Here is a 144,179-nt window from a genome sequence, read left to right as displayed (position 1 = left end):
TCCATCGGATTTCCCAAGGAAGAAATGAGTGATAGCACTCCGTGCTGGAAACATGTGAGAGAAGCGTTGGTGAAAAGATTTCTTGGCTGATGAGATGTACACGCTGATGTCTCTGTATATTGCTAAACCTCCAAGCCTCTGCTCCTTTGACGGCCACATCAACAGCATGGAGAGATAGTACAGCTCTGTGAGCTTTGAATGAGTGCCTTCTTTCTGCAGCGCCTCGTTCAGGAGAGAAACCAACTCCTCGTATTTCTTCAGAGATTTGAAGGAGGGTTTGAGGCTGTGAAGAACAATGTTTGCCAGAACTAGGTTGACTGTATCTGACACACTTCTGGTTGGTGATTTCTCATGGACAAATTGCCATTTACCAAGAATGTGCTCCATCTCTGTTGGACTTTTGTCATTCAAGTGCTGAAGCAGTCCAGCAAATGTGTCTGCTCTTTTTAGTTCCAGATAGCCCCTCTGGTCTGCTATGTCCTGCCGCAGACTCAGGTTGGGTTTGCTGGCCTTTTCAGATGCTTTCTCCTCTGCGGAAATACTAAAAATTTTCAAGTATTTTTTGAAGTGCTCAGAAATCTTTCGCTTGTTTTTGTCATCAGCTGTTTCCTGGGTTGATCTGGGTCTTAGGTATGTGAAGTAGCTTTCAAAGAAATGGAAGATGTCTTTTAGCCTTGGAAACAGAGAAACAAGGAATCTCTCGTGACTTCCCATGACTGAAACAAACTGGCTAACTGTTTGGTTGCTTGAATCATTCAGACTGCTTACTGGGTGTTGACCTTTGAGGAACTGTAGCATCTTGTCCTTCTTGTGATTGTCTGATACAAAAACAGGGAGCGCCGTAATGAGATCAAGAAGGATCATCATGACATCCATCTCTCCAGTGTAGCCTGATGTGTTGTAGGAACTGTGTCTTTTTTTGTGGAGCACATCAGAAGCATCCAAAAAATCGTCTTTCTTGGCCAACTCCTGGGAATCCCGGAATGCATTCACAGCAGAGTGCGCCAGTTTTAGACAAACATCTAGTGTTTCTGCAGTGAGATATTCAGCATCTTCAATTTCTTGTCTGAGGTTCCCTTTATAAACTTGCCCGACTGTGTCTGCGATGTAGGAGTTTGACTTTTTACTGCGTGCTTCTAGAGCCCACTTAAGAGCAGATTTGAAGTCTTTCTCTCTTATGCAGAAATATCGAGCCAGTGCCTGTGGTATGGTTGCATTTTTATCAAACCTACCTATAGCTTTTTCCAAGACATCTTTGATTTTGCCAGATCCTTCTTCATCATGTATTTCTTCAACCAATGGAGAGAAAAACGTGTCCTTGTCATCCCCTTGCTCTTTTCTATGACGTGTGACGAGCATGCTTTGGATGGTTTGGATCAGGAAGTCCTTCCCCATGCAGGATTTGTAGAGTTTGTCGCAGTGCAGGAGGTCGACGATGATCTCAGACCGAGGAAGATTATGTCTTCGGATAAGGACCTCCAGGCACTTTTTAGCAATCATTTGATGCAGGAGTCGTACAGCCTGATAGCTGCCATGCTCATCAACAGAAAAGGTGATCATCAGAGTGGAGAAGGGATCCATTTTTTCATCAAGAGTCTCTTTCTTCCAGAAAGCATTTCCTATCCCCACCAACTCTTCGCATAGAGACAACGACATGTAGGATCCGTTGACGTAGGTGTTCAGCAAAGCCAGGAAGGAAAATAGCCTCCCCTCTTGGGTGCTGACATCAAGTTCTGCAATAATGTTGGTCACCACGTTTGTGATGTAATCCTCACTGAAATTATTTGTCATGATCATAAAGGCATAGAAAGTTTCTGGCCTGTCATGGCTGTCCTTGAGTTGTTTGGATTTCTCTGAAAACAAACTCTGCTCTTTGATCGACAGCTTGTTAGTGATGGACACATTTGCAGTGCGGCTGTTTCTGGAGCTCTCGTCGGGGAACCTGGTCCTCTCACAGTTCAGTATGATCACCAGGAGCTGGTTTGGTTGGTTCTTCAGGATGCACTGCTTCAGATCTTCAACATCATCCCAGTTGTCTACCAAGAGGAGAACAGGTTTATACCTTGACTCCTCCTGTGTGCCATATGTAAGAAGGTATATGACTTGAGCTGCAACTTCTTGATTTGTTGCTGAGTTGTCTTTGACAACTGCACACCTGAATTTCCTTCTCAGGTTCCAAAGAACATGCATCGCTAGAGTTGTCCCCCCACATCCGGGGTGATGGAAAAGGCTGATGATAGTACATGGGTTTGTGTAGCCTTCTACTGGAGTGATGAGGTCGTATAGCTCACTGTATTTGTCTCGACTGATGAATGGCAGGCTGTCTTTTTCAGAAAGGTAGAAGTTCCACCATGTGACTTGCCCTCCTCTGTAAAAGTCTTCCTCTGTTTTTATCTTGAACTTTTCAAACGAATCCTGTGTTTCAATTTCTGTGTTCTCACACTGGTTTTCACACAAGACGTCCAAAGCAGTCATCAGCTCCTCATCCTTTTTAGTGAGGAGCACTGAGCTTGAGCCTGTGGATGGCAGGAACCTTCTGGAAGACTGTGTTTGAGGTTCTCTTAGTTTTTTGATGGTGCTTGATATTTCATTCAGACTCAGATCACAGATGCATTTGCTGGTAATGTCCTCCATGCAGCGACACTCTATCAGCTTCTTCCAGCCACTGAACACATCACAATCTTTGCAGATGCACAACATATTGTCAACTCCCTCCAGTGTGCGGTGGATGGCACAGAAAGCCTCCAAAATGGGGGCTGAGGGCAGAACGGCTGAGTGAAGAATGAATATCACAAGAAGTCTGTCTTTTGGAAGCACATCTGGTTTGAAAAGAAAAGACACCAAGTTGTTGACCTCACCACAGCGTCTCTTCAGCCAGTCTCTGGGTTCCAGTGGCTTGTCTGACTCACTCTCTTCATTCACTCGTCCATTGCAGAAAATCCAACTTGTTTGGTGAAACAAGTTTAGCTTCTGGATGGTTGCAGATACACTGTCTTGAGCATCATACATGCGTGGGTAGTGCAGGTTACCGACGTGATCTCCTCTGTAGAGACTGCATGTTCCATTCATGTGTGACTCAGGGTCAAACTCCAGAACAGCAAATAGCTTCATCTCTTTCAGGAAGTCCAGGTGCTCCAGTTGATCCGGGTGACATCTGTCCGTAACGAGAACCACCTGAATGGAGTTCTCAAACGCTTCTCTTCCTCGTGTGACCAGCTGTTTAAGCCTTTGGCCCTGGTTGCCTTGGGAGGGGCGTTTTTCTGTCTTCTCCTCTGCTGCCTTTCTTGCTGATGCCCAGCACTTAACTTTATCAGGCAGACTTGTAATCTCCTCTTGGACTCTTCGAGGATTAGGGTGTGCCAGAATATTAACTGACCTTGGGCCATCCCGTACAAAGATGCATTCTGTTCTGCTCTGATGCTTTCCTTTGGTTGATTCAACTTTGAGCAGCGTATAGAAAATATCCTCTTGAGTTTGTGAATATGTTGGGACCACATCAACCTCAATCACCCATTTGGCTGAAGCTGTTCCATCTTCACGGTACACTTGGATGAACTTTGGAGGCCTGATGCACATTCTCGCAGCCTCGACATGCTTTTCCTCGAAGTAATCACTCAGATGTGAATTGAGTGCCTCAGCATACTTCCTGAAGGTGGTGACCTCATGCCCAACAATTTCACCATGTCCCTGTTCAGGCTGGTCTTTGACTCCAAAATGAATGGTGCCATTTGTTCGTGAATTCATGCAGCTTGCAGAAAAACAGAAAACTTCCCTCTCAAACTCACAAAGTATCTCCTTTTCCCTTGCTTCATCAGCACCAGTCAGCAGCTGGTACTCATGGACAGGGTCAAGAAGATTGCTTGGACGATCTGCAGGGGGGAGAACTCCAGGCTGTGTGTAGTAAAAGGACGAGTTGCCCTTGTCAAAGGGTCCAAACTGGCATATTGGCCTCCCACGTGGTGGGACAGATGAACTGTCAGTAACTTCTGAATGAGACGGTGTGAAGGTCGTCGATCCCTGATTTATTAGAGACCTGATTCTGTCTCTAGCCTCCTGCAGCATGAGTACTGATGAGCTTAGACTTTGGATTCCTGAATCTGACAACTCCGTTTGAGTTTCCATAGCCTGACCTATGTGTCCTGAAACTTTTTGTATCTCCTCTTCTTTCCATCCTAACCCCAACCCCAACCCTGAATGACTCTTGAATTTCTCAACCTCTCGTACAATTTGTATTGCTGGAGCAAGAGGAACACCCAGTTCTAAAAGGTCCTGCTTCTCAAAAGAGACCAAACAAGCTCCTGAGAACTCTTGTTCAAAAAGACTTTGTGCAATTTTGTGTGATACTCTAAGATGAATGGTCAGCCAGTCTTTGACATTTTCTGTGGTCCAGTCTTCCATTGATGCTGGTAGATCAAGGTCATCTTCCTACACCAAAATGTTTAAAGAGGGAAACATGTCAGGTGCTTTAAAACCTCTTTCAGACAGAAACTGTTACAGTTTACATACATTAGCCTTACATACATTTTGTGCCTTTGGCTCATGAGCTGAAGGTTTTGCGAAAGCTGGCAGCACGTTTCTATGAACAAAAAAAAGGACATTCAATTATCACACACAAAAAGTCTGATGCAATTTCTACTTCATTCATGTACTTCAAAAAGTGGGAGATGCAGAAAAATTAACCTTTTACTGCCAGAATAAATTTATAATTATAAAAGGCAAATGCTGTATATTTATATATATACACACACACACATTTTTATATATACGATCCTTGGTATGTGTAGAACAATTCAATGGGCAATGGTGGGATATAAAGGTAATCTCGGCTGCATCGAGACCCAACAGGCATCACAGGGTTAATGTTGCATATCATATATTAAGTAACGCTGACCTATTCTTACCTGTCACCTTTATTCCCAGGTCTGAATGATAAGGGTGGGCTCTTTGATCTGTGACTCTTTACAGACAGATGTGTTGGTGACATTGGACTCTTCTGTTTTGGGTCCATGCTGTCTGCCTCGCTACCTGGGGGAGTCCTAGTAAAAATGTACACATGCAAATGATGAGAAAGGAGAGCTGTAGAGAGGAGCTGAACTGAGCATATATATTGCAGAAAAGAGTATGGAATTCTTTTGGTCAAGTTACATTACATCCACTCACCTGGACTCTGATAAAACTAGAACTTAAGTTTGATATCCCTTATGACTATTTGCTAATAAAAAAAACCCATCTCATTAATACCCATTTTATATTATAAAAGTAAATGAAGCAAAGAATCTGATGGCAAGCAGGGCTGTCGAGACATCATAGCTGATCTCCAATAAGCCTCATACAGCCCCCTGACTGCTGCTGAGGTCACCTCAAGCACATCCCACAGATTCTCAATGGAGCTGAGGTCTGAGCTCTGTTGAGGTCAGTCCCTGTGTGAAAATGATGTGTCATGCTCCCTGCACCACTCTTTCTTAGCGTAAGCTCTATGAACCCTGACATCCTGAATCCTCTTGGGATATTCCTGTGCTGTCAAGGGAATAATTCCACATTGGTGGAATAACCTGGTCATTCAGTATATTCAGGTGGTCAGCTGACCTCATTCTTTGAGCACATACTGTTGCTGAACCTAGACCTGACCAACTGCAGCAACCCCAGATCACAGCAGTGTCCCCACAGGCTTGGACCGTAGGCACTAGGCATGATGGGTGATCACTTCATCTGCTTCTCTTTTTACCCTGATGGCCCACCACTCACTCTGCTCACTCTGGAACAGGGTCAATCTGGACTCATCAGACCAGGCCTTCTTCCATTGCTCCAGAGTCCAATCTTTGGACTCTTTAGACTGAAGCCTTTTTTTATATTAACCTCACTGATTAGTGTTTGTCTTTGGTCTGTACAGCTTCTTAGTCCCAATGTCTCGAGTTCCCTTCAAATTGTACTGTGGAAATTCTCTTACTTTAATTATTCAAATAACTGAGTTCTGCTGTTGATATCTTACCGTATCATTTCTCCAAACTTTAAACTGATCTCCAATCAAGAATAGATTTATGTCCTTTACACGACCAGGGGATACGCCTTCTGACATGGTTGTTTAAGCAATGAGAAGCCACTCAGTGCATCAACTGATGTGAAATGAGTTGTTGCTAGCTGAAACATATTTATCACTGCAGTGGTTACCCAGTGGAGGCTCTGACCTCTTTTCTTTGTTAAATGCAGGTGGGGATAGGCAGTGTATTCTCCTTCAGAGCAGAGGCTTTCCAGTGCACAGCCATCCCTTCATATTATCATCCCTCGCCCACCTTGGCTGTTGCTTCATCAAAATAAGTAATATGCTGGGGCTTCAGGCTCCCAGTGGAGATGTTTTACAGAGATCTTGCATGTCACATGTTTAACAAGGGTGAAGTCTTTGATTCTAACCCATATTTATTTGTTTTTCATGCATTTGAAGCATTGATAAATGTTGTTCTTCACATTTTGTGACACAGAGCTAAGTATAACCAGGCTTAAAAGTGACATGGTAAAGAGTAGAGGATAACATACCTCTCCTCGTGGCTAAAGTACGGAGGCTCATCTCTGGATGTGTCAGTCTTAACAGAGGGACAGCTTGGAAAAGTAGCCTGCTCTTCCCCCTTGGCTTCCATCCTTGGTTATGTTGTACTTGTCTTCACTTCCCTCCGGGACATGATTTTCATTATCACCTGTAGTTTGGAGGAACAGTTAGAGAGTTTAAAAATGTTTAAACCTTCTACATGTTTAACTCAGTGATAAATCTCTAGCCAGACTCTTCTCCTCTGTTGTGCCCAAATGGTGAATGAATTACCAAACTCTCCAAGATCCACAGTCTCTTTCTACTTTAAGAGATGTCTGAAAACTCATCAGTTCAGGGAACACTTCAGCACTGAAGCTGACCCTTCTCTTTGTCTTCAGGGGTAGAATGAGCCAGAAGGTCCTGGACTCAGCTCTTAGTGAATATTTAGCTCTGGTTATTGAAGGTTGTTTAGGGTTGGAGGATACTGTTGCAGTGATTAATTAGTTATCAGTTGTGGTTAGCAATGACTACATTACTCTACATGGAGGAAAAAAAAAATCTTTCCTAAACCTTTGCTTGTGTTCAACGTCACTTTGGACAAAAGCATCTGCTAAATGACACTGTAGAACAGTAAAGGATGCTTTTCTAAGCTTCAGTGCAAATAAAGAAGAAAAAAAATCAGAGTGAATTATTGTTGGACGATTGTACAGAGACATTCTGGATGAAAACCTACTCCAGAGAACCTCAGGCTCCATCTTCAAACAGACTGGAAGCTGTGCCTGCTGCCAAAGGTGAGTCAACAAAGCACTGAGCAAAGGCTGTGGATACTGATGGGCATGGGATAACTATGTTATTATTTGTCATACATTTGAAAAAAAATGTCATTAAAAAAACAAAAACATTTGGGTCATGTTGTTATTTTGGGATGTTGTGTAAAGAACTTTTAAGGACAAAAATGACTTGTTTCATTTTGTAATGAGGCTGTAGTGGAATGTTGAAAAAGAGAACCACTGTGAAGACTTTAGGATGCTCTGTAACTGCTCGGCTGTCCAAGCAGGGTGTAAAATAGCTCCAGTCTAACACAACGCATCACAGCAAAACATTAATAACCAATATTGGCATGGCTCCTTCATTAATAAACCAAACCAAATCAATTTAAATTATGGTGGGAGTAATTGGAACTAAATAGTTTGGGGAATCACCTGTTGGTTTATCCTTACCTTCTTAAAATTGGCTCTGTTTGTTGTTGTTCTTCCGTGACAAGAAAACTAGCACTCTTTACAGCCCTGACAAAGGAGGGACCTCCTTCTGATCAATATTAATCGACCCGATTCTGTCAGGCATACAGTTCTTGAAGGTAGATTAACACTTGTGTTGAGTGGTGATTTTTTTCAGGGTCACAAGGCTTTCAGAGACTCGTAGCTTAGTTTACATCAAACAGTGGTATGAGCCTCTTTTTCCCTCTAAAAATGTGTTTTTCCTTTCTGAATTTTTACGGTTTTATTCAGGAAACTGAACAGGGCACGGGGCTGGATACTGTGAATGACTAAGCTGAGGGGTAAAGCAGAATGTGAGACACCGCCCCAGTCATCAGGACAGAAGACGTCGTGCTGGAGGCGTAATGCAGGGAAAAAAACAACAGGGTACAGGACATGTCCCTGGGACACAACACAGGACAGGTGCTGAGGGGACTTGATTTGAATCATCCACACTATACTGTCCTCCCAGCACGTGTGGTAAGTGCAACTAGACAGCTGGCTAACAAGGATCCAAACTCTTCAAAAAGACACAGGGCTTGCTTTTCCTGAACTCTACTTGACTTCAGGTTGAATCCACCACTGTCAAACTGTTATATTACAGAAAAATAAAACCAAATCAGTAAAAAGCACTGACTGTGTTTAAGTAACATTCCTGACAACAAAATGAAATTCACTTCAGTTCATACATGCTCTCCTTACAGACAAAAGGTCTGCAAGGCTTAAAAATTACAAAAAGACATGAGTCAGAGCAGAAATTAGCTTGGGGCAGCTCAACTTTTGTAGAATGAAGCAAAAACAAAACACAAGCTAATAGATACGCCAGAGATCGTCTATAGAACAGAGTGCGTTAAGAGCGCTCACTACGACGCAACTTTAGAAAACCAAAACATACACAAATAGAGAGGAGTCACTCTGGTACTTATTTTCTAACTGAACTGAAACTGCTTTTGAAGTAAGCACACACAGCTAATGGACAAGTTCATTTACCATTTACACCACATGACTGACACACTACACATTTGGGGTCACAGCTATAGTTGTTTCCTTTATCATTATCAAACACTAATAAAGGTAATGCATTAACTTCCTCCTACATTTCTGTGGAGACTGTCCCAATGGGTAAAATGACCTTTATTTCAATCCATGACACACCTTTCATCTTATCAAACCGTGAACTAGTCTGTCCTCATTCCAGAAGGCATGATCAAACAAGAAATAATCAGACTCCTCTTCAGCTCAATCCAGCTCTTTGTCCACAGAAACTACAAGCAGGGTGGTATCAAACAGTGATCAACTTTAAACAGTGGTATCGTTTCAGTGCTGATCCTGCCTGATCAAGTAGCTCAAAGGATCTTCTCTTATTTCATACTTAATGGAGGATTACATCTGTGAGGATTACATCTGTGCCTGATCAGATCAAGATTTCCAAGAACAGCTCATGAAAAGATTTCCACTCAGCCAACAAATCAGTGCACGTACACATTTAAAGCTTGATCAGTGGCTTGGTAGAGTTATGTTTACTTGCATAGCTGCAGATGTTTATTGCCATGGGTCTAAATGACGTGAAAGTATTTCAGAGCAGGACCGAAACTGTTTACACAGATAGCACCTGAGTTTTATTAACAGTCTGACTGCAGTCATAAACCAATTGTTTTCTTTTTTTTCTGTCCAAAGAAGAACAGCAGCTACTGGCTTGGTTTGATTTCTTACCTTTGCAGCTCTCCCTTTAAGGCATCAATGCAAAATACCAAGATAAATCCTCTTCTTGTGCTTCTCAGAAATGACTGTCACAGATTCACCAGCAGAGTTGACTGTGACCTTGCACCAACTGTGACAGCACGCCCTGATCACTCTAAAAAGTGTAAAGTACACACGAGCAGTGTGTGTGCATGCATGTGTGTGTGTGTGCGTGTGTGTGTGTGTGTGTGTGTGTGTGTGTGTGTGTGTGTGTGTGTGTGTGTGTGTGTGTGTGTGTGTGTGTGTGTGTGTATGTGTGACGGTGTTTGTGTGAGTGTATAGGTGTGTCAGCACTCTAGGAACAGAGCCAGTGAGACAAAGTGATTTTATTGGCTCAACTCAGAGGCCGATGAAAAGAAACCTGTCCTGTTTAGCCACAAGTTTAAGTTCTTTATGGACTTTTTGTAAACTTGAGTGCTTGTTCCTGGATTTGATCCAGCGTCTCAGCTCACTGATACTCTATACACAACCTGTAACTGCTACAGAGCACAGAGCTGGACTTGCTCCAGTGAAATGCCAACTCTTTGTCTCATTGTTTGCCCACAACAGTGCTCTTCTCTACACTTCATCTGGATTTTTTTCAAATCATGTTTCATCCACCTGACTGAACAACACTGTCTCATCTGTTCCTTTCTTCTTGTTTGTCACACCCTGGTGTTACCTGGGTGCTGCTCATACAGGCGGGCGTCAACTTGAGCATGGCTATGCTTGATATACACTCACCGGCTACTATAGTGGGTACACCTTGCTGATACTGGGTTGGACCCCCTTTACTGCCTTAATCCTTGGTGGCATAGATTCAACAAGCTACTGGAAACATTCCTCAGAGTTTGGTCCATATCGATCATTTTTTTTAACTCACATAGTAACAAAAATGGAACTTCTCTCCAAATATAACTCCCATCTAAAGGTTCAGTCTGTTCAGCACCCTCACCAGTCTGCCACTGGCTGTCCTGTGCCCAGGTGTGGGTGGTGGTCCCCCATGGGCTGGTGCGGGTCAGCCTGGCCTGGTGGTCTGGCTTCCTGGGCACTGATGTCACAGTCCACTGCCTTTTCTACTGCACTGCGAGGCGGACTTCTGGGGTTGCTACGAAAGAGGGTCACTGTGCTGCTCAGAGTGGCACTCAGTTGCTCCCACCTTTGCGGGACGCAGGTCCACCCTGTTCCACTGATAGTTTGTCCCTTCAACATCCACCAGGTATGATCTGGCTGATCAGTTCTCTGGCTGACCTGTCATACCAGAGCTTGGCAGTTTGGTGCTTCACTCGCTCAGCTCCAGGAGCATGTCAGTGACAGGAAGTGAGGTCCTCAGTCTATGGCCGCGTTTCCACCGAGCAGACCGGTTCGGTTCATCTCAGTACGGTGTACATTTTGTGGCGTTTCCACTGACTTATCCCGGGACAGTTCCCTAAAAACTGAGACAAGCCGACCTACTTTTTTGGGACCCTTTCCTTTGGGTGCCAGACTGAACGGATCCGCTCTCAGAAGGTGGAGCAACACACTGCAGACTGTTGATTGGTCAAAAGAATCACTTACCCCCATGGCGGATGCATTTCTCCGGGTGGCTCACGGTCTTCTCTGAAACAAAGCTTGATTGATGTTGTATCAAAGAGCTACATGCCAACCACAGAGAGGATGAAATGCTGCACGTCTTCCATCCGTGCTCTTTGCTTACTGTGTCGCGTTTTTCTTCTTTGTTGGATTTAATAGCGGGGTAAACTGCTACGGCGTCACGCTAATGTTTACCAGCTGAGGCTTTCGGCATTATAAGGCTTATGAGACATCGGTCTCTGTGCTGGGCTGCTAAGCAAGCCCTCTGTAGGCGTGTTCCTTCACTGTAGAATAGCCAGCCAAGGGTCATTGCCAGCACAGGCCGCCTTCTTACACAGATTCTTCACTATTTTCACAGCAGACCCAGCTTTGCCATAAGCTTGTGGATGCCTGGGTAAGGATTTAACATGCTCAAATTCCCATCCCTTTGCAAACTTTCTGAATGTTTCACCGCCACTGTGGACCACAGTCTGTTATCACTCTGTCAGGCTGCTGGTGTCTCGCAAACTGGGCCCTCCATCGCACCACTGTGGTCTCTGCCGAAAGATCAATTATATTTCCCAGAAATCTGAGTAATGATCAACGAGGAGCAGAAAGTCTTTGCCCGCCTGTCTGAACAAGACCATGCTAACGGTTTGCCATGGCCATGTTGGTAGCGCATGTGACATCATTGCTTCACGCTGCTGTTGATGTGAGTATTCACTACATGCTGAGCACTGACTCACCCTTCACTTCTCCACGCATGTTTGGCCAGTAGAGTGTGTCTCTCGTCTGCCTATAGCTAGCATCTCCACCTTCATGGCGAGCATGAATGCGTTTCAACATGTCTGCATGCAGTGATTTTGGCACTATGACTCGCTGACTTTTGAAAAGCACTCCATCTTGTGCACTGATCTCATCCCTGATTGACCAGTATACTCTGATGGCCAGCGGGGTGTCCTCCTGATGATCTGGCTGTCCCACTAGCACGGCCAGCTTCAGCAACTGAAGCGCTCCTTCTTCCTCAGTGTGTCTCCTGATCTGACCCAGCCGCTGGCTGGTGACACTAAGGTAGCCAGTCTGCTTTATCTGTTCAGTGTCCTCCTGCGCCCTCTGCAGGCTACAGATGCTGTGTTTTTGTATCTGGCGTCAGTCCTCTGTGGCGGGTCCGTTGCTCTGCTCAATGTGTCTCTGATGTGCATGTCCTGGCCTTGCCTGTATGTTACCTTGAGGTTGTAATTCTGGAGCATGAGCAGCATGCTCTGAAGATGTTTAGGGGCTGTGAGGAGAGTGGCTTATGATCTGTTTCTGCTGTAATTTCCTCCCTCCCATACGGATAATGATGGAATCGATGGCATGCAAACACAATACTCAAACATTCCTTTCAATTTGAGCATAGTTTTGGTCAGACCGGGTAAGAGCTCTTGATGCAGAACATATCAGCTGAAGTATGTATGATCCTCCTGTAACAAGCAGCAGCCCAGTCCCTTCTGACTACATCACTCTGTATAGTGACGAGGTTGATCACGTCACAATATGTCAGGATCAGAGCCACTGTGGCCAGACGCTCGATTTCCATAACTGCAGCATCATGTTTTGGAAGTCAGTGCCATAGAACATCCTTGTTCTGGAGCCTGCGTAGTCGCTCGCATACTTCTGAGAGGTGTGGCGTGTACCTCGCAAGGTAGGTCACAAACCCTGTCAGTCTTTGCACAGCTTTTGCATCTGTGGGGAGGGGCATGTCCTGGACAGCTCTGACTTTCTCTGGATCTGCTCTGAGCCCCTCTGCTGACAGAATGTGCCCATGAAATTTGACCTCTTTGACCCTAAACTGCAGCTTCTTTAGACTTAGTCTCAGCCTGACCTCTCTGCACCTGTCCATGAGCACTGTCAGTTTTTAATCATGGTCTTTTACGGCTTCTTCGTCTGTATCCCCACACCCTACCACAAGTATGTCATCTGCATTGGGTTCTACCCCACTGAGCCCGACAAGCTCATGTTGCTTTCGCTGGTACATTTCCGGGGCCACAGACCGACACTATTTGATAATCAGAAGTTTTGAGCTGGACCCAAGAGCAGATAGAGGCAGAGAGCAGTTTAAGGGTTTTTATTGCATGAGATGTGCATTGATCCAGAAATCCAAAATCCTAAGGGGAATGAAACAAAGAGCTCAGCAGTGTGGAAGAGGCAGGGCAGGAACTCAAAGGAGGTACTGGAAGGGAAGCAGAGACATGCAGGGTAAATCACAGTAAGGCACACAGAGATTAATCTCAAAAAGCTCAGAGAAATACTCAGAAGTAGTCCGAAGCACCGCAGGAAATTGCCAGTGAGCCAGAGACAGCTGCAGGTAGGGGAGGGGAGAGCAGCAAGGCACCACCCACGAGCCAGAGAGAGGGAGAGAGAAGCTCCACATGGGGCATATCATGACACGGAGAGTAGATAAAGTTCATTTAGGCTACCAATGAAAAGAAACTGAAAGAGCAGAGAGCAGAAGCACAGATACTCCTGGAGTATATTTGTTTATTTATATATTATATATTTTTATATATTTTATATATTTGTCATTTATATCTGTATTTTTTACGTATATTTATTTCATTTGGTTTGACTCAGATGAGGGGTAATAAAAGAAATTTTAAAAAAGAAGTTTATGACTATTTTATATATATATATATAGATAGATAGATAGATAGGTAGATAGATAGATGTATATACATTCTTTTTTTTTTCTCAAAATAAAAAAAACCTACATTGACCCCATGTTGGCTCTACTACAGAGCTGGTAGCCCACATTATGATGTCCCATTCAGAGCTCTGGTAATCCACATTTGGTAATCTTGAAAACTGTGTGTCCAAATCAGGGCGATCCAATCCAATGTAGCTTTGAAAAACCGGCGTAGAACTGAGACTTATTACCTGATTAAATTCTTTGAACAACTGGCCCCTAAAGTTCTGGTGGCTGCATCACCCCATCTTTCTATCTCAGAGATAGAGAGGTTGCTAAGGAAGTGCCGGTTGACGTGTCACCAGGCTCCGCTGCTGTCGGCGTTTTATATCTGTTTTTATGGGTTTTTACCTGATCAGATTTCTAATCCTGTTCTCCTGTGGACTGCCGCTACTGTGTTGGACTGTTCGGCATTGCTTTTTGTCATCGTGATATTGCATAAACACTACCATAGTTGGTACCTGGGTACTGTTAGCATTTTTTAGCCACTATGGCTACTCTCTCCGCCGACAACATGCCAGGTGCTCCCTGTAAAAGCTGCCTGGTTCTGACACACACCCAAGCTGAGCTTACTAATCTTAAAGAAGACATCCGCAGGCTTTCCAAGGATTTGAAGCAGGAGGACGCAATGTTATCCAGTTACATCGACATGGCTGCCGCACAGTCAAAGACAATCCTGTCCATGCATTCCGAAATTTCGGATACCTTGCTGTGGGACTCTTCGCGTCCTCGTCCTTCCTCCTGACCCCAAATCCCCGGGAGCCCTGGACAGAGGTGATGGTCAGGGGCAGCATGAGACTGTCGGTCTCTCCTCCACCACTACACCTTGCTGACGCACCGCGGCTAGAGGAGGCACCGGTGGAGCTGGGTGAGGGTAACCAGGTGGCCGGTTCGGTCTCTCCTCGTGCTTTCAACAGATCCGCTCACTGCCCTCCGAAGCCTGCATGTGGTGCCCAGTCCGACTTCTCTGTGACTGTCCCCGCTCCATCAGATGAATCACCTGTGGCTTTTTCTCCTCCCGGTGTGGCCGCCCCCTCTTCTCCTGCTGCCTCAATGACTCATCCATCCACTGAGGGCTGCCGTGCTGCTGCCATGTCCTCCACTCTTGGCCCGACTGTCCCTGTGTTGCCCTCCAAACCAGGCGATTCTGCTACTGCCTTTTCTCCACCTGGCTCCGTTGCTGTTGGCGGGGCGACTGTGGTCCCCATTGCCGGGAGGCAGGGCGGATGGCGGGGAGGATCATCTCCCTCTTACTGCCAAAGGCTGCTACGGGAGGGTCAATAGGCGATCAAGTGGAAAGGATTTCCCGCAGCCTGTCGCTCGACTTTCCGAGGCTGGCGCTTCTCTGCCGGTTAATGACTCCTGGGCACGGCTCGAAGTGAAGCCCAAAGCTGTCGCCTGCTCCTCAACAACTCTTCCAGAGCGCTGGGTTCGAGGAGGCGCCAGTAGGCGGAGCCCCTTCTCCACTGTACCTGCATCCACGCACTTTAACATTCAACTCAATAATAAATATGACACTCTTGCCATCAAAGATTTCCCTCCCCTGGACGACAGGACCCATCGTCCTTCACCAAAGAGGTCTGACACTCCATCTCGGCCAGGATCAACCGCAGGCCGACGACGCCAACCCCGGGTCCCATCCCGCCAGCAACGCACCTCCAGGCAGCCCGCGGAGCAACACGCCCCCTCTGTGCTGGTTGTCAGGACCTCAATGGTCAGGCACGTGAGCGGCCGGACCTTCTGCCACCCTGGAGCCCGCGTCAAGGAGGTCAAGTCCTCCGCCCTCCAGCTGTGTGCTCAGCACAGCACGGCCTCTACGCTGGTTCTGGAGGCCGGGATTAACGACCTCATAGACCAGCAATCCGAGACCCTAAAGCGGGATTTTACGTCCATGGTCGACTGCTTGCTGGACACGAGGAAGCAACTGGTCATCTCTGGCGCGCCCCCGCCGCGCTATGGTGACGTCACCACCAGTTGCCTTTGCCAGCTGCACTTGTGGCTTAAGGGATACTGCCTGTGGAAAAGTATTCCTTTTGTGGATAATTTTATGGCTTTTTTAAACAGACCCCACCTTTTTAAATAAGACGGCCTGCACCCAAACCAGGAGGGGTCGAGGCTTTTAGCAGTCAACATTGACCTGACTGTCCGGTCCTGCACCACCACCTCCTGACTCACTACACACAGACGCTCTCCACCTCACTCACACTCACCTTCACCACCCCATAGGTACACCATACACGCCCCTCCCTCAGTGACCTCAGTGGCACAGGACAGTATAAGCACAATAAAAACAATAATCTCACATAGACAAAGAGACAGAGGAGGACTGTTTTTAGACCACAATGTGTTTTTAATGTTCCGCTGGAAAAATGTGTTGAGCGCACGTTCAGCTTAGATGTTAAAATGGCTGTGCTGAACGTGCGCTCCCTTTTAAACAAATCTTTTATTGTTAATGATATTATTGTGGACAATAACCTGGACCTGCTTACTGAGACATGGCTCGGCACTGATGCACCTGTTGTTCTCACCGAGGCTTCCCCACCAAATTTTAACTTTTTATTTTCAACTAGAGGGTGCAGAAAAGGGGGTGGTACGGCCTCAATAACAAAGACCACCATACAGGCGAATGAAGTCATTTTTAACAGTTACTCGTCATTTAAGTACCATGCCTTCGTTTTTAGCAGCCCACCTATCCTCTGTATAACAGTCTACCAACCACCCCAGTACTCCACCTCTTTTATTAGTGAATTTTCAGAGCTTTTATCAATCATTCATACCACTTTTAACAGAATTTTAATAACTGGTGATTTTAATCTACACGTGGGCGCTCCTTAGACCTGGTTATATCTTATGGTCTGTCCATTGGAGTGCCCTCTGTTGTGGACCTGGCTGTGTCTGACCACTTTTGTGTGTTTTTTACAATCACCAGTTTTAATCAGAGGGAGGCCCCTGTGAGAACAGTGAGGAAACGCTACCTAACTTCTGAAGTGGCTGCAAATTTTATCCAGATTTTACAGAGCACTCCTGCAGAAATTTTACCAGCACCCTGCGATTTATCAATGACAACCTGAATAACAAAATGAAGTCAGAACTGGATTCAGTGGCTCCACTTTTTATTAAAACAATTAAATCAAAGCCCACATCCCCGTGGAGAACTGAAGAAATTAAAAAACTCAAAAGGGAATGCAGGAGTGCTGAAAGGAGATGGAGAAAATCTAAATCAACAGTCCATTATGAAATATTACGCCAGCATCTCAAAATGTACAATAACGCACTGAAACAAGCAAGAATCTTACACTTCCAAAACTTAATCCAAGACAATAAAAATAACTCCAAATTCTTATTCTCCACCATTGACCGTTAACTAACTAACTAACTAACAAAAATTTTAAAAGATCCTCTATGACTCCAAGTAATGCCCTTTGTGAGGACTTTGCAGACCGCTTCAGAAGAAAAATCAACGACATTCGATCCAGTCTTTTATTCCAACAGCTTCCAACACCTGGATCATCAAATTTACCTGAGGAAACACTGGAGAGTTTTGCCCTGGTTGATGCGAGGACACTTGGTCGAGTTTTCTCCCAGGTAAAGCCCACAACCTGCCTTTTAGATTCAATTCCCACACCGTTTTTTAAAACACTCTATGGATTCTTTGAGGAACAGCTGTTATATTTGGTGAACTGCTCTCTTCAGACTGGTGTCTTCCCCACCTCCTTTAAAACGGCGGTGGTGAAGCCCCTTCTGAAGAAGAATGATTTAGATCCAAATGTTTTAAATAATTACCGGCCTGTATCCAACTTACCATTTTTAAGTAAAATTTTAGAAAAACTTGTTTTGAACCAAGTAAATGAATTTCTTAACTTAAAACATATTCTGGAGACTCATCAGTCTGGTTTTAGGATGAACCACAGTACAGAGACAGCACTTTTAAAGATTTTAAATGACACCAGATGTAATTTAGATAACCACAAACTCACAGTGTTGGTTCTACTGGATCTAACCGCCGCCTTCGATACAGTAGACCATCACATGTTATTAAATAGACTGAGGAATGTGGTGGGCCTCTCTGGTACTGTTCTTAACTGGTTCACGTCCTACCTGACTGATCGAAGTTTCTTGGTAAGTATGGATACATGTTCCTCAGGAACCCACAAGATAGAGTGTGGGGTTCCCCAAGGGTCAATTTTAGGTCCAACTCTTTTTAATCTATACATGCTACCCCTTGGGGACATCATCAGGAGGCACGGCATCAGCTTCCATAGTTATGCAACTGTACATTGCCGTGTCTCCTGATGATACAGGGCCTATTGATGCCCTTTTAAACTGCATTTTAGACATCAAGTCATGGATGGCAGCTAATTTCCTACAGCTCAACCAGGACAAAACAGAGGTTTTAGTTATTGGTCCTGAAGGCCAGAGAGAGAAACTCTTACCTAAGTTACAGGATTTTAAATCCTCAAAATCTGTAAAAAACTTGGGCGTGATTTTGGACTCTGAGCTCACTTTTATTCCACACATTAAAAACATAACAAAGATAGGTTTCTACATCTTAAGAATATAGCCAGAGTCCGCCCGTTTCTCTCTCAGGCCAGCACGGAGGTGCTGATGCATGCTTTTATCTCCTGTCGTTTAGACTATTGTAATGCCCTGCTCTCTGGTCGTCCCAAAAAGAACATGCACAATTTACAATTATTGCAAAACTCAGCCGCACGCGTGCTGACGAGGACCAGAGGGCGGGAGCACATTACGCCTGTTTTAAAATGGCTGCATTGGCTCCCCGTGCGTTTCAGGATCGATTTTAAGGTTCTCTTATTAGTTTTTAAGTGTCTTAACGGTCTTGGGCCAACTTATCTATCTGAAATACTTTTACCCTATCAACCCTCGGGGACCCTGAGGTCCTCCGGTGCTGGCCTTTCAACAATACCACAAGTTAGAACTAAAACTCACGGGGAGGCGGCATTCTATTATCATGGTCCCCGATTGTGGAATAGCCCCCCGGAGAGCCTCAGGGGCGTAGAGAATGTTGATATTTTTAAAAAGAGGCTCAAGACCCATCTTTTTAATCAGGCTTTTAACTAACTAGATTAACCTCTTTTTATGCTTACCCCTATTTTTACACTTTTTTATTATTACTCTATTTCATACTATTATTATTAATTTTATTTTGTTTATTTATTTATTTATAAGCTTAGTTTATTCTGTTTTATTATGTTGTTTTATTTCAATGTTTTTTGATGTTTATGTTAGGATAAAGATTTATTGTATTTAACATGATCTATTTAATCTCTACTGTTTTATTCCCTCAGGTTTAGCTTCTATACCTTTTTTCTCATTCTACTATTTTAGTCCCTCGTTTTTCCAGTGTTTCCTCCTGGGGGCCTGCCACACTGGGAGCTGATTTTGGCCCACTGATTGGGGCGCTGTCCCATGGATGGCTCCGGCCCTGGTGGCTAGAGAGCTCTACACCTTGGTGTGGAGCCTCCTGTCTGCCTGGGCTGGGGTGGTCCCTGTGGTGGCGCCCCCTTCAGCCATGGGCCATGGCTCCTGGTCTGCACAGCCCCCAAAGGTAGCTCTTTCCTCACCTCAGATCTTGGTGCCCAGCCATGTCTCCTCTTGTCTCCTCATCAACAGCCTGTCTATGTGTGTGTGTGTGTGTGTGTGTGTGCGTGCGTGTGTGTGTGTGTGTGTGTGTGTGTGTGTGTGCGCGTGTGTGTGCGTGTGTGTATGTTTGTGTGTGACGGTATGTATGTCTATGTATGTGCGTGGGTGTTACTGTGTTGCAATGGGTATATTTGTGGGGGTGGGAGGTTTGGGGTTTTAATGGTATTCCTTTGTTTCTTTTTTTTCTCTTGTTTGGCTTTGCTTTTTGTTTTTATCCTCTGTGAGGCACTTTGTGTTGCACAAGTGCATGAAAAGTGCCATACAAATAAAATAAAATAAAGTTGAAGTTGAAGTAGAGTAGGCTCACCACTCCCTATCCGGGTTGAGTCATCAGTTATTGATTTCAGGTACCAAAACTAATTGCGTTGATCTTTTTTTCTTTTTCTTTTTTTTTTTTGTCAGATCCAACTTGTTGCTGTCCTGTTTGCCCTTCTTCTATGTTTTAAATTTGTGTGGCTTTTGTTGAACCCTGGTCCATTGTCTGATAGAACCTTGTTTTTTCCACCCCCCCTGACCCACTCATGATTTCACAAGCTTTTTAAAAAAACTTACAAACCAACTCTACAAGATTACACATCTTCTTAGAAACAGTATATTTACATGAAGACACACCTTGTTTTTGTAGTTCAGTGTCCAGACGATGACTATCTGTTAAGTGTTCCTCACAGCCCGGAGCTCTGAGACGTGTCTGTCTGGTAACAGCTACAAACACTTTTCTGCAGCAGGATAAAGTCACTTATTCACCCTCTGAACTTATTATCTCATCATAAAAAGTTTCTGTGGTTTCACTCCATGACAAATATCAAGACCCTGATCTGTTTCTAATTCAGCAAAAAAAGGAAGCTCACAGAAGCTTGACGCATTATTTCCAGATAAGGTGAGATCATCATGCTGACATGGGCAGGTTCCTGCATTTTATTTGAAGAGATGTGATGCAGTCAGATGGTTACATGCTTCTGTCCAAACCTGCTGCTATCACATTACAACACATTTTCAATCAAACATTTCTGAGTTTCAGGATCTGATACCACGTCATCACCCAGAACCAACCTGCGTCACCGTGTGTCTGAATTGAAGATCTGATTTTCTTCATTGAAAACAGTTTTTCTGAGAGCAGGCAGGTCAGACCAGAGACCACATACAGTGAGAGACTCTGGGCCTGCTGGCTCTATCTGCAGCCAGCCCAGGGACCAGCAATGATTGGCCTTAGTTAACAACATTCATCATGGACAGTTAGTGCAAAGAACATCTATCGTCAGGACAGTTTGCACAGGGACTGGTTATAGGCATGCTTCTTGGGTGTGAAAAAAACAACAGTGCTGTGCTGTACAGAAGAGCCAAGAGACGACATGTCCTTGATTGTGCTGCTATATCTGAATCTGGTATACATGTGGTTCTGGTATACATGTGGTTCTGGTATACATGTGGTTCTGGTATACATGTGGTTGTGGTATATATTTGATGCAGGTCTATGTGGTGCAGGTCTATGTGGTGCAGCTCTATGTGGTGCAGGTCTACGTGGTGCAGGTCTTTGTGGTGCAGGTCTACGTGGTGCAGGTCTACGTGGTGCAGGTCTATGTGGTGCAGGTCTTTGTGGTGCAGGTCTATGTGGTGCAGGTCTTTGTGGTGCAGGTCTATGTGGTGCAGGTCTTTGTGGTGCAGGTCTTTGTGGTGCAGGTCTACGTGGTGCAGGTCTATGTGGTGCAGGTCTACGTGGTGCCGGTCTACGGTTCTGTGTCTCTTCCTGTGGGTTGTGTGAGCTGGCTAGTTCTAAGTGCTGGTTTACTGTGCTTCCAACAACACCAGAGGCTTCATGGCTCTGACCTGGGATTCTGGAGATGCCCCTGGCTCCTTTCTGAGCAGTTGGTGTTTTAAAGTTGTTAAGAATAATCTATTGTAATTACAGTCTATCATTAGCCCATGCCTTTCTACAGATGTATTTGTAAAAACAACAAAAACAAACCAAAACGTTCAAAGCAGACTCTTTGATTCTCCATCAAACACACAGGTTTCTATTTCTGGAAACAGGTTTGGGATTTCTTCACTGCCAGACTGTGTCCAGACTCAGTCCCTTCATAACACAGGTACAGATTAAGAGCACATAAATGTCCACGTTTCAATCAAGGATCTGTTCTTCATATCCTCTTACGATCGCTGCCATGCCTTGTCAGGAAGTCCCTCTGAGAGCCCAGGCACCGTACCCCCTCCAGCAGCATGGGGGTCCCATGCTGTGGGTCTGGACAGAGGTGAAAGAGAGTGAAAAGAGAGCAGGGACAGAGTGAGACACACACACACACACACATGGTGTAGCCTGCTTTCTGTTCATGCCTATTAAAGCAATGAAAGGTAACAGACGGCAGCCTTCAGAGCCTGAAACAGTTTGAATCTAAGAAACTGTGTGTTCATAATGCATGATTTAAAAACAGATTATCAGCCACAAAATGTGTTATTATTTCTAAACGCTGTTTCTCAGGATCTGCACATGGGTCAGATTTTCAGCTGTTTGTGCTGATGTCTATTTCAGCCCACAGTCAGCAGTTATTCTGCAGTGGTCTGTTCAAACTTGAGAGTCTATCAATGAACTGAAGAGCCAGGTTACGTTAGCTCTGCTTTTTGATTCGATTTTTGTAAGTGAGCCCAAACTTTTGAGCAGTGGTGTTCAGATTGAAGCTACTATTGGTGGTGGTGGTTTTACTTTGTCTGTGCTGCAGGAACATGCGGGGCCACACATGATGAGCAGCAGGCTGTCTCATGTCTGAGACGCAGGAATGAATCTGCAGAGCTTCTGCTTTCAGTTGTGAAGGACTTCAGACAAACTGAGCAGCTGATGTGTTACATCTACTTCCAGCTGGACGCTTCAGGCGGTCTTTTCAGGAACAGAAACACTTCTGTAGTGGCACGGTCCCTGTGTTGACCTTCTGTCTACACTCATCATGGCCTTTTCCGCCTACAGGGGGGCAGCAGAGATTTCAGTCAGGTGACCAGGCTGTGTCTGCTGAGGCAAGACTAGATTTGCACTTCAACTAAATGAAAATGTTCAAAGGTTTGTAAAACTGTGTGTGTAGAACAACACATGACACCTTTTCATTTCATTGGTGAGAATATGAAGCTGAAGGCTGACTCTGGTGGTGGATGAAAACATAGTGGCTTAGAAAAAAAGGCGCATTTGAAGGTTTACATGAAAATACAGAACTAGATCATATCAGAACCAGGATTCAATCAAACACTCAGTGCGATGAGGACTGTAGCCTCTGGCCCCTACGAGGCCCCTATGACCCAGCCTTAGATGAAAAGGAGTTCCAACATTTTCACATCTTAGCACGGACTCTAAGTGTTTGTCCCCCTTCATGAGTGTAAATGATCCAGGCACTACAGCCCCTTAGGAACACAAAGTTTAACACATGACTCTGTAGAACAGATCTGACTGTTCTTTTTTCTGGCCCTGATATAGATCCTCAGTGATACTAAAGAGGCCTTGATAGAGCCCTAAGCATACCACAAATCTGATAACTAACCCCCAAAAATATAACTGACTCAAATAAAAAAAACTGACCCAAAATTTGATAACTGACCAAAAAAAAATATAAATAACTGACAAAAATCATGTTAACTGACCCAAACCCAAAACTTGATAACTGACCAAAAAAAATATAAATAACTGACAAAAATCATGTTAACTGACCCAAACCCAAAATCTGATAACTGACCAAAAAAATATAAATAACTGACAAAAATCATGTTAACTGACCCAAACCCAAAACTTGATAACTGACCAAAAAAAATATAAATAACTGACAAAAATCATGTTAACTGACCCAAACCCAAAATTTGATAACTGACCAAAAATCTGACAATTGACCTCAAATCTGATAAATGGAGATAACGTAAATTAATACAGGACACGGAAGTCATACACCCAGCTGTGATCAGCTGACAGACTGATGTTCTATCTTACCCCTCTTAACCAATCACAGCGTGTGTCCAATGAGAAGGCGGAGTATTTAAATCACGTCTTCATTCTCAGTTATTCCTGCTACCTCATTGTTGCTCAGCTGCTGCTGTCGCACTTTCCAAGGTATGAAAACCTTTGTTTTGAGTTTGCTTCTCTTCCGCGGCGATGTCTCATCTGGAGCTACAGTTTGAAAATGAGTGTGTTAATGATTCTTCAGTCAAGTAAGAAGAAAGACCCGAAGCAAGCGGCAGTGTTCGCCGTAGCTCTAGACTGGCACGTTAAAATCAGCCTTCTATCAAAGGATGGCTGGTGCCAAAGATTCTAGAAGCTCTGTTTCATTGGAATATCGCCGCTCCTTCTTCTTAGGCATTACTTTAGACAGTGAACTCATGCAAGCTTCTCTCCCAGAGAAATTATTCAGACATTAGCCCGTATTCGCGAAATTATGAGAGGCGTCCTGAACGCACAGTCAGTAACGAAGCGCAAGTTATTGTCTTTACAAGGTCACCTCAACTTCGCTATGAGGATCATCCCCCAAGGTAGATCTTTCATTTCCAGGCTGCTTGACCTTTCAAAAACGGAGGATAGATCGCACGATCTTGTCGCTCTGGATAAAGGGTGTGGATCTGATGACAGATTCTGGTCAAATTTATGTGACAACTGGAACGGCATTTCTTTTTTCTATAATGATATTATAGAGAATTCTATCACATTAAATTTCTACACTGATGCTGCTCCCTCAGTAGGTTTCGGGGGAATTTTTAAGGATCAGTGGTTCGCAGGTGCGTGGCCAAAAGAGCTGCAGTCTTTTCCCTCAGGTTTGCAGTCTACAGCTCTACTGGAGCTCTATCCGATCGTCGTGGCATGTGTCCTCTGGAGAAAATTTTGGTCCAGGAAACAGATAGTAGTCTTTTGTGATAACGAGGCAACGGTTATTATCATTAATAAAGGACGTTCATCTGTTCCTTTTATTAATAGATTTCTTCGTCGCATCACGTGGTCTTGTGTGTTGGGTAATTTTACTTTTCGTGCGGCGCATGTGCAAGGCCTCGACAATAAAATTGCTGATTCTTTATCCTGATTTAAATTCCAGGAGTTCAGGGACCTCTGCCCCTGCGCAGCACCCCAAGGCTTGCAGTGCCCACCGTTCAGCCAAACTGTTCTAGATTAGAGGGCCCCCTGCAGTCTTATTTGAACTCTGCAACACATTACATGCGTCAAGGACTGGCAATACCAACTTTAAAAATGTATGATTCTGCATGGTTTCACTTTTCTTCTTTCTGTTCTTCATTCTCGGTTGCTGTAAATCCAGTTAACATTCCCATGATTTGTGCCTTTATGGTCCAACTGTTTCGAAATCAGAAAAATGCAGCCATCTTCCATTAAAGCATGTTTAGCAGGCATTCAATTCCATTTAAGATGTTTAGATCCAGCAGTGAGTAGCTTGTTTGGGAATCCTTCTATTCGACTGCTGTTCAATGGTCTTAAAAAGGAGCATCCGGAAAGCAAGGATGAGCGCCTTCCATTGACTTAGTCTCTGAATGTTTTTCCCCATTGCATGACCTCACTGTATCAGATATTTCTTTAGATCTTCATTCTTACTCAGTCTATCTTCAACATTCTAAATCAGATGGAGATCTTAAAGGCTCAACTATTGTCATCTCAGAAACTAACACTGTCTTCTGTCCTTTATCATCCATGACCTGGTATCTGCAAAGCCGTCCCTCTGCAAAACCAGATGAGCCCTTTTTCCTAACCCACAAAGGAAAAGTCATGACAAGATCTTGGGTCACCTCACGACTCCGTCTCCTCTGCCAAAGATGTGGTCTCCCTCCTCAACTTTACACCCCACACTCTTTCCGCATTGGAGCAGCTACCACTGCTGCTGAACTGGTTCCAGCTTCTACTTTGAAAATCATGGGACGCTGGTCATCATCAGCTTATGAACGTTACGTTTACCCGGGGGTGAAGGAGATCATGTCAGCCCAAAAAGCCATGAGTAAAAGTACATGTAAGCCATGATGCATGTTTAATAAAATCTTTAATCAGAAGAAGTTGGCTGGGGTTGCTTAGTAGTTTAACAAGTCACAGGATGTTTGTGCGTCACATTAAGCTGCTACGGCTTTGGATTGTTGCTGGGAATGGCCTGCTGGTTTCACCTTAACTGTCGCCACAGCGCCAAACTTCAGACTGCGTCTGTCTCTCCCTTTCTGTGTGTGTGTGTGTGTGTGTGTGCACATGTGTGTGTATCCCTATCCCCCCCCATACTTCTCTCTCCCACTCTCTCTCCTCTATCTGTCTCTCCAACACAGTCTCCTCAGATGTCTGTCTAACATGAGTCTGGTTCTGTCCGAGGTTTCTGCCCGTCAAAGGGAAGTTTTTTCTTGCCATTGTAACTTGCTTAATGCTGCAAAGTCCTGTACTCATGGTGGATTAAGATAAGTTAAGACTCCATATCTTGTCTTGATGTTGGGTTTCTGCTAATACAATTTTATTAACATTCACGGGTCTAGAACTGTAAATGTTTTTGTAAAGTGTCTTGAAATAACATTTGTTATGATTTGGCGCTATACAAATAAAGATTGAGATTGATTGATTGATTGATTGATTGATTGATTAAGGCTCTACATTACACCTGCTCAGGCAATATTGACCCAAACCTGATAACTTACCAAAAATTTTACCAACTGACCCAAAATATTATAACAGACCCAGTGTCTGAGAACAAAACAAAAAATAAATAACCGACCCAAAATAATATACCTGACCCAAAATCTGATACCTGGCCAAAATATAAGTAATTACTTTTTTGGTTAGTTCATTACTTTTTTAAAATTACATTACAGGTCACTGCTACTTTTGGGTCAGTCACATTTTCTCGTTCTTGTTACGCTTCAGGTTGTTACGTTTGGGGTCATTGTCATGTTGTGAGTCATTATGTTTTTCTATTAGGTTTTGAATTGTTCTTTTGTCATTGATACATTTCAGTTTCTACTTGTTACATTTTGGGACATTGTTACATTTCAAACCATTGTTATATTTCAGGTTCTTGTTATGTTTTGAGTCTTTGTGTTTTAGGATGTTGTTATGTTTTGTCTCTTATTAGCCTCCTTCCTTTTTTATTGTAAACGTAGACAACTTTCATGATAAATATTTTGTAACTATGATTCAACAGAGGCTGGTACAGATAAAAATGTTGGAGGGTGTTTGTAATGGTAAACTGGTAATCCTATTCTGTGTGTGTGTGTGTGTGTGTGTGTGTGTGTGTGTGTGTGTGTGTGTGTGTGTGTGTGTGTGTGTGTGTGTGTGTGGTAGCAGAACATACCGATGACCCTGGCCTGTAGTCTGACCTTCAGACTGCTGTCCCTCCTTCCTTTGGTTACCAGAGTGATCTCCTCTTGTAGCACCCCTTCCTGGTGAGTCCTGTACTCACACATGACCTTCACTCCTAGAGACAGGAAGGAGAAGAGCATGTTTACCAAGCCCAGCACTCCCTGAGAGTCTTGGACCATAACTTGGATCAGTTCTTGCTGCATAAAGGGGAGAGGGCAGCGATCAGCATCACATGGGAATCAGCAGAGAAGGAGGAGCAGAGGAGGAGCAGAGGGGGTTTTCTGTATCCTCAGAGCACAGTCCTCCTACAAACTGCTGACAGAGAGGGTGGTTTTTTGGGCCCTCTTGTGCATCAGGAGTATCATCAAACACTACGAGCCTGCAGGAGTTTGCCTGCTGAGCTGGAGACTGCACTTTAATGCTGCACTCAGGCCCTTTGGGGGGCTGGATCCTCAGACTGGACCCACAGACTGGGAGTGAGCTGGAGTCCCACCTGGCTCTGTTTTCCCCAGGGAGGAAGCTTTTTTCACACATTCTGCTGTGGAAGAGAAACCCAGCACTAACCAGCTGTGAGCAGATCAAACGGACTGGTACCTACGGTGCTTTCACAAACACCTGCTCAACGCACTCAAAACACTGAAACACATGGGCTTTTTCTGCCCATGATGTCGAGTCAGCACCATGGCTGATAACCAAGAGAGCAGGGTCAGGTGACTGGTCAGGTGACTGGTCAGTAGGGGTGTGACGATACACTCAGCTCACCAGGCGAGATTACGATCCTTTGAAGAAATTACAGACTTTTTCACTGAACAGTCACAAAACAATGCAGCTGCATGTTTGTTCACTTCAATCCATGCATGACCCAAGCCTGGGCTTTAACTGATGAACTTCTTTCCACAACTAAATTCAAATGATCCTTATTTAGTGTAAGCGATATGTGTAAAACTGAACCTGAAGTACTGCTCTGTCAACACAGAATCTAACACAGACTGACCTTTTCCACGTCGTGGCTCTGGGGCCTGACTCTGGAAGTTAATGTGTAAAGGCATCAGTCAGTGTTGTCTGGCCTTAGAACAGTTTTTATCACATGTGCAGTGGCTCATTGGCTGCCATTGACATCTACAGAAGTCAGTTATGTTTTTCAGCCAGGGGAGGCAGGACCTGGCACAGCTTGTTTATCAATATCAGGCTCATTAACTACTGTGGGTGAGAGCGGAGCTGTGTGGATGAGAGATCAGCATCATTATAAGAAGATGTGAGATGACAGAGACACGGTGAGACCCTGCATGTCAGAAAAGTTCAGGAGGCCCACACTGGAACTGGTAATGTGTCACGCTGGTTCAGAGAGAAAGCAGCGTGATCGTGAAAAAGATGACTGAGATACTGGAGAGGGTCAAAAAATGGAGTAAGAGCAGGCAACAAAAGTGTTTGCCCTGTTTTTCATCTCCAATTGGTACTCAAAACCAGTGGCAGCTGCTGGTCAGTCAAGGAAGGGAAGCTCATTTTTTTTCCGGCCTGCATCATAAATTTGTTTCTTCGTTTAAATGTAAATTCTATCCTCCATGTCAGCTTGTTATCAGCTAGAGCTGCTACGTGAGACTACGACAGGCTGTAAGTGTGAGTGACAGGGGGAGAAGCTCCACAGCTGAAGCTGGAGCTGCTTACTGGTGAAAAGAGAGAAGATCTTAAAACACAACGCTCGTCGTTTTTAAGAAAGGTAAACTTGCTGGGGATCAATAAAACCATCGGATCAGTCCAGAACAACTGACTGTAAAACTCAGAAGATGCTCAAGATCTCTGACTGGCTCATTTCACCGTCAATCAAAAAGGGATTCGACCTCTGACAGATCATCCAATCATCATGCAGAAGCCCAGCGTCCAGGCCAGCCCACTGCCTCATAGACCCCCAGAGACGCTCAGCGTCCTATTGGCGGGACAAAGCCCAGCATTTAGCCAATGACCGTCCAGTTTCCACAGTGAAACAACCCACTCTACGCTTCCCCGCTGAAGTCAGAAGACGCTCAGCGTCCTACTGTGTTGAAGCGCTGAGACGCTGCGGGGATGATTGAGAAGGAGGTGGAGCCAGTTACCTGTGAAAGGAGCTGATTCTGAACTAAAGATGAAGGAATTCTAGCTCAGATTTTGTCAATAAACAGCAGAGCATTTCACCACTTTTTTGGGGGACATTCTGAGGGAAGCTGAGCTTCCCTTGTAGTCTTAGAGCAATCACCAATTCTCAAGACCCTGCCTCACAGGGCACCCAGAACCCTGCCTCACTGAGAATCCAAAACCCTACCTTACATGGAACCCAAAACCTTGCCTCCCTGGGTATCCAAAACCATGCCGTACTGGGTCCCCAAAACCCTGCTTGACAAGGCACCCAAAGCCCAGCTCCACTGGGTACCAGAAACCCTGCCTCACTGGGTTTCCAAAACTATGCCTGATTGGATACCCAAAACCCTGTCCCTGAGGGTACCTAAAACCTACTCTACAAGGTATCTACAGCCCCCCTAAGAAGGTACCTAAAGCACTGACTAACTGGGTGCTCAAAACTCGCTGTGTCAACTGCTGATAAACTGCTGCGAACAAACTTTCTTTAACTCTTGGTGTCTCTCATTCCATTACTCAAGGTCATATACAGAAGTTACTGTTGGAAGCTTTATTAAAACAACCTGTTTCATTTCCTGTATTTTCTGTTGCTCCATCATCTGGACATACCCTCCAGTGTTGAGTTTATACGATGAATCCGCAGGCTTTGGGGTTTCCGAGATGGAGAGCAGGAAGGAAGACACGAGAGCTCTTTGCCAACTGTGGGGACGTCAGGGACTGTGAAGGTGATCTCGTAACAGTGGTGGCTCTTAAGGAAACCGGCCTGATGACCGACAGGGGAGAGAAAGAATGAAATGAGGATGGGCCTAGGGGCCATCAGGACTTCTTGTCAGGGGTGCAAACTCATCACATGTAAAAAGCCCCCCCCCCCCCCCCACCCCCACCACGGTGAAGAATAATAAAATATATATGTTAATTTTCCCCATAATCTATTTATCTTTTACAAGTTTTTATCCTTATATCTTTCTTTTGTTCATTTTTAACTTGGTTCTGTGTTTTGTTTTGTTCTTACTCTTCTGCAGAGCTCTCTGGATTTGCATACGACTGGGTCCCTTCTCCTCTGATAAGACATGAAACACACCTCGGTCACAGGGCATTTCATGTAAGTCTAACTTAAGTCAAACCAGTTACAGTCAGTGTCCTAAGCACTTCTAAAATCTCACCCTGCTGATCGTTACTGTCCCCCAACTTTTCAAAGCAAACTGACACTGTTATGAACTCAACACACAAAGTATTTAAATGGCTATGAGAGCATCACGCAACAGCAGCATGATCAGCGCCATCTGACTGACGGAGACGCTTAAAAAAGAAAAAAAAAACAGGTGAAAATAAAAGGAGAAGCTTGTGCATCAGCCTAACAAAATATAAAAAAAACATATATTGCCATGAAGCGTATTAGAGCTTGTGTTGCAGATAAACACCCATCAAAATAGTTTTATGGCAGATTTGCGTGAATCACAGAAATGACCTGTTTTGGATTGAAAAATGGCAAATTTGGCCAAAAGGTGACAAGTTTGCACCCTTGTGTTCTACTTGAACCTTAAACTTCAAGGACCAACTATGCAGCGTTCACCATCTTTGAACACATTCCAAACAGCCTGGTGGGGTCAGGGTGAGAGCTGTTCAGACATCTTTTGGTAGTTTTCTCCTCAGATGAGGTCAAAGATCCACATTAAATGAAAAGAAAACTCAGACATCGCTCTGCGTTAATGAAGGCACAGTGACTTTAAGGATCCACTGTCTTAAAACTCTTTGTTTTGACTTATGGTCTTATAACACAACTTTGAAAAACATATTCATGGCCTGTTTTTTTCTCAAGACTTCCTCAGATTGGTTAGACGGGCCACACACACTGACAAACCTTGACCAGGTAACTTCCGTCTTTCTCCAGGATAGCAATGAGAGTTGAAAGGTTGGACTGGTCGTCTCTTCGTGTTGGCGAGCCAGGGGGCTCGTCATCATCAGGAAAACGCACCCCACCCTTAGAGCTGGAGCCTGGTGAGCAAGAGAAAACACGAGCTATCAAAGTGTCCATAAATGAAGGCAGACACGACGGCAGAAGGCAGACAGGGCCAACTGGCTAATTTCATCTGTCCTGTTGATAAAGGCTGTGTGTCCTGGTCCTTTCCACGTTTGTCCATAAAACCTTCTTTCAAAGAGATACCCTTCATGTCCAGAAACTAACTCCAGAAGAAACACTCTGTCCAATAGAGCCATCTAAGAAGACCTACATCCATCAGAGAAGAAGCTCAGAGTCTTTTTTCCAGACAAGTTTTAAAGAAGTGTTTCAGTCCAGCCCTCAGAAACATTCACAGACGTAACACGGTGGTGTGGTTTGGACGTGCATTTTTTCTTTTCTCTGTGTACTTTCATAGTTAATGACTGAAGTCCATCTGTAGTACTGAGTACCAATTAGGGATGGGTACCTTTCACATTTGAAACGATATGGTATTAATACCCGGTACCTGGCAATCTGTATCGGTACCAAACAGTCCCAATTTTTCGGCACTTTTGTCCGTGTTTATGTGGTAAAACATATTGATTTGTTTAATTATAAAATATGAATTCTTTTTGATTTAACAAATTCATTCTTCAGTATATAACCTTGTAATGCTGTGTTTATGTCCAGCATGGAAAATCACCTACCCTTTCACTCACTCGTAGTCACAGGGATGCGTTTAGGTACCTACAGATGGTACTTTTTGATTTTATGTGAATCGGTGCCCAGTACTTTTGACAGAATTTGGTCGGTAACTATTATAGTACCAAATTCAGTACACATCCCTGGTACCATTTCACTTAAAATCAAAAGGTACCATTTTTTAGGTACCTAACCGTGTCCTTGTGACTGTGAGGGAGTGGAACAGTGGGCGATTTTCTATGCTGGACATGAACACAACATTGCAAGGTTATATACTGAAGAATAGAAACGTTCAATTAAAAAATTTTGAGGTTTTATTATTAAACAAGTTGATATTTATTACCACATAGACTCACACAAAAGTACTAAAAATTAGTACCGTTGAGTACCAACACCTATTGTCAGGTATCGGAGATCAGTACTGTACCTTTTTCAAATGTGAAAGGTACCAATCCCTATACCTGAGGAATCCTCTGTTCACAAGGACTGGCACTGCCCCCTGGCGGCTGCAGCCAGACATAGCTGTATGAGCACTGAACCATTGAAGGTCAGCAGAGACACACACCGGCCTGGACCATCTTACCTTTTCTTCCCGTTGCCATGGTGATGTGACTAGGAACTGGATGCAGTCAGGGGATATTCCAGTGATGTCATCACTGACCACCTGTGAACAGAGGCAGAGAGAAAGGAGAACCACATGACACAGGGTTACCATCATGCTGTCCGGAGGTGGAGTTTTCTGCATGGAGGGCTCTTAAAGAGACAGAACCAAGCCCACAGGGCTGCAGTCAGAGGGTTAGGGTCCTGGTTGGAGGAGGCACTGCAACTTTTGAAATGAATGAAAATCGATTTAAACAAGAAATCGTGTCCAGGTAGAAACAGGGCTGATGTTCCACAGGAGAGTAATGTAGTACAATTAAAGGTTGAACTGTTTCAGCTTCTGAAGGTCTCTGCCTGAGTCTGATCTGGACTCCAGACAAACATGAAGGATGATTACTGAGCAATTAATTGTATTCGAAATAAATAACCAATAATCAGCAGTGAAAAACAGACAATGTTAAAAAGGAAAGCTGCCGAGGGAGTCGTCTGTTGTTTTAGTTGGAGTTTCTCATTTCAGTCAGGGATGCTCTCGTCATAGATTGAACCATTTATTACCAAATGGATACAGTTAGAAGTGGGGCTAAAGCTCTGCTTTCAGAGTACTCCCTGGGTTAGCCAAGCTGCCTGCTCGAGCTTTCCAAGGACAGCACAGCAAAACCCCATACGTACATACAAATTAAAAAAGATACATACAGATCAATATGACACAAAAAGAATCTTAATAAGAGGAGGCTGGGGTGGAGGAGAAATGATCAAGACAGCAGCAGCTGGGTAGCAAAGAGGTAGCAGAGGTAACACAGAGTGAAGACGTGATTTGAATACACCGCCTTAACATTAGACACACACTGTGATTGGTGATTGAACATCAGCCTGTCAGCTGATCACAGCTGGGCTTAGGACTTCAGTGTAACTTGAACTGGAGGGGCTGGAGTAAAAGCAGCAGGGCCTTGTCTCTCATAGGTCAGGTCTTTAACTGATTATTGTATTTCACAGACTAATCAGTTACATTAACTGTAAAATAAGAGTGAAGAGTCTCTGAGCAGCTGATTCTCATACTTCCACACTTTCAGTCCACCAACCACACCAGCATCAAAGAGTTCCTGAAATTCAGCCATGAAGATCATCACTGGCCCCATCTGACTACTCGTATAAAAATGTCCTGAGGCCCCACCATGTTGCTCCCACCTCAGGCCTCCTACATATGATTTGATGTCTGACTTCATTTTTAGCAGCAAAGAAATAAACATGATATATTTAATCCTTAAAACGAGCATCTGATCCACAATGTAGATAAGTCCTGTCTATCTATCTATCTATCTATCTATCTATCTATCTATCTATCTATCTATCTATCTATCTATCTGTCTGTCTGTCTGTCTGCCTGCCTGCCTGCCTGCCTGCCTGCCTGCCTGAGTGAAAGAAAACCACACAACCCCAGAGGTGTCCCTAGCAGCCCTGATCCTGGACAGATCTGGCTCATGTTTTCCTGAAGTCCCCGCAGGGTGCCATTGCTGCTGGTCTTTGTGCAGTGAGGATGACTCGCGGAGAGCTTGATGAAGGAGGTGAAGAACTGCTTGTTTTAACAGAGACACCTTGAACACATTCACACGCGCAGTGTTAGCATCCCCCGGCAGGCCTCCTCTGTCCTCTGTTGTCACCGCTAGCAGCAGCAGGATGCAGACCTACCTTTCGGTTCAGAGGCGTCTGCAGGGCGCCCTCACATCCACGCCAGCAGCGCTGACATGTCGTTGACCTCCTCTGAGCACGAACTCCGTCTGTCCTTGAGATGCTGCAGCGCCGGACCGACACAGGCGGAGATCGGACATGCTCCGTGCGCGCGCGGCTCTGTGCCTTTAGAGCGGACACGCGCATGGCGTCCCGCGTCAGTGAAGGGGATCGTGCGGCTGAGTTGGTGTGACGTCCTCAACCCGTCTTTAGGTTCAGCCTTGCCCAGCTGTCTGACAGTTCATTGCTGTGTGCGCACGACTGATTGACTTGGATTCACTAACCAGAGTTTAATCCAGTTTAACAGTTTTTCTGCAAGAAGTTTGGAGTCCTCCTTTAAAGCCACAATAAATTGTTCATCAGTCATTTTGAAAAAAACAAACAAAAAAACCATTTTTAATACATTTACCTGTTAATAATCCATGCTCTAAAATGAGACTACCTGCGCCAAAATGTGTTTTTTCCGAATGAGTAATCTTCCAAGACAAATTTTCTGTTTAAAGCCAACCCGTATGACAACACCGACCCACATGAAAGCCCTCTGGGCATAAAAACCATAGTTCAGCTCCACTAGTACTCTGCTTTAGAGTACATATACTCAATTTGCTTCACCAGTGCATGTGTATGTAATGTTTGGTAAAATATGCGCCTGTATTTCGAAATGCCTGACAGTGGTAACCACATGCGTTGTATCGATGTTCACAGCTTGACATGAAGGCAGGTTGCAAGGGAGCCAGTACGTGCGGTGAGGTCCATGACGAGGGAGGCAGGCAGCCAGCTAAAGTTGAAACTTCTATATGTGTGTGTTAAATATACGGTGCACTGCTCACATTTGCTAATACAAACTGTTACTGGCCAGCCCTGCCCCTTTAACGTGGTGACAGTCTGTGCTGTGTGTGTGCGTGTGACATAGCAGGAGAGAAGGTCTGAGTGCATGCATGGTGTGTGTGAGGCGGGAGTACATTATTTTGGTCTTTGTTTCCTCAATAAATGTGGGGTTGTGCACAAGGTGCACCTTTTTTCCCTCCTCTTTAGTCTTTTCCCTCACTTTGGCCCGGACTCCTAGACACCGGCTACCAGCAACGAGCCAAGTTAATAAATGTTAATCAGCTTTCCCATCTACGGTTCGGAGACAGACTGAAGTCCCGGAGTTAACAAGACGAAATGCCAATTAACACCTGAAACATACGTTCACCTGCATTTCTATAGGATTTACATCTCAGGAGAAAGAGCAAAATACAAACAAAAATAACCCGTATCTCAACAACACAAGATCACAGGCCAGGCACCTACATCAAACGTCTGCACTAACAAACTATCGCGAGATCTCAAAGAGGGTGCTGTATTACAACCTGCAGAGGCAGAGAAGCGCTGTGCCTCATCGATGCCCATGTTAATCAGCGTGAGACCTTAGTACGCATGCGCCAACCTGCAAAACATTGTGATTTCAAGTAAACGGTCCTTCTCTCTCTCGGAGTCTCTGCCTCCAAAGCACATTACAAGCATGAAGCCAGCGCGAAACGCTGTCCGTCCCCTCTGTTAGGCCTCCCTCTTACTGACAAATCAGCAATTTCCCTTTTTTAATTTTTTAACTATGACAAATTGTAAACGAACAACTGAAAAAAAAAAAAAAATATATATATATATATATATATATATATATATATATATATATATATATATATATATTTTTTTTTTTTTTTTTTTTCTTGTTAGCCTAGCTTGAGGCACTGCCTGCCTCCCTGCCTGCCCCCACCAAGTGGATGCTGCAGTGTGATAAAATCAGAGGGCAGGTGAGAGAAACAAGAGGTTGGCAGAGAGGGGACACAACCTAAAACAGATTGCTCCCAACCATGTCCCCTCCCACACACCTTCACCCACCCTCGAGTTGTGTATGCAGTGCAATTAAACTTGAGGACGAGGGAGGCAGAGGGGGCGAGGTCGTCACTCCCTTACCACCCCTGACTCCAAGAACCCTTATGTTGTGTGTTGTGCCCAAGGGTGAAATTACATACAGGTGCAATGTGTGGGTTGTGAAGTGCAGATTAAATGGCTGGGCAGATGGAGGCCAGCTCTGTCTGGCTGAGACAAAGAGGGGGGTGTGGGAGCATTGCCAAATGGCCCCCAGGGCAACAAGCTCCAAGACCCACAAGGCCAGCCCCAGTGGTCAGGCGCGCACAGCAGGAGCACAACCCCCTGGCAGAGTGCAGAGCCAGAGTCACTGACCCATTGCCCACTGAAAAACCCAGGCCAGGTGGGCTGCCCACAGGGCAATCGTAGGACCCCCTGGGGTGCTGGAACGGTGAGACCCGCAGGTGCAGCCCCGGCCCGGCTCCACCTAGGGAGACAGGGCCGGCACCGGGCAGCACCCACCCCAAGGAAGGCCAGCCCCATGGCTGATCCAGATGCCTGAGACAGCCCACCCAGGCCTGGGCCCCCACACTATGCTTGTTGATTGATGGGTGGGCCAACGAGCCGCGGTGCCGGGGCCCCCACTTAGAGGCATGCCAGGCCCCAGCGGTAGATCCCTAGGTCCCAGAAGGCCCCAAGCCCCAGGGGGAGCCCCCTACCCCAGAGCACCGGGGCAGCCAGGGCACTGGCGGGAAGCGGCCAGCGCCATCCTGAGGTCCCGTCGACCATGCACAGATCCAGCAACTCAAGGGCCCAGGAGGCAAGCCACAGAACACCCCAGTATCCCATGAGGAGGCCGCCACACCAGTAAGCCCCATAGGGTTGCGGGACAGGTCTGGGTGCCTAGATGGAAGGATGCCCCAGCTACCATCACCAGAGTATCCTTATCTTCTCGAGGTCACGGAAGGTGAACTATTTCAAAAAGACGAGAAAAAACAAAAAAACAGAGCTAAGAGGTTAAAGTATTTGAGCTTATAGATGTGGGAAGAAGTCATGGAGAGGGAAACTCTGAGATTTAGCTAAGGCGAAATCTGAGCTTGATTTTCTGATTCTGAATTTTTTTTGGAGTAGACAAGTCTAAGGGGGTACTTGGTGGACTTAGAGGTGTGTGGTTCCCAGAAATCATTTATTTGGGTTTGTTATTTTGGTAAGAAAGGGTTGCCATCTAGATTCAAAGGACTCTAGTGTATTATCAGCTGCAGCAGAGTTTTTCTCCATAGAAATTTTGTCTATTAACAAATTTTCCCATAACTTGATAGTAAGATATTTTGATTTCCATTTTAAGAGGACAGCTTTGTTTGCCAAGATTAAGGATGTTGAGAGGACAGTGGAGTTTTTATTATGTCTAATCATTTGAGTTAAGCCACCAAGGATACAGGCAGATGGGCACAGCTGGATATCGCAGTCCAACATCGTCTTCAGTCTAACAACTTGTTTCCAAAATTTCTGGGCCAGTGTGCAGGTCCAGAGAGAGTGAAAATATGTGTGTGCTGTATCTAGTGTGCAGTGAATGCATTTGTCTGTTTCATATAGTCACATTTTATGTAGTTTTGCCCTGGTTTAGTGTGTCCTATGCATGATTTTATATTGTATTAGCTGTAGGTTTTTGCTGATGTTTTTATTGGAATAATAGGTACAGATTTGGTTCCAATATTCATGATTTGTTGTTATATCGAGACCATCTGACCATTTTGATATGGGTAATGACACAGAGGGGCCGGCCTGGTTTAAGATAGCCCACTTATATTTTTTTAAATATTTTTGACATGCTTTTGTTTTTACTCGTCATATTTAATATTTTATCAGTTCAGATTGAGTCATCCTAAAAGTTGATATTATTATTGAGAATTGGGGTGACTATTGATGTGTAGCTCAATAGCTCCCATTGGAGCTCCTCCAAAACCACGCCTCCTGCTCACATGCACGAGCGCCGCTGAGAAGAGTCATTACCTGGCCTCAGCACATTGTTTCTTTGTTTTTCTTCATTTGCACTACACCAAGTTATGGCTTACTTAACGGTAAGTAAACCCCCAAACATTCTCACAGTGAAATTAAAAACACACAATGTATAAATAAAACACGGTATTGTGCTCTCAACTGCCGTATTAGCATTATCTGACATGACATCAGGAGAAAAGCTATATGCTATAAGCTATATATAATAAATATACATGTTCTGTTTGACGCTCTACATGTATTTATTTGTTTACTTGTCAGAGCCCCCATGGTGAGAGCTCTTTACTGTCCGATCCGGACTACAGCCCAGGTCAGAGCACCTCATCGGGTCAGAGGGGACAGGGCCAAGCTGAGCGAGTGGCTGTTGACAGAGGCAGGGGAAGAAGAGGCAGGGGAAGAAGAGGCAGAGGAAGAAGAGGCAGGGGAAGAAGAGGCAGAGGAAGAAGAGGCAGGGGAAGAAGAGGCAGAGGAAGAAGAGGCAGGGGAAGAAGAGGCAGGGGAAGAAGAGGCAGGGGAAGAAGAGGCAGAGGAAGAAGAGGCAGGGGAAGAAGAGGCAGAGGAAGAAGAGGCAGGGGAAGCAGAGGCAGGGGAAGAAGAGGCAGGGGAAGCAGAGGCAGGGGACATGGAGCAAGAGGCAGGGCAGCAGTAAACCTCCAACAAGAGGACGTTCAGCGGGTTGTGGATCTGCAGGCTCTGAGGATTGCAGATGAGCAGGTATCAATAGCATAAGCATATTTTGACTACAGTAATATCAGTCATATGTTATGACCCAATGTGTGACATGCTTGTGACAGTGAATACATCTTACTGGTCAAAGCTCTACTCAATAAGATATTTACGTACTGCTTTACAGGCCAGAATCCAGAGACTCAACTTGGAGGTGTCACATCAACTGCTCTAACTCTACCTGACACGTGACCCAAGCCTTATGTTTGACCTGCTGAATGCAACCCCAGCTAATACCCCTCTGCCCGGCTCTCAGGCAACAAGCAGTTTAGCCACGCAGCATACCGCCAATTTGTTGTGTGGCAGTATGGGGCACTTGGAGCTGACCACAGAGTGGTCATACCAAGTTGCTGTGTTTGGAGAAAATGAGATCAAAGCTAACCCCCAACATTCTGCACTCTCACCGTGCCCCTGTATGTGTAGGTGAGTATATGCCCCTGTGAATATTTTACGTCAAAGACCTCAGGATACTGTCTCTTTTCAGGCTCAGCAGCTGGTTGTTTGGTTCTCCTGTCTGTAGTCATTTGCTCAGTTGTTGTGGTTGCTCTCTACTGTTGTTTTGTTGTCTCTCTCTCTCCCTCTCTGTCTATTCTCTTTCCCTTTAGCACTGTTTCTTTCCTGTTATCATCTATCATCTTGTTCTGGTCAAGCAGTAATCTTATATATATATATATATATATATATATATATATATATATATATATATATATATATATATATATATATATATATATATATATATATATATATAACATTAATAAAGAGTATAATTTTTCAAAACTCAAGGGGAGCCTTATACACTTACAGCTCCTTTTGGAAAAGTGAATGTGTTCTGCACAATACGGCAGCCAGACCATAATTCTGTTGTCGTGGCGCTAAACAGGACAATGCTGGGGGACGCATAAACTCAGTGTAGGGAGGATCGAATGGGACAGCAACACCCAGTGACTTTCAAAATAAAACAAAGCATGACCAAACCAGATATTTATGTTGAAAAACAAACATGATGAGGGAAGCCAGACCAGGAGTAAACATCATGAATGAAAAGCCCTTATTAATGGAGTGGAAGCGTGGGAACTCCTCGGTCTGTGACTCCAGCTGTCTGTCAGTCATGTGGCTAGCTGGACTGAACATGCAGCCTGTGTGAGTTAACAAACACAGTCAACATGCAACAGAGCAGGACCGGACAGCAGACAATGCAGATCTGGTGTGTTTGAGGGGTTACAGACATGGGCTCCAGTTTACGTCCACCTGTTCCTCGTATGTTCTGCCCCTTCCTTGGTCTACCAGTGTGCCTGCCTTTAACACCCTGCCCATGTTGTTTGAGCTTGGTCCAGATTTCAGACACAGTTGTGAACAACCAACATCTTTCACAACACTCTTTGGACTTTAGTTTTGTGTCATGGCTGTGATCTACGGTGACTGATAGGCGTCAACCAATTTGCAAACGCAGCAACACAAATGCAAGCGCAACAGCACGATTGCAAACAGCACGACACGAATGCAAAAGCCACAACACAACAGGAGAGGACAGTTTTCGTAAGACACAGAAAAGTTGTTAAAGTATTGTTTTCCTTTATAACTTAATCTGTAATAAATATAGCTCTAATGCTAATATAAATAAAGACATATAAGTACTATGAAGGATAGGTGACATCCCTACAAAGCTATATTATCATAGGTGAAGGTAATCATTTACTTACTTTTACAATTTAATTTCTGGGTGAGTAACCTCTTCGAACTTCCTTTGGGGCTGTTATTCTGTTGTGTTGTAGCATTTACATTTGTGTTGTAGCTTTTGCAAATCCTCTGACACCCACCTGCCACCAAAGTGAGCTACTTTTTTTCTGCTAATGAAATGAGTGGATGAAGATTCTCCAGGACTGGTTAGCTGATTTCGTCATGGGGTTGTTTGAGCAGCACGTCTGTTACATCATCAGCAGAAAGAGGTGAAAGGCCAAAGAGACGTGCTGTGACTCCACTCAGCAGATTCAGGTGATGTGTGTGCTCTCCTCCTCTGAGGACAATAAGAAGTAAAAAATGTGTGGAATAGAATACAGACCTGATTAAAATCTTAAGACTAGTTGAAAAAAAAACTAGAATATGCATTTTGCACATTTGGACCTTAATAAGGTTTTAAGTAAAGCAACAATATGCAAAAGCAAGAAGTCAGAGTGAGAAAAAAAGCATTTGAAACTTGTAATTAAAAAAAAAAAAAAAAAAAAAAAACTCAAATAAGTTGCTTATTTTCTGATCAAAAGTTTAAGACCACAGGCTACTAAAGCCAAAATCTGCTCAAAATGTTTATTTTCTGTCAGGCATTTACACGGCCATGCCCTCCTGATGGCTAAAGCTAAGAAGCTGTCTCTTCTTGAACGTGGTCGGATCATTAAGCTTCCTAAGCAAGGCCTCTCACAGTGTGCCATTGTTGCTAAGGTTGGACGCAGTAAGACAGTCATTCTACATTTTTCGAAAGATCCTGAGCATTATGGAACAAAAAAGTCAAGTGGTAGACCCCAAAAAATTACACCTGCACTGAGCCAGAGGATCTGATTGGCTATCCAACTGCAGAACAATAACCATCGGATGGCATCTGTGGGAAAAGGGTTTAAAAAAACAAAAAACGAATTCAAAGACCTCGTCTCCTTCAACGCCACAAAACTGCCCGTTTGGACTTTGCCAGGAGCATCAAACATGGGACAATGAAAGGTGGAAAAAAGATTTATTCTCTGATGAGAAAAAATGAAACCTTGACGGTGCCAGCTTCCAACGTTAGTGGCATGACAAGGAGATCCCACCTGAGATGTTTTCTACCCAGCACAGTGGAGAGGGTCCATCATCATCAGGGGCTTTATCATTCAATGGAACACTGGAGCTTCATGTGGTTCTGGGTCGTCAAACAGAGGCTGGGCACGTGCAGATCGTGCAGATGTTGCCGCTGGCATCCCACATGACTAAGGGCCCTGGTCTCTGTGGTAACAGCTGGTTTTCAACAGGACAACGCTGCAGGTCACAATGCTGGCTTGATGAAGGACTTCTTCAGGGAGAAGAACATCACTCTTTGGACCATCCTGCATGTTCCCCTGATTTAAATCCAATAGAGAACATTTGGGGATGGATGGCAAGGGAAGTTTTTAAAAATGGCCATCAGTTCCAGACAGTTGATGCCCTTCATGAAGCCATCTTCACTACTTGGATCAATGTTTCCAAAAGCTTCCTGGAAACACTCCCATCAAGCATCAAACCAATTTTTAAAGTGATTAACAAGAACGGTGGACCTACTCGTTACTGAGTCATACTAAGGAAATGTTTTTGTTCTGGTTTGGAGATTTTTTTTGTTATTTTTTGAGCAATGGTCTTAAACTTTTGATCAGCTGATAAACAGCCTATTTCAGGTTACTTGTTTTCAATTAATTACTTTTTCACAGTGCTTTTTGTCAGACTCCCCCTTCTTGCTTTTGCATACTGTAGCTCTACTTAAAACCTCATTGAGATCCAAATGTGCAAGAAGTAAATTCTAGCAATTTTTCAACTAGTCTTAAGATTTTGATCAAGTCTGTACATGAGACTTGAGTTAAAGAATAAGAGCAGGCAGTTAGCTGCTGTATCATTTTATTAAGTACCAAAACACTACTCAGTATTTTTACTGAACACACTCAGAAACGTGTTCTCTTATAAAAAAAAACACAAGTCTACATTAAAACGCCCTTTTTAACTTGTTCTTCTTGCTTTTTTTTCCTGCAGACCTTTGACTCCATGTGACTGTGTTATTGGCACATGTAACAGAACGAAACACACACACACACACACACACACACACACACACACACACACACAAACACACACACACACACACACACACACACACACACACACACACACACACACTGCCATGATGTATCTTAAACAAAACCACTCCAATAAGACTCTTTAAACACAGAGACCAAAACATTCAAAGTTTCTCTGAGCCATCATGGAGAAGTCAAACCTTAAACTGTGAGTTTTCATGATTTCAATGTTTCGTCTCAGGACCATCCACACAGGTCACTAGAGGAATGATCTGTAGGAATAATGTTTCTCCTACTGTGCCAACTTCCTGTTTGTGCCCATACCTTCTGTAAATATAAACACTGTTTAATCATCAGGGGCAAAAAAAAACAAGTTAATGCACAAACACATTAGTTTATTACAGATTATTGCACATATGTTTCTATCTGTACGAAAAGAACAAAACTAGAAATGAAGCAGGAAAACTGGTCACATGTCAGAAATGCGGGGGGTGGTGGGGGGGTAAAAAGGATCCTGTGAGTACCCCCGCTCTCTACCTCAAAAACACAAACTGAACACACACAGTGTGTGGAATGATCTGTACAAGAAATACACACCTGCCTCACACACCACCTTAAAGTACAACAGAGTCATCAGAAAGAGCATGTACACACACACACACACACACACACACACACACACACACACACACACACACACACACACTCGCCACAGAGCAGTAGCACAGGTTATAATCAGCACCGTCTAATAAAGCCTGGTGTCTTACTGCAGAGCTCCAAAGTGAGGAGCAAGGTTAATAATTTACATGAAAAGCTCAGAGGAGTTTCCCCCTGTAACACAAACCCTGCTCCCCCCCTCACACCCACACACACACACACACACACAGACACACACACAAACACATTCAGGTCAGCTGCTATAAAAATGTAGGAAGTAGTTCATCTTTATTATTTTATAAATATCCCTATCTAAGCTAAAGGAAATCAGAGGGGTATTGCACAAAAGTAGGATAAATACATCCAGGATGAATGAGCAGGCGCAGCTTGAATAAGCCTAGTCTGCGCTTTCTCGGATTAATTGGTTGCATGTTTGGCGAGCCAGGATGAAACAACGCGGCTTAGTCAAGCCAGGTGTGGATCATTTGGATAAGTGCGCGTTCACAGCCTTCTTAAGAAGACCATGAGATCGATCACAGAATCATAGATTGAAAATGGAACAAGGACGTGCATCTTTCTTCACGCGGGACGAGCAGGCAATACTTCTTAAACTATATGAAGAAGGAAAACATATAATCCACAAGAAAGGCAACACGAGTGTGGTAAAAAAAAAAAAAAAAAAAAAAAAAAAAAGGAGAGGGAAAAAGCCCTGCAGTTAATAACAGACCGGCTTAATGTGTAAGTAGTGCGAACATGTACAATTAAGAAACAGTACTCCACACACTGTCATAATTACAGTTTAGGGATGCGGAGCTGATGACTTTTCAAGTCCGCGAATCACTATTTATGTTTTTCTTTAATGTGGCCCATAGAAGTACATGTTACTCAGGTTATTTGAAGTATAATTAAGTTCAAATAAAATTTCAACTCTGTGTCCGTGTTATCTATTGAATCAATTTATCTCATGTTGTGTTCTGTTTTATCCCTCATCTGTCATGAAGAACAAACCTGCAGGCAGCAGGTGAAAACCAAGTATAAAAATATTCTGCAGTCTGGTAAGTTACTTATGCGTAGCCCAAAGAGCAATTATCAAATGAAGTGATACATTTGTTGTCTGCTGAGAATGAACTTCTGTATGATTTTAGCCGTGAAAAAAAAAGATTCGTCACACCAGCAGAGGGGGTGGCCCACCAAGCCAGGACCTGACCCCAGCAGAGGAGCTGGCACTCGACTTAAATAAAGGGAGGCCAGCGATGGAGGGGATCCAGGGGGGGCTGTGACAGATAGTGATATACATATTACTTAAACCTCTGACAGCAGTTTGACAAGCTGTCTTTATTAGTATTGCAATATAACAGTAGGGCTGACAAAGAGACCGAATGAATGAATAGAAAGATTGTTTAAGTTAAAAAGTGTAGTCAGAATGATGTGGGACCCTTTCACTCCTAAAGGTGCAGTCCTAAAAAAGGACGATTTTCCTATTTTCGTGAAACAGTTAAGACAAAATTAGTCTGTTATATTGTAGTCCATTTCAGTGGTGTGATATATTTATTTGTCCTTTGTTTCTCCTACTCATTCTGTAAGTTTAGGGTTGGCTTTTTTATTTTTATTTTTTATTTTTTTTTACATCAGTTTGGTTTAGTACCAATTTCAGTAAGGCCTGTTTTTTTCCATTTTCTTTATAACAATTTTAAATCTTTTATCGTAGGACTTGTATTAATAAAGAAAGGATTCTCAACTGTCTGTGTTAAAAGTTATTTTTGTCTTCACATAATCTGTGCAAATAAATAACACTAAAGTCAACCAGCAAATGCGATGACTACAGTTGTAAGATTTGGATGCAGGATGATTAAATGATGTAACGTGGAGAAAAAGCATGGAAATGCTGTAAACCATGCTCATTTCTTACATTACAGAGAGCAGAGCCAGCACAGGATTAATCTTATCCTGGTAGTTAGTCTGGTCTGCAGCAGGCTAGCTGCAGAGAATAAATCACCATGGTAACTAGTCCGGGATAAACTTGACCAGCTTTTGTTCAACCGATTTGAGGCTAACTTCATCCAGAATAACCAATGTTTGCCAGCTTAATCCCTTATCCTGGTTTTGTGCAATACCCCCCAGGTAAATACAGTCAAAAATCTGTGTGTGTGTGTGTGTGTGTGTGTGTGTGTGTGTGTGTGTGTGTGTGTGTTAAATCACATATGTCCATGAAGCAGCAGCTGCACACTGCCTGCTGCAGTAAACTCTGCTGGCAGCCATCATCTTCTGCTCCCCTCATAGAAACTGGGCTCATGTTGCGAGGAAACGTCAGGGAAAGGTTTTTACATTCTGAGTCAATGTGAAGAGAACAACAGACAAGAACACAGCTCTTACTTTGACTATACAAATCAAGGGCATCAGCAAAGTTGTGCAATAAATGCTTTGTTTTACACTGTGAATTCTTCAGATCCAGGTGATAATTTGTCTGACCCTGTGTCTGAAAAGACCGACAGTGGTGAGATACACTCTCCCGTTTCAGGTTGCCTCAGAAACACCATTTGAATCCCTTTTGTCCTTCAGAACATCCTTTTTTAATAGTTGTCAAATCACAGCAGAAGCACTTTGAGGGGCCAGAAGTACGGCTGATTACAGTCGATGGGAGGTCGAGCACAGCTCAAACATTAAATGATGTCCCTCAGAGGGATCCTGGAACTGATCCTTGCTGGACTTACGGGAAAACGAACTAAACTGTTGGTCACGTGGTAGATGAGCCACGGCCTGTGGCCTCTGTGAAACACATGAATCAGACTGATATGTCCAAACACTGAAGCTCTGTGGAGCTTGCAGTTGCTTCACTCTTGATGTGGACAGTGTGGTGTTGCGTGGTGGTGCAGGGCAGGAATGGTTTCCTGAGCAGTGGTTCAGGGCCATGCTGTCTGGGCTGCTCTCTAGGAATCAAGTGCTTTGGTGATGTCACGGCAGGAATGCTACCTCAGGTGGATGATTAGGAGAATACAGGGGGCAGTAGGTGTCTTCAGAGAGCCAATCACTGGATCGCATCCAAGTGCTATGCCGTTTACTCGCTAAAATCAATGTTCTTGTTGCCTTTGGTGAGAAGGAACAAGTCGTATAAGCCCTTGCTGAAGCAAACTGATAACAAAGGAGCTTGTTGACTTGGTCCCAAGGCCTATGAGCCCATGATAGCTTCTTGAGCAGGGTTTAGCACCATAAAGGGCAAAATGAGTTCAGTTTCATTTGGTTCAGATGAGGTGTGCATCCCTGTCAGTTAGACCAGCTGCTCTGTTTGGTTCCAGACCAGTTCAGAGTTTCTGGTCCTGGCTGTTAAAACCAGACCTGCCTTATGACACCTGACAACGTCAAACATCCGTCACAAAGACAGTGAGCCAACTCACGTTCTGCCCGACCAAGCAGTGAAGCCTGTGCTTTGGCTGTAAGCGCCATTAACTCTCAAAGCTTTAAATACCCCCCCCCCCCCCCCCCCGGGTTCATTTTCACCACTAGGCCCTTTGAAAACCTGCCGGGGTACCCTCCTATCAAAACACCTGACCTTTCCATGAAAAGCAGGAAAACACTGATCAGGCAGTTTCACCTTGAACTGTTCCGCATCAAGGGAGCTGCAGCTGCTTCTCACGTGATCCCTCTTGCTCTCTGTAAGCTGTCAACTACCCCTGACTGAGATAAAAAAAAGTGGTCTCTTAAGATGCAGCAGGAGGAAGATAGCTGGCTGGTTCAGTTTATACATCTGCTGATGGAAAAACCAAAGTGTGGTTCAAAGCTGAACAGCAAACAGCCACAGCTTGTTAGGAAAACCAAAAACCGATTGGTCTGACAGGACTGGGAGTGGGCCTTCTCCACCTCGTCCTTCACACCACCATGTTCTCTGCAGTCACAGTGATGCACTGTGTTTAACCCCCACCCCCCGCTCAGCAGTTGGCACCCAAACAACATCAGCCCCTGCCAGCTGCAAAGAATGAACAACATCCTGGTCAGCAGGGGGAGGTGTTGGATTCTCAATGTGGGCAAAACAACAGTTTGACTTGTACTGTTGTCACATGAAGTGCTAAAAGCCCTCCCTCTGAACTGGTTTATGTCTGAGCCTCTGGCAGGGACCGGCCTGGCTCACAGGTCACTGACGGCCCAGCTCCCACTAGTCCAGTTGAGCTGCGGCAGAATAGAGATTTGGTTGCCGAGGTGGCTGCTGTTGCTGGTGATGCAGCGCTGCCGGTTATGGTACCGTTGAGGTTCCGAAAAGCGCGCTGTCGTGGTAATGAAGCCTTTCGGTGAGGTGGAGGCATGGCAGCTGAACCACGGAGGCACACTGAAGGGAAACTCAAACCCACAAGACAACATCCAGGACAGGATATGACCTCATCCTGCTCATAGGAGCCACTGGGCTCAGAGGACAGGACCTGGGCTCTGCTGTAACCATTGGTACACCCCCCTACACCCCACTGCACCTGCTGGCCAATCACAGCAGCTGTGCCATTGTTATTGTCCAGTTGTGGAAGTGGAGGTAAGGAGGGCGGTCCATTGGAGATGGGGAATCTCCAGCCGTTGGACTGTAAGGATGATGATGATGATGATGAAACGCAGGTGAGCAAGGTTCTTTCAGGTTTGGGGTCCAAAGCACTGTCTGCTGGCTCAGGAGACTTAGTACAGTCCATAGGTTCAGTTAGACAAACACTGTCCTCCACCTTGTCCTCAGCCTCCTCCTCCAGCCTCTCCAAAGACACCATCTCCAGTCCAACAAAAGGAGCTGAGTCCAGTCCCAGCCCACCGTTCTCCTGTAACAGTTCCTTCCTTTGGGTTTCCTTCCTGGGGTCTACCAGCAACCTCCCATCCAGCTTCCTCTCCTTGGCCTCTTTCACCTGCCCTGTTCCGTCAGTCAATGTCCCGTCAGTCAGTGTCCCATTGGTCGGTGTCCTGTTGGTCAGTGTCCCAGTGCTGACATCCTCTGTTGCTTCCAGCTTTTCATCCATATCTCTGGGCAGCGCTACGGTCCGACTCAGTTCAGGGGTACAGGGGAGCGACCGGCACCTCCTTGGAGGAGCTCTTGCCCCTGGTATACCTCTCAGGAGGTGGGGGGAGGCACACGGGTCCTGCAGTGCAGGAAGGGTGAAAGTCAGTGAGATGACAGACTTGCTAGGTGTGTCTAAGAGTTTGCATCTGCCCCCATTTAGATCCTGTCGAAGAGAGAAGGGGTTGACCCTTGCTGGGGTCCCAAGGAGGAAAGGGGTCAGGGTTGCTGGGGGTAACATGTCGGATTGGCTTCTTGCCAAGCCTTGCCGATGCTGGCTCCGATCGCTGGGGTGACAAGGGGAGCTGAGGCGCCGGTATGGACTGACATCAACAGCTATTAGTTCTGGGTGAGAAAGAGAAGGGAAGATGTTAAAGATGATGTTCAGAAATCAGCACAAGCATAACATTAAATACAACAAAGCACTGTTCATATTTCTGCCCTGACTCCACAGTTACTCTCCAGAACTGCAAATATGGCCCTGAGCACCACATGAACACTGTGTCTGCAGCACTCTCCCACATGCTGATGAAACACATCTGGGGGGTGTTGATTCCTGTCTGCTGCTCTGCTGTTTCCTGCGTGTTTGTTTGCTGGGAAGCATGGGAACCCCCGTGTGTGTTCTGCTAGTGCTGATTGGACAGCTCAGACTACTGCAGGAAATGACTGATAGCCACAGAACAAGACTTGCTGCCTGCGTGGTATTCACATGTAGTTTCCTTTGGGAGTGGGTGCACGTTAGGCTGTGGTGTAGGCTTCAGCTTTGACCCATTACAGAGTATAAATCAGGTTTGAGGAGCCTAAACTGGGTCTGCTCCAGCTGGTCTCATGCTCTGTCTTGGGTGGCACCTGAGGCTGTGTAACTTCGCGGGTGACTGAAGCCTATCCCAGCTGTCATTGGGCAAGAGGCGGGACTGGTTGCCAGCCAATCACAGGGCTGACACAGAGACAGACAACCATTCACCATTCACTCACACCTAGGGACAATTTAGAGTGATCAATTAACCTGGTGAGCATGTTTTAGGACTGTGGGAGGAAACCAGGAGTACCCGGAGAGAACCCACTCATGCACGGGGAGAACATGCAGACTCCACACAGAAAGACCCACCAGCCAAGCTGGGATTCAAACCAGTGACCTTCTTGCTGTGAGGCAGCAGCACTAACTGTTGTGCCACCGAGCAGCCCCGGCTGCGTAACTTGTTGAAGATTAATGCCAGCTCTTTACCCATGGTGGAGGAATCCTGACACACACCGGCATATCACCGGCTAAATGTATGACCTTTAGTCAAGGTCAGATCAGGTCCAGTAGACCAAAGGATGACACTGCAGCTAATGGTAAGTTCATGACTGTTGGCTGAAGAAATCCATCTTTTGTAACTTGTAAGGAATCCAGCGGTCAGAAAACATTCCCCTCAACATTAAAAGTCCGAAACCAGGGCAGGGTCTTGTGTTTATGGTATCAGTATTTCTTCAGCATGAACAATTCTGTGCTGAGCAGGAATGGCTCAGTGTCTTTATGCTGAAAAGCTGTTGGAGGGTTTCAGTTCGACTTTTGGAAAAAGAAAGAAAAGGAGGCATTTTTACCCAGGTCGATGGGCTTCTCGCCCTCTTCGTCCCGCTCTATGCTTTCCAGTGTGAAGACAATGTCGGAGAAGGAAGGACGCCTCTCTGCACTCATCTGAAAGAGAATAAAAAAGAGGAACTTTACAAAATGTGGAGTGCTGAGGAGTTAATCCAGTTTCTCTACCTGAGTCAAAGACAGACATCCTCTTCATTTACAAACTGGACCTGCAGCTCCAGCCATGGCTTTCACAAGGAGCTACATCTGCCTGCTGAAGTCATCTTCAGCATTATGTGTACCTTGAATGTGATGTTAGGATGCCGTAAGTGAACTCAGATTCCAAGTCCTGAAAGCCTTTGTTGGGCTAAATAATGTCTCTGTACCCTCAGTTGGACTACGTTCCCTCTGATAACAGGTAGGCCAGGGACGATAGTCAAATCAATTAATCGCTCGATAAATGAAATGAACTCAGTGATTTCGCTGGGCTCAATATACTGCCATGTGTATGCGTGTTTGTTTTCCTTGTCTCTTGCCTCTGAACATGCTGGATGACAAGAGGGTTCACTCTGTGCATTGCTCTCAGCACCTGGGCATGATTGTTCTGTTGCAGAATGAACAGAGTAAACTCTCTTGTCAGTCATCCAAAATCTTTGTCTCTGGGGGGAGGTGGGGCTGCTAGCATCGGGCTAGCATAAACACAGAGAGGGGTGACACAAGTCAATGTGATAGAAATTAGGAGGAAAAACAATGATTTGTAAAGTGTAGATCAATTTTGCCTTGGAACTGAACGAGCAAGGTGAGCCCATCAACATGGATGAGCCAGTGTGCAGCAACAAAAAAGGCAACACAAAAAACTCACATGCCCACCTAAAAAACAACCACCCAACCCAGTTTTCTCAGCTGGGGAAGAAACTGCACCTGCAGATGCAGAGCCTTCATCCCGATAGTCAACACTCACTGAGGCCTTTGATCAACAAAGTAAATAATAATGGAACAGTGCAAAATGGTGTGCGCTCACAGAATGTTTATTCTGAATGCTTCAAATGGAGACAGCTGGACTGTTTATAGTTAGGGATGATGATGAGGATGATGAAGCCTCATGAACGAGAGGAGAAATATCTCCACAAACCCTGATCAGTCCAGTTTCCTCTGTTTGGAGTGTTCAGAATAACTCTGACCTGGATGATGAAAATTTACATGGACACAGAAAGTGAGATTCACTACTTTGCAAAAGAAATGCTGCACTCTTGAATACAGTTTTCTATTTAACTGCAATTTTTGATTCAGAGTCAATTTTATTATCATAACTAAAATTATAATAATAATAATTATTATTATATTTGGAAGTTATTAATATCCCAATTACAACAGTAAAAAATACTCATGAGAAATACAAATTTATTGCATTAAAAAGGGGGTGTTCATTATTATAATACATTATAATTATATGAGTGGTTAATTTGGTCTCAATGTAATATCGTCAATAATATTGTTTATTGTAAATTATTATGGGAAAATGTAACATTCAGAAAAATTTGTTATCAGTCCAGGGCTAATAACAGTTACTTAGTCCATGTAATGAAGACCCAACTCAGAGTCTGTCTCTGCATGAGCCTGTTGGTACACTTACATTACAGCAGGTGACAGCAAGGCTAAAGAACACAGGTGGACAGTCCCCAACCATATTCTCAAATGCATCCACGTCCAGACCGAAATCCTGCATGTGGAAAAATCACATTCAGCTTTAAGCAGTCACTTTGTAATCAGTCAAAACTGTGCAGCTGGTCTTCAAACCAGGACACGTTCAGACCAGCAACAACTGGCCTGCACTGACTCTTCTGTCTATTAGCCATTTCACCAGCCTCAGTCAGTCAGACCTCACTGTGCCAGGACTGTGCAATGTTCCCAAATCCTTCCTACATATGACTTCAAGGTGCAATCCTTGGCCGGCTTTGAGGTTCTGTTTGGTGGAATAATCCTTTATGAAGAAGGGTTTATTTCAAACATCACACACACATACACACACACACACACACACACACACACACACACACACACACACACACACACACACACACACACACACACACACACACACACACACACACGAACACACACATATGTGTGTGTGTGTGTGTGTGTGTGTTTCTTTCGCTTTTTGTTTTGAATAAAAAATTCAGTTGTAAAAATTAAACTATGATCATTTAATTTTTCTTTTTTCTGTTCTTTCTGTTTCGTTTTCTGTTCTTTAACTAATATGTAAATAAGAGGTCACTTGTATCATGTGTCAATAAAGACATAAAATAAAAAGACTGAGTATATAATCAGGTAAGCAGAGAGTGACCTCTGACAGAAGTTGGTGATACACACAGACTCTCCATGGCTCTGACATCCAGAGTCCTACAATCAGGATCCACTCACCTCTGTCCTTGGCAAGAAGTCCGGATCAGCTTCAATCCGGGCAATGATCTCGCATAGGATGATGCCATATGCAAACACATCCACCTGAGCAGAGCAACAGCAATGAATGTTGTGTGTGTGTAGGTTAGTGCTGAAGTGCATAAGTGGTAAACAAGAGCTTATGAGGTGGAAAAGAGTCATGGATACTAGACAATCTTTTCAGAGCCAGTCTTTAAATCCAAGCACTGCTTGATTCTCTTTTAGTAACACATTTCATTTCACATTTTCTCAGTGGCTTTGGGCATTTCACACATAAACATGTGCACAACAGCTTGTGCATTTCTCTAAACAATTCTCTTTCATGCTAATGATTTACACAAATGCTAATGCTTCACACAGACACTAATGCTTCACATACATGCCAATGCTAAACAAACATATGCTAATGCTACATATACATTCTGATGCCTTTTTGGAAGGAAAGAGAGAGGAAGAAATGTATAGTGTGCTGGCAGATTTTTGTATGTAATGACTTGTGCAGTGGAATGAGCACTGTTTTAATAGGGATGCATGAGGAACTTTGGCTTTTTGGTAAGTGGGCTTGTCCAACAGTTGCACTTCAAAGAGCCTGGCTGAGTATTTTTTATCTAACACCAACTTTCTGAACATGAAAGCAGCCTCACCTTCTCATTGTACAGCTCTCCTCTCAGGACTTCAGGAGCCATCCAGTAGGGGGAGCCAACGATGGCCAGAGGCTGCTTCCCCACACAGTCACTGCAGAGAGACACAGGGAAGTTCAGACCCCACAGTCTGGCTCCAGCACTGACACTTAACAGACTTTAAATGTATTGTGTATGCAGGGGTTAGTACTACAAGAATAAAGAACAGATCACTTTTCAGTGACATCATACTCTGTCTGGAAACAAGATTACACAAGATTATCAAGAAACTTCTCTGGTAAAAGAACAGTTTTGAATGAAAATGAAGCGTTTACACAGCAGGAACAGTCAGTCCTTATTCTCCTCACTGACCTGTAATCTGGGATCTTCTCTGCCAGGCCAAAGTCTCCCACCACCGCAGTAAAGGAGCCGTTGTCGCAGCGAACCAGACAGTTCTGCACAGAGGAACAGTCAAGAGGTTCTACTAAAACCATGAGCCAGGGCTCTAAACTGTGTTCAACAATACCGTTAACTTAGCTTGAAACCCTGACCTGGGGGGTATTCCACAGAGCTGGCTTAGCTCAAAGCCTGGCTTATTTCAGTTAGGCTCACTAACTTAAGTGCAAGTTCAGTTCCACAAACGAGGCTTAGGGCTAGTGTGACTTGGTAACCATGGTAAATCAGCCAGCACGACAAGCCTGGTCCCAGTCAGGCTTACAGTTATGCTTACCTCAGCTGCATCTCAGGCCCGGTTTACACAACAACGTTTCATCTGAAAACACTGAAATGCAGTGAAAAAAATCTGCGTTTACACGGAAATGCCCTGGGACTGAAAACGCTGTAATAAGCATTCAGTGATGCCCAGTTTTTTCTAAGTTTGCGTACTTTGGTTATGGGTGTTACCTATGTTGCTGCTGTATCAATTCATTATGGATATATTTGTCAAATCAAGAACATGAATCAGGCCGACATGCAGAATACCAGCATCACATTACACAAAATCTACAAAACAACTATGCTGTTTCATCCATGTCTCCTACGCTGTCTTCATATATATATATATATATATATATATATATATATATATATATATATATATATATATACTGAAAAAAATGTGATCAAACTCCGTCAGTGGTAATTTGTCACAGGTCTACATAAGTATGGTATTCTTGAACCAGCACTGTCTCTGCCTCGCTTTACTACTTGCAACGGTGTGACCCTTTTATTCGATTTTCCCCTTGCAGTCCTTACACAACTCAATGAGGAGTTTTTTCTCTGCTGAGGGAAACGTGTCAGTTCTCGGTTTTGACATGATTTCGTCATTCCGACAGCAGCTTGGATCAGCCTGGCTTGAATGAGCCTGAAAATCAGCTGAGCCTCGTTAGTGGAACGAGTTGCAGCTAAGATTAAAGTGGCCTCTTATTCAAGCCACGCTTAGGGCCTTTTTCAAACCGCCCTCTGCATACTCTCCCTACCCACTACCCCTCTGTTTGCACGTTCTCGCAGAGGGTCCGCCACATTAAGGGCCATCCCAAACTGATCCGCGGGGAGGGGGATTGGGCAATAAAACCCTCCACAAGCGAGTCTGCACGGATTCTGACTCCCTTAACACGTGCAGCGCTAAATTGTGTCTGGTGTCAGCCATGGAGGAAGCAACAGACAAATGTAAGTTCCACGCATATGTGCCTGCACAATCACTGTTAAACTAACACAAATATTTAATGATTGTCATGCAATTGTTCACAACTTAAGATGTACATGTCATTGATTAAGGCCTGTTTGATCAGACAGTTGGTGTTTATTTGAGTGTTTAAAATTTACAGGGACTGTAACATAAACAAAAGAATTCATTCAAGTGAGACTGAAACATGAAAAACTCTTCAATTAAAAAAGAAATGCAGCCAAAGAAGCATGACAGTAAGTTTCTTTTGTATTTTCTACGTTCTATTTTCTTTTTTTTCTTTGTTTATCTGTTTCCGCCTGAGATCCAGTGAAGTTTCTGTCCCAAAGCTGTATTTATACCCTACACCCTGATGAAGTGAACTTCATTCAGCTGCGAGTGCGACTCCGTGACGGAGTGCACTCCATCATGGAGAGGGAGCATGTAGGGGGCAGTTGGAAAAAGGCCCTTACCCGGAATAGCCCGGCCTTTTTTAGCCAGCTTTGTGGAATACCCCGCTATTTACTGTGAACTACATTATCATCTGTAAAGAGTGTGCAGCCTGTGACAGTTAGACATTTCATACCTGAGGATGCTGTATCAAAAAACAACCGACTGACAGTAAGTAGTAAGAAGGGGTTAGAAAAAAAAAACCTGACCCCAAAAAAATTGTAAATATTTGAATACAAAAAAAACCCAAAACATTTAAATAAACCCAGAAAAATAAACATGCAAAAAAACACCATTATACAAGATGATCCATCAAACCATCGATCCATCTATCAGTCAATCCTTTATCTGTCCATCCATCAATTTATCAATTTATCAACCAAGTCATCAATCCACCCATCTATTCATTTATCAATTCATCCATCCATCAATTTATCCATTAATCATTTCATCTATCCATCCATCAATCCAATTATCAATTCATCCAACCATCCATCAATTTATCAATTAATCATTTCATCCATCCACCCATCAATCTATTTATCACTTCGTCATCCATCCATCAATTTATCCATTAATCATTTTATCCATCCACCCATCAATCCATTTATCAATTCATCCATCCATCAATTTATCCATTAATCATTTTATCCATCCCCCCATCAATCCATTTATCAATTCATCATCCATCCATCTATCCATCTGTAAATTCACCCATCCATCCATCTGTCCATTTATTAATTCATCCATCCATCCATCTATCGTATCCATTAATTTATCCATTAATCATTTCATCCATCCATCCAACCATTTATCTATCTATCCATTTATCAATTCATCCATCCATCCATCAATCCATTTATCAATTCATCCATCCGTCAATTTATCCATTAATCATTTCATCAATCCACCTATCTATCCATTAATCAATTCATCCATCCATCAATTTAACAATTAATCATTTCATCCATCCATCCATCAATCCATTTATCAATTCATCATCCATCTATCTATCCATTTATCAATTCATCCATCCATCCATAAAATCCATTTATTAATTCATCATCTATCCATCTATCCATTTATCAATTCAACCATCAATCCATCTATCCATTTAACAATTCATCCATCCATCAATTTATCCATTAATAATTTCAATCAATCCATCAATCCATCCATCCATCCATCCATCCATCCATCTATCCATTTATTAATTCATCCATCCATCCATTTATCATTGATCAGTTTATCCATCTGTTAATTTATCCATTAATCATTTCATCCATCCATGCATCCATCTATCTATCTATCTATCTATCTATCTATCTATCTATCTATCTATCTATCTATCTATTTATCAATTCATCCATCCATTCATCCATCCATCCATCCATCAATCCATTTATCAATTCGTCCATCCATCAATTTATCCATTAATCATTTCATCCATCCATCCATCAATTAATTTATCAATTCATCATCCATTTATCTATCCATTTATCAATTCATCCATCCAACCATAAAATCCATTTATTAATTCATCATCCATCCATCTATCCATTTAACAATTCATCCATCCATCAATTTATCCATTAATAATTTCATCCATCCATCCATCCATCCATCCATCCATCCATCCATCCATCCATATTCATTTATTAATTCATCCATCCATCCATTTATCATTTATCAGTTTATCCATCTGTTAATTTATCCATTAATCATTTCATCCATCCATGCATCCATCTATCTATCTATCTATCTATCTATCTATCTATCTATCTATCTATCTATCTATCTATCTATCTATCTATCTATCTATCTATCCATTCATCCATCCATCCATCAATCCATTTATCAATCCATCCATCCATCCATCCATCCATCCATCCATCCATCCATCCATCCATCCATCCATCCATCTATCCACTTATCAATCCATCCATCCATCCATCCATCCATCCATCCATCCATCCATCCATCCATCAATCCATTTATCAATTCATCCATTGATCAATTTATCCATTCATCATTTCATCAATCCACCTATCTATCCATTTATCAATTCATCCATCCATCAATTTATCCATTAATCATTTCATCCATCCATCCATCAATCCATTTATCAATTCATCATCCATCTTTCTATCCATTTATCAATTCATCAATCCATCCATCAATCCATTTATCAATGCATCATCCATCCATCTATCCATTTATCACTTCAACCATCCATCCATCTATCCATTTAACAATTCATCCAACCATTAATTTATCCATTAATAATTTCATCCATCCATCCATCCATTTATCCATTTATTAATTCATCCATCCATCCATCTATCATTTATCAGTATATCCATCCGTTAATTTATCCATTTATCATTTCATCCATCCATGCATCCATCTATCTATCTATCTATCTATCTATCAATTTATCAATTCATCCATCCATTCATCCATCCATCCATCCATCCATCCATCCATCAATCCATCCATCCATCAATCCATTTATCAATTCGTCCATCCATCAATTTATCCATTTATCATTTCATCCATCTATCCATCAATTCATTTATCAATTCATCATCCATCAATTTATCCATCAATCATTTCATCAATTCACCTATCTATCCATTTATCAGTTCATCCATCCATCAATTTATCAATCAATCATTTCATCAATTCACCTATCTATCCATTTATCAATTCATCCATCCATCAATTTATCCATTAATCATTTCATCCGACCATCCATCAATCCATTTATCAATTCATCATCCATCTTTCTATCCATTTATCAAATCATCCATCCATCCATAAAATCCATTTCTCAATTCATCATCCATCCATCCATCCATTTATCACTTCAACCATCCATCCATCTATCCATTTAACAATTCATCCATCCATCAATTTATCCATTGATAATTTCATCCATCCATCCATCTATCATTTATCAGTTTATCCATCCGTTAATTTATCCATTAATCATTTCATCCATCCATGCATCCATCTATCTATCCATCCATTTATCAATTCATCCATCCATCCATCAATCCATCCATCCATCAATCCATCCATTTATCCATCAATTTCATCAATTCACCTATCTATCCATTTATCAATTCATCCATCCATCAATTTATCCATCAATCATTTCATCAATCCACCTATCTATACATTTATCAAATCATCCATCCATCAATTTATCCATTAATCATTTCATACATCCATCCATCAATCAATCCATTGATCAGTTCATCATCCATCTATCTATCCATTTATCAATTCATCCATCCGTCCATCAAATCCATTTATCAATTCATCATCCATCCATGTATCCATTTATCACTGCAACCATCCATCCATCTATCCATTTAATAATTTCATTCATCCATCCATCCATCCATCCATATATCCATCCATCTATCCATTTATTAATTCATCCATCCATCCATCTATCATTTATCAGTATATCCATCCGTTAATTTATCCATTTATCATTTCATCCATCCATGCATCCATCCATCTATCTATCAATTTATCAATTCATCCATCCGTCCATCCATACATCTATCCATTTTTCGATTCATCTTTCCAACCATCAATCCTTTTATCAATTCATCCATCCATCCATCCATCCATCCATCCATCCATCTATCCATTTATTAATTCATCCATCCATCCATCCATCCATCCATCCATCCATCCATCCATCCATCTATCCATTTATTAATTCATCCATCCATCCATCAATCATTTATCAGTCCATCCATCCATCAATTTATCCGTTAATCATTTCATCAATTTATCCATCCTTCTATCCATTTTTCCATTTTTCCATCCATCCATCCATCCATCCATCTGTTCATCCATCAATTCATCTATCCATTTATCAATTTATCCATTAATCATTTCATCCATCCATCCATCAATCCATTTATCAATTCATCATCCATCTGTCTATCCATTTATCAATTTATCATCCATCAATTTATCCATTAATCATTTCATCCATCCATCCATCAATCCATTAATCAATTTATCATCCATCTATCTATCCATGTATCAATTCATCCATCTGTCCATCTTTCATCCATTTATCAATTCATCATCCATCCATCAATCACTTCAACCATCCATCCATCTATCCATCTGTCCATCCATCAATTCATCAATTTAATCAACCCCTTTTTTCAATCCATCCATCCACCCATTTATCTATTTATCAATTCATTTATTCATTAATTTATTCATTTATTCATTAATTTCATCCTTTAAGCTATCCTTTTATAAGTACATCCATCAATTTAAGGATCCATCTATCATCTATTATCCATCCATCCATCCATCCATCCATCCATCCATCAGTGCTGTACCTTTGAGGTTAGGTCTCTGTGGAAGATGCCCTTGCTGTGGAGGTACTGCAGTCCTCTGGCGATGTCCAGGGACAAATCAATCCTGACGCTCCAGGACAGGTAGAGGTCGCTGTCCAGCAGCTGCTCCAGGTTCCCTCCATTGATATACTAAAGAGGGGCAGAGGAGGGGGGGCCATCAGCTCATGTTGGCCCACGTTGTCAACAGAAGTTTGGAACTACAACCCTTCCACTGAGTACTGTCCTTGTCATGGGTCAACATGGACGTGTAGGACGTTTTCTATTTGAGGAGACCTGGTAATTTTGCAAAACAAGTCGCAGGCTTCTTTTACCTCAGTCAGAGCGTGGAGTTGACCTTCATGCACACACACACCGAGGAACCTGATGAGAGGTTAACAAACAGATTAAAAACACAGCTTCACACAAAAAGGTTTCAACAAGAGCTGCAACAATGTGTGTAAAGGAGGACGGGCCTTGATGGCCGCCAAAGCTGCAGAACCCACCAGATGTTCCACCTGCAAACAGCCAGAGCAGAAAAGTGACTCAAAGAGATCCTCTGAGAGTTGATGTTATTTCATTTTGCTCATTTAAATGGTAAATGGACTTGAGCTTATATAGCGCTTTTCTAGTCATGGACCACTCAAAGCTGCTGTACACCACAGGTCACACTTACCCATCCACACCCATTCGCTCGCACATTCACACACTGATGGATCCAATCTTTACTATGACAGCTATCCATCAGTATATCTAACACAATCACACCCTTTCATACCCATTCACACACCACTGACGCAGCAGTGGGAGCAACTAGGGGTTAAGTGTCTTGCCCAAGGACACATCGCCATGTGTCACCCAGCTGGGCTTGAACCTGCAACCTTCTGATCACCGACCAAGCGCATTCTCCAACTGCGCCACCGACGCCCCTGCTGCTGTATTTCTAGGTAGTTGAGCTGTTCCTGTGCCGAAAGCCCCTTCAGTCAAGTTTAGGTGCACACTTCATTATTGATCAGCTGATACTACTGTTTCAGCCTACAGTCATGTCAGCGGTCTTATCATTTGGCTTCTTGAACTTCTGAAGTATAGGGTGTGCTAAATTCATTAGTCCACAGGGGGTGTTTTGATGTCAGATGGACTTACCCTGAGCCAACCCCAAGAATTATTCAGTGAGGATGGCACTTTTAGAACTCACTGGTAGAAAATAGTATACTGCTGACTGAGTAGGCCATTGGTCTATTTTAAGACCATTTGAAGGAGACAGAGCCTTTGCTGTTTGGGCCCCCAAGCTCTGGAACAACCTGCCAGAGGGTCCTAGGCAGGCAAACTTAGTGCCATTTTTAAAATCTCTTCTTAAAACCCACTTTTATCGTATTGCTTTTTCTTGATCTTTTTCTTCTTTTATATTTATTGTTTCATTTATGTGATATTAACCATTTTGTGTTTTATTGTGCAGTACCTTGTAACTTTGTTTTGAAAGGTGCTATACAAATAAAGCTGGAATGGATTGGAGCTGACACAGGTGACTGTACACAGAGATCAAAGATGTGCTTATGGTTTCCATAGTATTGTTCAGGAGTAGCTCTGTTATTCTGTTCCTCATAGAACCCAATATGTACGGATAAAAACGGTCATGTATTTAAAAGAAATTCAGTTAAGCGTAGGGTTCCTTAAGAAAACATTTTTTGGATTGTTACTGTTTGTTATTAAGAGACTAAACAATTTTTATGAGACATTTAAATCAAGATCAATCAATCCACTTAGTTCCAGACCAACAGCTGATGTCTCAATGTCAAAAAGTCTAATTGTACTCTATCAGCAGGGCATCAAAAAACACCAAGTGAGCAAGTCCAACTACATTTACAACGATGTCACTGCCTAAGGTTCATCAGCTGTGTGCTGTGTTGTCTGATGGATCATAAACTCAGGGAAAAGAGGTCGGATTGGTCTGCACATTTCACATTTCCATATTATATTATATTATAATTTTCATTCATTCATTTTCTATACAGCTTATCCCGTTCAGGGTCGCAGGTAGCTGGAGCCTAACCCAGATGTCAAGGAAGGGTAAACCTGGACTGGTCGTCAGTCAATCACAGGGCTGACACATAGAGACGGACAACCATTCACACACACACACACACACAATTTAGAGTGACCAATTAACTGGTGAGCATGTTTTTGAACTGTGGGAGGAAGTCAGAGAGAACCCACGCATGCACGGGGAGAACATGCAAACTCCACACAAAAAGGCCCACCAGCCAAGCTGGGAATCAAACCAGTGACCTCCTTGTTGTAAGGTTGTAGCGCTAACCGTTGCGCCACCATGCAGCCCCTATGTTCTGTTCTATTCTATTCTATTCTATTCTATTCTATTCTATTCTATTCTATTCTATTCTATTCGTTAACAAAGGTTACTTTTTCCATATTTGATGCAGAGTGCTCTTCTCTTTCTCAAAATGTAGTTGTTGAATATTTTTGAAACAAATATTTTTTAATCTGTACGGTACAGGTACTATTAACTCTGACCTATCCTGAGGTTTGAATGATTTCTTGTTGTAACCAGGCCAGATATCTCCGTCCTCCTCAGAGGTACATGGAGGAGCCACCTTATGGGATCATCATGTTTCTTTAATTAATGCCTTGGCTTCATTGACTGTGTAAAAATGACCTGGAAACACTTGGCTGTCAGAAACAAATCTATTAGAATAGTGTCCCTTCTACAGTTTTCTTTTCTCAGTTGCTTTGGTTCATTTCTCACATCAGAATGGAAATTCTCAAAGCTACTTGTTCAATCTTCATCATTGTTTCACTTGTGCTCTTCAAAAAAGCCACTTCTCATTTCTTTGAACAAGTTGCAAATGGTTTGGGACATCCATGCAAATGGTTCTATACAATTCTCTGCTGTTTCCTGCATTATCAGCTAGTTGGGTCATTTTGGACCGAAACGTGACCATGGTGAGTGAAAGTCCGTTTCTCAATGGATTTGTCATCTAGGAGGGCTAAAAAAAAAGAAATTAGCCGGGGTGCATTTTTTAAAATGGCGGGGAAAATTTTTTAGGACCAAAATCCAAAATGGCTGTCATGGCAATGATCTTTTAAAAATTCGACCTACAATGATGGACAATACATGTTTTCAGACCTTATTTTTGTTAAGAAATACATATTTCAGAATTACATATTGATTTGACCTTATTTTAACCTTCAAATTCAAGATGGCTGCCACTTTTGGTGTTTATTTAGGGTTTTTGGGGGAGTTTTTGCTTTTTATGGGGCATATTTTTCTGTTTTGTTACAGAGTCTGTATAAGGTTAAAATGGAAGCTCTGCTCATGAATAATATACAGTTAAAGTTCACAGAAATATCATCTGAAGTCAAAGTAGATGTTTTTGTGTAAACAACACTTGTTGATTGCCCATTTCCCATTCAAAAGGACTATGCAGCCATGTCTATGTCACAATTTTTTTGGCTTTAATAAATTCTTTTGCAGTGTCAGACCAATGGAAATGAATAGATTCCTTTATTTCACTCCCATTTAAAAGAATGGAGATTTACCATTACCATGGAAACTGCTGGAGCAAAGACATATGTGTGATGTCACAAGGAAAATGCAGGCCGTTTTCGAATTCCTCTTCTACAAACTGTGTATGAAGGTAGTATGTAGTAGGTACTGCATACTGCATACTACACTTAAGGCCCGTCCTTCCAGGAGGTGGTAGTGTAGACAACACCAAATTTATCACAGCCGAACCAGTTTTTGGCCTTTATTTGTAAGCTCTCCCATTTGCCTTGATTTATAACATCTGTGGGCTTATGAGGCTTTCCACTTTTTAAAACACATTGACAGGGCATTGTGTAGTGTGTCTCTCATTAGGAGGGAAAACAACTTGCGTAGCTGCTGATGGGAGTGTTTCTAACACATTAGGAGTGAATGAGACAAATATGAAACTAGAACCTGCATTTCCTTGCAGCATATTCTGAATGTTGAAATGCTGAGCCCTATATATAACTTTGCTTGGAGAAATGATATCGCAAGGGAAAAGGAATGTCCCTTTATCCAATCATTAAAGGTGTCCCAGTCCGAGATTGATATCGGGTATCTGTCCGATATCAGTAAAAAAACAAATATCAGTATTGTATTGGAATGCATCTAAAATCTCCGATATAAGCACTCCGATATAATAAGTCCATTCCAGACCCCGCTCCTGCTGTTTTTATTTGATTTATTTAGGTTATTTTCTGGGTCTTCTAATGTATTCTTTATTTTATTCAATTGCTTGTATTTTTTATGTTTAATGTTAAAATTTCTGTTACCCATTGGTTAATAATAGATGGGCCAGTTTTTCCTCATACCTACTGTTGCTGACCACTGTTCTTTGTTTGAATAATATCACTTAATCAAGCCTTTACTAACATGACAGACATACTACAAAATAAGTAATGAAAGTATGCATGTTTAATGCTGATATCGTATCGGATTAATATCGGTATCGGCCAATACTCAATGCTGCAGTATCGGTATCGTATCGGAAGTGAAAATGTAATATCGGGACATCCCTACTAATCGTCATAGTTTTTTAACGTAAACAAGCAGGAGAACACTGCGACCGTTTTCGACTTTCTTCTAGACAATCTTGACTTTCTCTAACAAATAGAAATGTGTGAAGCATCAGTTCAACCAATGGTCAACCAGTTTTCTGAAACAGCTCAAAGGTGCATCTCATGAACCATCAACTTCTAAGTATGTATGTGTACTGTCACAGGCAGACTTTGAAACGTGTGGCTCTGCTGCCCTCTAGTGTGTCATAAGTGAACTGAAGTAACGGTTTGAGACTGCTCTAATGTGTAAAGAAGTATTTAATTTAGCCATACAGATGTAAAACTGATGGGTCAGCTGGTGACGTATCAGTGTACATTTATCATTTCATCTGTTTTAGGAAAATATGACTAAAACTGACTAAATCATGACCACTGGTTGTTCTAATCAAGGCAGCGAGGGGATGTTTCCCCCTCTCTGTTCATGAACACCACAGATACTGACTGAACTTACAAACACTTTGAAATTTCTTTTATCTTTCTGCTGACAAGAACATTCGGTCTGAAGTCCTCTAAGTGACTCTGTGCAGTGAGAAAAGGCTGATGAAATTTAGGCTGATGAATATTTTCTTTTTCCTGATGGATGCTAACAGGGGAAAGGGTGACGACTTACTAAAAGACAGGATGACAGATTAGTGGTGATTTCTGAGACGTCCAAAAATAACACAAAATCTCACTCTTGCTAATTTATATGGCAGACAACACAGGTCAAGAACTGATCTGTGGCCCTCACCTGAAACCTGCTTAAATGGATTATAGGACAGTGTTACTGTAGCTCGACCATACAACAAACTTACGATGAGTCTGGAATTATCTCAAAGAGGCAGCTGATGTCGACCATCTCTCCTGTGTTTGTGAGCCTGTTCTGTTACTGATGTGAGCTGAAACACCAGGTTTAAAGGTAGCTCTCCAAAAAATGAGAATCGCATCCAGTGCTGAAAGGCTTCCTATGTTACAAAGAGAGAATCCTAAACTTCCACACAGCCAGAGCTGCAGCTGCTTCAGTTGGACTTGGTGGACCTGGTGAAAAAGTCGGTTTGGAGCCGAGGTTCTGACCAAATATGACAGAGGACTCAACATGTAGAGGAAATATTCAAAAGAGCTTTAAATGATGATAAACAGAGACTGATGTCATGTTCACAGACAAACTAGAGTACATCATCAAAGTGTTCACACGCAGCTCTGAACTCTCCTTACTGAAGAGGATGCTACGTTAGAGCATGGAGCTTATGTTAGACCAGTGAGAGTTTAACTCATGGCACCTCATGCTAACAGGTTAAAAAAAACAGCTGATGCTCTGATAAACTCCTCATCAATGAGAGTTAAACAGCTACTTGTCTCTGTGTGTCTGTGCAACCACATCCAGCATCTTTGGATCAAACCAACAACAGGAGAGGGGTGGATGCTTTATGAATTCTCCATACAAGGCATCAGTGCAGGACTTGATTTGACCAAAAAAATATATTTACTAGAGATCACAGGACCAACCTTAAAAATAGGGTGGAGCCAGGCAAACAGCAGGAGAAAGTGTTAAAAAGAGGAAGACTCCTCTATAATCAGGAGCGATGGCTGCCTGACAGCGCTCCTGATCGTTAGGTCTGTTTAAAATAATGAGGTTATGTACGAGACACAGTGACAAGGATGGAAACTAAAGACATTTTCTGTATCATTTTAGTTGATTTTATTTACTTTTGTAGAGTCAAGTTTAGGGATGCAACGGTTAACCAGACTTACAATTAATCATGATTTAAAACATCCCCATTTTGTAATTGCAGCGGCTGTGCTACATTGTGTTTCTATCCTTACTTGCAAAAACTGACATTAAGTTGGTGCATTATTTTTGGCACAGCCTGAATAGAACAAAAACAAAGTTATAGCAGTGATGCACCTGCTTCAAGTGCTGACTATCAGGATATGGAAGCTACGCCACATCAGCTCAGCAGGGATCCACGTTATAACTGGCCCACTTGCCCCTTGTGCATCTGAAAGGCTCCAGCTGACTGTGCACTCCAGCCAGTTAAAATACTATCTTTAAAAACAAATACAGAACCACATTGTTTTTGTTTGTTAGCATACTGTTGTTTTGGCAGCGATCAGTGTGGGATTATGATGTTATTGACTAATCTAGTAAGCGTTTTATGTCTGCGTCTCTGCACAGGTTCGCGCACGTAATGGATGAAAGACACTGCTGCAGACAGCGCCGCTGCTCTCTCCTCCTTTCCTATCAAAAATCAACAGGTTAACATCTGCACTCGGATAGTAAAGTAGGCTTTTTTTCGTCCACTTTACTAGTAAAATGGTTTTAAACCTCCAGTTTCTAGTAAAATGTTGGAGAAGTTCCCTCAAATGGAAACAAATGAAAATCAGCGGAAGAGTTGAAAACAAATGACTAAGATGTGGACTTATGCAGACAGTAAGCTGAGTATCTACAGAAAAGATAAGGTAGTGTAACGCTGTAACCATCTCTTCTGAACTGTTAGACCTTAACAGCGTTAGAGCTCAGGAAAACTTTAGCAGCGCGTGATGAGTGAGTGTTCATCAGCTAAAGAAAAAAGAACATCAAACTAACGGGATTCCTTAAATCACTGTCAAATAATATCACCCTGAGCAACCTTAAAGAGGCACTGCAGTATATGAAATAGAAGTCTTTTGAACTTCATTACAGAACTCAATGATGAAAAAATAAAATAAGAATTCAATAAAGACAGTTAAGTGAGACATAGAGTAAATGATACCAAAATAAATCTCATCTTACAGCAGTTTGTGGAAATGAATCTGTGCTCTCAGGAGATCTGTTAGCATTAGGAGATCCCTCCGAATTACTGAGGCCTATCTACATTATATTAGAAAAGAAGTTTTAAGAGCAACTGTAGGTATGACAGAAAAATACATATATAACAGTATTATACACAGTTTTTGAATCAAAGGCAATGTTCCTGGGCCAGTGGTTAAACAGTTGGGTCAGTAAAATTGATTTGCTTCCAAGGAAATTTACCTTCATGTCAACCCCTGAATAATGCATTATAACTGTGAAAATTGTGAAACCGTGATTATTCCTCAGACAATGATTGTACAGTGAAAATCTATAATCCTTGCATTCCCTGTCGGATTACAGTTTGAGTTATAGCGGTTTTGTTTTTCTCTCTCTGATGATAGACGTCTGTCTAACGGGAGTCTGGTTCTGCCTGGGGTTTCTGCCTGTTGAAGCTTACTATCTCAGTGTTGACCGGGGAAACTGTGGCACATTTTGACGTACCTGAGGATGTTGGGATGACAAAGCCTGTTCATTAGCTGCACTTCTCGCAGCATGTTAGCCTTGTTGCTGGCCAGCGTGTTCATTTTCAGAGCCATCACCTGTCCTGTGATGCGATGCTGAACCTGGAAAACAACCAGAGGGTCATGAGAGGGAAGAAGAACATGGAGGGGTGGTTTTACAGATACAGGAGCATCTTTGCTCAGCAGCTGTCAGTGTTCATGGATCATATGTTCTCATTCACAGTTTTCACTCATTCACACTAATGCTTACATCAAATGTCTTACCAAATGAAGAACAAATAACATCTGACTTCTAAACTTTGCTTTACTTATCTGCAGGAGCCCCATGTGACTGTGCATCCTTCCATTTGTTTACTTCTGATAAGGACTCATTTCTGATCATTTCCTTGAGTCACAGAAAACACCTTGACTGTGATCTACAGATCCATGGAAAATCAATAATCATCATCAGCAGCATGGTTCCTGTTCCCCTGATCTCCACCCCTCCTTAATTCAGTGCACAAGACAGATGTGGAAGCGTGGTCCCTGTGTGCTCAGAGTGAGTGAAAGGGGGCAGGGCCCAAGCTTCAGGGTTCAATAGATGACCTGATTAACTGAGGAGCAGAAGACCTGCACCTCCCTGCTTTAACAGGATGACATCATAACTGGCCCCTCTGGGCAGCTGTGGCTCAGTGGTACGCCATCTTCTTTCAGTTGGACGGTCAGGCATTCGATTGCAGTTAGATCAAGGACCAAGAGATCGCATTGTAAAAGCCCCAAAGCGTAACGAAACTTGTTGTCTCTTAGAGCCTCATTCTCAACTGTGCGTACTCACAAATTTCATCAACATTTTCTTACATGAATTTGTTCTTACTTTATGAACAAATGTAGAACTTCCTCAGACCATTGGTACACACTAATGATGATCACCAGCTCTCAGAAAATGTAAACACAGACTCTTTTAGCCCAATGCCTGACAGATTTAAATCACTTTCAGTGAAAGGAAAAATCTTCAAGAATTCAATAATAAAAACTGTGAATTAGGGATGAAACGGTTCATGAAATAAATCTGAACCATCCAGTTTTCCTCGCTCGGTTGGGGGCACGTGTGCTTTGTTTAGTTTGCTTTTTTCTTTTTTCTTCATGTTACTTCTCAGCTCGGAGCAAGTATGTAGCTCTGATCATACACATGCATATGAAGGCGAAGGATACAGCGCAACAGTTGTGGGGAGGTGTGTGTGTTGTGTGTGACGAGCGGAGAAGACAGAGTTAGAGGTGTACCTGTGCGAGGTGCTGTCTGCGAGCACTTGAGTTTTACAGCGAGCTGATGGCGGTAAGAAAGCGGTATCTTGATATCTTTAGGCCATGTCACAATATGCATCTCCATGTATTCACTTAACCTGGAAATGTTGCTTTGATGCATACAATTGAACCTGAATGGCAACACTATTGGTATTTATTATCATTATTGATATCAATTATGTATCCATTTGATGTTTAAACTCACTGGACCTAAAACTGAGAAAGAAAAAAAAACTAAATAAATAGATAAAGGTGTCTTTTTCCATGTGGAAACCACAAACATTCATTTCCATAACTTAGAATGCAAATGAAAATAATGAATTTCAAACACCAAAGTACAAATTTAGCAAATAATAGTGTAAACTATTTTCATTAAAACAGGACATTGTCTGGCATTTCTGTACAACTAATTACAAAACTATCAGGTGTCAATAAGATTATACAGAGTATTTGTCATGAATCGCCTCATTGCTCTGACGCACAACAGACAAAAACAACAGTACGTACTAGGGATGGGACGATACACTTAAACTCACAATACGATGCATCTCGATATGCCCAGGTCACGATACGATATGTCACGATACGATATCAAAAAAGTAAAAATGAAAAATATTACTGCGTCATTACAACTTATTTATTTCTTTTTTTGAGTTGCACAGAGGAAAACATGAGGCCTAACAGGCCATACACAAACAATAACCCTCTCTCACCCTGGGTTCAGTTATCTATCAGCCTCTCTTAAATCATGGCCCTGGCCTAGATCTGGTTCTTCTTCAGAAAAACTAACATATCAACGTGTTCTGGTGTAATTAGTGACCTTTGAGCACACACAATGTCCCCTGCCGTGGAAAAGACACACTCACTAGGGACTGATGTAGCAGGAATGCAAAGGTAAGCCTTGGCAAGGGGGGCAAGTATGGGGTAAGCATATGCATTCACTTTCCACCACTCAAGTGGATTACTGTTAAGTGGGATTGGCATCCCGTTTCTGTAAGAAAGTATCTCAATCTCAATCCCTCTGCTGGACTGCACTGTCTCAACAGTAGTGTAGGAGCTCCCAAGGAGATCTTCTAGTGCTGTCTTCTTTGGTGGGGGAGGCTGTGTTTCGTCCTGCATCTGCCTTTCTCCTTCTACTGGCTCCTCCTGGCTCTGCTCTGCTCCCTGTGCTGCCTCAACCATGACCACGGCCTGCTCTGCTGCTGTCCCTGGTGTTGAAGCCCTGGCCCTACTTCTTTCATCAGTGTCACTTGTCTAAAAAAATAGAAAATAGAAAAAAACAGCTCAAACATGTCTGTCTTTCAATCCCTCACTTCCTCTCTCTCCAAACACACACAGACACTCTCCATCTCTCTCTCTGTCACACACACAGTCACATCTCTTTCACTTAGATCAATTAAAAAACAATATGAGAAATAATTTTTCAGGCTGTAGTCTACACAGACACACTCTCCATCTCTCTCTCTCTATCACACACACAGACACCTCTCTTTCACTTAGATCAATTAAAAAACAATATGAGAAATAAGTTTTCAGGCTGTAGCCTACACATACACACACTCTCCATCTCTCTCTCTCTATCACACACACAGACACCTCTCTTTCACTTAGATCAATTAAAAAACAATATGAGAAATAATTTTTCAGGCTGTAGCCTACAGACACAGTTACATACTCTCACTGACAGCACACCCCCTACCTACCTGGTTCAGTTGCACGTGAAGACCTGAAGCTTTTCCTCGTATCCGGGCATAGACGGACTCACGTTGTTCATCATTCAGATGGGACAGGCTTCGGAAGCGTGGGTCAAGCGCAGTGCACTCTTGCAGCATGTCATTACAGTCCCCAGAGTACCGGTCCGAGATGTCGAGTAGGATAGCACTTTTCATACTGGCGATGGTCTGTGTGTCATTTTCGTCTTGTGACATGCTTTGCTCGATCATGTACTTCAGTGGCATTATAAGCGAAATAGTGGGCTCTTTCTCATCGCAGAGAACTGTTGTGGCTGTCTTCAGTGGCTTCAGCAGTTTCACCATGTCTTCTACATCTGATACGTCAGTGTTATCCAGAGTGTCTCTTTCTCTCGCATTCCTGCGGATTTCTGGGCAGCTCAGCGCTGCTGAGACAGCTGCTTGCTGCTCCAGGTAGCGCACGAGCATTTCATAGGAGCTATTCCACCTGGTCTGGACATCAGTGATGAGTTTATGCCGAGGCAGCTCCAACTGGGCTTGCTTGTTGATCAGGATGGCGGTGGCCGTGGTGCTCTTGTGAAAGAATGTGGTGACCCTTCGCACACGGCCAAGAAGGCACGCGACACGGGGTACAGCCAAGCCTCGCTTACTAGCCAGATTCACAACACGCGCAAAGCACTTGATGTGAGGGTGGAGACCGCTCTCTCGCACTGCAATGTCCATGTTGCTGGCGTTATCTGTGACATAAGCAATTTGTGGCCTCGTTAGCTCCCACTCTGTCAGTGCATTTTTCAATACGTTAGCTATGTTAACACCCGTATGACTTTCACTTAGCTCACGAGTTTGCAACACGAAGCTTTTACTGTCCCATTTCACATCGATGACATGTGCCGTGATGGTGATAAAACTCTGTGTTTGCACGCGAGGTCCAGCCGTCGGTGGTCAGGGCGATGCACTCTGCATTCTTGAGACACTCTTTCACTTTTTGTTTGGTTTCAGTGTAAATTTCCGGGATTACCTTCTCTGAAAAATGTCCTCGGCATGGCATCTTAAACTTTGGCTCCAGCACCTTGAACATTTGGATGAACTTTCTGTTCTCTACCATGTTAAATGGAGCCATATAGTCCGCTATGAACTCGCCGATGAGCCTCGTTATCTGTTTAGCACGCGGACTTGACGGGGGTAAAGTTTGTATGAGTGCTTGTCCTATGGTCAGCTGCCCCTTTTGTAGGCTCGTTTTCGCCGGGTCGTCTTCACATTTTTATGGTGACGCTGCAGGTGGTGGTTCATGTTCGTCGTATTGGAGGTGGTGTACGGAATGACAGCGTAGCAAAGTTTACACACGGTCTTCGTCTTGTCAGTTGCTCTATTGTCGTCCTCGTCTTTTTTTAATGAGAAAGCCAAAATACTGCCAGACAGATGACTTGTATCCAGGCGGAGCATCCTCAATTTCGACCTCATTTGACTCCATTGTGCGGCATTTTGCGGGAAAACTAGTTAGCGCTAATGCTTATTGTCGTCACTTTCGGTCAAGTGCGCTGTAACCGGACGTGACGTCTTTACTTCGCGATCCATTTTTTTCAAACTCGATGCATTTCGTCACGTTTTGTATCGCGATATTTCGCCAAACGATATTTCGTCCCATCTCTAGTACGTACTAAACCCACGACTACACGCCAACGATGTAACCCAAACATGAATGGATTCAAACTCTCTTCCATGCATGTGGTAACCATAGACTGTTTAAAACAGGGGTCGCAACCTTTGGCACGCGTGCCACGGGTGGCACGCCATAACATGAACACTGGCACGATGGCGCCGCTCAGTGTTGAGATAATGCCAACTTAATGTGTGGCCTGATTTCTTGAGTTTGAGTGACAGCTCCAAAACTGGGTGGGTCTCTAAGAACGTGACATCCCCACTGCTACCCACCGATACTTAGCAATGGCAACGCCGGCTGCTAAGAAGATTAAAAAAAGAGCATTCCAGCCTTCATGGACACAAGATTTTGGTTTCGTATTTCTAAAGGACCCTGCTGTGTGCACTCTATGTTGTGAGAATGTTGTATGCCGAACATCAAGTGTTAAACGGCATTTTGAGACGAAGCACGAGAACTCTTTCAAAGACCAAGCAGATCAAGAAGAATCAATTATACGCGCCGTGTCCAGGTATGACAAACAAGCTAGCTCCCTCAAAGTTTTTGCCGCTGCTAAAAACCACGGGACAGAAGCAAGCTATCGCATTGCGCATTGTATTGCAAAGCATGGGAAGCCGTTCACGGATGGCGAATTTATTAAAGGGGCTTTTCTCAGTTGCTCGGATGCTCTTTTCGGAAACTTGCCAAATAAAGAAACAATCAAGTCACGAATAAAAGACATTCCCATGTCAGCTAGAAGTGTTCAGGGACGTATCGATGAGATGGCTGAAAATGTCCGGGATCAGCAAGCAGTTGGATTAAAAGATGCTACGGTCTTTAGCATTGCACTTGACAAAAGCGTGGACGTGAATGACATCCCGCGTTTGGCAGTCATGGCAAGGTACTGTGATTCAACTGTAAGAGAGGAACTGTGCTGCTTGAAGCCAATGCCTGACACAACTAAAGGTGAAGACATAGCCAGGGCGTTAATCGAACATTTTGAGGAACGAGGAATTAACATCACAAAAGTGTTTGCAGTGACCACAGACGGAGCGCCCGCCATGGTTGGAAGACAAAAGGGAGCTGTCAAACTGATTGAAGAGAAAGTTGGGCACCCCATCATGAAACTCCACTGCATAATACATCAAGAAAACCTGTGTGCAAAAATGTCAAATTCGGATTTTAATGAAGTTATGGCCACGGTGGCAAAGATTGTTTACTTCATAGTGAAGCGATCCGCACTGATGCACCGGCAGTTTCAGTCCCTGCTGGAGGAGCTGGACAGCTCATACACCAATCTCCCTCTCCACTCAGTAGTGAGATGGCTGAGCTGTGGAAAAGTTCTGGAGCGGTTTGTCAGCTGCTTTGATGCTAATAAGGTCTTTCTGGCTGAAAAGGGCCAAAAGTATCCAGAAATGGAGGACAAGAAATGGATTGTGAAACTGATGTTTCTCGCGGACATTACGGGACACCTGAACGAACTCAACCTCAGACTGCAAGGTGCAGGACAGACTGTTTTGGACATGTTTGAGACATGGACTGCTTTTGTTGGTAAGCTTTCAGTATTCTCAAATGACATTTCCACCTCCACTTTCAGCTACTTTCGACACCTAAGAGAGCTGTCCTCCCGCAGCAAAATCAGCACGTACATGCGTGAGCTAGAGTCTGAGTTCACTACACGATTTGTGGATTTTACAAGGTACGGACCAATGTTCTCTTTCTTGATCAAGCCCGAAAGCTTTGATGGACATGATTTGGATGCGTCTTTGATCCACTGGATGAACACAGAGAACATGGAAATGCAGCTGATTGAGCTGAAGAGCTCAACACTGTGGGTGACGAGGTTTGCAGAGCTCAGAAAACAGTTAGAAACCACTCCAGTGCAAGATCACGGAGCCTGCATCCTCACCTGCTGGCCATCTGCACCTGAGAAGTTCAGCTGCCTCAAGGACATTGCACTGTCACTGCTGTCAGTCTTTGGATCAACATACCTCTGTGAGCAGGTATGCTCACACATGAAAAACGTGCTCCGTCCCAACCGCAGTCGATTAACAACGGAGCACTCTGAGGCATGTTTGCAACTTAAAGTAAGTAACTACAAGCCCCAGATCACAGAGCTTAGCCAAGCAAAGCAGGGATCACACTGACTATCTGGTGGGCATTTGTCAATATGATGTTGCCTCAGCCTACTTAGTTTTAGTTTCAAATGTTTAGCTTTTTGTCCATGTCTTTACAATGTGTGTGTGTGTGTGTGTGTGTGTGTGTGTGTGTGTGTGTGTATGTGTGTGTGCGGGGGGGGGGTCCATGCTGTTGTGATATAATACAGAACTGTGATGACTGTCAGGTTATGATTTTATAGGGCTGGTTATGGTTGTTTTGTTGTGATATAATAGGCCCACAGATGTAGTTATGGTTGGTTGTTTTTTTGATGATTTCATACAGGTATACAGCTGCACTGTAGTCTCAGTTTTGGCCTCTTTTCTCAATGCAGTAGGTTTTAAAATGTGTTTCTTAAAGCAATGCTTTGTGTTTTATATAACAGAAAACAATATCTAAAATGCAATATAATATTTTCAAAATTAATAGAATAAAATACCATATATGTTGTAAATAGTTTGGATCTTGCGTCATAATTCAATTTAATGTTATTGTTGATCATGGCACACTTGTTGAGAACAAGATTTTAAACCGGCACTCCATGTCACAAAGGTTGCCGATCCCTGGTTTAAAACATAGACGTAGTCTCACGTCACCCATCTGTTTCTGAAAATGGTGCACAGCGGCCATATTGGTAGTGGCAAGGGCTTCATGTACAGCCATAGGGCGCCTGTCAGTCATGTGACCCTGAGCTGTGCCACTGATTGGGCGAGCTGGCGATCTAAATATCCTCTGAACTGCAGAGTAAGAAAAAAAAATCACTCCCCGTACAGTGGGAGCCGGTAGTAAAATCAGCGACTCAGACAGGAGACATTTTTTGAACCAGGCAGTAAAAAGTTTAATTTCTGCTTTAAAAAGCTGCTTTTTTTTGGCTTGGTGTGTTTGTGACTTCTGGTACTTCTGGAGGCAGCCTCGAGCGAACACTCCAGAAACAGCAGATCGTAGCACTTCAGCATTGTCTCATATTCTTTAACCAGAGGTTGCTGCTTGGTTGTAACTCCTAGAACTTCCCCTCTCTCTCAGCAACCCTATAATTTTGTGATTGGCTGAGGTGATGCACTTTCGTCCAATAGGAAAGGAGTGTTGTGTTTCTCTGTTGTTTTATTAATCTTGCTGGCACTTTTGGCGCTCTACACAGAAGCATCCGCTATAACTGTTTCATCCTGCACCAAACGCATGACAGCATTCAGGAAACAGGTTTTTCACATTCTTCAACCGAAAATGTTTTCATGCTGATCATCTGAAACACTGAATCCAAACCATCTCCAAATTATCCAGCCATCATTTATCTTTGACTAACTTCTCTCCGGTGGCAGAATCCGTCTCATGTTGTCGTGGAGTGAGGGGAGGGGTATTTGTCACGTCACAGAGGTAGGGAGGCGGAGCAGAGATACACTACAGGCACAGAGAAAGGGAGAGGAGAAACAGGAGTGGCTTTGCGTACCATGTGAAGAAGTGTACTGCTAAATAATACGCAAAATCAACCATATTGGTACAAACCATAGAGCTATTTTTATATCATGGAGATGAAATCTATCGATTTCATTAAAATATCCATACATCCCAGCCCTGGACTGAGTGTTGCCGACTCAGAGACTTTGGCCTGTATGCATGACAAGCCATTAGTGAGGAAAACAAATTGTTTGTACTAACAGCCATATAAAATGGATTGGTGGTATGCATGAGCCATGTTAACAGGCTAAAAGAGCGTTACATTCAATGGAGGTATAGCCCACCATTACAGGGGCTAATGGCAGGATTACAGCGCCTGTTCAGCTATCTAAACGCAGGCATCATGTGATATGTTACAGTTTGAGATAGTGTTGCACGATATACTGATACAGAGAAAGTATGGATTCCCCCTGTTTTCAAAAAGTAAACAATACCATGTGTATTAAGTATCGATACCCCAAGACATTTTTTGACGTCTGAATCAGACATTTTGACTCAGGCAACTTGTGAGTCAGCAGCCACCGAGCTGGGTCCTCTCTCCTCTCTGAGCAGTGGGTGAAGACTTGCTCTCTTTCCAAACTGTGTGTGTGTGTTGTTGTGAGGTCAGACACTGAGCCAGTATTTGCTTTGCCGTTTTCAGTCTGTTCAGACAAAGTTGTTAACGTGCATCTTAATCACCTAATCTCGTGCAGACTAACTCACAGTTTGATTTCTTAAGCTGCATGCAAAGTACAGAAGGAGTTACAGTCATGGCTTCAAGTCCCAGCGCTCCTGTGAACCGGCTGAAGCTTGATGAAAATGCCAGTGCACAGAGCGAGGTTTGCCATCACTCTGTTTGTGAAGCCGACAGTCGGGGCGGCTTTGTAAACTAATACAGGTTTCAAAGCTCATCTGTCAAGCTTACTACCAACACACACACAGAGGAAACACTACAAACATGATGAAGCACCTCACAGTTCAGCATCCTCACCTCCTTAAAGAGCAAGAGTGACAGATTCAAACGACGTGTCCAAACACAAAAGTCAAACGAGTGTCAATGACTTTGTGACAAGAAAACTAGTTCACCACTGCTCGTAGTTGCTAAGACAAATAATCAGCACAATATGAGCTGCGTGGAGCACATGCAGCACTGAGTCACAGAGCTGTGGGGTTGACACAGTTTAAACCAGTGACCAGTAGTTTTCTAACTTCAATGATGATAGAAACCTACAGGAGACACTAAAGTGTTGTATCCGTGAAAGAGCTTGAATAACACGCGTACACTTTTTTTAGAGTATTCATGTTAAAAGTGTGCTTTTCAGTGTATCAACACACACACTGGCCCTCATTTATCAATATTGCACAGAGATTGGTGTATATTTTGGGTGCAAATTGGAAATACGCAAGGCCGTGCGTGGGATTTATGAACATGTGCGTACCGCCCACATCTGTGCGTACACAGCTGCAGCTGATGATAAAAGTGGCGGCTGAAAACCATCGTAATTATACTAGTCACGCCTATAAATATTCACTGGCTGGCATTTCCCCGCCTGCTTTTTACGACATGGAGCGACAGAAGTCGACAAAGAAGAAGAACTTCACAGATGTGGAGATTGAAACGATTACCAGAGTGGTAGAAAGACACAAATTAATACTCTTTGGAAGCAAAAAGAGTGGCATTAAAGGAGGCCAAAATAATAAAATATGGCAAGAAATTGCTATATTGGTGAACAGCGTGGGACCTGTTAAGAGAACTACTGAAGAGGTGAGTAAATTAATGACAATTGAAAAGAGGATTATGCTTGTTTAAACACCCACACTGATTTACAGGTAAAAAAGAAATGGTCTGACTCAAAAATAGGAACCAAAAAACGTGTTGCAGCTCTTAGAAAGAGCTCCACTCAGACCGGTGGGAGAGGACCGGATCCAGGACTACAGCTGACACCAATTGAGGAGCGGGTGGCTGCTCTGATGGGTTCAGCCACTATAGAGGGTGTACTTGGCGATCATGGAGACTCTGATTCCCCTCTCGGTAATTTTTATTCAAAGTGTACTCATTCTTAAAATGTAAAGTTGCATTAAATCGACAAATCATATTTCTTTAAATGTGCTTTTATTGTAGTAGACGAAGCAACACCGGGGCAAAGCAGCGCACTGGCTGCGGGAGGTGGAGAGGCTGAAGCGGGACCTTCGGGTTTGCAGGAACCTGTCCCCCAAGCAGCAGCAGCCAGACCCGTATCCCGCATCGCCCCCCACCGACAACGAGCCTCGGTCTTGACAGAGGAGGTGCTGGAGAGACAAAATGAAATATGTCGGCAACTCGTCCTTATAAATAAAGCTCTTCTGTCTATCAATGACCCTCTGAATAAAATTAACGATAACTTAAAATGAAATAAAGTTACTTATCACAATGCTATGAGTTTTTACTTATCACACTTACATTAAAATTGTTCGATGAGAGCCTGTCTGAGCTGTACAGCCTGAGGTGCAGCTGGACCGGGCCATGGATCCCTTGGGATTGGCTGCTCTGGGAGCGCGTTAAATGGCACACCGTTGTCCTCCGCGATGTTGTGCAGAACAGAACAGGCCAGGATTATGTGGCACACTTTTTCTGGAGAGTACAGGAGTGTCCCTCCTGCATGCCCAAGACACATCCACCTCCCCTTCAAACAGCGTTCCACCGTAGTGCGTGTCTTTATGTATGCTTGGTTAAACCGCTGCTCCTGCTCCCCGTGCGCATCGGCTAGGGGGGTTATAAGATAATCCAGCAGCGGATAACCTTTGTCACCTAAAGCATGATATTCAATTAGGATAATGATAAATGATTTCGCCTACAATGTTGCCAGTGGTCTGTTACTCACCAAGCAGGTAACTCTGTCCTCTTAAAGCTCCCTCCTGCAACCTTCGGCCCACATTGCTGTTGTTAAATATGAAGGCATCGTGGGTGCTCCCTGGCCACCGGGCTACAACATTCAGGAGCCGTAGTTTGGCATCACTGATGAGCTGCACATTAATAGAATGGTAGTTCTTTCTATTAACATATGTGTAATCATTAACCGATGGTGGTTTCAGACGCACGTGAGTGCAGTCAATTGCCCCAGTGACATTTGGGATGCCAGCAATCTCATAAAATTCTCTCTTAATCATCGTTTGCTGGGCATTGTCATATGGGAATCTTATGTAAGTTTGGGTCAGACCTCGGATGGCTACGAGTACAGATGGCAAGATGCGGCTCATGGTTGGCTGGGTTATGTCTGATCTGTCCGCTATCTCCCTTTGGACTGACCCAGTGGCCAGGACACCCAGCGTGGACAGCACCTGTAGAGGGACCGGGATGGCACAAGAACGCCGGGTCTCTCGTCCTAATTCTGGCTCCAAGTTTGCGCACAATTGTAAGAAAATATGTCTCGGAAGACAGAACCTACTTAGCAGCCATTCATCCAACTCACTTAAGAGGTCTCTCCGGTCACGGAACACCCTCTCCCTTCTAAGTGCCGCATTCACATCCTCCTGAAGTGCAAGGTCTGCCATGGCTGAGGTTGGTTCCGTGTTCTCTTCTCCCCTTATATAGCTGTGCTGGACCCGCATCAGCCAATTACATTCTTGTCATCACTGATTGTAATATTCTGGCATCGAATTATTAACTTTAGTCAATAAGCTTGCATCAAACTATTAACTTTCATTTTTGTAATGTAAGATACTTAAAATAAAGCAAAAATCGAAGTGCATTCTGTTTTAGTATTTTTGATTCTTCCGTGGAATGTGATCCACGGTCCAGTAGGTGGCGGTAATGCGCGTCATGGATGGTTTGCCGACCGTCTCACACAACAAAACGATAGAAAAAGAAAGAACAGAAGAAGCGACCTGTCCTCCTGGAGTTGTATGAACGCGAATCGTTTTCACACCATCCTCATGTAAACGCGGGTGGCTTTTGGAAACGCAAAGGAAGAATCGTTGTGGGAGTCTCCGTGTAATCTGGGCCTTGGGGAGCTGGCTCTCCTGGATGCTGTGATGGAGGTCCAGCAGGGAAGCAGTTATTTCATGTCTTCACTCAGTTTGCTTTATAACTCCCCTCCATTACTGCACTTTGTTTATTTTCGTGAGCTGCTGTGACAAAAAAATTTCCCCCAATGGGATCAATAAAGAATGTTCTATTCTATTCATTAGAGACACTATTTAACATGAAACTGTGACATTTTAAAATGTACATTGTTATATTTTGAATTGTAAAAATGGAGTTAGTGTAAGTTTATGCAGGACACTGAAGTCCTAAGCCCAGCTGTGATCAGCTGACAGGCTGATGTTCAATCACCAATCACAGTGTGTGTCTAATGTTAAGGCGGTGTATTCAAATCACGTCTTCACTCTGTGTTACCTCTGCTACCTCTTTGCTACCCAGCTGCTGCTGTCTTGATCATTTCTCCTCCACCCCAGCCTCCTCTTATTAAGACTCTTTTTGTGTCATATTGATCTGTATGTATCTTTTTTAATTTGTATGTACGTATGGGGTTTTGCTGTGCTGTCCTTGGAAAGCTCGAGCAGGCTGCTTGGCTAACCCAGGGAGTACTCTGAAAGCAGAGCTTTAGCCCCACTTCTAACTGTATCCATTTGGTAATAAATGGTTCAATGTAGGACAAGAGTGTTCCTGACTGAACTCAGTATTTAATTTAAGGTTCAAATAATATGTGTGATAAGGGTAAAAATGCAACAATTTCATGGTTTTTTTTAATACATTTAGCCAGGATGGAAGTGTTCACAAAACCCAGCTCGGTTCTTATCACAGTCCTGTGGTCACAGTTTTTGGTTTGGTTCGATGTACATTGTTGTTGTTTTTAACACCCCAGATTACCATATACCCAAATAATCCACTATTAACAGATTATTTGTAATCAGTTCTGTCATGTATCATCATGAAAAACCTGAAAGAATGAGACTGTTTCTCATTCAATACATCATTAAAGCTGAGTGCTACTTTCAACATGCCAACTCCTCAGTAAGGACAGTCACTATTGGCTGTCCCAGAAGTCACTAAAAGCCACTAATTGACGCTGCTGTCTAATTTGCACAACAATTAATGTGCATGAAATTGTTGTGAACTCTGTAAAAAAAACTAATTAGAAAGAAAGCAGATAAAACACAACATCATTAATATGTTTAGAAACACAAATGAACTTTCTTCTGTCCATTCTTGTTTTTTTAATTTCTAAATATCAACCCTCCTCCTTTATCTGGGCTGAAGTGACCATAGTGAGACACACACTTGGTCATTCATGTGAATGCAGTTGTTTGCTCTGGAGCAGCAGGAGGAGACTGCTGTGGGTGAGGAGGACTGTCTCTGTGTTTTGGATAGAGGAGGGACTCACACATGCTGACCACTGAGGAGATCGAAACACACTTTAACCTCAGATTTTCCAAACTCCAGAACAGTCACAGGAATTGTTGTCTTTAAAAAAACTCACCAGAAGGGTCTGAAAAGTCATTTAACGTAGTGACCAAGGCCTGCCTGAACATTCAGTCATTAAACAAACAGGACCATTAGTCCTTATTTTGTTTTGGAACGGCCCGTTTAGCTGCAGTGTTAGCCACATGCTCGACTGCAAATAATCGTCCAGTTCTCTAATTACACCATGAAAGAGACGCAGGTGCAGATTATGTCATAATTAAGGAGAACCTTCTGGAAAACCCCATCAAACAAACTCAAACTGCGCATGTCTAGCACTCATAAACTGGCGACTAGTAACAGTGTGACTGAGAGAAGATCAAGAAAAACTTTTTTTAGAGGAAGATATGGAGATTTTATTACAAGAATACACAAACAGCTGTTATCAGTGAGTCAATCAGGTAAAAAAAGAGAGTTTGGTGATCTTGAACAGAGGAAATGTGTGTGTTGTTTCCGAGCGCACAGTAGAAAACCTCAAAAATAAAATCAGTAATATGAAAGCTGCTCTGCAGAACAAGCACTGCAGCGATGCCCCAGTACCTGGATGAATATCTCTTACAGCAGTTGATGAACTCCAACATTTCACCACTCATCCTGGAAGGACACAGACGTATGAAGCAAAGAGTGAATCAAACTTGTAAAACTGACGGCAGCGAGCCTCGCCGGTTTGAGACGTCGATTGTCACTTTTATCTCATCTGTTAACGGAAAAATGTGTCTCCTAAATCTAAATTTGCTGTATGGCTACACATCACACCTTTCCAAAGGCTTGTCCACTGTCTTTAAATATTTCATCTCAAACTAGTGTGGTCACGATGCCAATATTATAATTTGATTCGATACCTGCCTAAAAAATTTCGATACCGATACTTAACCGATACCATATAATAAGGGCTAAGGGAGATTTGTAAATTGTGCTAATATTACACACACACACACACACACACACACACACACACACACACACACACACACACACACACAGAAAGTTTTATAGATTACATGCGGAATCAAGTCCTGGAGGGAACCTGAACTCCTTTTTTTATTCTCAGGAATAATTCAACTAAATAGAAAACCAGAAAATAGTCACTGTTGTACAGCAGTGAGCAGGTGAAATAACCCTGCCAGACTTTAACATCCATCTATTGTTTTCGTCCTCAGCACACTGTGGTTTTGCTCACACTGACCCTCATTTATCAACCTTGCGTACAGCGAAATCAGAGCGTATATGAGGTGTGCGCAAAAAATCACCACCGTTTCGGCATTTATCAATCTAACGTGAGCGTACGCTGCGCTCAAAAGGTACGCCAACTCAGGAGGTAGTGTAAATATACACCACTCTGGCTCACTCTGGCTCAACTGGAAATGTGGCTGAGCGCGCAGCCTTCACCTGAAACTGCAAGTACGCGGTGATGTCAGCGTTTCACCCTGAAACGCTCAGCTCTGTGTTTACACGAAGCTGGATGGAGGAGCGGATTCAGATCTTTCCACTCTGGGGAGCGTTTTCAAAAGATTGCGTTTTCACTGAAAACGCAACGTGGTCTCATGTAAACGGAAGGCCAAAACGCAACGAAATGTTTGCGGAATTGACCGTTTTCGGCGTCGTGTAAATGGGGCCTAAAGAGATCCCGGTGAGGGGACGGGGAGTGGGCTGTGGGGCTGACACTGTAGACGCGGATGTGGATGCACCATCATTGTAGAATGATTCTGGTTTCGTGAACATATGCACGGTGGGGAGAGGAAAATTGGTTGGTGCACACGTCCTGAATCCAACAATGATTCTGCATAAACACTGAACTTTTGTACAGAGTAAGAACATTTCTACGCATCTATTACTGAATGAGGCCCACAATGCTCTGCTGCTTCACACTCACAGAAATGTTTACCCAACTTTTAAGATTTATGTTCATTCATTCATTTGTTCATTCATTCATTTTATTAATTTGTCCCTTGAAGGCCGATTGGGTGTATTTGTCATGTTATTTAATTACATAGCAAATCCCTATTTATTTTTGTATAACTTTAATGCAAACCTACCTGATAAACATTACATGATGAATATCCATAAAGCCCCCTCATTGCTGTGAATGCAGCAATGCATTCACAGTATATGTTCTTCTGTGACAAAAAAATTTATTTGCTGTGAATGCAGCAATGCATTCACAGTATATGTTCTTCTGTGACAAAAAAATTTATTCTTTTTTTTTTTCTTCTTCATTCTTCCGCCCGCTTTTTTGGACCGCTAAAACTCCGACAAACTTCAACCGATTTTCACCGTTCAAACTTCAAAACGTGTGTTTCAGTTGGGACAAGGGGGCTATGACTCTTCAGAAACTTTCTACAAATACTTTCTGAGATATTTCAGGATTTGCGCGTTTCTTGGTCTCATAGAGATGAATGGGGAATTTTTAAAATTTCCTCTCTTCAGGACATTTTTTCAGCCTGCTTCAAACCCTCCTCATTCAGTCATACATTCAGCTACAAACTCCATTCAAACTTCAGAATATTAAGCTATCTTTTGGCTTCATTCAGTGGGTTTCAAATGTTTCCTAGCATTCATAGTTTCTTCACAATGACCCTTCAAAGGTCATGATGCATTTCAGCTCTTCGAGCCGTTTAACATTGGTGTGTATTGGACGGAATGTTTTGGCTCAGAGTGGGAGATTCAAACGACAGAGCACGGAGAGGGGGAAACAAGACCTGAGAAACTTCTGGGTAAACTGCTCTCTTGGCCACATTTTTTGAGCTATCAACACAAATAAGCCCTCAGCATGTAAGTAGTCTTGTCCTGCTTCTGACAAAGTGGTTTTTAAAGCAAAAGGATGGAGCACTTTTTCACAAAATGGCCAACTGTCATGAGAAGTTCAAAAAAATCCCCATATACCTCCATGTTAATTCCTGAGGGGTTTTCTCAGAGATCAGTAAATTTTCCCTCATCTATCTATCGCTCTCGTGGGTTCGTTTCTTGACCTTCATGCATGAAATTTAGACGGACAGCTTCCTCTGGGTCTCAGGATTCCTACGGTGTGTTCATTTTTATTCTAGCCCTCACGGTTTTGGCAAGGTGACAGGAGATTCGGACTCTTGCTTTGCCACAAAATCTTCAGAAGATTACAGTAAGAAGGGCAAAGTTGTGCACCTGCACCTGCTGCCCTTGACGAGCTGGTCACCGTGGAAACCTTTGATCTCATGCAGCTGTTTATAGTAACTCATCAAAACATCCAGGAACAAAGACAAGCATGTGTCTGTTAATTTATCATTGATCACCAATGTAAAATCTGGCTTCAGATAAGCCTCAGCAGACAGGTTTACATGATTGAACACACACACACACACACACACACACACACACACACACACACAGGGCAGAAAGTATCACACTTTAACAGCATTTGACTTCCATTTCCCTGAGTCAGCTCCTTATTTTCCCAGATTTTTTTCTTTTAATTTAAATTCCTTCCTTTAATTCCTGAATTGATTCAGCCAGTCAAACTTTTAAATCCTATTTTAGATTACACTGATTCATGCTTCATGATCATTCTTTTTGTCAGAATTTCAAGCACCTTTACACCCTGATTTCAAAGGGAATGTGTTGGGAATCAACAGACTCCACCAGCTCTCTGATGGCAGTTGGTAAACAATGATCACCATGGCAACATCTGGCTTCAGATGGGCCTCAGCCTACAGGCTTACATGGTTAAAAAACTCACACACAGGACACACAGGATTACATTTTAACAGGGTTTAAGATAGCCGACTTACTTTTCCCCTCAGTCAGGTCATTATTTCCATCAATGTTCTTTAAAATTTGATACATTCCTTTAATTTTTGAATAGACGCAACAATTTCAACTTTAAATTCCTTCATCCATTCCATTTATTCGACCATTTATTTCCTTTCATCCAAGAGTTCATGGCAGGCTAATTCAGCATTCTGCATTAGCATTTCAGTGCAAGCTTTCCAGGAGTTCTTAAAACAATTTTCAGACATATCCTCATTCATTCATGTTCAGCATTCTGCATTAGCAGTTGAGCGCAAGCTTTTACAGGAGTTTTTAAAACAATTTTCAGACATATCCTCAGTCATTCATGATCAGCATTCTACATCAGCAGTTGAGCACAAGCTTTTCAAGACTTCATTCAACCATTTTCAGACATATCTTCAGTCATTCATGTTCAGCATTCTGCATTAGCAGTTCAGCGCAAGCTGCTTCAGCATTCTGCATTCACAGCGCAATTTCTTCAGAAATTGCTTTTCTAGTTCTTTTTTTTCTTCTTCATTCTTCCGCCCGCTTTTTTGGACCGCTAAAACTCCGACAAACTTCAACCGATTTTCACCGTTCAAACTTCAAAACGTGTGTTTCAGCTGGGACAAGGGGGCTATGACTCTTCAGAAACTTTCTACAAATACTTTCTGAGATATTTCAGGATTTGTGCGTTTCTAGGTCTCATAGAGATGAATGGGGAATTTTCAAAATTTCCTCCCTTCAGGACATTTTTTCAGCTGGCTTCAAACCCTTCTCATTCAGTCATACATTCAGCTACAAACTCCATTCAAACTTTAAAATATTAAGCTACCTTTTGGCTTCATTCGGTGGGTTTCAAATGTTTCCTAGCATTCATAGTTACTTCACAATGACCCTTCAAAGGTCATGATGCATTTCAGCTCTTCAAGCCATTTAACATTGGTGTGTATTGGACGGAATGTTTCAGCTCAGAGTGGGAGATTCAAACGACAGAGTGGGGAGAGGGGGAAACAAGACCTGGAAAATTTCTGGGTAAACTGCTCTTTTGGTCACAATGTTCGCTCCACATAGGCATATTATATGTCAAAATGGAGGAGGGCTTGTCCTGCTTCTGACAAAGTGGTTTTTAAAGCAAAAGGATGGAGCACTTTTTCACAAAATGGCCAACTGTCATGAGAAGTTCAAAAAAATCCCCATATACCTCCATGTTAATTCCTGAGGGGTTTTCTCAGAGATCAGTAAATTTTCCCTCATCTATCTATCGCTCTCGTGGGTTCGTTTCTTGACCTTCATGCATGAAATTCAGACGGACAGCTTCCTCTGGGTCTCAGGATTCCTACGGTGTGTTCATTTTTATTCTAGCCCTCATGGTTTTGGCAAGGTGACAGGAGATTCGGACTCTTGCTTTGCCACAAAATCTTCAGAAGATTACAGTAACAAGGGCAAAGTTGTGCACCTGCACCTGCTGCCTTTAACGAGCTGGTCTCCGTGGAAACCTTTGATCTTATGCAGCTGTTTATAGTAACTCATCAAAACATCCAGGACCAAAGACAAGCATGTGTCTGTTAATTTATCATTGATCACCAATGTAAAATCTGGCTTCAGATAAGCCTCAGCAGACAGGTTTACATGATTGAACACACACACACACACACACACACACACACACACACACACACACACACACACATACACACACACACACTCACACACACCCACACACACACACACAGGGCAGAAAGTATCACACTTTAACAGCATTTGACTTCCATTTCCCTGAGTCAGCTCCTTATTTTCCTAGATTTTTTTTCTTTAAATTTAAATTCCTTCCTTTAATTCCTGAATCGATTCAGCCAGTCAAACTTTTAAATCCAATTTTAGATTACACTGATTCATGCTTCATCATCATTCTTTTTGTCAGAATTGCAAGCACCTTTACACCCTGATTTCAAAGGGAATGTGTTGGGAATCAACAGACTCCACCAGCTCTCTGATGGCAGTTGGTGAACAATGATCACCATGGCAACATCTGGCTTCAGATGGGCCTCAGCCTACAGGCTTACATGGTTAAAAAACTCACACACAGGACACACAGGATTACATTTTAACAGGGTTTAAGATAGCCGACTTACATTTACCCTCAGTCAGGTCATTATTTCCATCAATGTTCTTTTAAATTTGATACATTCCTTTAATTTTTGAATAGACGCAACCATTTCAACTTTAAATTCCTTCATCCATTCCATTTATTCGACCATTTATTTCCTTTCATCCAAGAGTTCATGGCAGGCTAATTCAGCATTCTGCATTAGCAGTTGAGCGCAAGCTTTTACAGGAGTTCTCTAAACAATTTTCAGACATATCCTCAGTCATTCATGATCAGCATTCTGCATCAGCAGTTGAGCACAAACTTTTTTAGACTTCATTCAACCATTTTAAGACACATCTTCAGTCAATCATGTTCAGCGTTCTGCATTAGCATTTCAGTGCAAGCCCTGCATGACTTCATTCAACCATTTTCAGACACATCTTCAGTCATTCATGTTCAGCTTCTGCTGTAGCATTTCAGCGCAAGTTATTTAAGACTTCATTCAGCAATTTTCAGACATATCTTCAGTCATCCATGTTCAGCATTCTGCATTAGCAGTTCAGCGCAAGCTGCTTCAGCATTCTGCATTCACAGCGCAATTTCTTCAGAAATTGCTTTTCTAGTTTGAAATGCATTTCAAAGGTTTATGTATTCAGAACAGACATAGTGTAATTACTCCAAATGAACAACAATTTGATTATTTATTTATTTCATTCATTTCAAATAAAGTATGCTTGTTTGTTTATCCATTTAAAATGAATATATTTATTTGAAATACCTGCTAATGAAACTTATATAATAAACTAAATGCAATTAAAATGCATCAGATTTATGTAAATCTTTTTCACTGACTACAAACAAAACCTAAATGACACATAAGAAAAGTCTGGCCACCTTGTTGACTCAACAGATTTATTCATGTCAAATCCTCCATCTGATACAGTAAATGTCAAAGGCTTCTCCATACACAGCAAATTACCCGGTATTAAAATTCCAAAAGGAAGCACGCACATACTGCACAGCAAATACCCCCACGTTAAACTTCCAGTGTTAGGCCAGTTCAGAGTGATGTTTTAAATTCTTGTAGTTGTTTTGAGGTATTAAAGTCCATGCTAGTGTCAAACCATACTACTGTGGAAGTCACTTTGCAGTGTTGATGGAAAACAACAGCGCTGTTAATTTAAACACTCCTCATTCATGGTTGTAATAATTATGTGTTTTACATCAACCTGTCCTTTGATCTGCACTTTTGACCCAGAATTTGCTTGTAAGCAAACCCTCGCAGTGGAGTTCAATCAAAATTATGTGTGGGTTGTTTGTAACTTTCTATTCAATCAAAATGAAACAAAAGTTTTTGGCAAGAACTGCACTGTTTTGAAATAAAAAGCAGCTCAGAAACCACATTTCTAAGTTAGTCTTAAAGTGGATAAAACTTTTTTCATGTTTTCCTTGTGCCTCAGGGTACCTAAAAATGTGTTGTATATATTCCCACCTTATTATTAAATGTTTTTTAATGTCTTTTAATGTAATCTTAATGTCCTAGAATTCAAATTCTTTATTTTGGGACCTTAAGCAGATATGAGATTAAAATGTGATTAATTAGATTAATTAATTACAAATCCTGTAATTAATTAGATTAATTTTTTAATCGCTTGACAGCACTAGTCCCCAGATCTCAATCCAATAGAGCACCTTTGGGAGGTGGTGGAACCGGAGATTCTCATCATGGATGTTCAGCCGACAAATCTGCAGCAACTGTGTGATGTTATCATGTCAATATAGACCAAACTCTCAGAGGAATGTTTCCAGTACCTTGTTGAGTCTGTGCCACCAAGGATTAAGGCAGTTCTGAAGACAAAAGGGGGTCCAACCCAGTACTAACAAGGTCTACCTAATAAAGTGGCTGGTGAGTGTGTACGAAATCAATTCTGAATACATGAACCTTAAACATTTGAAATGAATAGGCTTTATGGATATTCATTTTAAAAGGTAGGTTTGTTTTAATATTAACAAAAAAAATTATTGGGAATTTGTTATGTAGTTAAAGTATAAGTTAAGTTAAATTACATAAAGTTGGGTTAAAAATTTCTGTAAGTGCATTTGTGATCAGGTAATCAAACCTTAAAGCTTTTTCTCAGCCAGCTCTGGGAAATAAGTTATGATCATCTGATGTCAGGTTGAGATCCCAAGGAAAGAAATGCATTACATGTATTTACTCTTCTAGTGTTCTTTTTAAAGACAAAAAAGGTATTTTTTTACCTTGACATGTTTCGACAACGGCAACGGGCAACGGGGGGCGTAGTTGGCGGGACAGACCACGTGATCAATCTGTCCCACCAGCTACTACCGGAAACAGCTGACAAAAAGACACCACACAGCTGTCTGGATGGCAGCGTCTGAAGAAGACGGCAGGTTGCACGTCCAAACATGTCAAGGTAAAAATATACCTTTTTTGTCTTTAAAAAGAACACTAGAAGAGTAAAGATTCTCAGAAGACAAGGTGAATCTAATCAGTAACATTACATGTATTGTCATCTCAAGAAAATGGAGTAAATCAAATGGATGGAGGCATGTCTGGTTAGGGCTTCCATACTTACTCATCAATGATCACGATAACTACGAAAAAAATGGACTAAGGTTGAGTTCTATGAACTACTGGTTAACACAAACAGGTCCAAAAACTTTTGGAGTTGCTCCAGATCATTGCTCCTGCCGGAGTCAGTTCAAATAGGCTTAGAGGCTGCAACTTAATCTGTCAGAGCATTGATCCCAATCAAAGCGCATCCACTGAAAGTGTTTGTCACAAACAGACTCGGGTTATTATTGGAGCCCTATTACACTTGCAAAGAGTTCCTTGAAAACATCTATACAGATACATAGCACAAAAGAGTGTTTCTGATCTATAACAGAGAGGTATGTTTCTGATCTATGACTGAAAGTCATGCTGGCATGACCAACTGAAGCAATTGAATTTATTTGGTTCAACTATTTCCTTTTCATTAGTTATAGCAACACAGAATATCAAGTTGATAAGATACACAGAAATACATTGGAAACCGCAACCTAAAATATTTAGTGTGATCAATTAAAAAGATTAGATTACTTTATCTTATTGATAATTCCCTTTTTATAGTGCAAAAACTGTACAATAAATACAATTTCAAAATTTCTTCAAAAAATATTTTCTTCATAAACTGGATGATCTGAGTTTTGAAGTCGTTAACACCAATATTTTCTCTCTGTTCTTGGGTCAGTTAGCTTAAAATCATTTTTAGTTTATTTTTTACAGTGTAGTAAACTGATAAAATAATAATCAGTCATACTTTGTGCAATATTCCAGTTTTTGTCAGAAACATTGGTTACACTAAGTGACATTTATCAGTTTCACCAACTGACCCCATCTTTCACCCAATATTTTTTTTTCCCAATGTTAGTGGCATGTCACAGTAGTTTAAGTGACAAACTTGATGGACTGTGGGTTTTTACGTGTTCCTATTAACCACTGCATCTGGCTTTCATTATTTCAAACACAATAAAAAAGAAAAGCTGTTTTTAATCAAACAATTAACAGTGTAGAACATCATTACATATCACAAAATTGTGATATCGTGATATTATCGTATGGTGACCCAAGTACCATGATACGTATGGTATCGTTAGGTTTTTGCAAATACTCACCCCTTAGTTACTATGCTGATTTTGTTCAAGTTTAGGGCCACACCTGAGACTAAGATACTTAAAACCAACAGTTGAACCAAAGTCTGACATTTGGTTTGTTTTATTGTTCTGAAAAGTGAGGTGACATACCACATTCGTCCACATGGGGCATGAAAATTGATAATCGAAGAATTTAAATCAATATTAAATCGAAACAATATCAAATTGAATCAATATCGAATCGAATTGCAACTTAAAGAATTGAAATCAAATCAAATAGAATCGAGGGGTTCCTAGTAATCCCCAGCCCTACTCTATGACAAGCTTTATTTAAGCACTAGCTCTGCTGTCAGGGAACAAACAGCCTATCAGACAGCTTCATTCACCACCACTCACAGACTTTCCTTAACAAGCCAAACATGCTGCTGCCAGAGTTTTAAGAGGCAACAACCTGATCTTTGCCAAGGAGGGGTGATTCATGTTCTGTCTTTAACCGCGTCCCACAATTCAACTTAAACACGCAGGACAAGAGGACAGACTGATGGTCCAGCCATGCTATTAGTGCAGAGAGGGCAGCAGCAGGCCACAGTGGACACAACCATCCATTCAGTGTCTGGACCTGAGAGAATGTGTGTGTGTGTGTGTGTGTGTGTGTGTGTGTGTGTGTGTGTGTGTGTGTGTGTGTGTGTGAGTGTGTGTGTGTGTGTGTGAGTGTGTGTGTGTGTGTGTGTGTGTGTGTGTGTGTGTGTGTGTGTGTGTGTGGGTGTGTGTGTGCATAAGCATGTGTGTATATTTAGCGTCAGACTAATAGGCTTTCTGGATTTCCCATCAGCCTTCCTGATCTGCACAAATCCAGCAGGCCATCACTGAGGCCTGGTCCATCAGCAGAAAGAAAAGAAACGCCTCCCAGCACAAACTCTTCACAGCACACACTCTTCACAACACACACTCTTCACAGCACACACTCTTCACAGGCCACACTCTTCACAGCACACACTCTTCACAGCAAACACTCTTCACAGCACACACTCTTCACAGCACACACTCTTTACAGCACACACTCTGCAAAGCAAACACTCTTCACAGCAAACACTCTTCACAGCACACACTCTTCACAGCACACACTCTTCACAGCACACACTCTTTACAGCACACACTCTTCACAGCAAACACTCTTCACAGCAAACACTCTTCACAGCACACACTCTTCACAGCACACACTCTTCACAGCACACACTCTCCAAAGCATACACTCTTCACAGCACATACTCTTTACAGCACACACTCTTCACAGCACACACTCTTTACAGCACACACTCTTCACAGCACACACTCTTTACAGCACACACTCTTTAAAGCATACACTCTTCACAGCAAACACTCTTCACAGCACACACTCTCTAAAGCAAACACTCTCCAAAGCAAACACTCTCCAAAGCACACACTCTTCACAGCACACACTCTCCAAAGCAAACACTCTCCAAAGCAAACACTCTCCAAAGCAAACACTCTCCAAAGCACACACTCTTCACAGCACACACTCTCCAAAGCAAACACTCTCCAAAGCAAACACTCTCCAAAGCACACACTCTTCACAGCACACACTCTTCACAGCACACACTCTGCAAAGCAAACACTCTTCACATCACACACTCTTTACAGCACACACTCTGCAAAGCATACACTCTTCACAGCACATACTCTTTACAGCACACACTCTTCACAGCACACACTCTTAACAGCACACACTCTCCAAAGCAAACACTCTTCACAGCAAACACTCTTTACAGCACACACTCTTTACAGCACACACTCTGCAAAGCATACACTCTTCACAGCACATACTCTTCACAGCACACACTCTTCACAGCACACACTCTTCACAGCACACACTCTCCAAAGCAAACACTCTCCAAAGCAAACACTCTCCAAAGCACACACTCTTCACAGCACACACTCTTCACAGCACACACTCTGCAAAGCAAACACTCTTCACAGCACACACTCTTTACAGCACACACTCTGCAAAGCATACACTCTTCACAGCACATACTCTTTACAGCACACACTCTTCACAGCACACACTCTTCACAGCACACACTCTCCAAAGCAAACACTCTTCACAGCAAACACTCTTCACAGCACACACTCTTCACAGCACACACTCTTCACAGCACACACTCTCCAAAGCAAACACTCTTCACAGCAAACACTCTTCACAGCACACACTCTTCACAGCACACACTCTCCAAAGCAAACACCTTCCAAAGCATACACTCTTCACAGCACAGACAGTTCGTTCTAAAGACCATTGGTTCATTTACACAAACAGAAGGTGAAAACACAAGTTTGTCTGGATGGCAAAAATTGAAGAAGTTGGCTGATTGATCAGCGCAGATCCCCTTAACTTTTGGGGATCAGTGATTGGCCCACCCTTACATATGAAACTGATCTTACATACCTCTGAGAAGGCCTGACAGCCAGCCATTGTTGCTTTTTGCTCTGAGACCTTAAACTCAGGACACTATTGGTTGTTTAAGTTAAAACCTAAAGATTTATTGTTTCACAGGTATTTGATGTTTTTTAATAAAATAAGATTGGAACATTGAAGGTAGATGCTGTCAGTTATAAAATATAAACAATAAAAATCGGTATCGGCAGGTAAGGCTTGTAAAGGATCATCTCGAAAATTGTGATTGTGCACACTTAGTACACAGTCTGTGTTTGCTGCTGGGATGGAGCTGTGAACATCTACATCGCTCTCCAAATCCAGTCACTTTGTGTTACAAAAAAAACAAACAAACTAGAGCACGTGGTCCACTAATCACAGAATGAGGTCATTGTGGTTTCCTGGTTTTCATGGTCCCTGATGCAGGTCTTGCTGTCCCTCTTTTTGGAACCTAAAATAAGACAAGCTTTCAGAGATGGTGACACAAACATCTTTCTCTTCTGGTTTGGAGTGTTTCCTGACTCATCCTTCAAAGATTCTTGATGTCCCCATATCTCTGACATGAAAGGGCTAACAGCGTGAAGACACACAGGCTTCCTGTTTTCATGCATTTCAAAGTCTACTACTGCTTACATGCACAAGAGGAGAGCTCTAACTGGAACAACTCCTGTGTTATCAGCTCTATCAGCTTTGTGTGTAGATGTTTACAGTGGCACGCTCATGCTCATTTTACACCAACAGTCATGTGACGTCTGTTTTCAGGCCTATTAGAATGAACGGAGAGATTAGTCCTGAATCAGTGCTAAAACACTCGTCTGGACGGAGGTGTGCGAGTAATCTACTTAAGCTGATTGGAGGACAGGTCCCACTTTCCAGACTGTCATTACTAAGCAGACAAACACACACACACACAAACAAATACACACACACACACACACACACACACATAGGCCTGCACACTCATACACTGTCCCATCTACAGCAGCACTGAACATGATGTGCGCGTGTTGACTTGGTGTATATAACCACGGCACAGAGGAACTCAACACGTGACACATCTGTGAACACTAAACAGGAAGCGTGCAAATACTGCAAAGCTTCAGTCCACACACTCTTACGAAGTAAGCAGCTGGGAAAAACAACAAATTCAACAAAAAACTGTAACACAGCAGCAGCAGCAAATGTAAGAATGATAATGGCAGCAATGCAACAACATTACAGCCCAATAAACTTGTTTTACCTTTACAAGGCTCTCTTTCTTGTTTGCCTGGCAGAGAAGTCTTTGATGAGGTTTGTAAAGTCCAAAAGAACATCAGAGACAGGTGATTCAGTCATTTTTGGCCCATTGTGGATCTGAGTTTATTTTTCACGAGTCCAAGTTTTGAGAATGAGCGCTTTCCAATGGCATTGGTTAAAGTCAGTATTGGGTAAATTTAGATAGAGTCTTAGTGCTGTGTCAACATTTGGAAACACCAACTGTAGTCTCCGTCCTCTTACAAGATTTAGCAGTGACCTTGCTGAGGTGTCCTTCTGTTACTTTATAAATTCTCTGAATTGTCCAATTTCATCTACAAAATCTTCCTCTACATCACTCGGACATTTCCTCTGGAGATCAGCTGCGCCTGAACGGAGATCTTGTGCGGAGATGGATGGAGTGTCATTCAAAAATCCAAATGTGTGCATAACATGTTTGTAGGAGTGATACCTCCGATCCAACTCTGCCAAGAGACGATCTATGGCAGCAATAAACAGTGTAGCTCTGAACCTGTCACGACCCGACTGTTGCCAGTCCGGTTCGGTTGACTCATCTGCTTGATTTGTCCTTCTTCTGTGTCTGCATGTGTCCACTCTATTTTGCTGGGAAACAGTCGGAAACGTATTTTGCATCAGTCTCAAAATTGTCAAAATTACTCCGTAGGCTGGCCATGTAATCCCTCAATGAGCTGATAAGATTGTCAGCGTTACATTAATCCAGTTTAACAGTTTTTAGTGCAGTACTGGTCTTGTGAAAAAGTTGTAGTATGTTCCACATTTCACACAAGAAGGCATTCTCTAATTTTTCCATCTTATTGTACAATGCCCCGGCCTCATTTGAAGTGGTGAGATTTTGTCTCAAGTCTTCACTAAATTTCTGTAGGGACCCCTGAATCTTGGAATAGTTCTGATGCAGTGCTTTTGTCGGTTGTGCGTGTGCTAACCATCTTGTGTCAGACAGACTTTTATAAGTCTCTCCTCTTTGGTTTTCATTGGGCTGTAAACCCCCTGTAAGAACTTGCCAGCGGGCTGTGGATTTGAAGGAAAAATTAAAAAGTGTCTGAATAAAGTAAAAAAAAATCCTCCGTCTCAAAGCAGCAGTTCACAGTGTTAACTCCCAATAAATTAAGAGTGTGTGCTGTGCACGGTACCCACTCAGCCAAAGGGTTAATCTGCTTAATGCGTGACTGTAGGCCACTGGAAACACCGGACATGTTGGCTGATTTATCATAGCACTGGCCCCTGCAGTTGTGTATATCAATGCCCATGTCATGCAAAACACCAAGAACAGACTGGCAGAGTGACTCTTCTAAGTGACTATGAATTGGCAGAAACTTCACAAAAGGCTCCTCGACTCTGCCATCAGGTGACACTTAACACATGATGAATGTCAACTGGTCACATCTGGCGTGGAATCAACACTTATTGAAAAGTACTGTCATGGAATGGGTTTTTCGGTTCATGCGTTTCTGGGTTTTCTTGTGTTTTGGTCTTATTGTGTTTCTTGGTAATTCTGTTCTTGTCCTGTGTTTCTGTGTCACCTGTGTTAATCTTAGTTTTTCTTGTTGAATGTTCTGTGTCACTTGTTTTTGGCTTTAGTTTGTGTCCCTTGTGGCTTTGATTTGGTTCTCGTCATTGTCATTTCACAATCTGCAGGAAGGGACAGAGCTGCTTGTACTTCCTGAGAAGGCTGGGGTCCATCTACACAAAGCTGCTGCTGATGTTTTATCAGTCAGTGGTGGCCGGCGTCCTGTTCTATGCTGTGGTATGCTGGGGTAGAAGCAGGAAGGAGAGGGATGCACTGATCCACTTTTCATGTGTTTTCAGCACACTCTTTACAGACTGTTGTAAATCAAACCTTGTTGCAAACATGTCTTCTGTGTGGGACTATCTCTCTTTGAAAAGCAATGCTAGTAAAACAGCATCTTGCAAAATTTTTAAAGTGAATGTTCCTGGAGGAGGCACCAACAGGGCTCACTTAAATACAACAAATATGATTCATCATCAAGGAACCACACAACAGAGTACAGGATTTATCAGAGAAGGGTATTGGTAGTGGATTGGTATCATTATTGGCAAAACATATGAAAAAATCGGATCGGGACATCCCCAATCAGTACTCTGATCACTAAGGTCTCCAGAGAGACTACTTGTGCTGCTATCAGTCTAAAACAAATTGGTATTGAACATCCCTAGTTGTTTTCATTGTCTAAAAATCACCCCTCCTCCTTCATCCTGACTTTGCACCAGAAGAAGTGACCTAAAAGAGACAAGAGTGGCCGCTTCACCTGCATGCAGTTGTCTGCTCTGGTTGTAGCTGAGAGGGACTGCTGTGAGCCAGGAGGACTTGTCTGCCTGTGAGTGTTTTGGATAGGGGAGGGGCTCACTGTAGACAAGATGGTTACACTGGCTGGGCGTGTCTCCTAGTTTTCCTTTTTTCCTGCTTCTGTGTGTGAGCTGCTCTTTGAACCCAGCTTCTGATGAAACAGTGTAAGAGGGGGTGTGTGGGCAGAGGCACAGCAGTGTTTAGAAATTACTAGATGAAATCTGTTTCATTCTTTTCCTAATTCTGTTTTTTTTTTTTCATTTTAATATTTCAGAGTTTTATTGCCCACTTTTTACACTTCTTTTGCCACCCTACGCTGCTTTTTCTGTCAGTGGGTGAACTGTTTTCTTGGTTTTTCACATGGCTTTTGGAAAACTGGTGGTCATCATTCCTACTTTTATGTTTCTAGTGTGCTGGCAAAAAAGAAGTCTGTTTTCCCCTACGATTACACTGGGGGCTCCCTGACCTTATGTTATTTATCCTAACCCTAACCCTATGCCGTTTCTGTCTGTACCTCATGGCGTGTTCACATTTCTCTTTCACTGTATCCCTGCCTACAGAGTTCACACATCATTCCCAGACACACAACACGTGCATGCACACAGACTTTCAGATGGCTGCTTCAAAATATCATGTGGTTCAGGAGGGGGTGGGTGAGCGTTTGAGAGGAGATGAGCTGGGTGCATCTCAAAGTGATAAACTGCAGTCTCAAGTCTCATCTCTCCTCTCTCCTCCGCGGCACAGGGAGTTAAGGATGGGTACCGAATCAGGTACTTTTATAGGTACCGACCGAATTCTGTCAAAAGTACCGGATATCGATTCATGTAAAACCAAAAGGTACCATGTTTAGGTACCTAAATGCATCCTTGTGACTGTGAGAGAGTGGAAGAGTAGGAGATTTTCCATGCTGGACATGAACACAGCATTGCAAGGTTATATACTGAAGAATAAATTTGTTAAATTGAATTTTTTTTATACTTCATCATTAAACAAATTGATATTTTTTACGACATAAACATAAAAAAGTACCGAAACTTGGTACCGTTGAGTACCGGTATCGATTGCCAGGTACCGGGCATCGGTACCGTATCGTTTCAAATGTGAAAGGTACCCATCCCTACATGGAGTACTTTCTGAGCCACCACGCTGAAGCTGGGAGGAGAGAGGATGGAGAGAGGAGACTGGTGGGAGGAGCGCTGAGCGAGGAAACACTTGAGCAGGCTTTGCGGAAGTCTCTTTACTGACAGACACGCCCCCATATGGGATATCACTCTGTGATTGGACGCTGGAGCAGCTCAGTCTTGTCTGAAACTTCACATCACAAAGTTTAAAAAAGGATCAATACCCAGTTTATAATTGTCAGCTCAGATAACCATCCAAGGAAAATAAATCCTAACATAGATGGAACAGAAATATTCATGGTTACTCATTTCTCTCATTCATTTTCCTGTTGATTCTCTTTTTCTTTATGAAGATAATTTTTGTCAGAGAAAAGTCAGAAAAGTCAGAGAAAATAAGACACCCGTTCCATTTCCTTTAGAGGTCAAAGCATTTCACTCATGATCATGAGGTCAGTAAAGAGGAACAGGATATCTATTTCCACTGAGATCTATTAAAACACGACTACCCAGTGTCCCTGAGACATCATGAACCAGGTTATACTCATAAGTTTCAGTTATTACAGCTCACATGTGCAGGCACACAATCAGCTGTTAGAGCTGACTGACAGCCAGATCCAGAGGCGATCAGCTCCATTGTCTCTGAAACATGGGGCTTCATGTAACGCTTCGGAGGACAGGACGTCTTCATTTTCCAAAAATAAATCCCCTCCTTTCCTCTCTCCTCTCTTCATTTCCTCCTTCCTTCTTCCCTCTCTTCATTTCCTCCTTTCTTCTCTCCTCTTTTCATTTTCCCAATCTCTCCATTATCTCTGGTGACAGGGAATAAGTGGAGGAAGGGAGGATGAAAGTTTGAAGCTTTGAGACACTTCTTTAGAGTTAGGAGATTCACGGGTTTTACCATGAATGAGCAGTCCCCTGAGAAATGTTTCTTCTCCACTCAATGACAGCATTTCAGCCACATTATGTCAATTACCACGATATCTGGCATTTCAGTAGATTTCATTTTTATCAGCCAATTCCGCATTTCTGTCTGCAATTTCATTAACGTGGAAACCACCATAATCGGGTAATAATCAAAAGTCAGCCTGTGTTCACATCTCTGGTGTGAGCAGTGAGTGAAAGGTTTGAAAAGATCAGAGTGCAATATTTTCTTAAAAAAGAAAAAAAATCTTCCACATGCACGGGAAAAATCATAAAAGAGGCACAACTTAGTGTATCGAGGACTAAGGCAGAGGACACCAGAATCAACTCTCAGGAGCTTTAAATAAAATGTCCACATATATGTGCAACAATTAAAAACAAGGAGAGCCAAAACAGAGAACTGATATTGGTGCAGATAGTGATGCAGCAGAGACACACAGAGATCAGCTGAGTGGTCAAACAGCAGCTTTTCTTAATGGGATTGAGCCGCGCCGCTACAGGGGAGGACATGCAGGTGGGAAGGCCATTAACTTGTGCAGATTAGGCTACCATCTACCAGTTTACTAAAAATTCAGCTCAACAGTAATGCTGCACACAAAAAAATGTGTGTGTGTGTGTGTGTGTGGGGGGGGGGGGGTCCAGCACGTCTGGGCAAACAATGTCTCTGTCTTACTCTTCCTACTGCTGGCCCCAGGGTGTGTCTGCTGCTGCCCTTTGTATTGTGTTAACATCTTTAAATGTTACAAATTTACATGTTCAAGTGACATCAATGCTGAAATAGACTGTTAAGGATACTGATCGAACTTTTCTGGTCCTGATACCGATACTTGGGCTTTGGGCTTCAACCAACACTGATGTCTGTCCGATGCCAGTGTTAAATAATAACCTGCTCTGGGAGAAACCTGCTAAAGTTTAGTTCAAAGGCAAAAGATTAGGATATAGTGAATTACTGAGTTAAATCAAAGCTTCAGAATGTACAGAGATGACTATTCAATGTTTAACTCTAATACCCTGTAAGCTGGTGGTGCAGCAAAAACAAAGAAAGTGCATTAGAGGAAATGTTTCAAATCAAGTAGCTGAGAGAGCTGGTAAAATAATAAATCTGTCTGGATCAGCACCGTGGATTGGCCCCTTCCCACCAAAACCCGATGCAGCTTTGAGGGGGCTTGATTGGACCGATACTCGATACCAGCATCAGGATCAGTGCATCCCTGGTCACTGTGTAGTTGGATCATTTTGGAGCGAAACGTGACCGCAGTGAGCAAAGGTCCGTTTCTCAATGGATTTGTTATCTAGGAGGGCTTAAATACAAATGCAGCAGGGGTGTATTTTTTTTAAATGTGTGTGTGTGTGTGTGTGTGTGTGTGTGTGTGTGTGTGTGTGTGTGTGTTTGTATGTGTTGCCTAAGCCTATAGCTCACTAAGAAACATGTTTCTGAGGTTGATTTTAGCAGCATTGAGGACTGAGAGTCTGTACCAGCATGGACTGTAAATACAGGGCGGGGCCTAAGTGGGTGTGTCTGTCCATCCGTACATGTGTGTGTGTGTGTGTGTGTGTGTGTGTGTGTGGGGGGGGGGGGGGGGGGGGGGGAGTCTAAATCCAAAATGATCTTTTTAAAGGCTCGACCTACCATGAAGGATAACACATTTTTTCAGACCTTATTTTTGTTAAGATATACATATTTCTGGGATACATAATGATTTGACCTTATTTCAACCTTCAAATGCAAGATGGCTGCCATTTTTGCTGTTTTTTAGTGTTCTTGGGAGGAGTTTTTGCCATTTTGGGCAATAACCCAACATGTATGAATCAGCTCAGGTCATATGATCGTTTCCTTGAAAGTACAGCTATCACTTTGTAATGTCAGTAACAAATGATTGATACTCTGAGTTAACGAATGAAAAAAAAATGACAGCATTGTTAGAATGAAAATGAAAAACAAAGCAAAAAATTCTTGGTGTAATTTGTTGAATCCTTTTGAGAATTTTGAGCCTTATTTGTCACAAAAGATTTGATGAGTTATTCTGTGATTTGTGGACTCTCTTTGTTTTCATTGACAGAGAATGCTATGAAAGACACACGTTTTGACCGTGCCATTAAAGTGTGCAAAAAAGTAGTCAGCGTATACTCCTTTAGCTGGAAAAAGCAGAGACATGGCAGCAGTTCAAGCTGACCTTGGGCGACCTTCTCACCAGCTCGTCTCTGAGTCTCCAACATCGTGGGGTTCAGACAAAAAATGACTGAAAGAAAACTTAAACTAGAGACCATCAAACAGGTACTGGGATCAGACAGGAAAACAAGACATCTAGTCCCCACATGGCAAGATGTTGATGTGCTTGAGTCTGTCAATAATGCCATAAAACCGCAGCAGACTTTGACTGATGCGCTGTCAGGAGAAACATATGTCAGCATCTCTTACCTGAAACCAATGCTACACTTATTCAGTAACAGCGTGCTTCAGTCTGAGGAGGGAGAGACTGAACTCACAAATTAATTAGTGGAGTATCTCAACAGCAGATACAGTAATGTGGCTACAGATGAACTTGACGCGTCATCCCTTGTCGATCCTAGATTCTGAACAACATACATATCACATGACAAGGTGGACAGACTAAAGCTCAAAGCTGTCACAGACCTATTATCTATGTCAGCTCAGCCGGAGAATAAGGAGAATCCAGAAATTGGGCAAGGAACTCTGACCCAAGGTGATGCTCAGCCAGTGTTTAAGAAGGAAGAAACCTCAGGAAGGTCCTTTCAAAAACCACTGGCTACTGTCCAGAAGTGTGAGGAAGACAAAATCAGAGCTGAGCTGTCAGCTCACTTGTTGTCCCCTGACACTGACCCAGACACTGGCCCACTTCAGTGGTGGAAGGTACATGACACAAACTTCCCGAGGCTAAGTAAGTTGGCTCAAAAATATCTCACCATTGCCAAGTGCCCCCTCTGAGAGGGTTTTCAGTACTGGGGGGGATTGTAACATGGCATAGAGTATGCCTCAAGCCAGAGTCTGCTGATAGACTTGTTTTCTTGGCAAGAACTTTGACACTGTAACGCAGCTTGAGGAGAGCCAGGTTGATGCATAGGTGTTCATTTTTGTTTGGGTTCATTATGGAGAGAGAAATATTAGTGACAGGACTTCATGCTCATCTTTTGTAATGCAGTCATTGCATTTTTTTTTCATTTCAGTGCAGTGCATATAATGCAAATGACCATCTAAAGGAACATTACCTACCTCTGCTGAAGTTATAATATGTCATGTTTGTGAGCTTGAGAGGGGTAAAATGTCTTGTGTTTTGACACTTGTGAGCATCTCCTTCTGGTCTATGCTGAGACTTTAATGTTGAAGAATGTTTCTCTAACCATTTTGTGATGTTTTTATTTCATTTGCTGTAAAGCATCAATTGTATTTTTTTCTAAGTAATACAGCACTGTTTTATTTATTTTTTCATTATCTTCATATAAAGGTTTATGTACTTCAGTACAGTGCCCATTCAAGTATTCTTGTTAAAATGAACTCGGCAAAAGTTATATTGCCTTTACAGTTATATGCTGATGCTTTTGCATGCAATAAAAGATTCTATTTTTTTAAAATCTTTAATTGTGTTTACTTACACAGTAAAAAAATAAAAGACTAAAGTCGTAAATCGGATTTTAGGTTGAACAAAATCGAGATTTCATTTTTTAGCTGTATCACACAGCCCTAGGTTGTACCTAGGTTGTAACCACAGACCCTCAGAGGTTCTCTAAACAATACAGAGCCTCAAATTAGTCAACTGAACAGTGAACATACCTTAAAGACCTCTGAGAAGAAGCCCGAACCGATCTTCTCACAGAAGAAGTCATCAATACGAGCCAAGCTGGACACGGCGCTCCTCAGTGCTCGGTACGATGAGGGCCGGATCCGGTTGGGTGCATGGATACTGTGAAGCGGCGGCTCATCTGGGTCTCCATGTCCCTCCTCTGGATCACAGAGGCAACACTCAGCATGGTAGTCCATGCTGCTGGTACAAACACACCCTGTTTGCTCCTGTTCTTACCCACCAGGGAACCAGAAGGTCTGTTAGACCCCAGAAGTCCTGAGGCAAAAAGTGACTATAGCAGCCACCATTGCTGTATCAGAATGATCCAAAAGCTGGCTGATCAGGTTGGCTGATAATCTGGGACTGTCAAATTACTGTGTCTACAAATACTCTTAGTACCCCTGCTGATCAGACGCACTACGGCTGCAGGGGAGCTGAAGATCACACATGAACTGAGAAAAGTTTCTGAAATGTTCCCTCTTTAGAGAGCCACAGTTCTGATCAGTTCATTGTCCTCAAAAGTTTGTGAGGCAAAGTTGAAGAACACAATCCAACACTCTTCTCAGGTTCATTCATCAAACTAAAAGAAATCATGAGTGAGGTTGTCAACTCTGCATTTCACTGTAGTCCCAGGTCCAGGTAAACTCAAATTAAGCTGGAAGTAACTTAGAATTCCTCTTTCAGGGGAGGGGTGAGAATTCCTGCAGCACTTGAACATCTCCTTAGCACTGTATTGGTGCATGAGGGGGCTCAGTTCCTTCCATCACAGCATGTGTGCGAAGTCTGAGATGATGGATGAATCAGCTGACACCCTGAGGAGGACAGGAGAGCTGAGCAGCCAGCAGCCATAGAACCAGCCCCTGTGAAGAATGACATGTCTGTTAAAGAGATTACCCATAACCCTAACCCCATCCCCAACCCCTAATCCTACCCCAAGGTTTCCTCCAAGCTTTTTTAAACTGTCGGGGCATTTAGGACCTTTTTTTAGTACCTTTTGGTTATAAGTGAACTGGTACTTGGTACTACAGAAGGAATACAGTCGGTACCTATAAAAGTACCTACTTCAGTACCTATCCCTAGCCACATAGTGACACTGGTAACATTGGTATGAAGCTAGCAAGCTTTCAGGTTTGTTCAACAAAAGCTAGAGAAAAATTCCTCTGTTGATTTTTAAAGACTGAAGAGACAAACTGCAACTTCTGTCTCAAAGAGAGCAGAAAGATGACCCCCCCCAAAGGGAGGATTAGATTAACCATCAGCTGCTGCAACTGGATTCCCAGCGCCGCTCATCGTTACAGTCCCCAAAAACTGATTAGGATGAAGTTTAAAGTAAATATAAACCACAAAGAGCGACAAGGGGACTTCTGCTCGTGCTGACTTTATATAGAGATAGAAGCACTGCAGTGCAGCGCAGAAAACGAAAGTTTACTCTGCCACTCACAGGGTATTTATGATGTGACATATGCATGATTACAGCATATAAAGCACAGAGCTAGATGATAACACCTGTCTGTAAACACTGATTAATGATCAAATTAAGCAAGGAATGGATTTCCTCCAGGAACCCTGTGTCTTACAAGCGCGCATCAGAGCAGAATTCTGCTGTGCACAGTGCTGAGAGCTGTCAACTGTAAACTGCTAAGACCAGCCCAAGTTCTGTCTCTTACTGGTTTTGACCACAATATGATCCAGTGTTTCCCCTGCCATTGTATTGGGGGGGCGGCCAGCCCCCCAACAGAGGCACCCACCCCCCTGTTATCAGCATAAAAATGTACGGTTGTTCTGTGGTCAGTTTTCAGAAACGATACTATACAACAGAGGCAACGTCTATCAAGTTTGGACCATCACAGAGCAAGCGGTGTTTTGGAGTTTATAGCAACCAAGCTAACTGGTGACTCTCAGCCAAGCGTATCAGGGATTATGTCCAAGAGTCACCAGTCCCACTTTACACTGAAACACCAGCGACGTCTCTGGGTAAATTAAATGTGTCATCTTTATCTGATTTGGTGCAGATGGACGTAGTTTTCTGTTTTCTCTTATTATGAATCTGGTCTCAGACTCAGCAGTCTGTGTGCTCTTTTTGGTCTGGGAGGGTTTCTGATTTACTGACACGTGTTAACACCCTGGTCTGTCACAGTCTGGTAAGTGTCCACAGATAATGCAGTCATGAGCATCGAGTGACAGTTGCGTGTTTAAATTCCTCTCTGGGTACACGCTGGATTTCTCCTCTTAAGCCGTCTGTCCACCTAATATCTGTCCACTAACTGATCTCTTCTGTCTACTCACTGCTGTGTCACAAACCTGGAGCTGTTTACCACCCGTCAAAGTGATATTTAGTTTAAAAATGGGTTTCTTGGTGGTTAACTCCTCCATGTCAGTTGACAAACCGTTATACTCCGCAGTGCTTCTACACTCAAGTTGTGCACGCATCCGGCGTTGTTGAGAAACAAATAATCCCTCTATAGCACCAGATCACAGCAGAAGTGATTTGGAGTTCTCTCTCATAAATAAGGTAAGAACAGAGATAAATGCTAATGTTAATTCACCCGTCCACCATTATCTAATGTAAGACTATAATACAGCGTTTTAATGTCATGTGAGTTGTTTTTTTGTTGAGATAAGCAGAGATCAATGGAACTGTTAATTCACACATCCACCATTATCAAATATAAGAGTATTATACGGCGTTTCAACGTCATGTAAGTTGCATCTTTGTGAAACAATAAATGCATTATGCAACTGTTTACATCTTTACAGTTTGAAAAGTTTATTTTTCAATATTTATTTTCACTGAATTCTTAAAATATAGTTTGCACTAGTTTGTTTGCATAAATTTGCCTTATTGCCTTATTTGTCATTGTCTGTTTACAGTTTAATTTGTCCTATTTGTCATTGTGTTTAAAGTTTGACTTTTTCATTTATCATTGTGTGTTTACAGTTTGACTTTCTTTTTCTACTTACTGTGTATAAAGTTTGACTTCTTTATCTATTTATTATTATTATTGTGTTTACAGCTTGTTCTTATTTATTATTGGTTTACACTACAGTTCTTATTTTGACAGTTATGGTTAAAGATCCTTGATTTAATTTGATAGTGTTCTGTCTCTGTCTTGAATCATATGGGTATTATAATTTGTGTTTATATACAGTATATATCCTTTGTATATCAATGAATTTATTGTATATATATAAATATATCGAATATGAGCTTTTTTTTTGCCCCCAGAATCGATATCGGCATTGGCCCCAAAAATCCCATACTGGTCGGGCTCTATTGCAGTGTATAATTTGAGTATAAAATGTAGTATGTGCATCAGCCAGTCTAATAAATTTTAAGTAGTTTTTAGGGCTGTCAAACCATTAAATTATGTAATCACCATTAATCATATGATTGTTCATAGCTAACCTGCGATTACTCCCACATTGATCACACTTTATTTTAACTTTTCCAAATGTACCTCAAAGGGATCATTCTCACAAACAGCCTGTTTTTAGATGGCTCAACACAAACTGATAGAGCTGATGCATTGCAACATAAGCTGCATCGTCTGACAAGTAGATTTAATTGGAAAAAAAAAGATTATCCCTGGACACTTCACGCTTAAAGAAAAATATCTCTCTCTTCAGCCCCTGTATGCTTGGCCAGAAAGTGGTATTTCAGGACGTGGTCACACTGGCAAACCGGGCGGTGCTTAAGCACACTTCAACCACAAGGCCCAGTTTGTTTTGCCAGTGAGACCACAGGCATACCGTGCTTGAGCATGATTCACTTCTCTGCTTTGGCACGCTTCAAAGAGGTGGGCTTCAAGCACGGTTTACTTCATACACAAGCACGCAGACAGCGCGTATGATTCATGATGTATGATCACTGCAAGCACATCTCTCGACAATCATTTTAAACAAAGCGGGTTAGAGGGCTGTGTCGGATCAACATCAGTAGATGCAGATAAATTTGTTATTGTCCATTGTCCCATCTGGCAGTGCTTTCAAAACTGCGTCTTTACTCACCTCAGCTTGTCAACCACAATGTTATGTTAGTGCTGTGTTGATTCCTAATTTCCCAACCTAGGGGGCAGACTGAGGTTCTTACACAGAACGGGTGCACTTTAATGGCACATCAAATAAGTTAGTGGCATTAAGAGAAATTTGAACTAACTTATCATCAGCACACACTTAATCACAGAAATACTTTTTAGCTAAGAAAAACAGAGATCTTTCGTCTCTCTTCTAACCTTGTTTCCTGGCGTGGTGTTGTCAGAGAGAGTTCTGCGTGCCTAAATTAATCCAGTCCAGGACAGCCTGACGACAGTGACAGAGAAATACCAGTCAGACATAATCGATTTACGTGCTGTTCTTCTCATTTTAAATAGTGGAATAAACAGACAATGCAATGTAAGACTTTTTTAAGATTCCTTCAAAAGTCTTCATGGGGCCTTCAAGAAATTGATACATTTAACTCAAATATATTCTTTAGATTGTTTCTTGATTTTATTTTTTAATTATTATCATTCTCTATCTCTTTTACAGTTTCAGCTCTATCCTTTTTGAAAAAAGCTTACTCAGCTGTTATCAATCGAAATAAACTGACATTATCTGATTGACTGGCATGATCACTGATTCCTTTAAGACTAAAATAACAAAAAGAAAAACCCAGTCCGAGTGGCTCGAATGACTCTGAAAGGGTTAATCAGAAACAAACCCTGGCCATGGTCTGATCTTCATAGCAGTGGTCAGCTGAGTAGACATAACTGACCTCATACTATTGTTATGATCAACAATAACACAGCCCTGACATTCATTTTTGATTTGACAAAACTGATATAACCTGATTTATTTTTGGAGTGGTTTTAAAAACCCCATTGATTAATCATTAAGTGTTTTTCCTGTATTATCAATATACAGACCTGGTCAAAATCTTAAGACCAGTTGGAAAATTGCTAGAATGTGTATTTTGCACATTTGGGCCTTAATGGGGTTTTAAGTAGAGCTACAATATGCAAAAGCAAGACGTCGGAGTGTGAGAAAAAACATTTGGAACTTGTAATGAAAAAAAAACTGAAATAGGTTGTTTATTAGCTGATCAAAAGTTTAAGAACACAGGCTGCTAAAGCCAAAATCTGCTCAAAATGTTCATTTTCTGTCAGGCATTTACACGGCCATGCCCTCCTGATGGCTAAAGCTAAGAAGCTGTCTCTTCTTGAACGTGGTCGGATCATTAAGCTTCCTAAGCAAGGCCTCTCACAGTGTGCCATTGTTGCTAAGGTTGGACGCAGTAAGACAGTCATTCTACATTTTTCGAAAGATCCTGAGCATTATGGAACAAAAAAGTCAAGTGGTAGACCCCAAAAAATTACACCTGCACTGAGCCAGAGGATCTGATTGGCTATCCAACTGCAGAACAATAACCATCAGATGGCATCTGTGGGAAAAGGGTTTAAAAAAACAAAAAACGAATTCAAAGACCTCAACGCCACAAAACTGCCCGCCAGGAGCATCAAACATGTTGCCGCGGGCATCCCTCATGACTTAGGGCCCTGGTCTCTGTGGTAACAGCTGGTTTTCAACAGGACAACGCTGCAGGTCACAATGCTGGCTTGATGAAGGACTTCTTCAGGGAGAAGAACATCACTCTTTGGACCATCCTGCATGTTCCCCTGATTTAAATCCAATAGAGAACATTTGGGGATGGATGGCAAGGGAAGTTTTTAAAAATGGCCATCAGTTCCAGACAGTTAGTGAAACCATCTTCACCACTTGGATCAATGTTTGGATCAATGTTTCCAAAAGCTTCCTGGAAACACTCCCATCAAGCATGCCCAAACCCATTTTTGAAGTGATTAACAAGAACGGTGGAGCTACTTGTTACTGAGTCCTACTAAGGAAAATTTTTTGTTCTGGTTTGGAGATTTTTTTGTTATTTTATGAGCGATGGTCTTAAACTTTTGATCAGCTGATAAACAGCCTATTTCAGTTTACTTGTTGTTTTCAATAACTTACTTTTTCAAAGTGCTTTTTGTCACACACCCCTCCTTGCTTTTTTATATTGTTGCTCTTCTTAAAACCTTATAAAGATCCAAATGAGCAGAAGTAAATTCTAGCAATTTTTCAGCCAGTCTTAAGATTTTGATCAGGTGTGTATGCTACAATGACAGGAGGAAGATACAAGCAACTGCCTCCCAGAGTCTCACTATTCTTGACTGTTTCAGGGTGGTATATAACAAATACTTCATACAATCAATGCTGTTTCAGGTCTCTAGAGAAGCCATGGATAAACCAAGGGGATCTATAAACGTTGTCGATTCTCAATTGAGAGTCAGTTTTTCGAGCCGACTCGTTCGCGCATAGCTCATCCATATCCTCTGGATAACATCGACCTGCTCAGATAAGCCGGACTGTTCGGCTGAGAATTATTTACAGGCCTCGTTAAAAACGTTTGAGTTCAACATTAAATTTTACAACAGCAGCTGAAAATAAAAAAAATAAAAAGGACGCAGCTGAACAGCTGAGAATTTGGCGTAAGCCGCACTAATTTTTATTTTGAAAAAATGAACCTCGCTCTCGTTAATAACGGGACCTGTAAAAGACGGGCAGGCAGGGATGCGGGGCTGGCAGCTTACCTTCCTCCCCACAGCGGTCTGCGTGGAGATGTCGATGTTGAGTGAAGCGTTGTTACTGATCAGTGGTCGGAGACTTCACTCGGCAGCTCGGCGGTGTCTGCTGCTGATAATCCCGTCTGGATTCCCTCCCGAAGAGCCGCTGGCTGGGAGAGCTACCATAATGGAACAGCCGGAATCAAGCGTGCTATGGCGACACACCGAGCTTCCTTTTAGAGGTGTCAAAATAAAAGAGTTTAGAGCAGAACATGCTGGCTTCACTACATTAAAACGCATTTTCTGACTACCATCAATCATCAAGTGGAAAATGCAACAAAGGTTTTGAAGTGTTACTGCACGGAACATGTTGTCTAACTTTGACAACATGGGCAAAGAAAGAACCTAAATAGAAACATATTACATCCAGAAATTACAACATTGACAAAATGTCTGAAAAATTACCTCCTATAATAGTTCATAAAACTTCGTATCCAGTTCCCTGATGATCAGTGAGATGTTCCTTTGACCGTTTCATTCCTTCAGGCTTTTATTTTGTGGATGGCGTCATACTTCCGGTGTTGTGTTTGCCTGACTCTGATCGCCTTGATGGCTGACACACTTCCTCCAGCGGCTCTGATTGGAGCAGACTGGGAGGCAAAGCCGAGCTTTGGCGGCTGCTCCAGAGTCAGTTCACTGTGAGAAGAAGAGGAATGTCTCACCCCATGAACCCGATCCGAGACCAGCTGCCGGACCGGAAGTGGAGCAACGGCGGTGACACATATTTTAGCTCTAAATAAAAACATGAGAAAGCCGATAAGCGCATTTAAAACGATGGAGATGTCATCTTTACTTGCGTGTTGATTATTTGCAAAGTTACCTTGACAAAAGGGGGATTGACCTTTGAAAAGTGTGAGAAAAGAAAAATTAAAAAGTGAAATCCTCCTCCTGCTCCTCCTCTGTGCCCCTGATGATTTTCCTGCGCACGTTTGAGGAAGTGATGATGGAACTTGTCTTTATTTATTTATTTATTAATTTATTTATTTTTTTATTCCACAGCTTCATTTCATCATTGCCTCAAACAGAAAGCTCACAGGCTCTTGTCACCTTGACTGAACAAACACATCATTCATGAAGAGCAGTGAGGATGCTGTACAGCTTTGCTTCTGTCTTTAGTTTCATGATTAAAGTGAAAACGTCATCTCAATGACGTCATTTTTTTTTTTTGCACCTGGCAGTGCAACACTGTTTTTAATTCGATTGTATCATAAATCTGAGTCACAGTTAGATCATCCATGTGAGGACAGACGTGTAGTAACATGGTGACTGACATATTTTAATTAAAAGACAAAAATAATTGGAGGATATATGGATGCTGTACTTGAGTTTATCCAGTGAGATTACATGCACGTTACAAAAAAAGACGAAATTCTGATACCAAAAAGGTTATGAACATGTGCATGTGTTTTTCTTGTCTGTTTTTATCCTTTTTTTTTATCTATACAGGACAACACTTTGTTTACAGCTGTGGTTGTTTGAAGTTAACTATAGTTAAAGGGTTAGGGTTATACCTACTATACTATACCTTTACAAAGGTGTAGTATATCATATTTTTTAAGTATTTCTTACAGTGGTAGCAAATCATACACATAGTGCACTGACACTGTGATGTCCGTGTCCTGTATCAGCAGCTAATAAGTAAACCCAATCATACATTTCGTTCTGAAATGAGTGACTGGACAGGAACCACGAGGTGTGACGATCATAGACTGTAAAAAAATGGACTCCATCTTGCTCGGTTTAGAGTGAGGTCTCCACAAAAACTGCTCCCCCTGGTGACTGGCTGCAGTATAGGTCATAAACCCCGCCCCACCAGTCATTCCTGATGGGATGTGCTCAAACTTTAAAAAATTAAAAAACATCTTAGAAATGTTTCCCACATCCACATGCCGTGGCTTTATGAAGGTTGTATTGTGCTTCATTGTGTTCAAGTTCTCTTTTGTATGAAAAAAATATTTTTCAGTATTTATTAGACGTTAAAAAAATGGGTTGTACGTCACTTTTCACGATGATTGACAGCTGCTGTTCTTGCGTAGTTTTGTTATGAACAGCAAGTACGTCGTAAGGAGCCCGAAAGGAGGGATTAGACATTCATCATGATTTAAACCTTCTGATTGTGGAGAAAAATGATTTGTTCTGCAGTGAATTGTGCTAACGGACACAGATCAAAGGGATCTTTGCAGTTACTTGTGCTTTTGGCTGCAGGGCTTAATGTAAGTCTGAGTCTTGCAGTAAACATACCATTAATATAAGAAAATGCTAATGAAAGCATGTCAAAGTATTTTTTCTTGGTAGAGTGAAAAAAAAAAATTTCAGTATTGCGAAATGTTGTGCAAGCAAAAGATCCACTGACTGTGTAGGTATGGACATGATGTTAGTTAAAAACATAACTGATATGATTATTAAACCATTTTATATATATATATATATATATATATATATATATATATATATATATATATATATATATATATATATATATATATATATATATATATATATATGGCAGACCTGATCAGCTGCTGAGGCTACCGGATGGACAGAGGGGCTAGTGAGCAGGGAAGGGATCCACCCAAAACAAACCAAAAATCACCCCCTTTCACACGTGACACACACAGGCGTGAAGACCAAATCCCAGGGAAGCACAGCACACAGAAGGGGGGGATACCGCCACCCAGCCACCAGCACCACCACCGGCCCTCAGCAACTGAAAAGGGAGAAAACAATTAGTAAAAGTAAAACAATAAAGCAAACAAACAAATAATTCAAATATACTAATTAATCTCAAATTAATATAACTAATAACCCAAATCAGAACCTAATCCCAGATAGATCAAAAGAAATGAATTACACACTGAAAAGAAAACCCACCAAACACCCCAAAAACAACTAAACTACAGATAAAGCTAAAAGAAAAGAGTCAATTTAAACTAATTAGACACACCAACTAAACCTATATGAATTAATAATAAAAAAGGGAAATAGTTCTCATTCACCACACCCTAAAAGAGGATAAATCTAATTCAGTCAGTCAACTCACGTTTGAATTGTTTATTGCAGCAATACATTTAAGTTTGGGGCCCAGGCTCCAGCCTCATCACTCCTAGAACATAATTTTTTAATAGCAGCATTGAGGAGTGATGAGCAAGACATATAAATCACAATCCCCCTGGAGCCTGCAGGTGGTTGCTGGGGTGGTGGGGGGATGACAGAATACACGACAGCACGACTGCAGTACATCAGAGGCATTGACAGGCAGAGAGAGAGATGGGACGTTCAGTTTAAATAGACCGCCAGATTGAGAGGCAGAGCATGTGATTGGAAGATTGTTATGACGAGAAAGACATGTGATATGTGCATAGGGGAGCAGTTGTGAGCAGTTGTCTGCCAGAACTATCTCGCAGGCTCGCTCCGTTTAAAAGAATGCAGAGTGTCTCATCGAGAGAGGAGACCACACAGTCAGTGCCCGGCTAGGCTAAGTAGCCAGCGGTAATGTATAGGCAAGCAGCAGCAGACAGAGCAGGAGACAGTCAATCAAAGGACTTAAAATGCAGCAGGAGCGACAAACAGCAGCCTCGAAGCAGTGAAGCGTTGAAGCAAGGCAGTTGTAGCTTCGAGACAGTTAGTGGAAGCCCGGTAGACAGAACAGCAGCACTCCAATCAGCTGATGTAGCATCGCCCTCGCAGCAGCAGGTACTAGGAGTACTACAAAGTATACCTATTAGAGATGCCATATTAAACATTATCAAGAAAGCTGACAATGATAGGGTTGAACGCGACATGGGAAGATTGACATACCTTTAGCAGCAGCAGCAGCAAACACGCGCACACACACCTGAGAGGAGGGAGCGAGCGAGAGCCAGGAGCTACGACGTCTCACCTGTGACCAAAATAGCATTAGCCCGCTACGAAAATGCACTCTAACGCAGAGAGAGGGAGAGCGTGAGAACTCACCACAGGACACCGGAGACGGACACCGGAGACAGACACGCCAGGGGCACACCAGTCACTCTGCAGCCCAAATAAAAGCTATCAACACAAGACCGAGGAGACCAACAACTAGCCCGGTAAAGCCATGAACACATTCCTGCAGCAGCCACACACGACCCGGAAGTGACACGGACAGAAGGCAGAAAGACAGAGGCTGGGGCAGAACCACTACTTAAATACCCTCTCCCAGCCCCATGATTGGGTGAAAAGTGAAACACCTCGCATACAGAAAATGTGTATTTCTATGCTGCTACATTCTACCCCCCCTTCTTGCATCGTCGCCCCGACGATCGACAAACTAAGACCAGTACAACTAGCTCCAAGGTCTAAACAAAGCAGACATCATGGATGCAGAAGCAGAGGGGTTAGCAGCCGGAGTATTTCTTGTTGGCCGTGGGACATGATGTACATTAGAGTGGTGGCCTGCAGTTGACCGAGGGGTCCGACGAGGGGCCGCATACTCAGAACCAAGACAGCTAACGAGGGGAACAGCGCGAGATGTAGATGCTTCCTCAGACAAAGCAGCTGAAGGAGCAGACAGGTTTGGAGTGTGAGTCGGGTTTCTGTAGTTACACTAGTAGAGGGCATGACAGAAGTAGCCACAGGAGACTGTTGTCCAAGAACCAATAAGTCATATTCAAATGAGCTTTCCTCAATCAGTGGCTGTTCCACAGGCTGGGAGGCATGAGAAGAGGCATGCTTGGGGGAGTCAACACTAACCACAGCCTTCAACATGGTATGATGGACCTGTTTAGCCTTTGTCGGGTCATCTACTGGCCCGATTGTATATACTGAGCAGCCTTTGCTAGGTACCTTTAGCACTTCGTACCTCACAGAACTCCACCGATCTCTGGTCTTGTGGGGCCCCCTTGCACTGAAGTCCCGCAAAAATACCAACTGGCCCTCACATAGCGGTTGACCTTACACATGCTGGTCATGGGCGCGCCCCTGACGATCAGCAGCCTGCTGCAGCCGTTCTTTCGCACCTTCAAATGCCACCTGCAAACGAGCCTGGTGCTCCTGGACCCACTCATGAATCCACCCACCAACCCGACTGTCAACTCTACCTAACAGGAAATCTACTGGTAGTCGAGGCTCCTGACCAAACATCAGAAAGAAAGGGGACTCTCCAGTAGCCTGATGGGGGGTGGTGTTATAACAATAGTGGACCTGGGGCAAACACGTATTCCAATCCCTCTTTCTAGAAACTGGCAGTGTGCGCAGCAAATTGTGGAGTGTGCGGTTGGCCATTGGCCATTCCCTTCTTGATGGTAGGGAGTGGTGCGGGATTTCATAATACCATATAAACTACACAACTGCTGGATGAGGGCACTTTCAAAATTACGGCCTTGGTCAGAATGCAGCCGGGCAGGGACACCAAATTTGTAGAACCACTTAGACACCAGAACCTTAGCCACAGTGGCCGCACGCTGATCCCAGGTCGGGATAGCTATAGTATATTTACTGAAGACATCTGTCATAACCAAAGCGTTCTCAAAACCATTCTGGGCAGGCTCCAGGGTGGTGTAATCAATGGCAAGAATCTCATTAGGGCGTGAAGTCTACAGATGACCCATGAAGCCATAAGCTGGGCATCTTTGGCAACTTGACACCTCTCACAAGTCTGACACCATCTAGCCACATCAGTGGACATGCTAGGCCAGTAGCATCGGGATCGTAGAAGTGCCAGCGTTTGCTCTACTCCCTGATGCCCATGCTCCTGGTGGGCTTTGGTCAGGACCTTGTCACAGAGCACACCAGGCAACAACAGCTGAAACACGGCTTCAGCACCTTCGGGGAGGAACACCCAGCGGTACAGAACCCCATCTTCCTCAACCAGTCGGTCCCACTGCCGCAAAGCCAGTGTGGACCGAGACAACCGTGCCCACTCTTCACGACTGGGACGCTGTCTGTTCTCCAAAAACTCTAACAGTTCCAAGATCACAGGGTCAGTTGAAGGGCGCGTAGTTCAGAGGTGGTGCACCATGGCATGACTGAAATGACAGTCAGAGTTACCTCCATTTTCCTCAACCTCAGGGCTTGTTGCAAGGGCTGAGGCACAGCAGTACCTGGAAACATAGCTTCTACATCCTGGGGGCCTGGTGAATGCTGTCGGGACAATGCGTCAGCATTCCTATTAGCTTTACCTGACCGATACTTGAGTTCAAAATCAAAAGAGGCCAGCTGGGCTGCCCACCTCTGCTCGGTGGCAGCCAGTTTAGCAGAGGACAAGTGACTTAGGGGGTTGTTATCTGTATATACAATACACTTGTTACCCAGCAAATACTCTCTAAACTTCTCTGTCATGGCCCACTTAAGGGCCAAGAACTCAAGCTTCATGGAACTGTAGTTTGCCATGTTCCTTTCTGTGGGCTTCAGGCCTCGACTAGCATAAGCTATCGGCCTCACCTTTCCTGCCTGCTCTTGGGAGAGAACCGCTCCCAAGCCACCATAGCTTGCATCCACCTCCAAGATAAATGGGAGGGAAAAGTCTGTATAGGCAAACACCGGTGCAGTGGTGATCCTAGTTTTCAACGCATCAAAGCTCTGTCGACACTCATCAGTCCAACATGTAGCAATGCCGCGATCGGACCTCTTACCAGCCCTGGTGTTGCCACACTCGGCTACAACCTTGTGCCAAGGGGGTGCCAGCTTGGCAAAACCCTCCACAAACCGCCTGTAATAACTGGCGAACCCAAGGAAAGAGCGTAACTCCGAGACAGTAGCGGGAATCGGCCATTTGGCGACCACTTCAATTTTGCTCGGATCTGTAGAGACGCCCTCACCAGAAATCACATGGCCCAAGTAGCTCACTCCTCTCTGAAAGAAGGAGTTCTTACTGGGCTTTGCCTTGAGACCCTCCCGCTGCAATCGACCTAGGACCAACTTCAGCCTCTCCAGATGTTGTTCTACAGTGGAGGAGAACACAACAATATCGTCCAGATACAACAACAGTGACTGACACTGCTGATCGCCAAAGATACGCTGCATTAACCTCTGAAAGGTACTGGGGGTGTTACAGAGCCCAAAGGGCATTCTGTTCCATTCAAACAGGCCGAAGGGTGTGCAAAATGCTGTCTTGGCCCGGTCAGCCTCTGTAACTGGGACTTGGTTGTAACCACTAGCCAAGTCCAAGGTCGAGAACCAGCAAGCACCAGACAGAGCATCCAGGGACTCCTCTATGCGTGGTAGAGGGAAGGCATCTTTACGGCTTTTACTATTAAGCTGTCTGTAGTCAACACACATGCGAATAGAACCATCTTTCTTCCTCACCAACACGATGGGAGACACATAGGGGCTACTGCTCTCCCGAATGACCTGGGATGACAGCAGCTGGTTGATGTGCTCCTTTATGACCTCGTACTCAGCGGGTGGAATACGCCTATAGTGTTGCCGAACAGGAACATCATCAACCAGAGGGATGTCATGGGAGATAAGGTTGGTACAACCAAGGTCTCCCTCATGGGCTGAAAAGACAGGGGTGTACTGCTGAAGCACAGACCTCACCCGACCTTGCTCCTCAGCAGACAAGGAGGACAGGTCCATGTCCTCCAGCTGCTGTTGCACACTGGGAACAACTGTCTGAGAGGACAGGGTGGCCACACCTGATGGCACCTCAGTGACCCCTGCAGGCAGACTGATCACATTCACAAAGTCCAGCATGCCAACAGCTGTGCGGGGATGCAACAACACCTCGGTAGTGCCTACATCAACAACAGGTATGTAGGCTGTACCTTTGACTACTCGGACCAGGGCAGGGGACGCAAGCAACTCAGCAGGCAAACCAGAATCAGAGGGCTCAAAAAGAACAGTGGAACCAGAGTACTGCGCTGAACATGTGGCAGCCACAACTTTCATGGCTCCGCCAGGGATCCGCCAGGCCCTCTTACCCCTAACCTTCACTTGTCCTGGAACGTCACGAGGGGCCCGCGTTCTGTCAGCACGGCACTGCTGCAGAGCCTGCATAACAGGCCTGGGGGCCTCCAAAACACAAGGCTGCAAAAACAAAGCAGCGCCATGTTGCACAACTTGTGCAACATGATAAGACACACAAGAGGACACACAAGAGGACACACAAGAGGTAATGAGGGTGATGGCATCACCCTCATTACCTCTTGTGTGTCTTATGCGTCTCACTGTCTTGTTGCCAGTTTGTTGTACTTTACAGTCTTTATCCCAGCCTTCACTCACAGTCGCAGTCAGGGTGCGTCTCAGCGATAATTTCATGCCGCCTCTCTCTTCTCTCCTCTGAGGCACCGGAAGTACTTTGAGTCGCCATTTTTAAGGCTGCCCCAAAGCGGAGGGGAGAGGAGGGAGGAGACTTATTGGAGGAGCCATCATCGAGAAAACAGGAGAGCTGGCTTTGCGGAAGTCTTTTCAGTGACAAACATGCCCCCATATGGAATATCACTCTCTGATTGAACGCTGCAGCAGTTCAGACTTCTCTACATGAAACTTCACAAACACAACAGAGTTTGATGAGGAAAAAAAAAGAGCTGAAAACAGGCACTGAGGATCGTTCCGAAACTGATCATAAAGCTGGTAATAAAATGTTGTAAGTTTAAAGCACAAAATACTGAACACAACCATCATTGAATCAACATGACGGATGATTAATACTGAATACTAAAATTTAGTAAATAACATCTTCCTGCGACACAATAAACTTGGTTTTATTAATACGTTTCAGAGTTCACGATCAGATGTGATCTAGGTAAAGGATAAATAATTCACAAATCTAACAATTACACATTTTACCGGTAAAGTGATCCTCGAGCTTCTTAACTGCACACAGAATAAACAGAGAGCAGGTTTTTTTCATGGCAATGTGTTTCTTAAACTGGTTTCAGGAACAGACAAAGCTCTGTTACTGTTTATGTTTTATCAGAGTTGTTACAGCACACATGTGCAGACACACAAACAGCTGTTAGAGCTGAACGACGGATGATCCAGAGGTGATCAGCTGATGCCATCATCAATGAAACACGTTGCTTCATGTGACGCTCTGGAGGAGAGGATGTCCCATTGCTCTAAAAACGAATCTCCTCCATCTTCGCTCCTCTCTTCATATCCTCGCCTCTCTCAGTGCATCTCTGGTGGGAGGGACTAAGATGCAATTGAACGACGCAAATGGAGGAAGGAAGGATGGAACTTTATTGCTTTGAAACGCACCTCGAGTTTTGCAGTGTTCTGATCCTTGCCTGCCTTTTTTGACCTTACTTTTAGCCCCATGTCTGCCTGTTTCTTCTGCCTGTTTTGGACCGCCTTTTGTAATAATAATAATAATAATAATAATAATAAATTTTATTTATATAGCGCTCTTCAGGAACTCAAAGACACTTAACAACTGTTAAAATCAATACAAGCAATGAACAGAAGTCAAACAGAAGTCAAACAGAACAAAACAAAACAAAACAAAACAAAACAAAAAAACAGTACAATCACAAGTTAAAAGCTAATCTAAAATGGTGATTTTTTAACAGAGATTTAAAATAAAGAGAAGTCGGAGCAGTTTTGGATTTACGTGGGGAGAGAGTTCAAGGGAGTGGGGGCAGCTATGGAAAATGCTCCGTCTCCCCAGGTTCGGGGCTTGGTTCTGTGAGGGGGAGACATGAGGTTGGTGTGTGAGGAACGGAGGTTATGGGAGGGAATGTGGTGGTGGAGGAGGTCAGTGAGGTAGGAGGGGACCTGTGGTGGAGGGCTTTATGGGCGAGGAGGAGAATTTTAAACTGTATGCGGAAGGTGACAGGAAGCCAATGGAGATGTTGGAGGACGGGGGTGATGTGGTCACGGGAGCGGGTGCAGGTGAGGAGGCGTAAAGAAGGCTCTTTGTGTAGCGAACTCTGCCTGGACTCTGATTATACTCTTTTTTGCCCACTGTTTTGTGTCTTGCATTTGTGTTTGTATTTCTGTGCTCAAGTTCTTAACACTTAAGTGAGCATAGCCCTGAATAAAAACAGCAGTAAAAGGCAACATACACATCTATGCAACAGTAATATTAAAACAAAATACTATAAAATGTTTTGTTTCATGGTTTCCTCACATATTGTACATACTATTTATGTACTATTGTACTATCGTACTATTGTATGTACTATTGCAACCCCTTCCCTGTCTCTTTCTCTTTTAGGACATGCTCTTGAATCACTTACTGGACAGGCTGTCCATAATACTTTCAAGTCTCCTTGACCGAGCCCCACTGGACCTATGTGGGTCTTACATGAGTACGAATTTCTATGACTCCGGTAAAATAAAGTATCGATCCAGTGATATTGACACACAGAGACCCGTATTTGTCCATGACTCCGCATCTTTTTTGAAAACGGGTCTACAGGTGCATATCTGTGTATTCGTCTTCATGCTGTACTTGGTATAAACCGATAAGTCCGGAAAAGACGGTGACCTCATAGTACCCCTCCTACTCCCCGCCCCCCAACCCACGATGTCACACACAACAACAACAACGATGGCGACAGGCGGACTGATTCTGGAGCCTGTACTACGAAGCTGGAATAGCTCTTAGAGAGACAACTTCCAGGATAAGTTTCGGGTTTTCCGTACTACGACTGTGGATTATCCAGACACGTTGCCCCGGTAACTGATGCTGAACGCCAAACCTGGGCTGTTTCCCAAAGCCAAGGTACCTTGCCTTGCCTTGGTCTGATGTGGGCGTGGGGTGGGCGTGGGCAGGCATCCACATCATCAGTCGCTGCCCAAGTGCTGTTCCAATGTTCATGTCCTCCGGAGGCATATGTCCTCCGTTTGGTTAGCATGTGGCTAATTGACCAAGGATACACAGGTTTATCCTTCGCTGCCTTGCCATGGCTATAAATACCCAACATGCAACGCGTGAATCTACAAAAAAGGAAAAAAAAAATGGAAGGAAAAGACGCACCAGCGGAGGCGCGTGGTAAATTCCAAATTAAATGTAAGTAACAAAATACACCTCTGAAAATAACAACTTATACCATGTCCACCACTTAACTCTTTTGTGTGTCACTCACATAACTATAATTACTGAGAAGCTGCACCTGCAGAGTGTCAATGATGTGACAATAAAAAAGCAGAAAGTGTAGAAAAGTGGCAAGTTATGACAATATTTGAAGCCGTCTGAGCTCCTCCCACAATATGCCTTTGTAGGCTGTTCCATTAGCATCTCCTTTTGAGCAGAGGCAGGACACTTGCCTTGGATTGGAAGGAAGTGGCTTCGGAGGCACCGCCTACCAAGGCAAGGCAAGGCAAGGTACCTGGGCTTTGGGAAACAGCCCTGGTCCAGAGCAGGTTAAGTTCCAGGATAAGAGCTCACAGGGTGTGACAGACCGCCCGCTGACCAATTGGTTCTCTCGGGCGGGCATGAAAGACCACTCAGTCACCAATTTGCTCAGCCGGAGTGAAGTCCTCCGGTGCGGGACCGCCCCCTGTCTTTTTGGCCCACCATTTTTTCTTATGGGCTGTGAGCAAACGATATCTTACTGATTATCATAACTGAGACATTGTCAGGGAAAAGTAGAAGTGTGTGCAAATGGAATCTTTCATGACATGAAACTAAATGAAAAATACCAAAGAGAAATTCAGGAAATTCATACTGACCACTTGGAAGGATGCTTTTATATCTATTTTTTATGGGCTCCCACGTCATTTTTTCCCCCACTGCTATTGCATCTGCAATACAAATTGCCTATAATGAGCGTTTTCCTTGGAATTTGTAGGAAAGTTGACTCTTTCTAATTATGAGGTCGGATATGATGCTGATCACACACACACTGACTGACAACATTAATGAATAAGGACCTAACTGCCCGTGTCGTCACGTGATGAGATAGGTCTATTAATATCAGCATTTTGGAAATTTACGCATTCACAGAGTCGGTGATTTTTTGCAGCAATCCCTCCAGCCTGGATAATACTGCAGTACTCCTCGTATTTTTTGCAGGATTATTAGCTGCTCCTCAGCCTTAAAGTAGGCTGCTCTCTTCTCCATTGTGGAAAATGCTCTGGGGCCGCTAACCACGCCCATTTAATGTGTGCGCGCACAGCTCCCAGCCAGATTTACTTATTGAGTTGATAACGAGCTTTGTAGTACAGCAGATCTGGATAACGGAGATCCGGTGAAGTTCAGCGAGTTGTCACAGAGTTATCCTGGATGACTTAATCCAGCTTCGTAGTACAGGCCCCTGATATTGTTCCAGCAGCTACAAATATTGCTTCCACTATTATATCAACATTTTCTCAGAGAGCATGAACAACACCAGCTATGGCAACAACAACAAGTGCTCATGCAGAGACGCAGCATGTTACGCGTGCATGAGCACTTACAGTGATACATGTTTTGATGCCGACTCCAAGATGATACGGGGCCGCCCTCCTGTGAGGAGGGCCCTAGACTATCAAGAGTTAATTTTATTCAGTGCATTGTCAAGCCAGCTTGACACCGCACGAGCTGTTAATCATGCACTTACAGCTTTGCATCACCTAGTGACTGGTCAGAATAACAAGGAGACCTGTGCAACTGTTGTCCTGGAGAGGCAAACTGGGGGGTGCCCCAGAGTTGTGCTCAATGACGACGACCGGTATGTAACTCAGCTTCTCAACATGGGCCTGTCAGTTCAGTGCATTGCAAAGCTTGTCAGGGTTTCTCAGCGGACTCTGCGCAGGCGTATGAATGATTGGGGGTTGTCTGTAAGGGCTCTGTATAGTGAGCTTACTGACGTTGAACTTGACAACCTGGTGTCAGCCCTCCACTCTACTAACCCACATGCAGGATATAGCATGATGCTGGGACTGCTGCGGGCACAGGGGCACAGAGTGCAGTGGCAGAGGGTCCGTGCAACAATGCACAGGGTTGACACTGCAGAATGTAGTATTGAGAATGTCAGAGTTGCGGTGTGCTGTGCAGAGAGCATACTCTGTCCCAGGCCCCAGATCATTGATGCACATTGACACAAACCACAAACTCATAAGGTAATCATGATTTTTAACTCCTCACCTCTTGATAGATTTTCCAACAATGTAAAAAACAGTAATAGATGATAATGCCTTTTTGTCCCCTCTTATTTAAAGTACAATATAGTACTTTTTGGAGGGATTGATGGATTCTCAAGAAAGACATTGACTATTGAATGACAAAAGCCTCATTTTTCCTTATGTACTTGTCAAATCCAGAATGTAAAACCTACTTATATATGCTTTAAATCATTTGAAGATCAGTTGATTCATGTTTTATCCATGATAAGAGATCTTATTTCTTGAAACTGCCCTCAAAGGGTTACTTTTTTTTTTTTTTGTTAAATGCTTGCAGGGCAGTATTGGAATGGAAATTTAAGCAAAAAAGTAGAAAAAATATTGATCTGATGTGTTTTTAGAGCAGTTAAAAGTATAGTAGTATTTTTTTCATTTATCTATATTTAGGCCATTTTAAGTAATAAAAGCATTCAAAACATTTTCTACCATTTTTAAGAAATAATTGATGTAATAGAGGGTTAAAAATCAATGACGCTACTAATCTTTGACATATTGAAGACTATAATGCCATGTAAAAAAAAATTCTGTCTCTGATCATATTTCATATTGAAAAATATGTCATTTGATGCTGCACCCTTCCCATAATCCATCCAATATTTCTTTTAATGGCCATTAACAGGTTAAATGTTTTTTTTTTTTTGTTTTTGTTTTTGTTTTTTTTTCAATGCTTGGTGATTTTGAAAAAAAGCAGAAATGGATTAAGAGATCAGAGAAAGAAAAAAAAAAGTAGAAAAAAAATTGATCTGATATGTTTTTAGAGCAATTAAAAGTATAGTGACTTGAAAACAGCCATCACAGTACATGCCTAACTTCTTGAAAAAAAAAATGATATTACAAATTAAATGAAAGATGATTAAAAATCAATGATACTTCTAACCTTTGACATATCTAAGACTATAATGCCACGTAAAAAAAAAAATTGTCTCTGGTCATGTTTTTTTTTAATTGAAAAATAGGTCATTCGATGCTACCCTTCCCATAATCTGTGCAATATTTCTTCAAATGGCCATTAAAAGGTTAAATTTATTATTCATTTTCCAATGCTTGGTAGTTCTGAGCAGGGCAGAAGAGAATTAAGATATATAAGTGAAGATAAAGTAAAGAAAAAAATCGATTTGATATGTTACGAGTATACGGTAAATTTGTCCACAGTGATCTTTTTACATTTTGAAGAATTTGAAATCGTATTTGCATAAATTATGTAAATTAAGCTTTCTGCCCAAAATGTATTCAAGTTGCTGCAATACAAGAAAAGTTATGGTCAAATAACTGAGATTATTTTTAATATATTTTTTGGGCATTCTGTGCCTTTATTGATAGGAGAGAGACAGTGGATAGGCTTGTTAAAGGGGGTGAGAGAGTAGGGGAAGACACTCTGCAAACTGGTCACAGGCAGGATTTGAACCTGGACCAGCAGAAGTTTGTAAGTGCCTGGTTGCTAACCACTGTAACGTAGGTCAGGCTGGGACCTGGTTTCGCAGCTCTGACCTGGTCTCCAAATTAACCCCCCCCCCCCCCCCCCCCCCCCCCCCCCTAAGGAAGGAGAGGTAATACAGCAAGTTTTGAAAAAACAGACCTCTGCGCTAAAGTGGTTTTCTCCCGAAGTCTGCCTCATCCCTTCTCTGATGTTTGCAAGACTGTAAAACATTAAGACATCGCTGTCAATTCAAAGACTTTTCGTTGACACCTGACGGACATGTGAAACTGTACAAACATCCTGCTCTTGGAGAGACCTCCCAGCCTCCATCTCGTATTTTGTGACCCTCGACCTTTCTCTCTGGGAACAAGAGAGAAGGAATGCCAAGGGGAAGATCTGCTTCCCTCCTTCTCCTAAAAACAAAGACTCTTTGATTAACACAGTTGAGAACAGCACAAAAATAATGTTTTTACACAAAGACTTACATGTACATCTTCACCTTTGCAAACATGTACTGTGTAATGAAAATCATTGATAATGTGTGTGTGTGAAAACTGCTGTCTTGGAAACATATCCCATTGTAACATCTTGATTTTTATTTTATTGGGTTCTTAAAGAGGAAAACCTGTCATGTTTAGTCTTGATGTGAAGCTTAAATCATAAGAAATGTGATTTTGACTATTACATGTGGGAATCTCTTTACAGTTTAAAGTTATAGTTAGTTAATAATCTCTGGGACAATCTGATCCACGTGCAGAAAGATGAGACGTGGAGGGGCGTCAGCATTAAGTGACCTTACTGACTCGGCGGGAAAAGCTGAGTAAAACTCCACTCCAGGACAAGAACATTGGCTCTTTCTCTTCATCCTTCTTCGCGAAGGCTCGGCTCTCTCTTTTAATCCTTCCTCCTGAAGGCTCTCTCTCTTCATCCTTCTACACGAAGGCTCTCTCTCTTCATCCTTCTACACGAAGGCTCTCTTCCTTCCTCCTTCTTCGCGAAGGCTCTTTCTTCATCCTTCATCCAGAAGGCTCTTCTCCTTCTGCACCTGAATCTTCACACGTACACAACTCAGCACCTGCTCCAGACTCTCCAGGCTGAGACTGAGTCACCTCAGCCCGACTGCGTCATCTATTGGTGCCTGGGTCTCTCCCTCATGTGCTGACGTCAGGAGACGAGCGCTGCTCACTGCTTTCCCTGCAGTGGTTCTCTGCCAAAGTTTCAACCCGACGCCCGGCATCATCGCCGCTGTTCCAGCCGCTACTGTCGTTGTTAGAATCGACTCTACGGACTCAACTCATTGGACATCACCTCCGTGACGCTCAGATGACCTGCAGTAGGCCTCTAGCCTGTCCATCACCCCTCAACGGACATCCGCAGACATCTGCAGCGGGACCCAGTCACCTCTGTCGCCGCCTCCGCTCTCACAATCGGCCTCAGAACTTGCGTAAGACTATCTTGCATTTATTGGTATATCGTGGTCAATGCCCCAGAGATCTTGGGTGGGTTAGTGAGATTTATGTGGGTTGGTTTATGTCCTTTTATTCCATTTATTCCATTATTTATGATCAGTTTCACTTTCCATTCATCAATGTATTTATCCTTTTATATCTTTTACCTGTTCATTTATTCATGCACATATTTCTTCTTTTAGTTAATAAATAAACTTTTCATATATAAAGAAATTGGTTTCTGTCTTTGTGTGGTTGAAATTAACGACGTCTGTACACCGTTCAAAAGAATTCACAATTGATGTAGCGTCCTTTTGTTATTGAGACTTGATAATTAATAATTCTATGAATTATTAAATGACAAATTCTTACAGTAAACCTTTCTAGAGTTTCCCTGTTTTCTCCAAAACTGGGTGGTGCCCCGACTTAAATTTAAACTCACATATTGTAAGTTTAGATGTCTTTTGAAAGTTAGCTATACTTTCGCTCCAGTGGAATGCTGTTAATAATTAATTAGTCATTATCAGTGGCGTGGTGTGGGGATTTTTTTTTTTTGAGGAAGCCAAGTGAGACAAAGCCTCTAATCTGTATGATTTTTAGGGAGTGGGGTACATAAAATACTTTGTTGCAGCTTGTATATCGCTTTTTCATGTAATGGAATAACCTGTTAGAGCGCCCAGAGAGCGCTCATTTTACTTACTTTGAACACCGACACACACCTTTCACTCCCCCACCCTCAGTCACTCATTCACACGCGTACATTGTCCTCTTGACTTAGCTTAAATGTATTATTAATTTACTCAACCGCCCACTCAAACGCACAACCGGCCGCTTCATGCACACTGCTAATGTGCTAACCTCGCTGATTTCATTCAGTGGCTTGATGATGATGATGATGATTCTGTCATTTGATTGGTTTGAGGCCAAAGACAGGGTGGCTTCCCTTGACACGGTCTTGGCCAATCACAGGTGAGTAGTGTCATGACCGCAGCCTCATCTGATTGGTTATTTATTTATTTTTTTTCACCAAGGGACGCCAACTCTGCTTGGCTTCCTTGCAGGCAACAGTGTGCAGTATCATATTTTCACCACTTATTCACAGCATAACATTTAGGAGGGCGCTGTTTTACACATTGTAAAATGCTCAATAAGTAGAGGAGAGAAATAAGGAGGAGATGACAGTGACGAAACACAGAAGAATTATCGAAACTGTTATAAAGGAGTATTTTCATTAAAACACAGCTACAGTCTGAAAAAAGTGATGAAGCATGGCTTCCCATGGCTTTTACGGTTGCTAGGCGCTACCCGAGTAGCTGCCTGTTGCAGCAGCTCTCTCGTCTTTGTCCGTTTCTTGTAATTTTTTCGTCTCTTTTTCGTCATCTTTGTATTTGGAGTGGATCATCACTTTGTATGGTTCATTGTCGGTCACGGACACCAAACTTTTTGTGGCTTTATTTTTTACTACTTTTCTCCTGTGTTTGTCTGGAGATCCTACATGTAACCATGGCTGCATTGTTTACATGCGCAATTAGCTGTTAGCAGCAGTGGCGGCCCGTGATAAAAATTACCGAGGAAGCCAGCTTGGACAACGAATTTAATTCAGTATTCACCTGTTATTTCCATGCAAACAATGTAGCCTACTGTTACAGTACTTTTATTCTACCCACTTCTCATTCATTCCAGTGAAAAAAAAGAGGACAGCATGTGTGAGAGACAGTAAGCCTGCGGGGGCGGACGTTCTGGAGAATATCTGAACCGAACTGATCTCTGGAAACGGCTTTTGTTGGCGGCAGAAATGACTTCGTCTTTACAGCGCACTTTTCTTGAAAACGGCACAGAAAATAGTTGGACAGGAAAATGTGCGGCTTCGTGTGGATGTAGCCTGAGTTTGACTGACTTATTGACTGTTTTGTTGACATTCCCTTTAGCGCAGCTCCATCTAGTGTATGCATAACGCAACCCCAGCCACTACTATAGCTTCTAATCTATGCGCCCTATAATGCGGTGCGCCCAATATATGAAAACAGTTGTCAAATAGGCCAGTCATCGAAGGTGCGCCCTATTTCCGAAGCGCCTTGTAGTGCGGAAAATACGGTACATTATGCATAAGAAAAAATGTGACAACTCTGTCATCAAAAAGGCCACGGCGGGCCATGGTGCTGTCCACGGTGCTGAAGCTGGACAGGTACAGGGGCATGGCAGCCCATTTGTCACAAGATGCATACATTTTTTTAATGTAACTCACCGCTACTTGAAGAGCAATGGCATTCTTCTATCCTTCATCGTGGCAAACCGAGTAGTGATTCTGTCATATAGCTCCCCGCGGGACTTGAGGTCTTGTGTGACAGAAGACTCCATGGAGATCTTGGCCAAATGTCCCAGTCTGTCTTGTCCACAGCTGTTTCTCAAGTAGGTTTTGATCCTTTTCAAGCAGGAAAAGGACCTCTCTGCAGACGTGCTTGACACAGGTATGGTGAGCATCAGCCTCAGTAGTTTGCAAACTTCGGGCAAGGCAGAGGTCAGTTCATCTTTAATGAGCATCTTCAGGAGCTCAGCTGGTGGCTTGTGAAAGAGGGTATCTGCATAGATGACTTGCAGCTCATTTCTCAGTCTCAGTTCATCAAAAACTGGGTAGGTTTTAACCAACTGAGAGATCTCAACCCCCGGGAATCCTGCAGGCTGGGAATACGTCTTAAATGACGCATTATCCAGGACACAAAAAAAACTTAGACACTTCATGTCCTCAAACCTGTGTGTCATGTGCTGCACAATACCATCAAGCAGCTGGAAAAAGAGGCGTCGGTAGGCATCCACAGGCCCTGTGTCCTCATGTTCCCCATCCGGAGTGACTCCCAGCTCAAAATCTGCCCAGGCCCGGCAGCGCTGCTTGCGTCGCAGCTAGTTTGGCATCCCAACAGCCTGTACTGTCTCCTCGTACAGCTGATTGAAGGTTTCGGTGCTCCGGGTTGCTTTTAAAGCAGTCAAAGTGCCATTGACTCTTTCCTCACATTTTCTAATGGCCAACGCTCTGCTCTGAAGCACCTGGAAAAGGGGCTCAGTCAGACCAAAAATCGTCTTGAAAACCCCAAGCATGAACATGAAATCAAAGTCATCCAGCTTCTGTCTCAATGCCGAGCTCTGTGCTATTGCATCCTTGTCCCAACCAGGTTCAGCTGTGATCCGATCCAATGCAGTGATCAGTGATCCTCGGCCCTCATGCACTGCGTGCACTGCGCGGCTTTTAAAGTTCCACCGAGTGGTGCTGCCGCCGGGCACGCGGATGCTGTCCACTTCTTTGAGCAGTGCTGTGCGCTTAGGTGAGCGGCTGAAGAAGTTGTGGAAGGAGTCGAGAGAAGCAAAAAACAGTCTTGATTCCCGAATATTGCTTGTCCCCTGAGCCAAAACTAAATTAAGTTTGTGTGCATAGCAATGAACAAACAATGCGTGCCGACATTTTACTTTTACGAGCGCCTGAACGCCTCCTCTCTGGCCACTCATACAGCTGGCGCCATCATAAGTTTGACAAATCAGCTTTGTCTCGGGATTGTAGCTGCCAATTGTTTTCGTCACCACTGCAGCAATGGTTTCAGCATCTCTCTCCAGACTAATATCATGGAAACCAAGAAACCTCTCACATATGATGCCGCTCTCGTTTACATAGCGGACTATGACTGTCAGCTGGCACCTGCACGATATGTCAGTGGTATCATCCACCTCAATGGCTATGAATGGAGCAGCATTTATTTCTTTATCAATTTCTTCCTGGATGACATGAGCAGTGCTTTCGATGATGTCATTCTGAATTGTCTTTGATGTGCCGGTAAATGCGGTTGCTGATGATAAATGCTCCGCCATGGTGGTGTCAAATTCGGCAAAAGTCTGCACAAGCTCCATGAAGTTTCCCCTGTTGCCGGAGCTGCTGGTCGATTCACTGTGGCCCCGGAATGCCTGCTCCTGGCCTCCGAGATATAATACAGCAGCAATCAACCTCTTCAAAATGGCACGGTTTTTCTCCACCTGTTGGTTGTGCCTCGTTACGCTTATTGCAGCCGCTTGATCCAGTGCTTCATCAATCCGTACTCGTCCGAAAAGTTTAAGTTTGAGCTCAGATGTTATACGGCCTCTGGACTTTGAATGCCTCTCCATGGCCCTCGCGAGGTTGGCCAGATCCACGAATCCTGTGGTGCTCAGGGGTTGTTCAAGGAGCCTGATCTGTCAAACAGCAGACATGGCCAGCAGAAAAGCCGGTTAAGCCTGGCACTCCCTGTTAGCCACTCGTTTCTAGCATAGTTAGCTTCACAAAAAGAGCGGACTTTTCCATCGGCTCTGCCCTTCGTTAAGTGGAGCATTGGAGTCGGCCTACCGTCCCGCTTGACCTTTAGTTGAACCTCAAAAGGAAGTTTTTTGAAGTCATTTTTTACAAAAAAATCAAGATCTTTGTCACCATCCATAGCTGAACTTTCTGTGTGGGCTAACACTGACACTCACACTGGCGCCGGCACAGTTGAATCAGTGTGTTTATTTTTTCGTAACGGTGTGTTATTGGCTGGAAGCCAGATTCGATCTGGCCTCCCTCATATCTTTTTTAATGATGCATCAACCAGTAAGCGATGAGCCTTGCTTCAACCTGATTGGCTAATACAGGCTGTTTTTTTTTCTAAGGGAGGCAAAGTGAAGCGGGCCTCCGTGCTGACTGACAGGGCAGAGGGCATGAGACACGTAGTGTAATACACAATGAGAGCTTGACAGGAGGGCGCTGTTTTGCTTCTCACGCTAAGCCAAAGCAGAGGTGCGCCAATGTAGTGTTTTGACAAGGAAATGACAATATAAAATACATTGTGGTTAAGCTTGTTTATAGGCTATTTTTTTTCTTTCTTGTTATATTTTTTGGGGAAGCCAGGCTTCCCTTGGCCTCCGTGAAAAACCGCCACTGGTTAGCAGCCTGTAGCATGTCAATGCTAACTAGTGTAGGGCTTGATGATTTCCCTCGAGCTGAGGAGGAGGCGGTGAGGACGAAATGCTGGTTCTCGGATGTGAGCTGGGAGGTGACGACGTGGACCTGTCCTTCCATCCATCGCTGTTGGGAACGTGGAATCTCGCTCCGGGGGGTGGATGAGCTAGCTGTGCCAATCCAGCGGCATCATGCTGTTCACGGACGTGGCTGACGGAGCAGACATCGGACGCCGCGACACATCGGAGGAGCTTCGCCTGCTGTGAGCAGACAGGATCCAGGAGACAGAGACTGAACAGACTGCTGGGGAGGCTCAGTCCTGGACCCTGTGGAGGTGGAGACTGGCTGGGCTGGAGAGTGGTGGACGAGTGGTGGACGAGTGGTGGACGGGATGTCGTCATCTAATTTCTTATGGACATTTTTGCACTTTCTATACTCTTTCTTACTTATGTTTTCTTAAATGCTGCGGTGACTCCTGAATTTCCCCTCGGGGATAAATAAAGTATTTTTCTATTTCTATTCTTTCTTCTATTCTATTCCCTTGGCCTCCGGGAGAAAACGCCACTGGTCATTATTTGACACCAATTCACGCTACACCACTCAGCCAAACCAGCACCCCAAATAACAGAAACTTTTACTCAAAGTGGTTGTTTTCAACCCCAACAGTCCACAAGGGTCAAACAAAGAAAATGGTGCTTTTCCGCCAAAACAAGGTTTCAAAGTTCTTGTTTGTTTCACTGAGGATATGATTTTGTCTGCCTTGTTTAGGGTTGTCTTGATTGTAATAACTAGAATGTTAATTTCAGTGAAAATGGTAACAGGCAGCTATTTAACCCTAGCATTTCAAGTGAAAGTGATTAGTGTTGACATAACATAACACAGGATCACATTGTTCTTTAACTGTAAAAAAAATTAATCATCATTAATTTTGAAATTAGAAAGAAGAGACGACACTCCAGAAGAGGTCAACTGAAATCGTGACTTTTTAATAATGACCTCAGAATCCTGTCGTTGTTGAGTCAAATGAACCCTTTAACACAGCTTGCCTACAAAAGTCCAAAACCACTGTCATTTGTTGAGATGCAGCTCTCCAACTGAAAAAAAAGATCTCCATAAGAGCAGATATGACCAGGCAACCTGAGGGTGCGGAAGCATGTGGATGAAGTTGGATGCTGTCCTCGGACAACCTCCACCTTCATGTCAGTCATGGGTATTTCCCATCCAACCTAGAACTTAAAAAGCTGCTTCATTTTTTCTTGGGATGCTGAAAGTACACAGAAGCAAAGCACAACACAGATATGTCAGATAAGATCGGAAACTGAGACAATCAATAGAACAATAAAAATTAAGCTACAGCTTTAGGGGATAGTATGGCTCTTCTGATGTCAGTTGTATAAGGTGCTTGTGCCTTGCACCTGGAGAAGGAGGGAGAAAGGTGGTCTTTGTATTTGTAAGACATGCCACTATTCAATGCAGCACTATGCTCCACCCTGCATACACTTTGCACTATTTCACTAAACAGTGGGCAAGCTGAAGTCCCTTATTTACATCTCATCAGGAGAGCTCAACTCTGTCCTTAAAATCAATAAAAAAAAACTATTTAAAAGGCACACTTCAAAGCAGATGGGTTTTGAATGCAGCATACCTGTTCTCACAAATTAATGCAGGTACCCAATTGTTCTATGTTTGCAATCAAGTGGCTACCCATCATCTGTGTCATCCCCCAACTCTGCATCCTCTGGCCATCTGATATGGTCAAGAAAGATCTAAGGAAGAAAACAGAGCGATCGTGGTAACTTTACAAAAGGTGTGTCATCACTTGCAGCCATTCTTGTTAATGTTAGTGTGCTTGTTGGTTTCTGTCAACACAGGAAGATCCCATGCCAGTGCTAAGTCAATTATGGCTGCTCTCTGATCCTCTGTGAGTGTACTGTGTTTGCTGCATTCTCCTCCTTTCTTGTCTGAGCCTTGATCCTCATAGAGCTTTTGAAGAAAGACAAGAAAAAGCAAGATCACTCTCAAATAGTAAGTTAAGATGTATTAGATAGAACTATAGTGTAGTCAAGTATTATCAAACATGCAAATGTTAGCTTGTGTATTGGAAGCATCACACTTAATATAATTTTGATTTCAAAAATCAGAGCAATGTGGTATATACTTTGATTTGGGGACATTTACATACTTGTGCTAAATTACCTTGTAAACATTTTTCAACATAACACTAAGCTTAAACACAACTCTGTTGTCTATCAGGATGTGAAAAAGAACTTTAACATTTAACATTAATCAAAAAGTGGTAAGAACAAAGAAAACTGTACCACCAAAAGTATGAATTTCTCCTGTATAGACTTACAGGTTTTAGAGTCTCCCTGACATCCATGTCTGCCACATCTTCAAGGGTAATTGTAGCCGTCTGTGGATCATCACCTAACAGCACATGAAGCACTGCTGGACTGAACCCAGGCAGACGAGAGCCACCGTGTAGAAGAGAATGACCAATCATCCTTCCTGCCACAACAAACATTTCACTCTAAACCAGCACTTGAGAGGTTGATGGGATTAGATGGTCAGCTTGGCCCTCAAACAGCAGAGCCCCAGTTGCATTTCCTATGAAGGTAAATATTGAGCATTAAGGGTGTTACAAAAATGACATTTCAGTTATTACATCTGTCAGACAGTTCAGCAGATAATAAAGAAATACACAAAATTCATTCATTTTCTGAACCGCTTATCCTGTTCAGGGTCTCAGGAGGCTGGAGTCTATCCCAGCTTTCATTGGGCAAGCAGGGTACACCCTGGACTGTTCGCCAGTCAATCACAGGACTGACACAGACGGGTACACAGCCTTTCACACACACACACTCGCACCTACAAGTTTTTCTCTACAATTTAGTGTTCAATTAACCCTGATGAGCATGTATTTGGACTGTGGGAGGAAGCAGCAGTGCCCAGAGAGAACCTACGCATGCACAGGAAGAACATGCAAACCACACAGAAAGGCCCACCTGCCAAGCTGGAAATCGAACCCGCAACCTTCTTGCTGTGAGGCTGCAGCACTAACTGTTGCGCCATCCGAAATACACAAAATACTACATAAAAAGTTCACGTGTATTGTGCATTTACACAGGATTTGGTTTTGTTGGTTTATTTCTTGAGGATATACTATGAGTCTAGGTTGAGAGAAAACTCAACAAGTCATGCAAAGTCAAAATGTGGCCTACAGCAATTTACAAATTTTATGTCAACGCCCATAATAGATTCACATACCACTGTAAAAAAGAGGAAACTACATTGGTGCTGCCAAATTGTACAGGCCTACATCACATTCTACAGACTGAAAAAAAAATATTTGTTTGAGAATAATTCATTTGAATAATTCATTTGAATTATTCTCATCTCTTAAAATAAAAAGTTTTTTTCCCAGAACTATTAATGTTTAGATGGGGAAAAAAACCATTTCTTTAAGAGCTTTGAAAAACATTAAGAATGTTGTCTCAACTTATGTAAAAATCCATGGTCCAGGAGTTGCATTAAGCAAACGTGTTCTTTTTCTTATATCACTTTGTACAACACATTTGTCTTGAGGACTTACCTAGATCAACTTGGAAACCATGATGCAATTTGTGCATTACCATACTGAAGAAGTGACGATTTACACCATCTCCAATAGCCACATCTCCTGGAGACACAAGTAATAGTACATAAATGCAAAGAGTGACCTCCTGTATTGTACCAAACTTGACTGTTCTTTTTCTATCCACTTTATTGTGTGAGGTACCAATGCATCAGAGATAAGTGAGTAAGATGATGGATGAAAACACTATTACAATAATATGTCAGCTGCTGTACTGGAATTTCTGTGTGCTTCTTTTCTAAACTGGGGGTGTGCCAACAGCCAACAATAATGGATAAGGACAGGATGAATATCTCATCCAACCACCTTCAACAAATCAGAACTTTCTCATCAAAGGATTAATGGAAAAGTGAAGGGCAGTTTGTGATTCAGTATTGGGCATAACGTACATCCAGAAGCTGTTTCATATGCAAATGATATTTAAATAAAAAGCATTGTTTATATACATTTCAAGCTCCAAATTAACCCGAAAGTATGCTTCTCTGGTCTTAAGATAGAAGAGAGAAAGAAAGTGAAAAACCAACATGCTTACAGACTTTTAAAACAACACAGTACATCTTTTTTGGTCAGGTATCAGTACCTTGTAGCTTTGCTTGAAAGGGTCTTGCCCAGTCAATCCTGGGAGCTTTGTAAAAGCTCAAAATTCTCCCTTCTTGCTCCTCTAGGTCTTCCCCTATGTCTATCTTGATCTTGAGGGTGGGCTCATCTTCACTGCTCTGAATTAATGTCCTTTTGTAATGGTCCGCTGCTAGTTCTGGATCAGCAATCGCTTCCCATGCTGAAAATTCAAAAGTAGTTTACAAGGTACCTGAAACAAAGTGGGCAGTATACCTTGCATACTCTATGCACTGTAGTAAATACTGAACAAACCAAATATTAGAGTCTTTATAGCAATTTTTAAGGTGCAGATCTATGATTTAAGAGAACATTCCTAACAATGCAAATCTTTCATTTCATTATACTATAATTCCAACTACCTTGAACATTACATTCCATGGGTGTGGGCTCCAGTGGGTTATCCGCTTGTGAAGAATTGCAGATAATCCCAGGAAATCTAAACATTAAAAAAATTCAAATAAATAAACGAAAACACACAAGGACAAGCAAAAATATACACCTCATTTTGATATTTGAAACAACAAGTATTCCTACTACCAATAAGTTTTTGCAGGACCCCCATGGCAACTGCACACTCATAGGTATCCAATTTATGTCTGCTATACCTTTCCCCATAGACATTATACACGTAGACGCCTCATTGACTGGCGATGCCTATTGGAGCTGACATAGCTGCCGGCCGCCATCTTGGATGGGTCTCACACACTGCCCCAGCACGTTCATTATACTGAGAAAGGTGTAGAATGCACAACTATTATGAGCATAACTCAGCGAATTTTTACCCGATTTTCACATGAAAACGTTAGTTATACTGACATAAAACGATAAATGGTCAATAAAACAAAATTATTGTGAAGTCTTACTTGTGAATGGTAATCCCACATGATCTACTCTCAAAATTGCGCTGGTTATAGCAACCGTAGGTGGCACAAAATACCGGCATAATTAATCACTTTGCGCTCAATCCATTTGTGTCTGCTGCTGGAATGTAGTGAGGAGACCCATCCAATATGGCGGCGACACGCTACGCGGTTCAGTACGTAATGAAGTGTCTATGTATATATGTCTATGCCTTTCCCCACATGAACTTGCATGGAATGCCAGGCTCTCAGCTGGGAATTACTCATATTGGACAGGAGTCCTAAGGGCACGTCCTTATACGGGGATACACACACAGTGGTTATTGAACTACAAAGAACTTACAAAGAATGAAATAAAACTTTGTTTTCAATATCAGTTTTGGTAATTTGTCACTGATTTTGCCTTAAAGTGGCATATGAGTGGCATCTTACCAAACCAGCATCCTGCTCTGATGTTTGGTCCTCAGTGGCATCACTCCTCTTGTTAGTAGAATATAAAAAATATGAAAAAAAATACTTTTCCGGCAGTTACATTGTCAACCAAGGTACAGTATTCAATCCTGTGATGGTTAAAAAATTAACAAATGTGCCAGGGTAGATTAGCTAATTTAGTTATAACAGGGTTCCTACAGCTCAACCCAGGTTAAATTCAAGACTTCGTAAGACTTTTTTAAGGTCGTTTGAAATAAAATTTAAGACCAAGTCAACAACGAACAACAATTGAAACAAAGAAAACAAATAAAAACATCACATGAATTACCTGGCAATTTTAACCCAATGTTTGTTTTTTAATAAAACATCACTTTTTACCTTCTTTTTAACCCCATGTTTACAAATGTATGCCTATTTTCACATGTCTTTTGAAATTTAATATCAAATTTAATTCCCAATTTTGCTGCCATAATCATTTTTCCTAAGCCACTTTTGGACCAATTTTGCCATTTTTTGCGATTTTATACCTACTTTGCATCTATTTATTAACCTTTTTCTACTTTCATACCATTTTTACCCATTTTTTACAATTTCATGCCTATTAACCTCAATATAAACACTTTTTTCCCACTTTTGGACCATTGTTTTACATTTTTTAAACCCAATTTTAGAACTTTATGCCTATTTTGCAGCAATTCATCTTTTTTGGCCACTGTCAGAGCCATTTTTGCAATTTTTACATGGTTTTTGAAATTTAATTAAAAAAATTTAATTCCCAATACTGCTGCCACAATCAATTTTCTCAGGCCACTTTTGGATTTTTTTTGTCAATTTTTCCCCATTTATTTCTATCTCCTGGCACTGTAGGTAGAACCAATACATGCGTCTGCTCTAAAAGATCCTGGTGCAACCACATCACCGTTTTGTTAGTTCTGCTATTGTGATCATGCGATGTTGCTGTGAGAGTAAACCGGTGAATTATTTTTGAAAAATAGATAAATGTTAGTAAATATTTTTTAGTTCAATCCAACATAAATCTTACTGATGTGTTCAAAATTTTAAGACTTTTGAAAATTGGATTTAAGACATTTTAATGCCAATTAAGGCTTTACTTTTAAAATAATGAGTTTAATGCCTTTTAAGACTTTTCAAGGATCCGCGGGAACCCTATATAAATCATTCATAATCCAACTTACATGTTCCTGACAGGACTGAATGTGAACTGGAATAAGTGGAAGGGGAATCAACATTCCACAGGTGATACGAGTATTTTTTGGCATCCTCTGAAACTCAGCTGCATCGAATGGCAGTAGACTGGTTGTTAGTTTGTCTTGCAGTGGGACAATGTAAAGGATGTTCTTTCCATTGTTTGATGAGCTCTTCAGAATTTTAGCAGTATACCCCTCAGACCCCTGAGGCAATGGAGTGTTTTTTTCTTTGACCACTACCTCCTATAGATTAGATTAGACAAGACAAGACAAGACAAGACAAGTATAAGTTGCAAGACACTTCACCCATGTTGCCTGTGTACAAATGTGACTGAATGTCTGGCAGTGATTGGAGAGACCATAGACCCAGTATGGCAGCCTCAGAGCAGCTGTAGCAACAAATGTATAGCTTACCAACACCACTGTGATAATGTGAGAGTGAATGAATAATGTATTCAGTAAAAGAGAAAGGTTTTACAAAAATACAATGCATTATCAATATTATTGTTATTATGAGTACTAGTCACATAATATAAACTAAAACTCTACATAAGTGACAGGAGAAACTCACTAAGAGCTTTTTCAAGCAGCCAGCCAACACGCAAATCTCACATTTTGGGATATTCTTCTAGCAGCACCCTGCATATCTGGAATAAGATATTGTGGCTGAACATATAAAGTAAAGTAACTTGGCTGATAGGAAATTCAGCCTGGCTGTTATATGCCCCTATGCACTATATAAAAAGTGGATAACGCATGATTAAAAAATTTACAGTAGGAATATGTTTGTACATCAGAATACAATCAGCCCATCTTTGTCTCTCCTCATGAAATATCTGCACAACCATCTTTTCAGTGCCGTATGATCTTGTTATTTGTCAGTCTTTGAGGCTCACCTCTGTGTGATCTGCATCATCTGCAATATTTATAGTCCTTCTTCCAAGACCTGCCTGGAGAAGCACTGTTTCGTCATGGGGTGTTCTGTCTGTGTTGGCAGGCTGCAGGTAGAACTGCAGCTCCATTCACCACCCTCGTCTGCACATCTGCTGGTCTTTTTTTGCGTTTTTGTCCCCTTGAATACATTGCTGGGAAACATCTTGAGTAAAAGTTTGACAATAATCAATAAGTGAAATTTGAAAAATAAAATGATTGATTTCTTCAATAAATGTAATTTTAAGATGCATTGCACCATATTGTTGTATTTGTAAAATTCTGTGTTAAGGCTTTGTTATGCCCTGTCCAGCTCTTAATAACCATATTATCTCCATAGGAAGTAATTAATAAGCATCCTCCACTGACATACAGATGTTCAATAGCACTTAGCCTTGAACACTAGTAGGCAAAAACTTGAGGCATGGATACATTCAACCTGTGGACTTTTTCCCCCAATTTATTTCACAGACACAGTTATAAGGAGTTAATTATGTAAACTTATTCATCACAGCAATTTTGATCTAATAGGGGAGACTGGGGACAGTTGCAACACTTTTTACATTACTCTCAGTTACTCAGAGAATATTTGGACTAGTCTCACCAAATCTTTACATATTAAACCTACATCTGTCTGCCAAATGGCCATACCATTTAAAGATGGCTACTTATAACATATTAATCAGAATATTTATTTGAATAGAGGAATTCAGACGTTGCAACTGACCCCAAACCTGGGGACAGTTGCAACACAGATCAGGGACGGTTGCAACAGTTGCAACTGTCCCCATGGTACCAGTCATGACAAAACACCATGTGCTAGCTAGCCACATTGACATTGACACATGCTCACCATGTCATTTAATAGTCAACAAACAGTGATTCAAACTAGATAGGTTTGGATTCATTCATACATAAGGTCAGGACAGTATGACTAAACAGCTCATGAAAAAAGCTATTTTCATACCTCCAAAACAACTTTACTTGAGAAAAGCAGGACCAGATGCTCAATATGGCCTCTCTCTTCTTGGTGGGTAGAGGGTCTAACTGAGCATGTGCAGTGTGAGTGTCATCACTCTAGCATGTTTCTGATTAGAGAAATAAGGCTTGTTGCAACCGTCCCTTGTTGCAACTGTCCCCAATCTCCCCTAATAAAAGTGTGTATCTGAGAATTTCTTCACAGCTTAAGATAAAACAACAATAACATGATTTAAATATAGTGGACACTTGCCGTTACATCTCCTGATGGACACTGGTTGGTCTTCCAGTCCTGGGAGTGACAAGCCCAGAGGTGAAGGGCTGAGCTTGTGCACTGTTAATTGTGCTCAGAAGTGCACGTACTGCAGCCTCAATTTCAGTGGTACTCTAGAAAGATAAGGGTTTTGTATATTATTTGATACTTAATATTACAATGTACAGTACATTTAACTTGCATAACTCATAATGTGGTTGTTTGGGTTTTGAGTTTTCTCGTGGTTGTGGGTTTCTTATGAGCTTTAATTATGGTATGGCATTTTTATTTTTATTGATAGGTCAGTTGGTCTTAAAAATCTGTTGATTATGCCCAGATAAGTCCTGAGATACTTCGATATGACTGGCTAACAAAACCTTTAGCTATTATCGTCTCAGAACATTGGCCATGATAATGTACTCACCTGAGAGGACCCACCCTGCTGTCATTTTCTACATGGTAAAATAGAAAAAAAAATGTGAGGCATGGTTCATGCTAGCAAAGAGGCTCAATATGTCCAGGGGTGTTTTTAACGGGAACGGGAGGCTAATTTATATGAACTTGTTTGTTAGCTTGCTAAGTTTATAGCAAACACAAGAAGCTAATCCTTTCAAGGCGGTCATGTTTAGCTATTTACATTGCTCACTGAGCGACCAGTGTGCATACTTATCCTGTAAGTTAAAAGTACTATGGTTTGCAATACCTTAAATCACTTGATGCTGGCGGCGAAGGGTCTTGTTGGTAGATTCACTCCATGTCCACGCGCAAGCGCTCTGACCTGCCAGGGTGGCCCCGCTCTGATTGGCCAAGGTGGGCCGTGCTCTGATTGGTCATAGTAGCAGCCATTCTCCAACAGACCCCGCCTCTGTATCCTGCAAGTGCTCAAATTACTTTTGCATCAAAGATCTCAGACAAACCGGAGCAAAAGTGAGAGTGCAGAAATTGCTGTATGAGAACTCGCAACAGTGGATTTGTGCACTTGCAAAAAAATAAATCTGAAGACCTGTAATTGTTGAAATGTATTTGCAGAAAAAAAATATCTTCAGGTATGCAAAAAAAAATTCTTCAACTACACAACTCTTAAAGCACTTTTATTTGTGAATGCAATTTTTTTTGTTACACATACGCAAATTTCTGGGTATCTTTTACTGAGACTTCAGATTTGTTTTGCACCAAAGATCTCAGAAAAACAGGAGCAAAAGTGAGAGTGCAGAAATTGCGATTTGAGCACTCGCAACAATTTGTGCACTTGCAAAAAATAAATCTGAAGACCTGTAACTGTTGAAACGTATTTGCAAAACAAAAATATCTTCAGGTATGCAAAAAAATACAACTACAATACAATTCAACTACACAACTCCTAAAGCACTTTTATTTGTGAATGCAGATTTATAGTTACACATACTCAAATTTATGGTCATCTTTCTCTGTGACTTTGAAGTCGTTTTGCACCAAATATACCTTCATATGGACGACAGAGAAAGCCAAAATGTGTCATAAACAGTAACACTAACCACAGCATGAACAGTGATTTTTTTGTCACATAATACCAAGGATGGCAGAGTTCCACATGAACCTGCAGCGTCTTGTACGTCGTGTTTGTGCCAAAAACGCTTTGCAAAAAATGAAAAATCATTCCAAAATCACACTTAAACACATCTTTTTCGATTGTTTTCTCCTGGATTTGAATGCAACACAAGAAAAAGCCTTGGGAGGGCAGAGATAGCAGAAATTTGAAATGATGACAGTAACCACAACAATACTATGCCGGATGCCAAAACATAACTAAAAACGCACAGCAGTGATTAAGATGGAATTTGTATGACAAAGACACATAGCAGTGATTAAGTCACAAAGTAGTGAGGATGGCAATTCAGATGAACCTGCATTACAGATTCGTGTTTAGTAAACGAAAAAAAACCTTGTAGAGCGAAAAAGAAACTAATCATGAAGAATTATTCAAAACCGTGCTTTTAAGCTTTGATAAACACACTTGGAATGTTTCCTAAGCAAATTTGATGTAACTCATGTATTTTGTGTCAAATATGATAGGGTTTGCAGAAAACAGCTAGGGAGGATAAAGAAAGCAGAAAATGTGTTGTTGATCACCGTTAACAATTTTTCCGTGTTGGATGAAAACGCTCAGAACACCTATTTTGGTCAGCAGTCATGATGAACAATTCAGACACAAGCTCCTGTGGCTACGGCTCTTTGATATTCATTTTCTGATTGGCTCACCGTGAGAAATCACGTCCACATGATATGCACATGATCGCAAAGGACGAATCACAGACCACTTTTACTCATTAATATTAAAACGCCTTCCCTGATCAGCCAATCATAGACGAGTACTCACGTGAATATTAAAGAGCCATGTGCAGCAGCTCAGGTGAATTTAGAAAAGGCTTGATTATGTGATATTATTTAATCAAAGAACAATAGTAAGTAACAGAAGGTATGAGGAAAAACTGACCCATTTATTATTAACCAATGGGTAACAGAAACTGCTTATGTCGGAGTGCTTATATCAGAGATTTTAATTGGATTCCGATATGATACCGATACTTTTTTTTTTTTTTGCTGATATCGGACCGATATCCGATATCAATATCAAACTGGGACACCTCTACTTTCAGTAATACTAGAAGGTTAATAAACATTCAGGGCTCTAAATTCGTACACCAGGCGCAGGTGCAGGTGCACCTGCCCTGCGCCAGCCTTCGCTGTGCGCACAGGGCGTGACCGGCGCACTTTGCAAGTTTCCTGCAGTGCCAAGAATGGCGCAGTCCAGGCACAGATGAGCGCAGAGCTGCGCGTCCACGCCTCCCTCCGCGCAAATGGCAGTGAGGGAGGAGAAAAGCCGTGAGTGGGTTTAACACAGCCAAGCGCTGTATTCACCAATTAAATGAGCGCCTCTCCTCACCTTTAAATGCCCTGCGAGGCGCAGCGTCTGATTGGTCTGACTGATCTACAGCTGATTACAGCTGCGTGGGGTGCGCTCCGCCTTGTGCCGAGGATAGACCAGGTTGGAGCTGGCGAGCTTTCAGCGCACTTTTTTGGCACAGAATTGTCACTGCGCCAACATGAATCTGCTGACACCTCCCCCTGGTGCGCCGTCAACTCCCCCTGGCGCGCCATCACACCCATCTCTGCGCAGTGGTCTACCAAATTGTCAAATTGGCAGCGCACGGCGGTGCGCTGCACGAAATTAGCACTGCGCAGGCTCGCGCCCCCTGCACTGCGCCACGAAATTAGAGCACTCAGACTCCATCCCGGCTGAAATCATCCTATCTCTAGACGCCGAAAAGGCTTTTGATCGGGTGGAGTGGAGCTACTTGTTCCATATTCTATCTATTCCCCATCTCTGTTTGCTCTAGCGGTCAAGCCCTAAGCCGTATGGCTTCGTTATGAAGATAAATTTGAAGGGATTTTCTCGATTTGGCTTATCTCTTTATGCAGATGACCTTCTGCTTTACATCACCAATCCAACTTCATCACTTCCTGTTATCTTGGATATTCTAGAACAATTTAGGAAATTATCTGGCTATAAAATTAACCTACATAAAAGCCAGTGCTTTCCAATTAACTCCACTGCAGAGAACGTCCCTCTAGCAACTCTTCCCTTTTAGGAAAGCGACCCAAGGATTAAAATATCTTGGTGTTCTTGTAACAAAACCATTCTCTGAATTTTTTGCAAAAAACTTTCAACCTTTACTTGAGCACTGGAGATCAGTTCTATTTCGTATAGGCTTCACCCTTTAAGGCTATCGCTAGTTGGTTTACCCTAGTGCGTCAGCGCAGCACTGAAAAAACTTGGTCCACGCCCACCCACGTGATGGGCCTCCCGCGCTACCTGCCTATAAATAGCCACAGGTTCATACAATCTGCTTCCTCTTTTTCTTCAGCAGTCATGAGCATCACTAGGAGAACTTCGGTAGCAGTAGGCTTGTCACGATACTGGATTTCTAACTTCGATACAATATTTTGAAAAATATAAATTTTCGATACGATTTTCGATACCACGCAACCAGGGCTTGACATTAACATTTTTGCCCACCAGCCACTGTGGCTAGTGGTTTTTCAGAGTTACTAGCCACTCATCATTTTCACTAGCCACAATTTTGTTGTTGGATAATTAAGTCTAATATGATGAAAGCAGACAAAAACATGCTAAAGTTTACTTGAACTAGATCTAAAACCTTTTTAAATGTGAATGACCTCTGTTTACACTTAAATCAAGACTACATAAATGTTTAACCCCATTATCAGGAATTTAGTTCTAAAATGGTTGTGCTCCTTTCATATGAAAATTTGCAGACAATTAAGACAAAGTAATTAAAGGAGGAGTTTATTATTGCATTGACTGAAATTTGTTATACTTGAAGGTTAATTGAAAAGATAAAAAATAAACTGAAAAACTAGCAAGAAAAAATGTTTGCTTAGATATTTATTTACAACAGTAATTTTTCAGTAATAAACTAAGTACCATACTTTCTGGGCTATGTCACTTAGTAGTATAATTATACATTTTTTAAAGTCGTATCAAACAAAAGAAAAAAAAAACGTCATGAAGACGAAAACAGCAGATAGGCTATAAGTCACACTGGGGCATAAGTTTCATTTATTTAGAATGATTTGGTTTGTTTACAGTATTCCCAGAGTGAACTTTTTACATGTAACTGTGATAAATGTGTGTACATGTGTGTAACTCTTCGGTTAACGAGCAGCGCAGCCGCGAGTCATCAAAGCAGCACACCGCTCCTTCACACACGAAACGCTCCCAGTTTGCTCCGGCTGATGCCAAATTAAATTTTCATGAGCCCACGGACAGAGATTCTCTGCCCCGTGTGGACAGGTTGGCTACACCTTTTTCCCTCTCTTCACAGACAGTGGAAAACGAGCCTGATCAGCCCTTTCGGTCCGAGCCCCCCTATGGGCTGCAGCGCAGCTTTCTCTGACGCAAGCAGCGGCGGCAGGGGCTCTAAGCTGGCTCACCTCTCTCTCGGAGGAGTAGCCACAGCAACATGTGCGCCCACTCTCAGAGCGTTGCTCAAAGTGCCGGCGCGTATGTTCGCTGGACAGGTGGATGGACAGGCTGATTGCTAGGGGCAGTTTGCTTCGACTCCTCCACCGTTCAGCGGGATTCTGGAGACACACCTGTCCTCACAGGACCAGTGTGTGTTCCTCCAGAAGGAGGTGCAGGAGCTTCTGCTAAAAATGTAATCTCCAGAGTCCCACGGGGAGAGGAGAATCAGGGGTTTTACTCCCGCTATTTCCTGGTTCCCAAGAAAACGGGAGGGATGAGACCCATTCTGTACCTGTCACTGTTCAACAAAGTGATAATGCAGCGTCTGTTTCACATGCTGATGACAAAAGAATCTCTCCCCCCCCTCAGTGTCACCCGATTTGGCTCACTGGAACGACCCAGTCCCGTTAGGGAAGGCATCATGTCACGTTTCTGTGTTCACGGATGCTTCTCTCTTGGGGTGGGGGAGCACGTGTCTCTCTCAGGTAGAGGGGGGGCAGTGGCCAGCTCACATGTCTCTCCACATAAATGCGTTGGAGCTTCTAACAGTGTGGAAAGTGGTCCAGCATTTCGCTCCTGTTTTACAGAAGCAGCATGTTCTGATCCACACAGACAACCAAGTAACAGCGGCTTATATAAACCGTCAGGGCGGTGTGCGCTCGGCGCAGCTGCTAGACATAGCCAGAAAGTTGTTATGTTGGGCGCACAGACATCTCCTCTCGATCAGAGCGGTGAACATTCCTGGTGTGCTAAACAGGGGGGAGGACATCATGTCGAGGGGAGGTCCTCAGGCGAGAGACTGGAGCCTGCACTCCGAGCTGGTGTTTCAGATTTGGTCTATGTTCGGAAAGGCAGAGGTGGACGTGTTCGCAGCGCGAGAAAACACTCAGTGTGCCCTGTGGTTCTCTCTGAGCGCACGAGACAACCCCCCTCTGGGG

The 144,179-nt window shown here is 42.8% G+C and overlaps 4 protein-coding genes across 5 annotated transcripts in view; all 4 read right to left on the bottom strand.

Moving 5' to 3' along the window:
• LOC141784591 (sterile alpha motif domain-containing protein 9-like) overlaps positions 1-6,656 on the bottom strand; it is a 7,634-nt gene extending 978 nt beyond the window's left edge. The window contains exons 1-4 of the mRNA XM_074662472.1: positions 6,532-6,656; positions 4,902-5,036; positions 4,522-4,576; positions 1-4,425 (exon numbers count right to left, since the gene is read on the bottom strand). The exon at positions 1-4,425 is cut by the window's left edge and continues 978 nt beyond it. Coding sequence (XP_074518573.1) covers positions 1-4,425; positions 4,522-4,576; positions 4,902-5,036; positions 6,532-6,632 — 4,716 coding nt within the window. The 5' untranslated portion in view covers positions 6,633-6,656. The remainder of the gene's footprint in view (positions 4,426-4,521; positions 4,577-4,901; positions 5,037-6,531) is intronic.
• A 14,325-nt stretch (positions 6,657-20,981) lies between these two features.
• adisspa (adipose secreted signaling protein a) lies at positions 20,982-33,935 on the bottom strand. Its single transcript, XM_074684616.1, has 6 exons — positions 33,754-33,935; positions 32,051-32,131; positions 30,688-30,821; positions 29,436-29,589; positions 26,710-26,832; positions 20,982-21,668 (listed from the first exon to the last, which is right to left on the bottom strand). The coding sequence occupies exons 2-6, from the start codon at positions 32,067-32,069 to the stop codon at positions 21,568-21,570; spliced, it is 531 nt and encodes a 176-aa protein (XP_074540717.1). The 5' UTR covers positions 32,070-32,131; positions 33,754-33,935; the 3' UTR covers positions 20,982-21,567.
• Positions 33,936-46,304: 12,369 nt separating this feature from the next.
• On the bottom strand, positions 46,305-108,620 carry tesk1a (testis associated actin remodelling kinase 1a). 2 transcript variants are annotated; one of them, XM_074693037.1, is made up of 12 exons: positions 108,443-108,620; positions 106,058-106,124; positions 101,816-102,685; positions 66,809-66,930; positions 59,292-59,340; positions 58,963-59,109; positions 52,840-52,922; positions 52,492-52,582; positions 51,830-51,913; positions 51,039-51,125; positions 49,432-49,525; positions 46,305-48,192 (listed from the first exon to the last, which is right to left on the bottom strand). In XM_074693037.1, exons 3-12 carry the CDS (start codon positions 102,020-102,022, stop codon positions 46,916-46,918), a joined length of 2,241 nt encoding a protein of 746 aa, XP_074549138.1. In that variant the 5' UTR covers positions 102,023-102,685; positions 106,058-106,124; positions 108,443-108,620; the 3' UTR covers positions 46,305-46,915. The 2 variants fall into 2 exon arrangements, with proteins under 2 accessions (XP_074549138.1, XP_074549131.1); XM_074693030.1 differs by lacking the exon at positions 106,058-106,124.
• A 17,978-nt stretch (positions 108,621-126,598) lies between these two features.
• On the bottom strand, positions 126,599-131,682 carry LOC141807052 (zinc finger MYM-type protein 1-like). The gene is made up of 3 exons (XM_074692825.1): positions 131,656-131,682; positions 127,277-128,563; positions 126,599-127,042 (listed from the first exon to the last, which is right to left on the bottom strand). The coding sequence occupies exons 1-3, from the start codon at positions 131,680-131,682 to the stop codon at positions 126,599-126,601; spliced, it is 1,758 nt and encodes a 585-aa protein (XP_074548926.1).
• Between the last annotated feature and the right edge of the window lie 12,497 nt (positions 131,683-144,179).

Source organism: Halichoeres trimaculatus, unplaced genomic scaffold (genome assembly GCF_033239565.1).
Source record: "Halichoeres trimaculatus isolate MK-OKI-2021-1 unplaced genomic scaffold, fHalTri1.1 fHalTri1_scaffold_2, whole genome shotgun sequence".
In the NCBI taxonomy this organism is placed as follows: domain Eukaryota; kingdom Metazoa; phylum Chordata; class Actinopteri; order Labriformes; family Labridae; genus Halichoeres; species Halichoeres trimaculatus.
This window is presented reverse-complemented; position numbering and strand designations above follow the sequence as displayed.

Bases quoted from the DNA above. Each gene is read 5' to 3' on its own strand.
- adisspa (XM_074684616.1), bottom strand. The intron at 29,590-30,687 runs GTTTGTCAGTGT...GTCGGTCATCAG, and splicing joins ACGGAAGTTACCTGGTCAAG to GCCGGTTTCCTTAAGAGCCA. The intron at 26,833-29,435 runs GTATGTCCAGAT...TCCTGTCTCTAG, and splicing joins TATAAACTCAACACTGGAGG to GAGTGAAGGTCATGTGTGAG.
- tesk1a (XM_074693037.1), bottom strand. From the start codon at position 102,022: ATGGACTACCATGCTGAGTGTTGCCTCTGTGATCCAGAGGAGGGACAT. The intron at 59,110-59,291 runs GTAAAAGAAGCC...GCCCCTCTTTAG, and splicing joins AACTCCACGCTCTGACTGAG to TATATCAATGGAGGGAACCT. The intron at 52,923-58,962 runs GTACAGCACTGA...TCCTCTGTGCAG, and splicing joins ACAGAGACCTAACCTCAAAG to AACTGTCTGGTTCGCTGCGA.
- LOC141807052 (XM_074692825.1), bottom strand. From the start codon at position 131,682: ATGGATGTCAGGGAGACTCTAAAACCT. The intron at 128,564-131,655 runs GTAAGTCTATAC...GCTGTTTGACAG, and splicing joins TCAGGGAGACTCTAAAACCT to ATCAGGCTCCTTGAACAACC. The intron at 127,043-127,276 runs GTACAGGCTGTT...GCGTCATTTAAG, and splicing joins ATCAGCTGTACGAGGAGACA to ACGTATTCCCAGCCTGCAGG.